Source organism: Oncorhynchus gorbuscha, linkage group LG04 (assembly GCF_021184085.1).
Source record: "Oncorhynchus gorbuscha isolate QuinsamMale2020 ecotype Even-year linkage group LG04, OgorEven_v1.0, whole genome shotgun sequence".
NCBI lineage: Eukaryota > Metazoa > Chordata > Actinopteri > Salmoniformes > Salmonidae > Oncorhynchus > Oncorhynchus gorbuscha.
Window position 1 is genome coordinate 11,957,587 of NC_060176.1, and position 144,179 is coordinate 12,101,765.

At 41.9% G+C, this 144,179-nt stretch overlaps 4 protein-coding genes across 5 annotated transcripts; 3 read left to right on the forward strand and 1 right to left on the reverse strand.

Moving 5' to 3' along the window:
• Positions 1-11,370: 11,370 nt before the first annotated feature.
• LOC124033670 (mucin-5AC-like) lies at positions 11,371-29,782 on the forward strand. 2 transcript variants are annotated; one of them, XM_046345838.1, is made up of 30 exons: positions 11,371-11,422; positions 11,739-11,801; positions 12,788-13,049; positions 13,331-13,445; positions 13,730-13,820; positions 13,918-14,024; positions 15,121-15,337; positions 15,433-15,558; positions 15,983-16,100; positions 16,199-16,337; positions 16,842-16,952; positions 17,093-17,162; positions 17,381-17,518; positions 17,622-17,786; positions 17,903-17,997; positions 18,227-18,353; positions 18,462-18,717; positions 18,891-18,943; positions 19,225-19,325; positions 20,131-20,282; positions 20,359-20,497; positions 20,843-20,953; positions 21,559-21,738; positions 21,869-22,108; positions 22,189-22,345; positions 22,462-22,590; positions 23,119-23,269; positions 23,386-23,429; positions 23,526-23,783; positions 24,189-29,782. In XM_046345838.1, the coding sequence occupies exons 1-30, from the start codon at positions 11,386-11,388 to the stop codon at positions 29,591-29,593; spliced, it is 9,357 nt and encodes a 3,118-aa protein (XP_046201794.1). In that variant the 5' UTR covers positions 11,371-11,385; the 3' UTR covers positions 29,594-29,782. The 2 variants fall into 2 exon arrangements, with proteins under 2 accessions (XP_046201794.1, XP_046201795.1); XM_046345839.1 differs by having other exon boundaries at positions 11,742-11,801.
• Positions 29,783-35,537: 5,755 nt separating this feature from the next.
• Positions 35,538-46,130, forward strand: LOC124033671 (mucin-5AC-like). Its single transcript, XM_046345840.1, has 19 exons — positions 35,538-39,898; positions 40,038-40,282; positions 40,427-40,598; positions 40,850-41,097; positions 41,291-41,474; positions 41,562-41,754; positions 41,946-42,124; positions 42,218-42,287; positions 42,380-42,510; positions 42,866-42,900; positions 43,188-43,356; positions 43,506-43,604; positions 43,720-43,760; positions 44,031-44,153; positions 44,391-44,489; positions 44,732-44,860; positions 45,153-45,192; positions 45,306-45,429; positions 45,743-46,130. Exons 1-19 carry the CDS (start codon positions 36,781-36,783, stop codon positions 45,948-45,950), a joined length of 5,607 nt encoding a protein of 1,868 aa, XP_046201796.1. The 5' UTR covers positions 35,538-36,780; the 3' UTR covers positions 45,951-46,130.
• Positions 46,131-49,381: 3,251 nt separating this feature from the next.
• On the forward strand, positions 49,382-79,187 carry LOC124033475 (mucin-5AC-like). The gene is given in 51 exon segments (XM_046345500.1): positions 49,382-49,403; positions 50,196-50,267; positions 51,294-51,555; positions 51,696-51,810; positions 52,326-52,416; positions 52,510-52,616; positions 52,747-52,960; positions 53,062-53,187; positions 53,424-53,541; positions 53,704-53,842; positions 54,036-54,146; positions 54,450-54,519; positions 54,643-54,780; positions 54,880-55,044; positions 55,151-55,245; positions 55,344-55,470; positions 55,677-55,929; positions 56,503-56,552; positions 56,811-56,911; positions 57,049-57,200; positions 57,315-57,453; positions 57,540-57,650; positions 57,784-57,963; positions 58,083-58,322; positions 58,446-58,602; positions 58,782-58,910; positions 59,113-59,260; positions 59,616-59,659; positions 59,754-59,996; positions 60,754-61,182; positions 61,185-61,211; positions 70,470-71,062; positions 71,096-73,208; positions 73,325-73,530; positions 73,653-73,824; positions 73,945-74,192; positions 74,391-74,574; positions 74,734-74,935; positions 75,401-75,573; positions 75,704-75,773; positions 75,874-75,995; positions 76,210-76,241; positions 76,575-76,743; positions 76,907-77,011; positions 77,140-77,180; positions 77,387-77,509; positions 77,635-77,733; positions 77,827-77,955; positions 78,164-78,203; positions 78,405-78,528; positions 78,731-79,187. Coding segments are annotated over 51 exon segments (9,534 nt in total). The 3' UTR covers positions 78,945-79,187.
• Positions 79,188-80,734: 1,547 nt separating this feature from the next.
• Positions 80,735-90,152, reverse strand: LOC124033672 (toll-interacting protein-like). The gene is made up of 6 exons (XM_046345841.1): positions 89,966-90,152; positions 84,496-84,645; positions 84,187-84,369; positions 83,851-84,003; positions 83,639-83,726; positions 80,735-82,827 (listed from the first exon to the last, which is right to left on the reverse strand). The coding sequence occupies exons 1-6, from the start codon at positions 89,996-89,998 to the stop codon at positions 82,607-82,609; spliced, it is 828 nt and encodes a 275-aa protein (XP_046201797.1). The 5' UTR covers positions 89,999-90,152; the 3' UTR covers positions 80,735-82,606.
• Positions 90,153-144,179: the final 54,027 nt, after the last annotated feature.

Below are 144,179 nucleotides of genomic sequence, written 5' to 3' on the forward strand. Positions count from 1 at the left end.
ATAGTCAATGCGCTTAACAAACTATTGCAAAGACTATTGTCTTATGTTCCGGACAAGCATGCTTTTAAGTTGCAGCTTAATTTTGATGGCCTTCCTCTTTTTAAGAGCTCTGCCATTCAGTTATGGCCAATACTCTGAATAATCCAAGGAAAAGTCAAAAAGTCTGTGATTATTGTTTTGTTTTGTGGGTCCGCAAAACCAACTTCTTTGAATGAGTACTGAATGAATACTGAAGCAAGCAGGTCACTGAGTTAAAATGTATAAGTGGGGGTTTTCTTTTCATGTCATTTCTTTATTTGTTAAATGTGTCTTCTGTAATATGTGATGCCCCAGCTAGAGCATACATAAAAATTGAAGTCCCACACTGGATATAGTAGCTGTGACAAGTTCTACCAAAGGGGTGTCTACACAGGCAGCCGTGTGGCATTTCCTGAGGTTAATGCCAGGCCTGGAATCAACGAGGGCTTCAAACAGTCAGTGGACGAAGAACACTTCCATAACTGGTCTCCTCTTTTGAATTCTAACATGGTAAGAGTCTTCCATCATGACTACATGCATTTAGTTTGTTTGGTGCTCATGAGACACCCGTTGGATCTGTGGATGGGAAGTAGTGGTCCACTGCGTTGTCGTATTTCTTCCTATCAAGCTTTCTCTATCTCGGAAACGCTTGTAACTTTAAGGGAGTACATCCCTATGGAGTTTGCCAGAAAACCTTTTCCACTTTCTGACAGATTAAGATGGAAAGCGACAGAGCTGCATCAATGTTTATTCTACACAGGCCCACTTGTTTTCAAGGATGAGTTGCAGTCTCCTGTGTATGACAACTTCATGCTCCTTTCTGTTGGTGTATATCTTTTAGCAAGTCCTGAATATTGTTTTTACAATGAATGACCTAGCCAACACATTACTTGTCTCATTTGTTCAGCATTTTGGACAACTGTATGGTCAGGAGTCATCGTTTATAACATACATCTGCTTAGTACATCTGAGCGAAGATATCAAAGTACATGGACATTTATATCTGATTTCAGGCGTTCCCTTTGAAAATGCATTGGAAAAGCAAACAAAAAAATGGTCTGAAGGCTACACGGTCCTTTAACTCAAGTGATCTGCTGACTATCAGAATTTGATAGGTTGAAGTCTAGTTATGATGTTAAAGAAGAGCAGCAGGAAATATCCTTGAGGATGCCTGTGCCACAGTGTTTTGTTGGAGTAGTGCATCAGTTCAAGGAGCTGTTGATTGATGGATTAGCTGTCAGAACCTCAGAGAGAGATGACTGTATCAGAATTGATCAAGTTGTTTCTGTCCTGAATGTAATTTCTACAGAAGGCAAAGAGTACATTGTGGGGAAAGAATACAGACTGAAAGCACCATTTTTGGAGTATCCTCTTGACTCCAGGGAGTTAGAAATCTATGTGGGTTCTAACCTGTCCTCAAGAATTCAGTGCTTTCAGGTAAAACATCTGAAGAAATATGTGTGGTTACAGATATGTGGTTTATCCTCTTTTGCACTCAGTCCTAGGACTGGAACTTGATTCAACCCCCTGATGATTCCCTGTAATATAATTTTGTAAGTATACCTACTTTAGCCCAGAAAAATGATGTTGCTACTAACTTAGTTTATGGGTGCATGTGAGCATATTTCATTTTGAGCCCCATATACTACCCAACACTGCGATTTGTATGCTCTCGTTGGCTGGCCCTCGCCAAACCCACTGGCTCCAGTGCAAATGGAATAGACAACAGGTGGAAATTATAGGCAATTAGCAAGACACCCCCAATAAAGGAGTGGTTCTGCAGGTGGTGACCACAGACCACTTCTCAGTTCCTATGCTTCCTGGCTGATGTTTTGGTCACTTTTGAATGCTGGCGGAGTCTACAACCCACACAAGTGGCTCAGGTAGTGCAGCTCATCCAGGATGGCACATCAATGTGAGCTGTGGCAAGAAGGTTTGCTGTGTCTGTCAGCGTAGTGTCCAGAGCATGGAGGCGCTACCAGGAGACAGGCCAGTACATCAGGAGATGTGGAGGAGGCCGTAGGAGGGCAACAACCCAGCAGCAGGACCGCTACCTCTGCCTTTGTGCAAGGAGGAGCAGGAGGAGCACTGCCAGAGCCCTGCAAAATGACCTCTAGCAGGCCACAAATGTGCATGTGTCTGCTCAAACGGTCAGAAACAGACTCCATGGGGGGGGGTATGAGGGCCTGACGTCCAGAGGTGGGGGTTGTGCGTACAGTCCAACACCGTGCAGGACGTTTGGCATTTGCCAGAGAACACCAAGATTGGCAAATTCGCCACTGGCGCCCTGTGCTCTTCACAGATGAAAGCAGGTTCACACTGAGCACATGTGACAGATGTGACAGAGTCTGGAGACGCCGTGGAGAACGTTCTGCTGCCTGCAACATCCTCCAGCATGACCGGTTTGGTGATGGGTCAGTCATGGTGTGGGGTGGCATTTCTTTGGGGGGCCGCACAGCCCTCCATGTGCTCGCCAGAGGTAGCCTGACTGCCATTAGGTACCAAGATGAGATCCTCAGACCCCTTGTGAGACCATATGCTAGTGCGGTTGGCCCTGGGTTCCTCCTAATGCAAGACAATGCTAGACCTCATGTGGCTGGAGTGTGTCAGCAGTTCCTGCAAGAGGAAGGCGTTGATGCTATGGACTGGCCCGCCCGTTCCCCAGACCTGAATCCAATTGAGCACATCTGGGAAATCATGTCTCGCTCCATCCACCAACGCCACGTTGCACCACAGACTGTCCAGGCGTTGGCAGATGCTTTAGTCCAGGTCTGGGAGGAGATGCCTCAGGAGACCATCCGCCACCTTATCAGGAGCATGCCCAGGCATTGTAGGGAGGTCATACAGGCACGTGGAGGCCACACACACTACTGAGCCTCATTTTGACTTGTTTTAAGGACATTACATCAAAGTTGGATCTGTCTGTAGTGTGGTTTTCCACTTTAATTTTGAGTGTGACTCCAAATCCAGACCTCCATGGGTTGATAAATTTGATTTCCATTGATCATTTTTGTGTGATTTTGTTGTCAGCACATTCAACTATGTAAAGAAAATATTTAATAAGAATATTTCATTCATTCAGATCTAGGATGTGTTATTTTAGTGTTCCCTTATATTTTTTTTGAGCGGTGTATAAGTTTTAGAGCGTTGGACTAGTAACCGGAAGGTTGCGAGTTCAAACCCCCGAGCTGACAAGGTACAAATCTGTCGTTCTGCCACTGAACAGGCAGTTAACCCACTGTTCCTAGGCCGTCATTGAAAATAAGAATTTATTCTTAACTGACTTGCCTGGTTAAATAAAGGTAAAATAAATTTAAAAAAAATAGCAGCACCCACTCGTAGAACGCGCTCCAGCAGGTATATTTCACTGGTCACCCCCAAAGCCATTCCTCTTTGGCTGCCTTTCCTTCCAGTTCTCTGCTGCCAATGACTGGAACGAATTTCAAAAATCCCTGGAGACTCATATCTCCCTCACTAACTTTAAGCGCCAGCTGTCAGAGCAGCTCACAGATCACTACACCTGTACATAGCCCATCTGTAAATAGCCCATCCAACTACCTCATCCCCATACTGTTATTTTTATTTTTTTTATTTTTTGCTCCTTCACACCCCAGTATCTCTACTTGCACATTCATCTTCTGCACATCTATCACTCCAGTGCTTAATTGCTAAATTGTCATTATTTCGCCACTATGGCCTATTTATTGCCTTACCTCCCTTATCTTACTTCATTTTCACACACTGTACATATACTTTTTATATTCTATTTTTCTATGTTTAACTCTGTATTCTTGTTTGTGTTATACTTTTTGGCTTTATCTTGGCCAGGTAGCAGTTGTAAATGAGAACTTGTTCTCAACTAGCCTACCTGGTTAAATAAAGGTGAAATAAAATAAATAAAATTACATATGGCAGGGCTTGGACTCTAGAGGGTTAACGAGTTCATGTTAGAAGCCTGAGTTACTTATGGATTTGTTTGACACATTTTGAAGTGAACACTGTAAATAATATGAATGTAAATACATTTTGTGGGAAATGATACCATTGTAATCAAATACCTAACAGTTACAGCAGGTTCCACACAGAGAAACATTGGGATGAATCCTTAGAAATGAAGACAGGAGAGCAGGTCACTAGAAACTAGCAGTGTCTAAAGGTATTTTTTACTGTAAATAACACAAAAGCATTTGCTACATTGGTTCTTTAATGAATAGTTTTGAGTCTTCAGGTAGATTGTGGTATAGTACAATAAATGATGTCACCACAAGGGAACGTTAGAACGCTGATTATGCTTTTGGGTTCAGTGTAAAGCGTTGCAATCCAGGCGCTAATGGTTTTCTCTCCTCACTGAAGGAATGACGTGAATTGATGAACGTGTGATATAGACCACATAGAAACTGACAATTGTGCACTTGAATTCACGATTGAATGTGAATTAACTGAATGGTGAGGATGAAAAAGAGGGTGATTGAATTTAGAACAATAGCGGAAGAATTGACCTTCCTCTGTCCCGTGTGCACACCTGGAAAAAGACACCTCTTTTTTTGTTTCTACTTTGTCAGAAGAAGCTGTATCTGAACTGTGGTCTATTACTTGCTATAACTGTTGTTACTCTGAAATGTTTCATGTTTAATTTAATTCTACGAGAAATTAAGATGTTCCGTTGTATTCTTAAAATATATGTGTTGACAGAATATACGCAAATGATGTCTGCTAAATTAACAAGTACCTTCAGCAACTGAGCACATATAAATAAATAAAAAAGGTTTCACATTTACAAGACCTGCGCTATTTCATTGATTTGTTTTATTTATATGTGGAATATCACCAATTATACAACGGGTGGGTTTAATGCTGATTGGTTAAAAGCACATTCCAGCCGGTGTCTATTCCACAAGTAACCACCGGATAAATCTATTGCCCAACGTTTCTTTCAGACGAACATTTCATTTTCAACAGCTGAGATTTGTATAAACATTGCTGAATGTCTCACCAACATTTGCTACATTGTTTTAATATTCAAATTCGATCTCCAGCTGTCCTATAGTAACGAACGTGTACGGTTCGGGATGAGATAGACAAGGCAGGTAGGGAGCGTTTCTTAGTCCGTTCGAAATATTGAATGACCTGGCATCATTGTTATTTGTATGCTGTAATGAAACTACAGGGAGCTGGTCTATAACCCTCGACCTTCTAGCCTGAGGTCCGGCGCGCTATCGACTGTGCCGCAAGAGCATGCTCGTGCAGCAGAATCGATTACCGCGCTTATAAACCCAGGGTCGTTACAAATAAAACATTTGTAGAGCACATATGTTCTGAGAATCGTCGCCTCTTTCTCTCCGTGCATCAAAATGAATTTAGAATACAAAAATTAATACAGTTTCGCGTCCTCGCGCTAGCTTGCGATTCTACGTCTTACAGGAACGCGCTCACCGGCCAAGCACACGCACTGTCGTGGATGCAAGGACTTTCAACCTTCATCTCTCTCGAGCCCGTACGGGAGTTGTAGCTATGAGGCAAGATAGTTTCAATTGGATACCACGCAATTGGGGAGAAAACGGCAACAAAATGAAAAGCTGAAATCTCTAAGTATTGAATGCCTTTGTTATGCTAAATCAGTTCGGGAGTAAAAATGTGCTTACATAATGAGTTGCATAGTGTTTTAAATTCTTTTACATGAGGCAAGATAGTATCTACTAAAACAATTGGATATCATCTCTGTACAAACAAGTATCTGTAAGGTACCGCAGTGAATTTCAAACACTGATTCAACCACAAAGACCAGGGAGGTTTTCCAATGCCTCCCTGGTAGATGGGTAGAAAAAACAAGCAGATAATGAATATTAGTCCTTCCTAACTCAGTTGCCGTTTGGGCTCCTGAGTGGCGCAGCGGTATTATGCACTGCATCTCAATGCAAGAGGCATCACTGCAGTCCCTGGTTTGAATCCAGGCTGTATCACATCTGGCTGTTAAAAATATTATAATAAAAGATATATGTTAACTCTCAGGGATTTCACCATGAGGCCAATGGTGACTTTAAAACAGTACTGAATAAAGATATTCCAAAACATGCATCCTGTTTGCAACAAGGCACTAAAGTTATACTGCAATCATGTTTGGGGAAAATCCAATACAACACATTACTGAATACCACTCTCCTTGTTTTATAGCATAGTGTTATGGGTATGCTTGTAATTGTCAAGGACTGGGGAGTTGTTCAGGATAAGAAATGGGATGGAGCTAAGCAAAGGCAAAATCCTAGAGGAAAAACCTGATGCAGTCTTCTGGGAGATTAATTCACCTTTCAGCAGGACAATAACCTTAAACACAAGGCCACATCTACACTGGAGTTGCTTACCAAGAAAACAGTGAATGTTCCTGAGTGGCCGAGTTAGTTTTGACTTAAATCTACTTGAAAATCTATGGCAAGACCTGGAAATGGTTGTCTAGCAATAAAGAATAATGGGCAAATCTTGCACAATCCAGGTGTGGAAAGCTCTTAGAGACTTACCCAGAAAGACTCTGAAAGCTGTGATCGCTGTCAAAGGTGATTCTAACATGTATTGACTTGGGGGTTTGAATACTTTATCGAGTCAAGATATATTAGTGCTTTATTTGTAATTTTTTCAAAATTCCACACATTTCAAATCACAATAAGTAGTTTTCCGTGTTCAACACAACCTATTATGTCCAATATGGCTTGGTTGAAGGAGTTTATCATTGTTTGGTAACGCTGTAATCTGATGTTGTCCCAACTGAGCTCGAGAGAGAGAGAAAATCCCAGCATAACGTAAATTCCACATATCAAGATAGAAAAGGGCTAATTGTAGCAATGAATCATATTTAATGTTCTATTTACAACATTAGACTGTTGTTCTACCGTACATACGTAAATGCAGCCACATACACTTTAGGTAGAGGTTTTGATTGTCATTATCTGAGGTCTCAGCCAAATGACCCTTGCCCTGACTTCCAGATTGCTCCAGGGTTGGGGGTGGGATCTGTCTGTCAGTTGGTCTGTCTGTGTATTTGTTACAACCTAGGTTGTAACAATGTTATACATTTGAAGATAATACTGGACTGTCATTTTGGAAAAGTGTTTGTATGCTAATATTACCGTGAGAAAGATAAGCAGGTTTTTTGGTTTCTTACCAATGTGTAACTTGGATGGCACCAATGAGTTGCAAATATTTGCAGAAGGGCTGACAAGTATTGAGGTATGGACACCCAGCAAGGACTGTGTAATTGCATACGCAAACAGACGCATATGTTAAGCGCCTGTGTTTCACCACATAAGGTCTTTCCGTCCAGAACTGTTTTCACAAATCTGAGTCACTGCTTCCTGACACTCCCTGCGGGCAGCCGCTCCACCTGTGTATCTAGAGGTGGGTAGGGCTTTTGAACCAGTACCTTGTCATTGGTGATAGAACCTAAAGTACAAACTGATGAACGAACATTCCACAATTCATCAAACCCTTTTTTGAGGTTTCTAAATTATTTATAGCTACATGTATGTATAGAAAACTCTTTAAAAAAACATTTGAAGGATATTGTTAGTTTGACATATTAACCAAGCCTTGCATAGTATTAATTAATTTGCTCAGAACTAATATAGATAACAGAATTAAGATATCAAGTGGGAATGAAAAGCTTCCACTTGTAAAGTTAATATATGCAAACAGAAATTTGCTTGACAATACAAACAAAATAACTAAAAACATTTATTTTGGAAGCTTTTTTGTTGTTGTTGTCTGCATCATAACATCACACCAAATGTAGAGTATACCATATGTAGGTACCACACTTTGTTTAGCTATGTTTACGTATTGTTTTGTCTGCTTGGTTACAATAAAGACGTAGACTGACGCCCAGGTTTGTCTGGCTCTCAGTGACACACCATGTACATTGGCAATCTCGTCTCAGAAAGAAATCCAGACTCCACCCATGGAGTTCTAACCACAGAACTATGGGTTCCAACTGTACAATCAAAATCTCTGTGTGTAAAATATCGACACGGTGCGGAGAGAGGGACACGTTACTGATCAGGGTTTTCACTGAGCAAATGTTGTATTAGGCTGAATTTATACTCCCCTAGACATACTCAGTAGAGGATTTGTGACATCACCATACATTACACAGAGGGCTAAGTACAGAGATTTTGTTGCATGCTGTATGTTAAAGATTTAAGTACTGGTGTCTTGCTACGGTGAACGTTTGGTGGAGTATAAACCCAGCCTTAGCAAGACGTCATCCTCACTGGCATGGGCTGTGCATTTCCCCGTTGGACTAAATAGCCGTGTCACAGATAGGGATTGAGACATTCCAAATCAGGAAGGAGGAAGTGATAGTGATTTTTAGTAGGTATTGTTTGATGCATGTATATTTCCTTCTTGTAAATGTATTCGGGGATTATAAATCATTCACAAACCTTCAGTTTATGGTTTAAAGAAATAAATACTTTTCGCTCTGATGTTGCATCTTTACTTTTTCTGGGATTTTGCGTCTTTGGGACCTTGTCTAAGTTACCAATGTTGTTTTTGACCTGAATAAGTCTAAAACAACATATATACAGAGACTTAAGCAACCTTGAATCCCATGCAGTTATGTATGTACTCTCCCCTACATATTTACAGTGACAGTGAAGCTAAAACTTTTAGCTCTATACTCCAGCATTTTGGATGTGAGATCAAATGTATTATTTGAGTCAACTGTTCAGTATGTCACCATGTCACCACATCTTCACTTGTCCAAATAAATAGGAATGGGAGTGTCTGTATAGCATGATTGTTTGCAGGATTGATTGAATAGCTAAGTCTCTGAGACTGCCAGAGTGATACTCCTTTGCACTACGCTTGAGAAATTGTTGTTCTGATATCACTCATGGCTAAATGTAAGGCCTGCTGACCTCTCAGGGAGGTCCACCATCAAACGATTAGTTTCAATCATAATTATATGATAATTATATCACGTCAAGGACATCCAATACATCTTTATTACTTATTAAATGGGTGCATCATCATGAGTGCCGGGATCCAGATCCTAGTCTTGAAAGTGTAATGCTGACTAATTTTGGCAGTGCAACCATTTGGTGAGTCTAAGGAGTGGCAGTGAATGAATTGGGAATAACCAATCAATGGCACATTTTTCAGGTGATTAATGAACTATGGAATGATTCAATTGTCACACCTTCAACCCTTAGCCTACAATTTATGTGTCCCCACAGAAATCAAATTAAGATAAAAAAAAATACCCATCAAAATGCGTCTAAGTGAAGAGGTTGAGGCATCAGTGCAGAGTCCAATTTCTCTTGTCTTATATGGCTAGATGGGCTGACATTTCTTCCTAATTGCAAGATGAATTGAAAGCTGCTATACAGTACATACAGCAAGACAGGCTTGGGGTAGTTCAGGATTTTACAATTTGTCATTAGATGGTTCCTCATCCTAAAAGTAGTCTGTGGGCCAGGAGAAACTGTAATCCGTTCTCTAAAAAGCCACTACAAATGTCAGCTAACTTTAGCCACTGCTAGCTAAAAATCTATGAAAGGGATGGGGGCATGTGTGCAATTGTCAAAATGTCAAATAAATTGAAATAAACTTAATATTTAGTTTGATGTTACTAAAAGGTGATTAAAAGGTCATTTAAAAAAACATGCACATGTAAAGGATGTCACACTGTTTGCTATGTCCTGATTCGGCTCACACCGAGGCTCAAACCCAGGACCTCTGCCTTGCTAGTATGCGTGACTGCCCTCCTATTTGACCCAGGTCTGGTATTTTTCTTGCTTCAACTCTGACGCAACTACCTTTGATGTATGGTATATGTACAGTGCTGGATATCTGTACCAATGACACAACAATATTATACAAAATTTTAAAAAAAGTTTAAATGTTGATTTTATCAGCCAAAACATTACACACAAACTGTATTCAAGAGCATACTGTGTCTAAACCGATGTTGAACAGAAACACATCAGATGATGTAAAATAGGGTCTAAGCTACAACATACGCAAATTATTATTTTTTTGAATCAGTTCATGCATTTTGGGATAATTGATGTTGAAGGTAAATAAATGTCCATTTTTATAAAAACAAAAAAATTCTTCAAGGTATTCTAATTATTTTTTGGGACTACCCTGTTTGCAAGCTTTTAAATGATATCAAACTCATGCCGTTGGTCTTTTCCAGTGACAAAGACATGGATGTCTCTTGGCAGGGTGGGGTATGCAAAATGGGTCAACTGTGACCACCTATATCTCCTAAATGTTTTGGCATTCAGTTCCAAAAAGTTTGTTTCTGACTATTTTATTGAACCTTTATTTAACTAGGAAGGTCAGGTTAATGGCCCAACGCTTTAACCACTAGGCTTTAACCACTAGGCTACTACTGCTATGATGGGCAAAAATGTCTAGAAAGTTTTGTTCAAGTTAAAAGGTGTGCAGTCAAAAAGTTATTGAAATCAAATGGAGCGACCCTTCTACAAGAATATTGACCTAAGGACATGAGATGGTGGAGTCACATTACACAGCACCACATAACCACATTGTGCATTGTGCATTGCAACAATACTAATGGCATTTTGAAAATGTTTCGTGTTTATAAAACAATTAATTACTAAAGTAAACAAGGGTTTTCCTTCATATCAAGTCATGAGCAATATTGCCATTGTGTGTGAAAACTCTTTGTGACAGGAGAAACAATAAGACATTTCAGCCTCAGTGTAAGGACAATAGATTGAATCAGTATTCACTCTTATCATAGGAACACACCTGCAATGTGTTATGTTGGTCTATTAAATTAGTCATAAGAGATAAACAAATGAACACAAACACTTCATGACCTGTTTTGGTGTTTTATTTAGTCCATATATATATATGAATTAATAAATACAATTAATCTAATAGATTAACTAATGCAATCTATCTAATGCAATAATAATGGTTATGAACATTGACTATGGACACTGTGTCTCCTGAATGATGGCTCAGGGCTATATCCTCCTGGGTTGTGGCTCAACTCAAGACTAGGTTGACATATACGGTTGGTTTATTTGGTTGGTCGTGATAAATATTTCAACTTGGTCAGAAGGTAAACAAATCTAGGAACCACTTGTTTATTACACCTTTTTCTGTGCAATGCGAAAATGGGGTTTAAACCTCTCATACTGGTATTAGAGGGCCATGAAATGCTTGGAACAGAGCCAACCCTTCTGCCACACCTTCACGTCCAGAAGAACCAAGGACCTTCCCTTCACTCAGGTGGTATAAAGCCAAGAACCAACAAGTACCTTTCTCATACCACCTGTGTTCACTACCCAGAGGATGACCATGGGGACAACACAGACACCCACATGGGTGTTAATATGGATGGCTCTGGCGATTGGTTTAACTGCCTCTCAAAGTGGTAGGTTGAATCCATGATTTTGTTTTACATGAAACCTTGTACTTTAGTGTTGACAGGGCTAAACTGTATGTTACTGTATGTCATAGTACTCTCACAATAGCTCCAATGTTTATCTCATTGGACAGCCTAACAATGAGGGAATATTTGACCATGCTAAGTCCTACTTTCATGTGCTTTTAAGCATGAGTTATGATTGATGAATAGGTAAATGTAGGATTGGCAAGAGAACTACATAACAGAGCCTGAAATACACAGGATTCCACAATGATTTACAGTAAAACGTCATGTAACTTATTAACATACACTTTGATTTCAGAAGATACATCAAAGGCCACAGTTAACATCATCCCCTCAATGTCAAGGATGCCTGAGATTGCAGGTAAGCTTCATAATACATGTGCTATACAAATGTGTGAGCCCTGAGGATAGTGACAATGATTAACACTGCAGCCTTACATATCCACAGACAATGGTGAAAGGACAATAACCATGATGGAGACAGTCATAGCAAGTTGTGCAACACGTTTTGTGGATTAGCTGTTTTTGAAAAGCATAAATTATTCAGTTCATAAACATGATAGAGATTGGATGTACTTTGAAAATTCTTTGTTTTTAGTTGATTAAATATTCCATTTGACCATAGAAACGCCTTGAATAACACGTTCACAAATGCCCCCAAAATGTATCCTAAGGAATAAGGTTTTGAAATGTCTGGAGAGTTAAGAAAGCTTAGGATATATTTGTGTTTTTTTTACACATATTTAACCACATTTTTTGTTGGCACAAAACTACCGCCATGCTTCCATTCAGTGACACTTGTGGGGGTCGTAGACCAAATGGTTTAGACGCTACAGTCAGAGGTTGGCACATGTGGTACTGACATCAGACGAGTCCCGTGACACCATGGAGTGGTGATATTAGTTCATAGGCCAAATCGTTTGGACGCTAAAGACGTTTTCGTGAGAATACCAATTTTTAAGATGTCCACTGGTGTGACAAACAGCTCCGCCACTTTCAACCACAGATGCGGAAGGTCGACATACTGTAGGTGGATGTGGTGGATTGAGACGCAGCCCATGCAAAAAAAACATATCTTTAGCTTAAACTGACAGATTTTGATGAGGATGTTTTCATGATGTTAATTAGATTGACACACGGCTGCGTCAGTAGACTCTTATGGTGAGTGAGTGAGGCCAATCTTGCAGGCAACCAATGGACTACTAGTTAAAAGCAAGATCTTACAAGGGGCCAAAAATTGAAATAATTCTGCTCACCGTTGTCTACACATTTCTTTCTCTGTATCTAAAGATAAAACCTGCTGAATTGTATGCTAATCATAGCTGAATTGGTTATCCGTTTCCTCAGGTGTGAGTCCTATGCACAATGGCCAGGTCTGCAGCACATGGGGTAACTACCACTTCAAGACCTTTGACGGAGACATCTTTCAGCTCCCCTCCACCTGCAACTATGTTGTGACCTCACTGTGCCATAGCAGCTATGAGGCTTTCAACATCCAGATGAGGCGGCAGGTGGTGGACAACCAGCCCACCATTAGCAAGATCACCATGAAGCTGGATGGTGTAGTGGTGGAGCTTTCCAAGGGTTCCGTTGTTGTAAATGGGAAGAAGTAAGTTCCTCAAGAATTTCTCATGTAGCTGTATTTCTCAATCAGTGCTCAAGTAGTTGGATGTCATATTGTTGTCCCAGTCACTTTGACTTAAAACATTAGACGCAACTGTATACTGTGTAAGTATGCTCCAGCACATATTTACAGCGATTGAGATGAGATTACTGTTTTTATACTACTAATGAAAATGTCTTAAAATGAAGTCAATTGAGCTAATGTCAAATTGGTTGGTCTGACTAAGTTCTAGTTGAATCTAATGCTTTGTCTTCCTCTTCCTCCAGTGCCACCTTACCATTCAGCCAGTCTGGTATTCTCATTGAAGAGACTACCTCCTACATCAAGATCAAAGCAAAACTGGGATTGGTAGCCATCTGGAACCAGGAGGATTCCTTCTTGGTAGTACAACAATTATGCATTTATGAATATTTCTGTTGTGGAATTAGGTTTTTGCAGTGTGGTCAATGTCTACATTTGAAGGCCTGTGCTATGGTGGGCACTTGGAATGAATGTAGGCACTTGGAATGACTATAGGTAGTACTAATCTAAAGTTATTTTAAGGAATAGGTTGTCACTGCAGTTAAATGTTCGTTTTGTTACAGTCATTTCCCGTTTTTGTTGAGTGTAATGCGGTTATGGAGGTAAACTGTCTCCCGAAAATGTCTAATGGTCTTCTATTTCAGGTGGAGATGGACATCAAATTCAGAAACAAGACCTGTGGTCTATGTGGAGATTTTAATGGAGTTCAACAATTTGATGAGTTCTATAGCCATGGTACATTTTCACTGACACTATCAACACGTCAACCATAGCCTATTATTTGGAATACAGTTGACATTCAACAATAATTTGATTTATTTTTATGTCAAAGGTATGAAATTGTCCCCTGTCGACTTCGGAAACTTCTGGAAATTGGATGGTCCAACTGAAAGCTGTACTGAAAAAACACTGCTTTCGAATCATAAATGCCCCAATCTGGTAGGTTAAACTTTATCGCTTATGATAAGAATAGGATGTTGGCTGCTGTGTACTTAACAACATTTTGACTCCCTTGATAAAGATTAGCAAAAATGACTATACTGTATACTGCTACAGTATATATGCTCCATTTCTTTGAAAAATATATTATTTTATACTAATACAATTGCTCTGAGAAAGAGATTTTGTTTAAAAGTCATATTTTCTTTCTCTCTAGTCAGGGGTCAAAATTATTGACACCCCTGTTTTCAATACCTTTCAATACCTTGAGAGAATAATAGGACTGAGCCTTTTTCTAAAATGTTTTATGAGTTGGTGAACATATTGGGAGGGATTTTAAACCATTCCTCCATAGAGAATCCTTCCAAATCCTTGATATCCTTTGTCTGTGCTTATGGACTGTCCTTCAATTCAAACCACAGGTTTTCAATGGGTGTCAAGTTCGGAGACTGCAAAATAGCCCCTTTTTGCTATGGCCGTCTCAGTCTCTCTTTGAAACCCACTGAAAATCTGTGGTCGACTATTCTTATGGCCATCCATAAGAACAGACAACGATTATCAAGGATCCTAATCAGTGGAGGCTGCTGAGGTAAAGACTGCTCATAATGATGGCTGGAACGGAGTAAATGGAATGGCATCAAACACATGGAAAACATGTGTTTGATGTATTTGATACCATTACACTAATTCCGCTCTAGCCATTACCACGAGCCCATCCTCCCCAATCAAGTTCCCACCAACCTCCTGTGCTCCTAATGTGTTCTTCAATTCATAAAACATTTAAAAAAAGGATTATTGCAGTTTCCCTTACAAGGTGAGGTATTGAAAGATAGTGAACAACGATGTCAATAATTGTGACCCCACCTTTTAGAGATTTTTTTTGTATGACTTTTTTAGACAAAATCTCTTTCTAGAAGCAATTGTATTAATATAAAATAAAATATTTTCCCCAATTTGTTTCGCATACAATATAGTTACATTTTTTTCTTATTTATTTTATACAGTCCTTTCTACTCGTCTTTATCAAGGGTGTAAATAATTTCAGACTCCACTGTATATGTCCTAATTATAACATCTCTCTGTTTTTGTTTGATAGAAACCAGTTTGTGAGCAGTTGCTCTCCGGTCCTGCCTTCAGCAGCTGTAAGGACTTGTTGGCCATCGACTCATTTGTTGAGGCCTGTGTATCTGATCTGTGCCACTGTGATAACAGCACCAACTCATTCTGCCTGTGCAACACCATCTCAGAGTACTCCCGTCAGTGTGTTCATGCAGGGGGGAAGCCCCAGCAATGGAGGACTGAACAGTTCTGCTGTAAGCATGCCATTACTCCCCATATCAAAAATCTAATCACACATTGGTTAGTTGCAACAGTATACTAATATTTTGAAATAACCTTATCTTTGCAGATAAGACATGCCCCTTCAACATGGAGTACCAGGAGTGTGGAAAGCCCTGTGTTGACACCTGCTCCAACCCAGAGAGAGGCCAGCTGTGTGAGGACCACTGCTCAGAAGGCTGCTTTTGTCCTCCAGGTAGGCAGACATATTTAAACGTTCTCTGCACATCCTCTTCTTCAAAGAGATGTGATAAATGCATTGGAATGTAGCAGACTGTATACTGATAGAATGCAAAGCAATTGATTCCATATTGTGGACCGGACTATGTTGCGTTACAAAGGCAACTACACATTTGGTCAAAACATCTTTGATCTGTTGTATGGCCAGGTATACTATCTGATTCATGTGGTATAGTATAGTGGTTTAGTTTCCTGACACAAACAAGCCAGTTGATCAGAATATATTATGGAGTGTCAGAAATTATTGTCTGTCTCGACAGAAAAATACTTTGAATTCAGATTTTGGAGTAAAAGAAAACATATAGTTACTGAGTTTTGCCTTTGTAGGGCAGTATGGTGGGATGGAGACATAATAAACACATGTATGCTCTCACCCAAAGGCACTGTTTTTGATGACGTCAACAAGAATGGTTGTATCGCATTGAGTCAATGCTCCTGCCGCCACAATGGAAAAACCTACGCACCCGGAGAGTCTTATTCAAGCACTTGTAAAGATTGGTAAGAAAACCAGGCTAAGAATTCTGACTTGAGTCTAAAAGTTATTCCAGCAGTGACAATTTGTAAGTTCCATTGAATAATTGATATGTTGCCCTTAGCTCCTGTGGTGGTGGTCAGTGGAAGTGTGTGGACAAGGACTGTCCTGGCACATGTGCTGTGGAGGGAGGATCCCACATCAACACCTATGATGGAAAAGCCTACACCTTCCACGGGGACTGCTCTTATGTTCTGACCAAGGTCCATATGCAGTTTCCTCACCAAAGATCTGTGTGCATCCATCTCATCCACATAAGACATCTTAACACTTGTCAACTTTTTTGTAGTTATTATGTCTGTATTACAGCTTTGTCTCCAGCTTCTTTACTTTTATTCTAACAAATCCAGGATTATGAAGAACATCGTAATCAAACTATATAGAACAGGGCTCTCCAACCATGTTCCTGGAGAGCTACCGTCCTGTAGGTTTTCACTCTAACCCTAATTTAGGGCACCTGATTCTACTAATTAGCTGGTTGATGAGCTGAATCAGTTAACTACAACTGGAGATGGAGCAAAAACCTACAGGAGAGTAGCTCTCCAGGAACAGAGTTGGAACAATAATATTCATCTTGCATTCATACGTTTATCTATGGAGAAATCTGGGTTGTTCATGTTTACTCGGTCTCTTGTTTTATACTGAGATATTGATTTGACCTTTTATTAAGGCAAATATTTGTAACAGCGTATTCATATTTTTTTCAGGACTGTGATGGGATGCAATTCACTGTACTGGGTGATCTGGTGCAGTGTGGGCTTTCTGACAGTGAGACTTGTCTAAAGGCTGTTATCCTGTCCCTCTCAGAAGGAGCCACTGTAAGTATTCTTTGACTGACATGCTCTCAGCCTTTGACCGCAGTAGATGTTATTCCCGTAATGTTGTTAGGTTTTAGACTTTCATGTATAATTTGAATATCATGAATAAGCATATGGTTAAACAACGCCCCTCTATGCAGGTGATCAACATACAACCAAATGGAAAAGCCTTTGTAAATGGAATCTATTCTCAGCTGCCCTTTTCTGTTGGTAAGTTACAGTTGCACATTAAACATACAGTACAATCAATGTAGTCATGACTAGGCATACATGAAACTTGTGTCCTACAGTTAAAGCACATCATTGTATGGGGAATACATAATGATACATGGGAATGTTGTGATGGTGATGCAGCTTTATCATTTAACACTGACACATATATTTTAATGCAGCATCTTACTCCTTCCTCTTCACTTTGTTCCTTATAGCTGGAGTAACTATTTTCAGAGCCTCCTCATTTTTCATCATCGTCCAGACCACCTTTGGCCTCCAGTTGGAAATCCAACTCTCACCAATCATGCAGGTCTATATTGCTGCAAGCACCGTTTGGCAGCAGAGAACTTGCGGTATGTCTCATCATCCGTTGACCAACCACCACAGTCCACTGAGGTGTTCATGTTCTGGGAATGATTTATATTCCCTGTATATAAATACATGTTCACCCTACAGGTCTTTGTGGAAACTTCAACAACAACCAAGGAGATGATTTCAAGGTCCTGAGCGGAGTGACTGAGGGCACAGCCATTGGTTTTGCAAACACCTGGAAAACACGAGCCAGCTGCCCAGACATCAAGAGTAGCTTTGAAAGCCCCTGCAGTTTAAGTCTTGACAATGGTAGCAGCATGGTTTATCCCCTTTCCATGTCAGGTTTAAATGTTATGGAGAATGGTGCAAGTGCTTCTTAAAGTTGGCCTAACTAATTCCTGTGGTTTATTTTTTCACCATTTCAGAGAAATATGCTCAGCACTGGTGCTCTCAGCTGGCTGATCCTAAAGGGTTGTTTGCTCCATGCCATGCAGCGATAAGCCCAGACATGTACAAAGATGTGAGACCCCATCACCATACTATTAATTTCTGAATATTTCATGAGCATAGCTAATACACATATGTATGTATCATGTGATTACAGTTGTTATGGGGGAATTGACAATAATTTTGCTTGCTGTTAAATATTGTTTTCTGCACAGTGTTCGTGCATATTATGCACACACAATTAATTAAAACTATTGTACAGCATAATATGGATGCTGTTCTGACTGTGGTTTTCTATTCAGAACTGCATGTATGACAGCTGTAACTGTGAGAAGAGCGAGGACTGCATGTGTGCTGCCGTCTCCTCTTATGTCCACGCTTGTGCTGCCGAGGGTATCCAGCTCACTGGCTGGAGGGACACTATCTGCAGTGAGTGACAATCACACAGTAATACCTAAGAAGATGTGTCAATTGTGGAAGAATAAGATAGAAATATGATAAATATTTACATCAAACACTAATTGTTGCCATCCACAGACAAATACTCCACCTCGTGCCCTAGCACCATGGTCTACAGCTACAGCATGGAAATCAGTGATCGCTCCTGCCGCTGCTACAGCGACTCTGACATTACCTGTTCAATCACCTTCGAGCCTGTGGATGGGTGTGTCTGTTCTGAGGGAACCTACCTGGATGATGAGGGCCAGTGTGTTCCACCAGCCAGCTGCCCTTGTTATTACAAGGGCTCAGTGGTGTCCCCTGGAGAGGTCATCAGCAAGGATGGAACCATGTGGTATGGACCGAGTTATTTACCTACCTATACTCAAGCTGTATATCAGTGTAATTCACAACACATTTTATTTTAAAGGCATATTTTTGAGACTTTATGAACCAAGGGCCTTGGGCCTTGCTTTCCTGCAGTGTGCATAGGGACATTCAAGTACCATTAACATACTTTTATTTCAGCACCTGCAAGGAGGGAAAACTCCATTGTATTGGAGATTCACCTGATCATCCATGTAAGTTCATGTATATAAAATGTCAAAACATCTCACAATTTTGAGATATTGTACTGTGCCAGACAACACTGAATTTGAAATAAGTATATTCTTTTAATGGCACTCTGTCAAATCCTATATACACATGTGGTGTGTGGTAGTAGTATGCTATTGGCAACAGAACCAGGCTATGTGCATGTTGAATTATCATCTCTCCATCCTAGTACACACTTTACAGAGCATATTGATTTTGTGAAAGACACAACAGAGTCATGACACATGAATTCCCTTTATTTTCACAGCATGTGTTGCACCAATGGTTTTCTTCAACTGCTCCAATGCAAGCCCAGGAGTGAGAGGGTTAGAGTGTCAGAAGAGCTGCAACATTCTGGATATGGCCTGTGTAAGTCCCCTGTTTACTTCGTCTCCAGGCCATTTCGCACAGCGGATATACACCTGTGTACAAAACATTAAGAACACTTTCCTAATATTGATGTTAATACACAATCCGTCTCAATTGTCTAATGGCTTGAAAATCCTTCTTTAACCTGTCTCCTGCTCTTCGTCTACACTTATTGATGTGGATTTAACAATTGACATCCATAAAGGATCAATGCTTTCAGCTGGATTCCCCTGGTCAGTCTATGTTATGGAAAGAGCAGGTGTTCTTATTGTTTCTACACTCAGTGCATCTAATGCCCAAAGGATTGTGAATAAAAATCAAGTGTAAAATATAAACTTTCAGTTTTTTATATATTGGTAAAGTTAACATAGTCTCCAAGCTATTGTGCACAGCGTATATAAGGCTGGTACATCAACGATTCAATTTTGTCCTTAGTGGGAGTGATCATATAATTCTATGGCCGTTTCCTTATTGAGTAAATTATTTGTCATCATTTAATTTGAGCGAATCACACGACTGTGAGGCTTGGTTCTGTGCTTGTGGTGTGCTAGTGTATGGGGGAGGGTTATTGGAAAGGTTTTGTGGGAGATGATTGTTTGGTAGAATAAGCCAATACCTATGCGCTGGGAGTTTGTCCTGGTCTCTCTGTATTGACTAATGGCTAACGAAGGCCAAGTTTGACCTTTTGGTCCACCAGACTCTTCACTCATTCATGCATAGCCCGGAGAAGCCCACAAATCTGCTGTGAATTTCTAACACCATTTTTACACAACAGATTTTCAAATCAATAATTTTGACTTTACAGATCAGCACAGAGTGCATATCAGGCTGTATGTGTCCCCCTGGACTGGTATCCGATGGAAAAGGAGGCTGCATCAAGCCAGACCTTTGTCCTTGTTCTCACAATGCAGCTACTTACCAACCAGGAGACAGCATCAAGGTCGACTGCAATACCTGGTAAGCTCATCTTGCCTTATTTGGGGTTTTAGACCAATTAAGACTTCAGTCTGATATCTGTTTTTGCCACTTTCAGCACTTGTAAAGACAGAAAATGGCAGTGCACAACTAACCTGTGCCATGGAACCTGTGCCATTTATGGAGATGGACACTACATTACTTTTGATGGGAAACGATTCACTTTCGAAGGAGACTGTGAATACACTCTTACAAAGGTATGCTTGCAGGGTAACGTGATAGTCTAAGTGATCATCACCAATATTATTTGTTTTATTGTTTAAGTATTAATACATGATGACCAATAAGGGTTTGTGTTCATTTTTAAAAAGGTATATACTGTAGGTGTTTCTGGGGAGTCTGAACAGCAATATTTGAAACTGTTTGGACATTATCTGCTGTTGCTTTGTGAATACTACTGTAGCATTCCCAACGAGATTAACATTTTTATTATTTAATTGATTGACTTACCGCATGTGTGGTTGGAGATAATGTACCATCCACCATAATACTGTGTTGGCTGTTGTTACATTTATGACTGAAATTGAGTCTACCTTAAACAGGACTACTGTGGAAACAACAATGCCAATGGCAGCTTCAGAGTCATCACTGAGAACATTCCCTGTGGAACAACAGGCACCACCTGCTCCAAGGCCATCAAGCTCTTCCTGGGGGTAACTAGATTCCTGCTTCCTGCCTGGCACATACCATTACTGAAGCCAATACTACTACTTTTCAGTCATACATACATACATACATACATACATACATACATACATACATACATACATACATACATACATACATACATACATACATACATACATACATACATACATACATACATACATACATACATACATACATACATACATACATACATACATACATACATACATACATACATACATACATACATACATACATACATACATACATACATACATACATACATACATACATACATACATACATACATACATACATACATACATACATACATACATACATACATACATACATACATACATACATACATACATACATACATACATACATACATACATACATACATACATACATACATACATACATACATACATACATACATACATACATACATACATACATACATACATACATACATACATACATACATGCATACGTTACAAAATACACACATCAAAGCTTCATGAGGCTAGGCAAAAAACAAACATTATAGCATACATTATAACAATCAGTAATTAGATAAATTTATATTTTTAAAAATCTCTTTCAGAACAATGAATTAATCCTGACAGAAGGGAACTACCAAGTCATTGAGAGAAATACAGGGGAGGCGGTTCCTTACCAGATTCGCACAATGGGCATCTACCTTGTGATTGAAGCCAATAATGGGTTGATTCTCATGTGGGACAGGAAAACAAGCATGTTCATCAAACTTAACCCACAGTTCAAGGTACATTTAAACTTTGATTGGATGACAAATTAGATATTAAAATATGTTTCTAGTATTCCATCAACTGATATTCACAAGTCTGTTATGACTTTTTATCACTCAACTGAATCTAATGCTATGTCCTCTTCAGGGACATGTCTGTGGTCTGTGTGGAAACTATGATGGCAATGCAAACAATGACTTCACTACCAGAAGCCAGGCAGTAGTTGTCAATCCTCTAGACTTTGGAAACAGCTGGAAAGTCTCTGCAAGCTGCCCCGATGCAAAGAACAAAAGGAGCCCCTGTACTGCCAACCCTTACAGGCAGTCTTGGTCACAGAAGCAGTGCAGCATCATACAGAGCAAAGTTTTCACAGACTGCCATTCTAAAGTAGGTTTAGACTTTAGTCGTTCACTGAACGTTTTGGAATTTGATATGATCATGTTGACTAAATGATGTTCTCCAATTAGGTGGACCCCTCTTCTTTCTACGATGCTTGTGTGACAGACTCGTGTGCTTGCGACAGTGGTGGAGACTGTGAGTGTTTCTGTACCGCTGTGGCAGCTTATGCAGAGGCCTGTAATGAGGCTGGAGCCTGCATAGCCTGGAGAAGCCCACAAATCTGCCGTGAGTTTTTAAATTTTCCATTCATTTAAGTGCTGACATAAAAAAAGGCTTAATCCAGTCAGTTTAAACCGAATTGAAGATAATACTCACAGAGAGCTTTTGTCCACCACATACAGCACTGTTCTGTGATTACTACAACCCCCCTGGAGAATGTGAGTGGCACTACAAGGCCTGTGGAGCTCAGTGTATGAAGACCTGCAGGAATCCCTCTGGGAGCTGCTCATCTCAGATACCACCTCTTGAAGGTACAGTAGACATTCATTTAGGATCTATTTTCGGCAACAACAATTTTCCATAAAAGATACTTAGTATTTATTTAATGTTGAAGCTAGAGTCCTTAAATGAAACAAGAAAAACGTCGCCACCCCGCCTCTGTTTAGGTAAAAAGCTGAGGGAAGGCCCAGGAGAATTGTAACCATTCTCAAATTCATGCAGGGCTATGGATACAAGGGCTTTCATGATATAAATGCATGATATAAAAATGATTGTTTTAACCATGTTTTGAGGCTACACAGTGTTTGACTTAATTTGTATTGTTTACAAACATTGTGGTAAAACAAACGTGTATTTCGGGTTCTTATGGGGTACGACAGTTGAACTAAGCTCAGTAGGCATTTATAAGTTATATTCTTCAAGAATTAATGGGTATGTATTATTCATTTATAGGTAAAAACAAAAATGGCTGTAGCAACAAAAGATTCTAGCTTTAAATTACCTCTATCAATCAATTGCTTTCTGATAATTAATATTTGAATATTTTTCTTCTTCTTTAGGTTGCTATCCAAAATGTCCTCCTGCTCAACCCTTCTTTGATGAAGATATAATGAAGTGTGTGGAGAAGGAGCAGTGTGGCTGCTATGGCAGAGATGGAAAACACTACAATAATGGAGAAAAAGTACCGACCACAGAAAACTGCCAGACATGGTATGTCTTTAGTAATACAGAGAATCTTGGTCTTGGCTAAAATTGTGAACACCCTAACTTTGTTTGAATGTCAAGAATTAAACTAATTAGAATTGTAAATGTTTATTTTTCCAAAGCTATTGTAATTCAGTGACAGAAGACTGCAAATACGATGTACAAGGTATGAATGCATCCCTCAAAAAAAAAAAAAAAAACGAAAACACAGTAATAATGTTTTCAACCTTCCAGTACCCTAAAATATATCTTATCATTTCAGCTTGCACTTGCACCTACAATGGGAACAAATACCCCTATGGGCATATCATATACGATACATCGGATGGACATAGCAGCTGTATGACAGCAGTTTGTGGGAAGAATGGAACCATTCACCGGGACATGTACCCATGTTCAACTACAACTCCAACAACTTCTATATCATCTCATCCAACTCCATCTACGAATGTTCCTACCTCTACATCATTCTCTACAGTGACAACAAATGTTTTCACTTTCTCAACACCAACGCCAACTGGTGGGTACCTGAAACGGAGGCTTTAGTGACTAGTATGACTTGGTTATATATCAGAGTAGGCTGATGAGCGGAGGACGGGCTCATAATAATGAGTGGGAAAGAGTAAATGGAATGGTGTCAAACACAAGGAAATCAGGTGTTTGTGTTTGAGACCATTCCATTTATTCCATTCCAGTTATTACTATGAGCCCGTCCTCAATGTTTAACGTTCCACCAGCCACCATTGTTGCATATGAAGTGTGAACACTACAGCAAGTATCTCTTATGATCAGAATGGCTGAAGACATTGCTAACTAGGCACCTTCCTTAGATTTCTTTACATTAACACCAATCTAAAAGAATTAAATATATTTTTATATTTTTGTATTTAACTGACTAACTGTAATGTATACCCTGATTCTATAGAGCCAGCCACATCTTCAACAGAGACAACAGTGTCTCCAACAACCTTTACCACTACATGTGGATATCCATGTGTGTGGTCACAGTGGTTTGATACCACATTCCCTACACTTGGAACTCCAGGAGGAGACTCTGAAACCTACAACAACATAAGAGCAGAGGGACACAATATATGTGAGAAGCCAAGCAAGATCCAATGCAGAGCCGAGAAGTACCCAAATGTTAGCATAAGCCAAGTAGGCCAAGTGGTGCAGTGTAATGTAGCAGAAGGGTTGACTTGCAGAAATGAAGACCAGTCAGGCCCATTCCCACTGTGCTTTAACTACCAAGTCCGAGTCCTCTGCTGTGATGAAGATCTTTGCACATCTAAGCCTACAACCATTTCACCAACAACTACAAGACCACCTGTTATGACGACAACAACAACTACAACAGCAACCACCTCCACTATATCAACGACCACGTTGAATACAAAAACCCCTACCTGCACAGTTTGTGAGTGGTCACCTTGGTATAATGTGGACTATCCTCAATTTGGTCCTGGGGGTGGTGACAATGAATCAATTAAAAAGATTCTAGAATCTGGAAAACATATTTGTGAAAAACCAGTGGATGTCATGTGCCAAGCAGTACGATATCCAGGGATCCCATTGTCTGAATTAGGACAGAAGGTAGAATGTAATACAAAGGTTGGATTAATATGCCAGAACAAAGATCAAGGTATTCCTCCAATATGCCTTGACTATGAAATTAAGGTGAAGTGTTGCAAGACTGTGAAATGTCACACTACAACACAAGAAACTACAACTACACCTACTGTCACAACTACAATAATGTCAACATCCACGTTAACTACAATAACAAGTAAACCAATGACAATCACTACTCCTCCAACCTCAACTCAACCTCTGACCACAACTACAACTCCAACCACCACAACAACACCCACTACTACGATCTTGACATCGCCTGCTCCAGCTACCAAATCAACAACAATTCCTTCGACCACGACTCCTATACCCACTACTACAATCTTAACTTCGACAGCTCCATCTACCACAAAAACAACAACTCTGCCTTCTACTACAACTCCAACCTCTACTCCTACATCAACCTCAACAGGAGCATCAACTACCCAGTGCAGTGGTGAAGAAAGTTGTGTGTGGTCAGACTGGATCAACCTTGGTCAGCCAACCTCTGGCTCTGAAGGTGGAGATAATGAATCCATTAAGAACATCATTGCTAGTGGTTATCACATTTGCTCAGCTCCAGAGGCAGTTGAATGTAGAGCAAAACAATACCCTGGACTTCAGATCTCTCAGCTTGGCCAAGACGTGACTTGCAATCCATCCGTTGGACTGATTTGTAAAAACAGTAAGCAAGGTCTTCAGCAAAAGTGCTTCGATTACGAGATACGAGTGAAATGTTGTCAATGTCCTCCCACAACACACATCCCGACAACAACAACAACAACAACAGTTCTGTCGACCACGACTCCTACACCCACTACTACAATCTTAACTTCGACAGCTCCATCTACCACAAAAACAACAACTCTGCCTTCTACTACAACTCCAACCTCTACTCCTACATCAACCTCAACAGGAGCATCAACTACCCAGTGCAGTGGTGAAGAAAGTTGTGTGTGGTCAGACTGGATCAACCTTGGTCAGCCAACCTCTGGCTCTGAAGGTGGAGATAATGAATCCATTAAGAACATCATTGCTAGTGGTTATCACATTTGCTCAGCTCCAGAGGCAGTTGAATGTAGAGCAAAACAATACCCTGGACTTCAGATCTCTCAGCTTGGCCAAGACGTGACTTGCAATCCATCCGTTGGACTGATTTGTAAAAACAGTAAGCAAGGTCTTCAGCAAAAGTGCTTCGATTACGAGATACGAGTGAAATGTTGTCAATGTCCTCCCACAACACACATACCGACAACAACAACAACAACAACAACAGTTCTGTCGACCACGACTCCTACACCCACTACTACAATCTTAACTTCGACAGCTCCATCTACCACAAAAACAACAACTCTGCCTTCTACTACAACTCCAACCTCTACTCCTACATCAACCTCAACAGGAGCATCAACTACCCAGTGCAGTGGTGAAGAAAGTTGTGTGTGGTCAGACTGGATCAACCTTGGTCAGCCAACCTCTGGCTCTGAAGGTGGAGATAATGAATCCATTAAGAACATCATTGCTAGTGGTTATCACATTTGCTCAGCTCCAGAGGCAGTTGAATGTAGAGCAAAACAATACCCTGGACTTCAGATCTCTCAGCTTGGCCAAGACGTGACTTGCAATCCATCCGTTGGACTGATTTGTAAAAACAGTAAGCAAGGTCTTCAGCAAAAGTGCTTCGATTACGAGATACGAGTGAAATGTTGTCAATGTCCTCCCACAACACACATACCGACAACAACAACAACAACAACAACAGTTCTGTCGACCACGACTCCTACACCCACTACTACAATCTTAACTTCGACAGCTCCATCTACCACAAAAACAACAACTCTGCCTTCTACTACAACTCCAACCTCTACTCCTACATCAACCTCAACAGGAGCATCAACTACCCAGTGCAGTGGTGAAGAAAGTTGTGTGTGGTCAGACTGGATCAACCTTGGTCAGCCAACCTCTGGCTCTGAAGGTGGAGATAATGAATCCATTAAGAACATCATTGCTAGTGGTTATCACATTTGCTCAGCTCCAGAGGCAGTTGAATGTAGAGCAAAACAATACCCTGGACTTCAGATCTCTCAGCTTGGCCAAGACGTGACTTGCAATCCATCCGTTGGACTGATTTGTAAAAACAGTAAGCAAGGTCTTCAGCAAAAGTGCTTCGATTACGAGATACGAGTGAAATGTTGTCAATGTCCTCCCACAACACACATCCCGACAACAACAACAACAACAACAACAGTTCTGTCGACCACGACTCCTACACCCACTACTACGATCTTAACTTCGACAGCTCCATCTACCACAAAAACAACAACTCTGCCTTCTAATACAACTCCAACCTCTACTCCTACATCAACCTCAACAGGAGCATCAACTACCCAGTGCAGTGGTGAAGAAAGTTGTGTGTGGTCAGACTGGATCAACCTTGGTCAGCCAACCTCTGGCTCTGAAGGTGGAGATAATGAATCCATTAAGAACATCATTGCTAGTGGTTATCACATTTGCTCAGCTCCAGAGGCAGTTGAATGTAGAGCAAAACAATACCCTGGACTTCAGATCTCTCAGCTTGGCCAAGACGTGACTTGCAATCCATCCGTTGGACTGATTTGTAAAAACAGTAAGCAAGGTCTTCAGCAAAAGTGCTTCGATTACGAGATACGAGTGAAATGTTGTCAATGTCCTCCCACAACACACATCCCGACAACAACAACAACAACAACAACAGTTCTGTCGACCACGACTCCTACACCCACTACTACAATCTTAACTTCGACAGCTCCATCTACCACAAAAACAACAACTCTGCCTTCTACTACAACTCCAACCTCTACTCCTACATCAACCTCAACAGCAGCATCAACTACCCAGTGCAGTGGTGAAGAAAGTTGTGTGTGGTCAGACTGGATCAACCTTGGTCAGCCAACCTCTGGCTCTGAAGGTGGAGATAATGAATCCATTAAGAACATCATTGCTAGTGGTTATCACATTTGCTCAGCTCCAGAGGCAGTTGAATGTAGAGCAAAACAATACCCTGGACTTCAGATCTCTCAGCTTGGCCAAGACGTGACTTGCAATCCATCCGTTGGACTGATTTGTAAAAACAGTAAGCAAGGTCTTCAGCAAAAGTGCTTCGATTACGAGATACGAGTGAAATGTTGTCAATGTCCTCCCACAACACACATACCGACAACAACAACAACAACAACAACAGTTCTGTCGACCACGACTCCTACACCCACTACTACAATCTTAACTTCGACAGCTCCATCTACCACAAAAACAACAACTCTGCCTTCTACTACAACTCCAACCTCTACTCCTACATCAACCTCAACAGCAGCATCAACTACCCAGTGCAGTGGTGAAGAAAGTTGTGTGTGGTCAGACTGGATCAACCTTGGTCAGCCAACCTCTGGCTCTGAAGGTGGAGATAATGAATCCATTAAGAACATCATTGCTAGTGGTTATCACATTTGCTCAGCTCCAGAGGCAGTTGAATGTAGAGCAAAACAATACCCTGGACTTCAGATCTCTCAGCTTGGCCAAGACGTGACTTGCAATCCATCCGTTGGACTGATTTGTAAAAACAGTAAGCAAGGTCTTCAGCAAAAGTGCTTCGATTACGAGATACGAGTGAAATGTTGTCAATGTCCTCCCACAACACACATCCCGACAACAACAACAACTATAACAACAGTTCTGTCGACCACGACTCCTACACCCACTACTACAATCTTAACTTCGACAGCTCCATCTACCACAAAAACAACAACTCTGCCTTCTACTACAACTCCAACCTCTACTCCTACATCAACCTCAACAGGAGCATCAACTACCCAGTGTAGTGGTGAAGAAAGTTGTGTGTGGTCAGACTGGATCAACCTTGGTCAGCCAACCTCTGGCTCTGAAGGTGGAGATAATGAATCCATTAAGAACATCATTGCTAGTGGTTATCACATTTGCTCAGCTCCAGAGGCAGTTGAATGTAGAGCCAAACAATACCCTGGACTTCAGATCTCTCAGCTTGGCCAAGACGTGACTTGCAATCCATCCGTTGGACTGATTTGTAAAAACAGTAAGCAAGGTCTTCAGCAAAAGTGCTTCGATTACGAGATACGAGTGAAATGTTGTCAATGTCCTCCCACAACACACATCCCGACAACAACAACAACAACAACAACAGTTCTGTCGACCACGACTCCTACACCCACTACTACAATCTTAACTTCGACAGCTCCATCTACCACAAAAACAACAACTCTGCCTTCTACTACAACTCCAACCTCTACTCCTACATCAACCTCAACAGGAGCATCAACTACCCAGTGCAGTGGTGAAGAAAGTTGTGTGTGGTCAGACTGGATCAACCTTGGTCAGCCAACCTCTGGCTCTGAAGGTGGAGATAATGAATCCATTAAGAACATCATTGCTAGTGGTTATCACATTTGCTCAGCTCCAGAGGCAGTTGAATGTAGAGCAAAACAATACCCTGGACTTCAGATCTCTCAGCTTGGCCAAGACGTGACTTGCAATCCATCCGTTGGACTGATTTGTAAAAACAGTAAGCAAGGTCTTCAGCAAAAGTGCTTCGATTACGAGATACGAGTGAAATGTTGTCAATGTCCTCCCACAACACACATCCAACAACAACAACAACAACAACAACAGTTCTGTCGACCACGACTCCTACACCCACTACTACAATCTTAACTTCGACAGCTCCATCTACCACAAAAACAACAACTCTGCCTTCTACTACAACTCCAACCTCTACTCCTACATCAACCTCAACAGGAGCATCAACTACCCAGTGCAGTGGTGAAGAAAGTTGTGTGTGGTCAGACTGGATCAACCTTGGTCAGCCAACCTCTGGCTCTGAAGGTGGAGATAATGAATCCATTAAGAACATCATTGCTAGTGGTTATCACATTTGCTCAGCTCCAGAGGCAGTTGAATGTAGAGCAAAACAATACCCTGGACTTCAGATCTCTCAGCTTGGCCAAGACGTGACTTGCAATCCATCCGTTGGACTGATTTGTAAAAACAGTAAGCAAGGTCTTCAGCAAAAGTGCTTTGATTACGAGATACGAGTGAAATGTTGTCAATGTCCTCCCACAACACACATCCCGACAACAACAACAACAACAACAACAGTTCTGTCGACCACGACTCCTACACCCACTACTACAATCTTAACTTCGACAGCTCCATCTACCACAAAAACAACAACTCTGCCTTCTACTACAACTCCAACATCTACTCCTACATCAACCTCAACAGGAGCATCAACTACCCAGTGCAGTGGTGAAGAAAGTTGTGTGTGGTCAGACTGGATCAACCTTGGTCAGCCAACCTCTGGCTCTGAAGGTGGAGATAATGAATCCATTAAGAACATCATTGCTAGTGGTTATCACATTTGCTCAGCTCCAGAGGCAGTTGAATGTAGAGCAAAACAATACCCTGGACTTCAGATCTCTCAGCTTGGCCAAGACGTGACTTGCAATCCATCCGTTGGACTGATTTGTAAAAACAGTAAGCAAGGTCTTCAGCAAAAGTGCTTTGATTACGAGATACGAGTGAAATGTTGTCAATGTCCTCCCACAACACACATCCCGACAACAACAACAACAACAACAACAGTTCTGTCGACCACGACTCCTACACCCACTACTACAATCTTAACTTCGACAGCTCCATCTACCACAAAAACAACAACTCTGCCTTCTACTACAACTCCAACCTCTACTCCTACATCAACCTCAACAGGAGCATCAACTACCCAGTGCAGTGGTGAAGAAAGTTGTGTGTGGTCAGACTGGATCAACCTTGGTCAGCCAACCTCTGGCTCTGAAGGTGGAGATAATGAATCCATTAAGAACATCATTGCTAGTGGTTATCACATTTGCTCAGCTCCAGAGGCAGTTGAATGTAGAGCAAAACAATACCCTGGACTTCAGATCTCTCAGCTTGGCCAAGACGTGACTTGCAATCCATCCGTTGGACTGATTTGTAAAAACAGTAAGCAAGGTCTTCAGCAAAAGTGCTTCGATTACGAGATACGAGTGAAATGTTGTCAATGTCCTCCCACAACACACATCCCGACAACAACAACAACAACAACAACAGTTCTGTCGACCACGACTCCTACACCCACTACTACAATCTTAACTTCGACAGCTCCATCTACCACAAAAACAACAACTCTGCCTTCTACTACAACTCCAACCTCTACTCCTACATCAACCTCAACAGCAGCATCAACTACCCAGTGCAGTGGTGAAGAAAGTTGTGTGTGGTCAGACTGGATCAACCTTGGTCAGCCAACCTCTGGCTCTGAAGGTGGAGATAATGAATCCATTAAGAACATCATTGCTAGTGGTTATCACATTTGCTCAGCTCCAGAGGCAGTTGAATGTAGAGCAAAACAATACCCTGGACTTCAGATCTCTCAGCTTGGCCAAGACGTGACTTGCAATCCATCCGTTGGACTGATTTGTAAAAACAGTAAGCAAGGTCTTCAGCAAAAGTGCTTCGATTACGAGATACGAGTGAAATGTTGTCAATGTCCTCCCACAACACACATCCCGACAACAACAACAACTATAACAACAGTTCTGTCGACCACGACTCCTACACCCACTACTACAATCTTAACTTCGACAGCTCCATCTACCACAAAAACAACAACTCTGCCTTCTACTACAACTCCAACATCTACTCCTACATCAACCTCAACAGGAGCATCAACTACCCAGTGCAGTGGTGAAGAAAGTTGTGTGTGGTCAGACTGGATCAACCTTGGTCAGCCAACCTCTGGCTCTGAAGGTGGAGATAATGAATCCATTAAGAACATCATTGCTAGTGGTTATCACATTTGCTCAGCTCCAGAGGCAGTTGAATGTAGAGCAAAACAATACCCTGGACTTCAGATCTCTCAGCTTGGCCAAGACGTGACTTGCAATCCATCCGTTGGACTGATTTGTAAAAACAGTAAGCAAGGTCTTCAGCAAAAGTGCTTTGATTACGAGATACGAGTGAAATGTTGTCAATGTCCTCCCACAACACACATCCCGACAACAACAACAACAACAACAACAGTTCTGTCGACCACGACTCCTACACCCACTACTACAATCTTAACTTCGACAGCTCCATCTACCACAAAAACAACAACTCTGCCTTCTACTACAACTCCAACCTCTACTCCTACATCAACCTCAACAGGAGCATCAACTACCCAGTGCAGTGGTGAAGAAAGTTGTGTGTGGTCAGACTGGATCAACCTTGGTCAGCCAACCTCTGGCTCTGAAGGTGGAGATAATGAATCCATTAAGAACATCATTGCTAGTGGTTATCACATTTGCTCAGCTCCAGAGGCAGTTGAATGTAGAGCAAAACAATACCCTGGACTTCAGATCTCTCAGCTTGGCCAAGACGTGACTTGCAATCCATCCGTTGGACTGATTTGTAAAAACAGTAAGCAAGATCTTCAGCAAAAGTGCTTTGATTACGAGATACGAGTGAAATGTTGTCAATGTCCTCCCACAACACACATCCCGACAACAACAACAACAACAACAACAGTTCTGTCGACCACGACTCCTACACCCACTACTACAATCTTAACTTCGACAGCTCCATCTACCACAAAAACAACAACTCTGCCTTCTACTACAACTCCAACCTCTACTCCTACATCAACCTCAACAGGAGCATCAACTACCCAGTGCAGTGGTGAAGAAAGTTGTGTGTGGTCAGACTGGATCAACCTTGGTCAGCCAACCTCTGGCTCTGAAGGTGGAGATAATGAATCCATTAAGAACATCATTGCTAGTGGTTATCACATTTGCTCAGCTCCAGAGGCAGTTGAATGTAGAGCAAAACAATACCCTGGACTTCAGATCTCTCAGCTTGGCCAAGACGTGACTTGCAATCCATCCGTTGGACTGATTTGTAAAAACAGTAAGCAAGGTCTTCAGCAAAAGTGCTTTGATTACGAGATACGAGTGAAATGTTGTCAATGTCCTCCCACAACACACATCCCGACAACAACAACAACAACAACAACAGTTCTGTCGACCACGACTCCTACACCCACTACTACAATCTTAACTTCGACAGCTCCATCTACCACAAAAACAACAACTCTGCCTTCTACTACAACTCCAACATCTACTCCTACATCAACCTCAACAGGAGCATCAACTACCCAGTGCAGTGGTGAAGAAAGTTGTGTGTGGTCAGACTGGATCAACCTTGGTCAGCCAACCTCTGGCTCTGAAGGTGGAGATAATGAATCCATTAAGAACATCATTGCTAGTGGTTATCACATTTGCTCAGCTCCAGAGGCAGTTGAATGTAGAGCAAAACAATACCCTGGACTTCAGATCTCTCAGCTTGGCCAAGACGTGACTTGCAATCCATCCGTTGGACTGATTTGTAAAAACAGTAAGCAAGGTCTTCAGCAAAAGTGCTTTGATTACGAGATACGAGTGAAATGTTGTCAATGTCCTCCCACAACACACATCCCGACAACAACAACAACAACAACAACAGTTCTGTCGACCACGACTCCTACACCCACTACTACAATCTTAACTTCGACAGCTCCATCTACCACAAAAACAACAACTCTGCCTTCTACTACAACTCCAACATCTACTCCTACATCAACCTCAACAGGAGCATCAACTACCCAGTGCAGTGGTGAAGAAAGTTGTGTGTGGTCAGACTGGATCAACCTTGGTCAGCCAACCTCTGGCTCTGAAGGTGGAGATAATGAATCCATTAAGAACATCATTGCTAGTGGTTATCACATTTGCTCAGCTCCAGAGGCAGTTGAATGTAGAGCAAAACAATACCCTGGACTTCAGATCTCTCAGCTTGGCCAAGACGTGACTTGCAATCCATCCGTTGGACTGATTTGTAAAAACAGTAAGCAAGGTCTTCAGCAAAAGTGCTTCGATTACGAGATACGAGTGAAATGTTGTCAATGTCCTCCCACAACACACATCCCGACAACAACAACAACAACAACAACAGTTCTGTCGACCACGACTCCTACACCCACTACTACAATCTTAACTTCGACAGCTCCATCTACCACAAAAACAACAACTCTGCCTTCTACTACAACTCCAACCTCTACTCCTACATCAACCTCAACAGGAGCATCAACTACCCAGTGCAGTGGTGAAGAAAGTTGTGTGTGGTCAGACTGGATCAACCTTGGTCAGCCAACCTCTGGCTCTGAAGGTGGAGATAATGAATCCATTAAGAACATCATTGCTAGTGGTTATCACATTTGCTCAGCTCCAGAGGCAGTTGAATGTAGAGCAAAACAATACCCTGGACTTCAGATCTCTCAGCTTGGCCAAGACGTGACTTGCAATCCATCCGTTGGACTGATTTGTAAAAACAGTAAGCAAGGTCTTCAGCAAAAGTGCTTCGATTACGAGATACGAGTGAAATGTTGTCAATGTCCTCCCACAACACACATCCCGACAACAACAACAACAACAACAACAGTTCTGTCGACCACGACTCCTACACCCACTACTACAATCTTAACTTCGACAGCTCCATCTACCACAAAAACAACAACTCTGCCTTCTACTACAACTCCAACCTCTACTCCTACATCAACCTCAACAGGAGCATCAACTACCCAGTGCAGTGGTGAAGAAAGTTGTGTGTGGTCAGACTGGATCAACCTTGGTCAGCCAACCTCTGGCTCTGAAGGTGGAGATAATGAATCCATTAAGAACATCATTGCTAGTGGTTATCACATTTGCTCAGCTCCAGAGGCAGTTGAATGTAGAGCAAAACAATACCCTGGACTTCAGATCTCTCAGCTTGGCCAAGACGTGACTTGCAATCCATCCGTTGGACTGATTTGTAAAAACAGTAAGCAAGGTCTTCAGCAAAAGTGCTTTGATTACGAGATACGAGTGAAATGTTGTCAATGTCCTCCCACAACACACATCCCGACAACAACAACAACAACAACAACAGTTCTGTCGACCACGACTCCTACACCCACTACTACAATCTTAACTTCGACAGCTCCATCTACCACAAAAACAACAACTCTGCCTTCTACTACAACTCCAACCTCTACTCCTACATCAACCTCAACAGGAGCATCAACTACCCAGTGCAGTGGTGAAGAAAGTTGTGTGTGGTCAGACTGGATCAACCTTGGTCAGCCAACCTCTGGCTCTGAAGGTGGAGATAATGAATCCATTAAGAACATCATTGCTAGTGGTTATCACATTTGCTCAGCTCCAGAGGCAGTTGAATGTAGAGCAAAACAATACCCTGGACTTCAGATCTCTCAGCTTGGCCAAGACGTGACTTGCAATCCATCCGTTGGACTGATTTGTAAAAACAGTAAGCAAGGTCTTCAGCAAAAGTGCTTTGATTACGAGATACGAGTGAAATGTTGTCAATGTCCTCCCACAACACACATCCCAAACAACAACAACAACAACAACAGTTCTGTCGACCACGACTCCTACACCCACTACTACAATCTTAACTTCGACAGCTCCATCTACCACAAAAACAACAACTCTGCCTTCTACTACAACTCCAACCTCTACTCCTACATCAACCTCAACAGGAGCATCAACTACCCAGTGCAGTGGTGAAGAAAGTTGTGTGTGGTCAGACTGGATCAACCTTGGTCAGCCAACCTCTGGCTCTGAAGGTGGAGATAATGAATCCATTAAGAACATCATTGCTAGTGGTTATCACATTTGCTCAGCTCCAGAGGCAGTTGAATGTAGAGCAAAACAATACCCTGGACTTCAGATCTCTCAGCTTGGCCAAGACGTGACTTGCAATCCATCCGTTGGACTGATTTGTAAAAACAGTAAGCAAGGTCTTCAGCAAAAGTGCTTTGATTACGAGATACGAGTGAAATGTTGTCAATGTCCTCCCACAACACACATCCCGACAACAACAACAACAACAACAACAGTTCTGTCGACCACGACTCCTACACCCACTACTACAATCTTAACTTCGACAGCTCCATCTACCACAAAAACAACAACTCTGCCTTCTACTACAACTCCAACATCTACTCCTACATCAACCTCAACAGGAGCATCAACTACCCAGTGCAGTGGTGAAGAAAGTTGTGTGTGGTCAGACTGGATCAACCTTGGTCAGCCAACCTCTGGCTCTGAAGGTGGAGATAATGAATCCATTAAGAACATCATTGCTAGTGGTTATCACATTTGCTCAGCTCCAGAGGCAGTTGAATGTAGAGCAAAACAATACCCTGGACTTCAGATCTCTCAGCTTGGCCAAGACGTGACTTGCAATCCATCCGTTGGACTGATTTGTAAAAACAGTAAGCAAGGTCTTCAGCAAAAGTGCTTTGATTACGAGATACGAGTGAAATGTTGTCAATGTCCTCCCACAACACACATCCCGACAACAACAACAACAACAACAACAGTTCTGTCGACCACGACTCCTACACCCACTACTACAATCTTAACTTCGACAGCTCCATCTACCACAAAAACAACAACTCTGCCTTCTACTACAACTCCAACATCTACTCCTACATCAACCTCAACAGGAGCATCAACTACCCAGTGCAGTGGTGAAGAAAGTTGTGTGTGGTCAGACTGGATCAACCTTGGTCAGCCAACCTCTGGCTCTGAAGGTGGAGATAATGAATCCATTAAGAACATCATTGCTAGTGGTTATCACATTTGCTCAGCTCCAGAGGCAGTTGAATGTAGAGCAAAACAATACCCTGGACTTCAGATCTCTCAGCTTGGCCAAGACGTGACTTGCAATCCATCCGTTGGACTGATTTGTAAAAACAGTAAGCAAGGTCTTCAGCAAAAGTGCTTCGATTACGAGATACGAGTGAAATGTTGTCAATGTCCTCCCACAACACACATCCCGACAACAACAACAACAACAACAACAGTTCTGTCGACCACGACTCCTACACCCACTACTACAATCTTAACTTCGACAGCTCCATCTACCACAAAAACAACAACTCTGCCTTCTACTACAACTCCAACCTCTACTCCTACATCAACCTCAACAGCAGAGCATCAACTACCCAGTGCAGTGGTGAAGAAAGTTGTGTGTGGTCAGACTGGATCAACCTTGGTCAGCCAACCTCTGGCTCTGAAGGTGGAGATAATGAATCCATTAAGAACATCATTGCTAGTGGTTATCACATTTGCTCAGCTCCAGAGGCAGTTGAATGTAGAGCAAAACAATACCCTGGACTTCAGATCTCTCAGCTTGGCCAAGACGTGACTTGCAATCCATCCGTTGGACTGATTTGTAAAAACAGTAAGCAAGGTCTTCAGCAAAAGTGCTTTGATTACGAGATACGAGTGAAATGTTGTCAATGTCCTCCCACAACACACATCCCGACAACAACAACAACAACAACAACAGTTCTGTCGACCACGACTCCTACACCCACTACTACAATCTTAACTTCGACAGCTCCATCTACCACAAAAACAACAACTCTGCCTTCTACTACAACTCCAACCTCTACTCCTACATCAACCTCAACAGGAGCATCAACTACCCAGTGCAGTGGTGAAGAAAGTTGTGTGTGGTCAGACTGGATCAACCTTGGTCAGCCAACCTCTGGCTCTGAAGGTGGAGATAATGAATCCATTAAGAACATCATTGCTAGTGGTTATCACATTTGCTCAGCTCCAGAGGCAGTTGAATGTAGAGCAAAACAATACCCTGGACTTCAGATCTCTCAGCTTGGCCAAGACGTGACTTGCAATCCATCCGTTGGACTGATTTGTAAAAACAGTAAGCAAGGTCTTCAGCAAAAGTGCTTTGATTACGAGATACGAGTGAAATGTTGTCAATGTCCTCCCACAACACACATCCCAACAACAACAACAACAACAACAACAACAGTTCTGTCGACCACGACTCCTACACCCACTACTACAATCTTAACTTCGACAGCTCCATCTACCACAAAAACAACAACTCTGCCTTCTACTACAACTCCAACCTCTACTCCTACATCAACCTCAACAGGAGCATCAACTACCCAGTGCAGTGGTGAAGAAAGTTGTGTGTGGTCAGACTGGATCAACCTTGGTCAGCCAACCTCTGGCTCTGAAGGTGGAGATAATGAATCCATTAAGAACATCATTGCTAGTGGTTATCACATTTGCTCAGCTCCAGAGGCAGTTGAATGTAGAGCAAAACAATACCCTGGACTTCAGATCTCTCAGCTTGGCCAAGACGTGACTTGCAATCCATCCGTTGGACTGATTTGTAAAAACAGTAAGCAAGGTCTTCAGCAAAAGTGCTTTGATTACGAGATACGAGTGAAATGTTGTCAATGTCCTCCCACAACACACATCCCAACAACAACAACAACAACAACAGTTCTGTCGACCACGACTCCTACACCCACTACTACAATCTTAACTTCGACAGCTCCATCTACCACAAAAACAACAACTCTGCCTTCTACTACAACTCCAACCTCTACTCCTACATCAACCTCAACAGGAGCATCAACTACCCAGTGCAGTGGTGAAGAAAGTTGTGTGTGGTCAGACTGGATCAACCTTGGTCAGCCAACCTCTGGCTCTGAAGGTGGAGATAATGAATCCATTAAGAACATCATTGCTAGTGGTTATCACATTTGCTCAGCTCCAGAGGCAGTTGAATGTAGAGCAAAACAATACCCTGGACTTCAGATCTCTCAGCTTGGCCAAGACGTGACTTGCAATCCATCCGTTGGACTGATTTGTAAAAACAGTAAGCAAGGTCTTCAGCAAAAGTGCTTCGATTACGAGATACGAGTGAAATGTTGTCAATGTCCTCCCACAACACACATCCCGACAACAACAACAACAACAGTTCTGTCGACCACGACTCCTACACCCACTACTACAATCTTAACTTCGACAGCTCCATCTACCACAAAAACAACAACTCTGCCTTCTACTACAACTCCAACCTCTACTCCTACATCAACCTCAACAGGAGCATCAACTACCCAGTGCAGTGGTGAAGAAAGTTGTGTGTGGTCAGACTGGATCAACCTTGGTCAGCCAACCTCTGGCTCTGAAGGTGGAGATAATGAATCCATTAAGAACATCATTGCTAGTGGTTATCACATTTGCTCAGCTCCAGAGGCAGTTGAATGTAGAGCAAAACAATACCCTGGACTTCAGATCTCTCAGCTTGGCCAAGACGTGACTTGCAATCCATCCGTTGGACTGATTTGTAAAAACAGTAAGCAAGGTCTTCAGCAAAAGTGCTTCGATTACGAGATACGAGTGAAATGTTGTCAATGTCCTCCCACAACACACATCCCGACAACAACAACAACAACAGTTCTGTCGACCACGACTCCTACACCCACTACTACAATCTTAACTTCGACAGCTCCATCTACCACAAAAACAACAACTCTGCCTTCTACTACAACTCCAACCTCTACTCCTACATCAACCTCAACAGGAGCATCAACTACCCAGTGCAGTGGTGAAGAAAGTTGTGTGTGGTCAGACTGGATCAACCTTGGTCAGCCAACCTCTGGCTCTGAAGGTGGAGATAATGAATCCATTAAGAACATCATTGCTAGTGGTTATCACATTTGCTCAGCTCCAGAGGCAGTTGAATGTAGAGCAAAACAATACCCTGGACTTCAGATCTCTCAGCTTGGCCAAGACGTGACTTGCAATCCATCCGTTGGACTGATTTGTAAAAACGATGAGCAAGGTCTTCAGCAAAAGTGCTTCGATTACGAGATACGAGTGAAATGTTGTCAATGTCCACCAACAACACACATCCCGATCACCACAGTATTTGTTCCCATGACAACAACAACAACAACAACAACTCAGCCACCCATAACTAGTACCTTCCCTACAACCTCATATCCTGTAACATCTGGTGGAACAACATCACCAACAATTATATCCACTGAACCCGTTTGTTTTTGCCATTTCAATCATCGTGATTTCTCCGTTGGTAAGTTTTTATTTTCCACCTTTTCACATTCAAAACCTTTTGTATTTCACCATTAGTTCAGTCATTCATAATATTCAGTTTGTATTGAATTATACATGTTCAATTGTACAAAATGTAATACTCTTCAAAATACTTTCAGGCTCAATTATTTACAATGTCTCTGACCATGATGGATGGTGCTACATTGGTCTCTGCAACAAGACTTGCAAAGTAGAAACACGTTCCTTCAGATGTGATGAAACAACTACCCCAGTTACCACTACTTCACCCACCACTACACTGCTCCCAACAACAACAACAATACCACATACAACAGAAAGACCAACCACCACCCCAAAATATCCAATTGAGATAAACTGTCACCATGAACATCCTCCAAGACAGGTATTTGCTCTTCTATAGATAATAACTTTTGTGGAAACATTCCATAGGAACTATTATTTACAAAAGGCTGATTAATAAAAACATAATGAATGGTATGATTTTATAGACATTTCCTGCAAGCCTAATATTTGTCTGTGTTTGTAGAACGGTGAAAGCTGGAAACATAACCAGTGCACCAATGGAACATGCGCCAACGGGAAAGTTATTTATGAGCATGTACATTGTGAGACTCCGAAGCCAATAGCATGTGAAAATAACTATCCTCCGATCAAAGTGTATGACGAATCTGGATGCTGTTTCCACTATGAGTGTCAATGTAAGTCCACAACAAATTTAAAAAAAAAGTTTAGTCTTTGTTTTACAAATTGTACTTTAGCGATTGATTTTAGTTCAAAATCGAAAAAATAATCCTTACTCTTGACTGGTTTAGAGTTATCTTATAGTTAATAGCAGTACATGCACATGAATGTCTCACCTTGGAAACATTTCAGCACCACACCATTCATTTAGCATAAAACATTCCATATCCGTGTCCATCTAAATGCTAATTGTTCTCTTCTTACTAAGGTATCTGCTATGGTTGGGGAGACCCTCACTATGTCACCTTTGATGGAACATACTATGGATTCCAAGGAAATTGTTCTTACGTCTTGGTCAAAGAAATCCTGCCAAAGTACAACTTCAGTGTGGTAATCGACAATTACTATTGTGATGCCACAGATGGACTTTCCTGCCCTCAGTCTCTGACCATTTATTATCAATCTTACAAGATATTCATGACCAAGAAGAAGGTTGATGGAGTTTTCACAAGTCTGGTAATTCAAATATCTCAAATACTGTATGTTCAAGACATTTTTCCTAGAATAGAGATTAGATTTTCGATTAGCTTAAATATTGATTAGCTTTCATTTCAGATGGATATACTTGCTCTATGTATTAGATATAGGAGACATTGGGTATAGAAATTATTGTAACCATTTTGTCGATCTCTTAATATTTTTGTCTTAGATTTATGTAAACCAACAACGCATCATTCCGGCATATGAGACCAAGGACTTCCGCATCACAGACAACGGAATTGAGACCCTTTTAGTCATACCAGCAATTAATGCCAAGGTGTCTTTCACTGGTCTTATGTTTAGCATATACCTGCCCTGGGACAAGTTCAGTGGCAACACTGAGGGACAGTGTGGTGAGTACAGGTGTTTAATGGTCACTCTGTTGCCATGATTACCCCATGATGTCTCATTGTCTAACAATGGTTTTCAATCTTATTCAGGTACATGTGACAACAACCGGACAGATGACTGCCGCTTGCCAAATGGAACTATCGATTCATCTTGTCCAGACATGGCACACCAATGGCATGTTGCTGACCACAATAACAGTCAGTGCACACCACCACCACCAGAACCGAGACCAACACCACCACCAGGCTGTGATCCACCCATTTGTCATCTCATTCAAAGCAAGTAAGTAGCAATTAGTATTCACAATACATCTCCTCTGTAGTATCGATAACCTCTCAATCAGAATAATCTCAGTGCGAACAATAACTTGACATACTAAAACACGGCAATCATTTGACAAAGCCTGAGGACGAAACAAAGAGAATTAACATATTTAAATATCTACTTTAACTGAAGCATGACATCTTTTCAAGGGTCTTTGAGAGTTGCCATAAGATAATCCCCTACGAGCCATTCCTTGTGGCATGTATCTTTGATGTGTGCCATATGGATGATGTTACTATTGGCTGCACCAGCTTGCAGACCTATGCTGATGCATGTGCACAAGCAGGAGTCTGTATTGAGTGGAGAAATTATACAAATGGACAATGTGGTAAGTAGGTCACTCCTCAAGACCATAAAGCTCAGACAACCTCTCTATGATGTAGCTTATTGGTAATTAACCTTTTTATCTCACCTGCTACAGATTTCACATGCGAGAAACCCAAGGTTTATAATGCCTGCGGTCCACAAGTTGAACCAACCTGTAATGCCTGGTATGTATAATGCTGTTGTTGTTCAGTGGATGGGTATAAACGACTAGGAAAAGTATCTCAGCTATTGAAACTTTCTTTGAATATCTCTGCAGGTACAATTTCAAATTCATCCAGACTCAAAATGCGTTCAGCGTCATGGGAGATATACAATTGGAGGGATGCTATTGCCCTCCTGGTACCACTTTGATGAGTTCCAGCTCAAACTACTGTATCCCCAGCTGTGGTAAGAATGGTCAAATAACAGCATTGTATATTGAGGGTGTGGGGACTTACAGTATTGTGCTGTGATAGTAGCTACATCCTGCTGGCCTTCACTTTGGGAAGCACAAAGTGTTAATTGTTCGTTGCTACTGTAGTTGTCTTTTGAAGGCTGGTTTAGCTTTTTGTAAAAAAATAAAAATAAATAAATGTCCACAACATTTTTCAGATACTTCAATGGTGTGGGTTTTGGTTTATTTAGATTGATATTGATTTTATCAAGTGATTCCGGTACATACAGTACATTATCAAAACGAAGTAGTGGAATGGACTTCAATGACTTCATTTTGTAATGTATTTTTTTCTCTTTGGTTCATCAGATATTTGTCCGTTGCCAAATGGAGAATGGAAAGAGGTAAAATTGTGTTTGAATTTCACTCACAGGTTTTAGGAGGGATGAACAACTATGAATTTCTGATATACACATTAACATCATCTGGGTAGTTCACTTTTGACAATCATGTATAATAATGTATGCAATAATATTAACTATAATAATAATAATAATGTATTACATTTCTATAGTGCTTTTCATAGAACAAAGCGCTTCAGTAATTTATGATTCCACACACTGAACGATTGAGCCTTGTACTGGTAGTGTCCATACAAGCCTTGATGTGCTTAAAATATTCCTCATTGCAGGCTAATGAGACCTGGGTGAGCAACTGCCAGGGTTGTGTATGTGACCCGTACAGTCTGGAAATCCAGTGCCAGCCGGTGGCATGCCAACATCAGCCTCCTCTCACCTGTGATCAGGAGGGCCAAGTTAAGGTCGTAGAAACCGTTGACTGTTGTCAAAAGGACAAATGCGGTGAGTGACTTCCATGGATAATATGCTCTTTATGGGGGCTTTGGAACAACTCTGTAAAATCATTTATATTTTTGGTGACTACCTAACATATCCAACCAATGTGGACACTTGCATATTTTTTTTAACAATAGTTGTTTCTTTCCAAACAGAGTGTGATGTCACACGATGCTCTACTTCCAAGATAACTTGTCCAGTCGGATTCGAGACAGAGGCAACTATGGGAGTCTGCTGCCCAACGTATCAATGCAGTGAGTATGAGTTTGCATGTGCTTGAGTGTGTGTGTACAGTATTTGTGCATATCCTAGAAATCCCAACATGTTAGTTGCAGTATTGAGTGATTATCCATGTTCTTTTCCCCACAGTGCCAAAGGATGTCTGTGTGTTTAACAACACTGAATATCAGGTGCGGATGCGTTCTATGCGATGTTATTTGGCCAGTCCCACCACTTATAAATTATCAACACTTTTGAATGTAACTTATTAAAAGAGGACAATGTTATTTTACTTGCATAAGTTAAAAAAAATTATAAGTTAAACTAAACAAATGCCTTCATTAAGCTATCAGGGTGCCATCAAAATGTTATGGTCAATCCATGTATGAGATTCGATAGGACAAAAAAAAAAATCTAAATTCATAGATTTTCCATTGAAATATTCTATTTTCTCATTCCAGCCAGGTGCCAATGTTCCTGGGGACAAGTGTAAGAATTGTGTGTGTGGTGACAGGGTGGATGCCCAATCCCATCTACATATCATTGAGTGTCAACCTACTGAATGTGACACTCACTGCCAGCAGGTAAGTGATCTCCATTGACACATCTACACACTTTAGCCTCATTATGTAATTCAACATACTTAGTGTAATGTGAGTCCTTATCCATGTAAAAATATTATAATAACACTGATTCCTCTGCGTCCACTATTGGACTACTACTGGATAAGTGTAATTTACTAGTGAGTTACCAGGATCACAAATTGGTATAACAGAGATCATAAAGGTTTTCTCCTCTCTGGTCTGTCTTCTTCCTTTCAGGGCTTTGATCATCAAGCCGTTCCTGGGCAGTGTTGTGGGAAGTGTGTACAGACAAGCTGTGTGGTTATGCTGCCAGATAATACCACACACACTATTCAGGTAAAATAGCATCAGGCAGCATTATTTATCTCTCACACAGATTCGCAATTGTTTGTTACTTTTTACAATTCATAAAACATACAGTCCTATTTCCCTTGATTATTTAAAAAGAGCAACATGTAATTTTAATCTAGCACTCAAGTGTTACACAAAATAACTATCTTAGTGATGATATAGTATATCTTATCTTTTATCATTTGAAGAATCTCCTGTTAATATATTTCACATTCTCACCTCTACAGCCTGGTTCCATCTGGATACCATCTGGAGAGAAGTGTCTCAAGTTTGAGTGCGTAAAGATTATGGACCAATTCATCCCAATTGAGGCTAAGACTGTGTGCCCTGACTTCCACCCAGAAGATTGCCTACCCGTGAGTTACAATAACTATCTGCTAAATTATCTGGGTCTGGGAAATTGGCCCATTTAAAAACTGGACAATGTGCAAATTCATACTTGTGAAATACTGTTTAAATATGCCCAGTCGCTCAGACCAAGGCCTGTTGCGTACCTACTGTGTATTTATGTGAGGTTATTTACACCTGTTGCGTAAAGTGAACAATGCAAGAACACTGCACTGAAAAACATGTGGAGACAGTTTGGTAAACGCTACGTCAGTGACCTAAAAATGTTCTTGTTTTTTCTTCCATTTTCCTGTTTTTAAGGGAACTGAAGTCATTGCTCCAGATGGTTGCTGCCATGTCTGTGAGTGTCTTTTTAACACTATCCTTTTTGATAGACATTTGTAAACCATTCTTGCCCTTTATCCGGCATTGAAAAAGGTATTTTAGCTTTGAAAATGTCACTTTTGTGTGCAGGTGTTCCAAAACATAAGCCATGCAACGTGACAAAGGGAAAAGTGTACCTGGACAGCAATGGGTGCAAGTCTGCAAACGAGGTGGAAGTGACAACATGCGGAGGATCCTGTGGCACCTACGCCATGTGAGTATTTTGATCATTCCTGAAATATTTCAGGAACACTAACACATTATTCCTCCCAATTAAATAGAATTGGGCTGCCTGTCTAAATGCAAACTACAAATTATATTTTCACTAATATGTTATGTTACAATGGCTGTGTTTACAAAGGCAGCCCTATGCTGATATTCTGCCCAATTATTGTCAAAAGAGCTCATCTGATTGGTCATAACATCAGAATTTGGCTGCCTGTTTAAACACAGCCAATGTTATATAATTACAACTGCTACCATCACTACATCCACATAATAACATCGCCTCTCCTTTATGTTTTCAGGTATTCTCTTGAGGCCAACATGATGGAGCGCTCTTGTACCTGTTGTCGGGAAGTATCCACCACCAAGAAGGAAGTGGAGATGATCTGCCCAGACGGTTCAAAGTTCAACCACTCCTACATCCACATCAATAAATGTGGCTGCCAGAGGACAGAGTGCGTGACCCCGGAGGAGACCCAGGTCACAAGGTCACGACGCAGGAGAAGATGAATGACTCTCCACTACCATCCCTTTACTGCTTAGATTAGTTCTCTATTTATGCTCAAGTTGTTCACTTTCCTGCAAAGTGATCTCCTAGAAGGCGAAAAAGTTTCAGCTTTTTTGTCAAACTTAGTTTTGTTTTAGCCATTCAAAACACATAAATAAAGTTGGCAATAGGCTATGCATATATACCACGTTCTTGTTTTCATTCCTTTTGAAATTAAGTTGGGAAATATTTGATTGCAGACACCCAGTTCAACAATGGCTTATCCTATTCCAGACAAACAACCACAATTCAAAGTGTTAAACACTTATTTCAATTTGAGATGGTGTTAGTTCAGAAAAACGGATCAGTAATCTAAAGGTTGCTGGTTTCAGATCCTTGGCGCCACTTCCTACTGTTGTCCTTGAGCAACGCACTTAGCTAACCTCTAGATATATCCAGGGACAGCACTGTGGCTGACCGTGTGCTCCTCTCTATACAGTACTAAAGACACATTTTCATATTTGATGGACTAATAAAGTAATAAAGTATTATGCACTTAAACAATTTATTTCAAATGTTTTTGATAGTGTTTGTCAATCTGCGTGAACAGAAATTAGAAGGTTCCCACCTTAGTTGGAGGGAATTAAATAACTAATTTTCAAAAACATACAATTTATTTAAATAAAAGTCTGTGTGGTGCTATTGGCAGGGTAGACAGATTTTTTGAAGATTATGCCTTGAGGTGGAGTGGATTAGATACACATTTCAATGCTAATTGTATTGACGCTGAATCAACATTGAAAGTCCCACTTAAGAAGGTAAACAACATTCCTGTGAGATTAAAAGTAAGCAGTAGAACAGGTAGGGTCAACTTAGTAGGGACCCCATTGCCCAAAGGCCGTAATACTAGGACTCTTTATTAGTTTTACCCAGCTCCAGGCACTGTAGACTTGCTGCCAAGTCATCAAAAAGGAACTCTGAGCTCACAGAAAGTGGGTCATATGTTTGACATAATTAGACCAGGGACAGTAAAATACCTATTAATATAATAAATAAATGAGTCAAATAATTAAGCAAATGTATTTTTTTTATGTAAACATTTCTCAAACACGGTGTTGTTAGGGAACCTCTCTTTACTAGCCTATATAGCCAATAAACAGTAAACATATGTTGCTTAACTGTGTGCTCCACCCTGGATAGTTAATCCTGAGTCATTTCTCCCACTTAATTCAACATGTTTTAATATTATTATCCCTTACTTTTACATAAAGGTTCCTGTATCAACCTACCTCAATCTAACCTTTAGTTACACTTAACATTAAGCTGTCACCCATAAATCATCACAGTTTGTTTGAGTTATTCAAAGTGCTCATCAACTTGCGCTGTTTAATATTACTTCTGTATGCTGAATTGAGTTTACTCTCAACCTCAATCTATTTACCCAGAGCTTGTGTAATAATGGTTCTATACATAAACCAAGTATAGCTATGACGATAGAGCAGTCAAATACGCAACCCAGAGCTGCTAAAATCATCAAACATTGTTGAAGCCTTTGGGTAAGGTGGAGCCGCACACAGCCTCTGGCAAGACCAAGGTGGGGAAGGATGGATAGGCTATTCAGTGAAGGCTTTGTTAGGAAAGAAACAACCTGGGGCATATGACATAGCCTAGGCAGTGTGAAAGACATTTAAAGGCTGGGCCAATTATCAGTCATAAATCAGTCAATAGCATTTTGGTAGAGCGCCCTAGGTACAGTAGTGAGTTTTGAGCTCTGTATGAATTCCAGATTGACCATTATGAATATTCCATTGTCCAATGTAAAGATGGGTCAGATACAAAAAGTACTAACCTACAAACCTGCAACAGATTCTTCCCTATAGCAGATGAATTTAGACATGATCATATACAGATATGATCATTTCACACATCGGTCGGCTCTGGTCGGCTCTGGTCGGCTCTGTCGGCTCTGGTCGGCCCTGGTCGGCTCTGGTCGGCCCTGGTCGGCTCTGGTCGGCCCTGGTCGGCTCTGGTCGGCTCTGGTCGGCTCTGGTCGGCCCTGGTCGGCCCTGGTCGGCTCTGGTCGGCTCTGGTCGGCTCTGGTCGGCTCTGTCGGCTCTGGTCGGCCCTGGTCGGCTCTGGTCGACTCTGTCAGCAATGGATGATAAAAAAAGTTAGATGATTGACCTCATAGAAAAAGGCAATTCTTCCACAAATGTTGATCAACTGACGGTACAATATTTAATGTCATGTGTTACATTCATGGCAGGAAAACCACTAAAACCAATCAGGATTTGGCTTGACAGAACTGCCAAAATGAAGGAAACACCAACATAAAGTGTCTTAATTGTGCGTTAGAACATAAAAACTTCAATGTGCCTCAGCATAAATTCTACAGGTGTCTGGAACTCTATAGGAGGGACGCAACACCATTCTTCCATGACACATTCCATAATTTGTTGTTTTGTTGATGGCGATGGAAAACACTTTCTCAGGCTCCGCTCCAGAATAACCCATAGGTGTTCAGTTGGGTTGAGATCTGGTGACTGAAACACACACACACACACACACACACACACACACACACACACACACACACACACACACACACACACACACACACACACACACACACACACACACACACACACACACACACACACACACACACACACACACACACACACACACACACACACACACACACACACACACACACACGACCATGTTAATTGCTTAATTAACTCAGGAACCCCATCTGTGTGGAAGCACCTGCTTTTCAATTTGTATCCCTCATTTACTCAAGTGATTCCTTTATTTTGGCAGTTACATGTACATCTGTGGTAAAATAAGTTAGTATCAATGTAAAATGAAATATAGAAAGCCATGCAGGTATAGCAAACTTGTTTAATGGGTTTTAAGTCAAATGTGTACTTTCTGGTCATTTAGTTATTAAAAAAATGGCACATATTTATATTGATATTATATCTTAACATATTGACTTTTTAAAAATGTATGCTTAAAGTGAGGGTTTGAAGGTTTGTTGAATTAATCTTAACAAAAACCATAAGCCTTAAAATGACAACCATCAATTGAACAGGGAACATTTGACAAATAAGTTTGAAAAAGTAACATTTTCAAACATGAATTTGGAAAAAATAGATATGCTATGAAACATAATAAATGCTAATGTGTTACTAAAGCTCAGTTAATTTTGCAACAGCCTGGGCTGTATGTGCTATATACAAACTAGTTATTCCTGTTGAGTTTAAAAACACCCCAAAAATAATAGGTTGATACTGTTGATAGACTTAGTGGCCATATGAGAAAGCTGAAGTGATTAACGCTCTAATAGTTGTGAAATAATACTTAGAATAGTTGTGCAAAAATGCACATTAGTGTATTCAAATTATTTTTTAATTATTTTCAATTTAATATATATATTTTTTTAATCAGGATGCAGTTCCTGGATAAACTCGGTGAGTCACACTAGTCCATGAATACTACTATGAATACAATTAGCCCGATCGCTCCTTTGAGCAACAGCAGCGAGACAAATGTTTGCATTGGGACAATGTGTGCTCAAGATACTGAGCCAATAGAGTGGATGAATGTATTTTTAATCCGCAATACATTGGCTGACTTTTTGATGGCTGTGGAGATAAACCGTTTTGTTCTATTAAACCTCACTACTTATTTATTATGAATGTATCTGTAATTATACATTAAAATGTACATTACATAAAGAAAATAACATGTATTGTGTTGTGGACACCAGGAGTAGTATCTGCTGCATTTGGGATAATGGGGATCCTAATACAATACCAAATACCAATAGCTCAAACCACTGGAGTGGAGATGCTGCCTGAGGTGAATAGATATTGAATGAGGAAGGAAGGCACCTCTCCCTGTAAAAAATGAATCACATAAGACTATTAAGTAACTTCTCTTGTGCAATATAGATGTGTAGGTTTATAATAAAGGACATTATGAACCCCCTGAGTTTATAATAACAATATGGGTACACAACTAATCCCAATAATAGAATACTTAATGAAAATATCTAAATTTATATATAAATGTTCATGCTTAATATACTGTTAATGTTCTGAAAAACCTCATAGACAGAACATTGAAGTCTTAAAGTCGTCATTGAGCCATGTTTAACCTGTGGCCCCACCTTTGTGTTAACCTTTAAGGTCCCTCCTCAAATACAGGTGGTTATAAAAACCAGATCCATCCTAAGCACCTCTCTCATATCACCTGTGCAGGACCTGTTCACTACCCCCAGGATCACCATGGGGACAACCAAGGACACACCGATATGGAGGCTGATATGCCTGGTACTACTGATCAGATCAACACAAACAGGTTGGTAGAATATTCATTCATTAGCCTAAATCAGAAACTGTTCTGATTATTACTATAATATATATTTTTCTACATTTTTAAAAGTCTGACAAATCTGTCAAATATACATATTATTTCATAAATCCGACTGAATGTTAATTACAAATAGTAAATATTCAGGACAACACCAAATGATTATGATGATTGACACTCAGCAGGTCGAAAGGTTTAAAAAGCTGTAACCACAAGTTTAGTATGATTAGGTCACTTTCAGATTTGATAACATACACTATATATTTAATGTAAAATCTCATTATGTAAAAAAAAAAAATGTATTAGCTATTCAGAAATGTACCAACACACAGAAAAGTGATTGCATGTATTATACATGCATTTTAAAGAATTCAACAGTAGGCATACAGTAACAGTTTTTAGTCAATAATAATGGTTTTCCTTTTTTCTCATTTACTACGATCATATGATTACATTATTCATTTAAATGTTCATCCTATTTCTGTTCCTTATACACATTTGTTTATGAGATTGTTCCTGTCTAAATGTAAAAATGTTACAAATATGTGTTGAAAAATCTGAAACTCTGCGAACGCAGGAACATTCCCTTTAAAATTAAATTGCACGATAGCGCTTAACTTTGGCGATACGGATTGAATGGAGCCTTAGGTTCGCTGTCAATATTGAATGGGTCACATCATGCTTCAAATGTCCCTTCGTCTGGCCATACTGCTGTGCAAATCAAATACACTTCTAAAAGCGCAGTGCAACAATCTAAATCTGCAATGATTGAATTCCATCCGGAATGTTCATATAATATTGTAAAATACTCATGAATTGCTTTTATTTCAGTGAGCCCCACCACAAGTGTAACAATCATCCCGACAATGATCACAACGATACCCACACTTTCAGGTAAATCTCTGACCGAATGCACACCGAATAAAAGACTGGGTATCCATCAATACGCTAAGAAGGAACTGACATTTGTATTCCTTGTCCCTCAGGAGTGAATGCTTCACACAATGACCAGGTCTGCAGCACATGGGGTAACTACCATTTCAAGACCTTCGACGGGGACTTTTTCCAGCTCCCCTCCACCTGCAACCATGTTGTGACCTCACTGTGTAAGAGCAGCTATGAGGCTTTCAACATCCAGATGAGGCGGCAGGTGGTGGACAACCAGCCCACCATTAGCAAGATCACCATGAAGCTGGATGGTGTAGTGGTGGAGCTTTCCAAGGGTGGTGTTGTGGTCAATGGGCAGACGTGAGTTTCCCTGTCATTTGACTGATTCGCCATTCTGCAAGCACCTCTCTTGGGGATTGTATGTGCTACATTCTGTATGTTAATATTACTTATAATCATAATGCATAGGATGACCTTTAAGTATCTTCTTCCTCCTGAAGGGTGACCCTGCCGTTCAGCTTGTCTGGAGTCAGCATCGTGAAGACTACATCCAATGTGAAGGTCGTAGCCAAACTGGGGCTGGTTGCTGTTTGGAACAAGGATGACTCCCTAATGGTAAAATACCTGCATTTCTAATTTTCCTCTTCAATGGTTGATTAGTTAATAATGTTACAGTTTTCTTTAGATTAAAAGCATATCAACTTTGCCTTCAATGGCAATGATCAGCAGTTGATCGTGAGTGAGAGACATCTGTTTTTTGCTGCTCCTTGTCTCATGTTGGTTGAAGCACTGTCTACTCCCCTCCTAAGATATTAACATTGAAAGGCAGAATTACCTGAAGAACGAGGATGAATTAAACAGGATATGTGAAGATGTATACCCTATACACATACAGGCTAATGTTCCAATGTTTATTTGATGAAGTGTTTGCAAATATTTGTAGATTTGAATGACATTTTCTGTCACTTCCTAATATAAAGACAAAGACTTTAATAAAAATACTTTGATACAAAGACTTTAATAAAAATAAAGAGTATTAACATGGAGGATAGCCAAGACTGAACATGTGAATGGTGCTGAACAGGATAAGATTTTGTGGACAAAACACATTGTATCTGGTGTTTCTACAGATTGAAATGAACGAGAAATACAGAAACCAGACCTGCGGACTGTGTGGTGACTTCAATGAAGTCCAAACATATAGCGAGTTCATCATCAATGGTAAAATAATTTTTGAAAATGCCAAAGCTGAAATGTAACTACATTACATACTGTAGGTGAAAAATCTAATTGTCAATGTCTGTGTTGTTGCAGGTGGGGAACTCTCTAGCTCGGACTATGGAAACCTCTGGAAACTGGATGGCCCTCTGGAAGTCTGTGAGGAGCCTACGCTAACTTCTGTGGAGAGCTGTGGAGATGAGGTATTCCATTTCACACCACAGAAGAAGAATACAAAACAATGTTAATAGAATTTAGAAATAGCAATTATTCCATGTGATCCAACAAATGTTTTCTATATAGTAACCTTTTGTGGTTTGTCTCTATTTGTAGGAATTTTGTCAGCAGCTGTTCTCCAGTGCAGCTTTCAGTAGCTGCACTAATTATCTGGACATGGACGCCTTCATCAAGACCTGCCTTGCAGACCTGTGCCACTGTGATAACAGCACCAACTCCTTCTGCCTGTGCAACACCATCTCAGAGTACTCCCGTCAGTGTGTTCATGCAGGGGGGAAGCCCCAGCAATGGAGGACTGAACAGTTCTGCTGTAAGTATGCAGATACTCTCCAACATGCCCACCAAACACTAAATGATCATGTTCACAATCCATTTTAAGGAAACTGTTAATCACAATGTTTATTTTCTCAGATAAGACATGTCCCTTCAACATGGAGCACCAGGAGTGTGGAAGCCCCTGTGTTGACACCTGCTCCAACCCAGAGGCCAGCCAGTTGTGTGAAGACCACTGTACAGACGGCTGCTTCTGTCCTCTAGGTACCACATAGGTTCAACTCTGTTGTACAAGTTAACCTCAAGCACATCATGAAAACACCACACCTTTTACCCATTATGCCTTTTATGTCAATGTGTGCAAAAGTCTTTGATAATGAAATAAGTAAATATTGAATGTTTCTCTCAGTTACTTTCTCGAGTCAATGAAGTTCTCTGTGTAAAGAACTCATTAGAATAACTTAAATCTACTGATTTCTGCCTGATCTCTCACCAAATAGGTACTGTTTTTGATGATGTCAGCAACAGTGGCTGTATTCCATTGAGTGAATGCCTCTGTGTCCACAATGGACAAGTATACAAATCTGGAGAATCTTACACCAGCAACTGTAAAGAATGGTAGGCCAAGTACATCATCTGATTTAAACATCACATATCCCATGCTTCATTTTCATGAATCATGCCAAACTCCACAGTGTGATTATAGAAACTAAATCATCAATATTTCTAAAATACTGTGTGAATGCAGTTGTGAGATGAGCCTGTAAATGTTTCTTTTAGCACCTGTGCTGGTGGTCAGTGGGCCTGTACAGACAAGGACTGTCCTGGGACCTGCTCTGTGGAGGGAGGATCCCACATCAACACCTATGATGGGAAAGCCTACACCTTCCATGGGGACTGCTCTTACATTCTGACCAAGGTCAGTCCATGTTGTGCAGTATAGCAAAGCAATAGAAGCAAGTAGAAACTTGATACGTTTTCAGTGCAAACTAAGGTGAAAATGTGAGGTAAAACAGATTTTCCTCAAGCCATTTGTTGACATAGAAATGGGTCCAAACGAGTCACTCTCATTTCATGTTTTTGCCTTCAAAATCATGCTTGTTTTCTTTCAGCAATGCAATGGATCTGAATTCACCGTGCTGGGAGACATTGTGAAGTGTGGGTTGACTGACACTCAGACCTGTATGAGGGCTGTTACCCTTGCCCTCTCCAGCAGATCCACCGTAAGACAACTCCCCAAATATGTTTCAGAGAAAATAACACAATGACCTGTCAACTCATTTCCAAACCAAACCACTTCTTGAAGATAATTATACTGGCTTGCAAATAAATGTCCCTAAACCTTTTGGACTACACACACAATAACCTTCTTTAAAATTGCCCTGATTTGGCAAATATTGCCAGGCTGTTTGCAATCTTTTAAAATGCTCATGCATGGTAATGTTTGTGTCTAGAGGGGATTATTCAATAAACATATATGAACCAATTAGAATTTTATAGAATCCATTATCTTATCTAATTCACAGGTGATCCAAGTCCAGTCAAGTGGAAGTGTTCTTGTAAATCAGATTCTTTCTCAGCTCCCACTCTATACAGGTGAGATAATCCATTGTAATGCCAAATTAAATTGTAGTGTGGATCAGTGTATGAGTTCCATATAATTTATATTCACTAGATGAAGCCTTAATGATGTCCATCTATTTATTTCATATATTGCAGCTGAAGTGACCATCTTCAAGCCCTCCTCATTCTACATTGTTATCCAGACAACTCTTGGAATTCAACTTCAGATCCAGCTTTCACCAGTTATGCAGATCTACATAACTGCCATCTCATCCTACAAAGGAACAACCTGTGGTATGCTTCAGATTCATCCATCAGTTTCATACCTTTTTCTTCTGTATCTCTATTCACAAAAATCTAATAGCATCATATGGCTTCAATTATTTTCCACAGGCCTTTGCGGAAACTACAATGACGTTCAGGCAGATGAGTTCAGAGTCATCAGTGGATTGGTGGAGGGCACAGCTGTAGCTTTTGCCAACACATGGAAGACCATGGCCAGCTGCCCTGATGTCAAGACTAGCTTTGAGAACCCCTGCAGTTTGAGCATCGAAAACGGTAGATATTTATTAAGCCTACAGATTCATCACTTGTTGAATGATTATAACAAAGTTATCTAAGATGGTATATGCTTATGTTGAAATTATGATTGTCTTTTTCACAGAGAAATACGCCCAGCACTGGTGTTCCATGTTATCAGATCCTAAAGGAGTGTTCTCCCCTTGCCATTCTGAAATAAGACCTGACACCTACAAAACCGTAAGTTAGTTAAGAAGGATACTATCTCAAAGTAATACCATTAAACTCTTATGTGATGAGGTTATAGTCTTGACACACGTTGACTCTTTTTCCAACAGAACTGCATGTATGACAGCTGTAACTGTGAGAAGAGCGAGGACTGCATGTGTGCTGCCGTCTCCTCTTATGTCCACGCTTGTGCTGCCGAGGGTATCCAGCTCAGCGGCTGGAGAGACACTATCTGCAGTGAGTAGACAGCACGGCACCATGGAGAGCTCTCGCAATGTGTCATTATAATGAGTGCTGCAAATTTATTAGAATATAATGATTTTACTGAAACAACAACGGTAGTTACTAAGTACAAATAATCTGAAGAAATAACTGCACAAATACAATGATATAAGGAAATCAATATCTTGCTAATACTACTCATATCTAATGACTTTTCTCAGATAAATTCGCCGCCTGTCCCAGACAAACAGTTTATACCTACAACATGACCAGCTGTGGACGCACCTGCCGCTCCCTGAGCATGACAGACCAATCTTGCCAGGTGAATTTTGTTCCAGTGGACGGCTGTGGCTGTGCAGAGGGCACCTACATGGACGAGGCTGGCCAGTGTGTTGCCCCCACCAACTGTCCCTGCTATGACAAGGGCTCAGTGGTCCCTGCAGGAGAGACTATCAGCAGAGACGGTGCCACCTGGTAAGCACCTCCCTCATACATATAAAGACAGCAGGAGACAGCAGGAGAGGTAGAGATACTCTCAATGATTGGCTATGAAAAGCCAACTGACATTTACTCCTGAGGTGCTGACCTTTTGCACCCTCGACAACTACTGTGATTATTATTATTTGACCATGCTGGTCATTTATGAACATTTGAACATCTTGGCCATGTTCTGTTATAATCTCCACCCGGCACAGCCAGATAAGGACTGGCCATCCCTCAGAGCCTGGTTCCTCTCTAGGTTTCTTCCTAGGTTCTGGCCTTTCTAGGGAGTTTTTCCTCGCCACCGTGCTTCTACACCTGCATTGCTTGCTGTTTGGGGTTTTAGGCTGGGTTTCTGTACAGCACTTTGGTATATCAGCTGATGTAATAATGTCTATATAAATACATTTGATTTGATTTGATACAAATAAAGATAGGAGACCAAAATAAATACAAGTACAAATGAAACTTCATGGATATATTCAAAACGGTGTATTAAATCATGTCATAATGATATTTGCTGTTAATTTCATTATCTTAACTATGAATACTGTAACTATTTTACAGTACTTGCAGACAAGGGACACTGAGCTGCACTGGGGGAGCAAGATCATTCAGTAAGTTTTATCTTTGCCTTCAATTTATTAATTTAATTTATTGATAAAATATATGGCTCAATATGATTTAACCCTTTACATGCATTCTTCACAAAACAGGTACATTTGAAATGAACCAAGGGGATTCAAGCAATTCATGTAAGACAATGTGATTAATGATGATGATGAATGTGGATATTTCTGGATATATGATCATTATATTCTGCTTGTTTGAGAATTGAAATTATTTTTTTAACGTGTATTCTCATATATCCCCAGTATGCACAGTGCCAATGGTTTTCTTCAACTGCTCAACTGCACCTCCAGGAGCTTCAGGTTCAGAGTGTCAGAAGAGCTGCAAAACTCTGGACATGACCTGTGTGAGTCCCTTACTCACTCTAAATGGGATTGTCACGTACTGTCACTATTATACTGAGTTTTGTGTTGACTTAACAAAAACTTTTGAAAATCTCAATTATGTCAAATACCAAATGTGCACTTTGTTAAATCGCTTTAGATCAGCACAGAGTGCACATCAGGTTGTATGTGCCCCACCGGACTGGTGTCTGATGGGAACAGAGACTGCATCAAGGAGGAACTTTGTCCTTGTTCTCACAATGGAGCTACTTACCAAGCTGGAGAGACTCTTAAGGTTGACTGCAATACATGGTATGCCTGTTTTGTGTCTTACATCTCATGAGGGAGAAAACATAAACACAGATGTACAAATAATGAAAAAAATGTCAGCCAATTTTTGTGACATTATGTGTGTGTTGTTCACAGTACTTGCAAGGACAGACAATGGCAGTGTACCACACATCTTTGTGATGGAGTTTGTGCAATCTACGGAGAGGGTCACTATATCACCTTTGATGAGAAAAGGTTCAACTTTAATGGAAACTGTGAATACACTCTCATTCAGGTTGGTGTCTCTTTATTTGGGAGAATTGTATCAGCATTGAGAAGTGTGAATTTGAACCATATTAAGAACATTTTCCTTTCGCACAGGACTACTGTGGCAATACTAATGGCAGTGGCAGCTTCAGAGTCCTCACTGAGAACGTTCCTTGTGGAACTAAAGGCACCACCTGCTCCAAGACCATCAAACTCTTCCTGGGGGTAATGAGCAACTTGACTTCACACAATACTGTACATTCCATCCCTCGTGTAAAGAACAATCAACAAATCATCAACCAAGTTGAGATCTGATTTCAGACCAAGTTATGTATGAAAACATATTTTCCTTCTTCAGACCAGTGAGCTCATATTGGCAGATGGGACCGCTCAAGTTGTCAGAAGTACTCCAGAAGAGCAGTTTCCTAAACAGATCAGCCTTCTGGGGAATTATCTGGTCATTGAAGTCAAAAGTGGTCTAATCCTCATGTGGGACAAGAAGACCAGTCTCTTTATCAAGCTTAGCCCACAATACCAGGTACATTAAGATACTCTGATGAAGAAATGAATTCAGTATTCAGTCAAATCTGATGTTACAGAGACTTTTGTATAACCCTGCCAAGTCAATCATTTTAATTCATGATCTCTTTTCTTCAGGGGCAAGTGTGTGGTCTGTGTGGAAACTATGATGGCAACGCAAACAATGACTTCACCACTAGAGCCCAGGCGACAGTTGTTGATCCAGTGGAATTTGGAAACAGCTGGAAAGTTTCATCAAGCTGCCCAAGTGTGTCTGCTGTAGTGCACCCATGTGCCTCCAACCCGTACAGAGCGTCTTGGGCCCAGAAACAGTGCAGCATCATTAACAGTGATGTCTTCGCAGCCTGCCAGAACCAGGTATGGATATATTCAACTAGGATATACTACTAGTAAGATATGTGGATTGTATTTTGTGGGCAAAGAAATGTGCTTCACCATGCAACTCCTGTATATCTTACAACACATTGCTGTGCTTTTAAGGTGGACCCCTCTCCTTACTACGATGCTTGTGTGAGAGACTCATGTGCTTGTGACAGTGGTGGAGACTGTGAGTGCTTCTGTACCGCAGTGGCAGCTTATGCAAAGGCCTGCAATGAAGCTGGAGCATGCGTAGCCTGGAGAACCCCTCGAATTTGCCGTAAGTTTCTTCACAATCATTATTGAATGTGATTTTCAACTACATTACGGCACTTGTCAATTCAATACTGGACTAGGTTGACACTATCATATAGGACAGTTGATCATGGAAAGGGATCATTATTCTAGTTCAAATAATGAAAACGTTTTTGTCCACCATATTTTGTCCACCACATACAGCACTGTTCTGTGATTACTACAACCCCACTGGAGAATGTGAGTGGCACTACAAGGCATGTGGAGCTCAGTGTATGAAGACCTGCAGAAACCCTTCTGGAGACTGTTCTAGTTTAATTCCAGCATTGGAAGGTAGGGATATGACCGTCTAACTCATATTTTGTCTCACGTGGATGACTTCTGAATAACAATTGTAATTGAAACTGACCCCAACAATGGTTATAAATATACATGCTTTGTGTCTGAGCAGCCTCAGGCTCCATTTACACTGACTACTGTTATCCTTAACAAGACTTGACCTTTTGTAACCTCTTGGCTATTGTGGTTATTACAGGCTGCTATCCTAACTGTCCTGCGGCACAACCTTACTTCAATGAGGAGACAATGAAGTGTGTGGAGAGGGAACAATGTGGCTGTTATGACTATGAAGGAAACCAGTACACCAATGGACAGAATCTTCCGGCACAAAACTGTGAAACATGGTATGTTAAAATCATTCAATTCACAGTAACTGTGCTATTTCAGAGCATATTCTGAATGTTCTAAGTGTGAAAGTATTAGCTTTTCTGTATTGCATTAATTTTAGGGAAGAGGGTGGTAACGGGTTTGTCTAAGATGGGAAGGTCATGCTAGTTTTTCCATAGTGATACCAATTATGGCTATATGGTAATCTGAAAACTTGTCATGCTCCCCATGCATTTCACAATTTACAGTACTTTATTACCAAACCCTGATTATTTATACCTCTATAATAGTATTTTGAACAAAACAGTTATATCTATATAATTTAAAACTGGGAATATTTAAAACATTTAAATCATTGTTCTTCTTTTAAAGCACCTGCACAATGACTGGAGTGAGTTGTAGTTATGATGTAAATGGTAAGGATGACATCATCAAATAAAAGTAAAATATTTAGCAATGCCCAAAGCAACATTGATTGAATCTAATTTAAAATACTTTGTTTTATTGCAGATTGTACATGCTTGTATAATGGTAAACAACACCCGTATGGAGAAACCCTCTACAACACAACAGATGGGATTGGTAACTGCATTGTTGCTGTTTGTGCCGAGAACGGAACCATTACCAGGAACATTTCCCCTTGTCAAGTGACCACAACTCCAGTACCAACCACAACTTCCCCTCTGACCACAACAACTGTCCATGCAACAACCACACTAAAACCCACAACTGTCTTCCACTTCACAACACCTGGTAAGCAGATAAACTCTTGAATGATTAAAGGGCAGCCCAATTTGTGCTAAATACCACACTGATAAATGGAAATCTTGATGGAACTTAATAGCAATTTGTATGTAAGATGGTAGTAGAGGTCTTCTCGGGTCCAAAACCCTAGAATCAGATCCGGACCTGAACGGATACAATCATTTAAAATGAAGGGGGACCTGGACGCGAACAGACCCGAGAACAATCAGACCCAAACACGAATGGACCCGACGACAACCAGACCTAGACCCGACCCATACTCTAACTGGTCCAGGTCTAGACCAGACCTGATTGGACCAGAGTGACAAACTAATTATATTTATCAGCCAAGATGCTCCTCTGGTTAATTTGTATATTTTGTATATTTTGTCTAGGCCTTCTAGAAGTCAATAAATTCAACATATCATAGTAAAATAAATATGGTACAGGCTATGCAGAGCTGTTGTCAGGTCCATTCAGGTCCAATCAGGTCAATCAGCTGTAAGAGCCAATGACAATCAAACATGACTCGACCCGGACCAGAAGGAAAAGTTTGAATTTTGGACCCGTACCAGCTCGGGCCCCTGGTGGAGTCTCAGGTATTCAGGTGGACCCTACTGTAGGTGGTAGTGATGAGCTTAATTCATATTGACGATATGTTCAAATTGAATATGAATGATACGTTTTGTAAATACGAGCTATTTGGTAAATTCAAATGTTATTATTCTAGCCAAGTTAACTAAAGGTATATCTTTTTCAAAAACAGAACCAACTTCAACTTGGTCTTCTACAACAATGGAGATGACACCTAAAATCACCACAAGTTCATCATTAAATCCTTCAACTACATCATCAGGATCAAGTACAGTCACAATTCCCAAACCGACAACTTTAACTACAACAACTATGGTACCCACAACAAGTGGAGAAGTAGCAACAAAGGAAGAAACCACAACTGAGACTATCACATCTACAAAGCCACCTAAATTAGTCACCACTGGTATGGCAACAACGACATCACATGTCACCACAAAACCATCAGTAACTTCAATTGCGCCAATTACAAAAACACTACCTCACCTTACAGGTACATTGTGGCCTTTAACATCAACAACACAGCCCTCAACAACAACAGAATCAGTCTTCACAGGTGGAAAATTGACAACAGAGCCACACTCCCAAATTACCAATACAATTACATCCGGGATATTCACACACACCACAGCATCATCATCTACAACTGAAAATGTTGAAGCCTCTACCTCAACATCACAGCCCTCAACTTCAATCACAACTACAAAGGCAACTACAACAACAGCAGAGGTAACTACACAGCCGCCTAAAATTGCCACCGCTGGCCCAACAACCACTTCCACCACAGTAATTGTTGAAACGTCTACCTCAACATCACAGTCCACAATAACAGGTGAAGAAACAACAGGGCCAGTTGGCATTACTTCCAATCCCACGACTTCAACAACGACAACAAAGGCACCCACCACAAATACAGAGAAAATTACACCTACCACAGGTGGAACTACAAAAGTTGAAGAAACCACAACGGAGTCTATTCCATCTACATCCACAACGCCACCTAAAGAATTCACCACTGGCCCAACAACCACTTCCACCACTGTAATTGTTGAAACCTCTACCTCAACACCCCAGCCCACATCAACAGGTGAAGAAACAACAGGGCCAGTTGGCATTACTTCCAATCCCACGACTTCAACAACAACAACAAAGGCACCCACCACAAATACAGAGGAAATTACACCTACCAAAGGTGGAACTACAACAGTTGAAGAAACCACAACGGAGTCTATTCCATCTACATCCACAAAGCAACCTAAAGAATTCACCACTGGCCCAACAACCACTTCCACCACTGTAATTGTTGAAACCTCTACCTCAACACCACAGCCCACATCAACAGGTGAAGAAACAACAGGGCCAGTTGGCATGACTTCCAATCCCACGACTTCAACGACAACAACTGCAGAGGTAATTACACCTACCACAGGTGGAACTACAATAGTTGAAGAAACCACAACGGAGACTATTCCATCTACATCCACAAAGCCACCTAAAGAATTCACCACTGGCCCAACAACCACTTCCACCACTGTAATTGTTGAAACCTCTCCCTCAACACCACAGCCCACATCAACAGGTGAAGAAACAACAGGGCCAGTTGGCATTACTTCCAATCCCACGACTTCAACAACAACAACAAAGGCACCCACCACAAATACAGAGGAAATTACACCTACCACAGCTGGAACTTCAACAGTTGAAGAAACCACAACGGAGTCTATTCCATCTACATCCACAAGGCAACCTAAAGAATTCACCACTGGCCCAACAACCACTTCCACCACTGTAATTGTTGAAACCTCTACCTCAGCACCACAGCCCACATCAACAGGTGAAGAAACAACAGGGCCAGTTGGCATTACTTCCAATCCCACGACTTCAAGAACAACAACAAAGGCACCCACCACAAATACAGAGGAAATTACACCTACCACAGGTGGAACTACAACAGTTGAAGAAACCACAACGGAGTCTATTCCATCTACATCCACAAAGCCACCTAAAGAATTCACCACTGGCCCAACAACCACTTCCACCACTGTAATTGTTGAAACCTCTACCTCAACACCACAGCCCACATCAACAGGTGAAGAAACAACAGGGCCAGTTGGCATTACTTCCAATCCCACGACTTCAACAACAACAACAAATGCACCCACCACAAATGCAGAGGAAAGTACACCTACCACAGGTGGAACTACAAAAGTTGAAGAAACCACAACGGAGTCTATTCCATCTACATCCACAACGCCACCTAAAGAATTCACCACTGGCCCAACAACCACTTCCACCACTGTAATTGTTGAAATCTCTACCTCAACACCACAGCCCACATCAACAGGTGAAGAAACAACAGGGCCAGTTGGCATTACTTCCAATCCCACAACTTCAACCACAACAACTGCGGAGGTAATTACACCTACCACAGGTGGAACTACAAAAGTTGAAGAAACCACAACGGAGTCTATTCAATCTACATCCACAACGCCACCTAAAGAATTCACCACTGGCCCAACAACCACTTCCACCACTGTAATTGTTGAAACCTCTACCTCAACACCACAGCCCACATCAACAGGTGAAGAAACAACAGGGCCAGTTGGCATTACTTCCAATCCCACGACTTCAACGACAACAACTGCAGAGGTAATTACACCTACCACAGGTGGAACTACAATAGTTGAAGGAACCACAACGGAGACTATTCCATCTACATCCACAAAGCCACCTAAAGAATTCACCACTGGCCCAACAACCACTTCCACCACTGTAATTGTTGAAACCTCTCCCTCAACACCACAGCCCACATCAACAGGTGAAGAAACAACAGGGCCAGTTGGCATTACTTCCAATCCCACGACTTCAACAACAACAACAAAGGCACCCACCACAAATACAGAGGAAATTACACCTACCACAGCTGGAACTTCAACAGTTGAAGAAACCACAACGGAGTCTATTCCATCTACATCCACAAGGCAACCTAAAGAATTCACCACTGGCCCAACAACCACTTCCACCACTGTAATTGTTGAAACCTCTACCTCAGCACCACAGCCCACATCAACAGGTGAAGAAACAACAGGGCCAGTTGGCATTACTTCCAATCCCACGACTTCAACAACAACAACAAAGGCACCCACCACAAATACAGAGGAAATTACACCTACCACAGGTGGAACTACAACAGTTGAAGAAACCACAACGGAGTCTATTCCTTCTACATCCACAAAGCCACCTAAAGAATTCACCACTGGCCCAACAACCACTTCCACCACTGTAATTGTTGAAACCTCTACCTCAACACCACAGCCCACATCAACAGGTGAAGAAACAACAGGGCCAGTTGGCATTACTTCCAATCCCACGACTTCAACAACAACAACAAATGCACCCACCACAAATGCAGAGGAAAGTACACCTACCACAGGTGGAACTACAAAAGTTGAAGAAACCACAACGGAGTCTATTCCATCTACATCCACAACGCCACCTAAAGAATTCACCACTGGCCCAACAACCACTTCCACCACTGTAATTGTTGAAACCTCTACCTCAACACCACAGCCCACATCAACAGGTGAAGAAACAACAGGGCCAGTTGGCATTACTTCCAATCCCACGACTTCAACAACAACAACAAAGGCACCCACCACAAATACAGAGGAAATTACACCTACCACAGGTGGAACTACAACAGTTGAAGAAACCACAACGGAGTCTATTCCATCTACATCCACAAAGCAACCTAAAGAATTCACCACTGGCCCAACAACCACTTCCACCACTGTAATTGTTGAAACCTCTACCTCAACACCACAGCCCACATTAACAGGTGAAGAAACAACAGGGCCAGTTGGCATTACTTCCAATCCCACGACTTCAACAACAACAACAAAGGCACCCACCACAAATACAGAGGAAATTACACCTACCACAGCTGGAACTTCAACAGTTGAAGAAACCACAACGGAGTCTATTCCATCTACATCCACAAGGCAACCTAAAGAATTCACCACTGGCCCAACAACCACTTCCACCACTGTAATTGTTGAAACCTCTACCTCAGCACCACAGCCCACATCAACAGGTGAAGAAACAACAGGGCCAGTTGGCATTACTTCCAATCCCACGACTTCAACAACAACAACAAAGGCACCCACCACAAATACAGAGGAAATTACACCTACCACAGGTGGAACTACAACAGTTGAAGAAACCACAACGGAGTCTATTCCTTCTACATCCACAAAGCCACCTAAAGAATTCACCACTGGCCCAACAACCACTTCCACCACTGTAATTGTTGAAACCTCTACCTCAACACCACAGCCCACATCAACAGGTGAAGAAACAACAGGGCCAGTTGGCATTACTTCCAATCCCACGACTTCAACAACAACAACAAATGCACCCACCACAAATGCAGAGGAAAGTACACCTACCACAGGTGGAACTACAAAAGTTGAAGAAACCACAACGGAGTCTATTCCATCTACATCCACAACGCCACCTAAAGAATTCACCACTGGCCCAACAACCACTTCCACCACTGTAATTGTTGAAACCTCTACCTCAACACCACAGCCCACATCAACAGGTGAAGAAACAACAGGGCCAGTTGGCATTACTTCCAATCCCACTACTTCAACGACAACAACTGCAGAGGTAATTACACCTACCACAGGTGGAACTACAATAGTTGAAGGAACCACAACGGAGACTATTCCATCTACATCCACAAAGTCACCTAAAGAATTCACCACTGGCCCAACAACCACTTCCACCACTGTAATTGTTGAAACCTCTCCCTCAACACCACAGCCCACATCAACAGGTGAAGAAACAACAGGGCCAGTTGGCATTACTTCCAATCCCACGACTTCAACAACAACAACAAAGGCACCCACCACAAATACAGAGGAAATTACACCTACCACAGCTGGAACTTCAACAGTTGAAGAAACCACAACGGAGTCTATTCCATCTACATCCACAAGGCAACCTAAAGAATTCACCACTGGCCCAACAACCACTTCCACCACTGTAATTGTTGAAACCTCTACCTCAGCACCACAGCCCACATCAACAGGTGAAGAAACAACAGGGCCAGTTGGTATTACTTCCAATCCCACGACTTCAACAACAACAACAAATGCACCCACCACAAATGCAGAGGAAAGTACACCTACCACAGGTGGAACTACAAAAGTTGAAGAAACCACAACGGAGTCTATTCCATCTACATCCACAACGCCACCTAAAGAATTCACCACTGGCCCAACAACCACTTCCACCACTGTAATTGTTGAAACCTCTACCTCAACACCACAGCCCACATCAACAGGTGAAGAAACAACAGGGCCAGTTGGCATTACTTCCAATCCCACGACTTCAACAACAACAACAAAGGCACCCACCACAAATACAGAGGAAATTACACCTACCACAGCTGGAACTTCAACAGTTGAAGAAACCACAACGGAGTCTATTCCATCTACATCCACAAGGCAACCTAAAGAATTCACCACTGGCCCAACAACCACTTCCACCACTGTAATTGTTGAAACCTCTACCTCAGCACCACAGCCCACATCAACAGGTGAAGAAACAACAGGGCCAGTTGGCATTACTTCCAATCCCACGACTTCAACAACAACAACAAAGGCACCCACCACAAATACAGAGGAAATTACACCTACCACAGGTGGAACTACAACAGTTGAAGAAACCACAACGGAGTCTATTCCATCTACATCCACAAAGCCACCTAAAGAATTCACCACTGGCCCAACAACCACTTCCACCACTGTAATTGTTGAAACCTCTACCTCAACACCACAGCCCACATCAACAGGTGAAGAAACAACAGGGCCAGTTGGCATTACTTCCAATCCCACGACGTCAACAACAACAACAAATGCACCCACCACAAATGCAGAGGAAAGTACACCTACCACAGGTGGAACTACAAAAGTTGAAGAAACCACAACGGAGTCTATTCCATCTACATCCACAACGCCACCTAAAGAATTCACCACTGGCCCAACAACCACTTCCACCACTGTAATTGTTGAAACCTCTACCTCAACACCACAGCCCACATCAACAGGTGAAGAAACAACAGGGCCAGTTGGCATTACTTCCAATCCCACGACTTCAACAACAACAACAAATGCACCCACCACAAATGCAGAGGAAAGTACACCTACCACAGGTGGAACTACAAAAGTTGAAGAAACCACAACGGAGTCTATTCCATCTACATCCACAACGCCACCTAAAGAATTCACCACTGGCCCAACAACCACTTCCACCACTGTAATTGTTGAAACCTCTACCTCAACACCACAGCCCACATCAACAGGTGAAGAAACAACAGGGCCAGTTGGCATTACTTCCAATCCCACAACTTCAACCACAACAACTGCGGAGGTAATTACACCTACCACAGGTGGAACTACAAAAGTTGAAGAAACCACAACGGAGTCTATTCAATCTACATCCACAACGCCACCTAAAGAATTCACCACTGGCCCAACAACCACTTCCACCACTGTAATTGTTGAAACCTCTACCTCAACACCACAGCCCACATCAACAGGTGAAGAAACAACAGGGCCAGTTGGCATGACTTCCAATCCCACGACTTCAACAACAACAACAAATGCACCCACCACAAATGCAGAGGAAAGTACACCTACCACAGGTGGAACTACAACAGTTGAAGAAACCACAACGGAGTCTATTCCATCTACATCCACAAAGCAACCTAAAGAATTCACCACTGGCCCAACAACCACTTCCACCACTGTAATTGTTGAAACCTCTACCTCAACACCACAGCCCACATCAACAGTTGAAGAAACAACAGGGCCAGTTGGCATTACTTCCAATCCCACAACTTCAACCACAACAACTGCGGAGGTAATTACACCTACCACAGGTGGAACTACAAAAGTTGAAGAAACCACAACGGAGTCTATTCAATCTACATCCACAACGCCACCTAAAGAATTCACCACTGGCCCAACAACCACTTCCACCACTGTAATTGTTGAAACCTCTACCTCAACACCACAGCCCACATCAACAGGTGAAGAAACAACAGGGCCAGTTGGCATGACTTCCAATCCCACGACTTCAACGACAACAACTGCAGAGGTAATTACACCTACCACAGGTGGAACTACAAAAGTTGAAGAAACCACAACGGAGACTATTCCATCTACATCCACAAAGCCACCTAAAGAATTCACCACTGGCCCAACAACCACTTCCACCACTGTAATTGTTGAAACCTCTACCTCAACACCACAGCCCACATCAACAGGTGAAGAAACAACAGGGCCAGTTGGCATTACTTCCAATCCCACGACTTCAACAACAACAACAAAGGCACCCACCACAAATACAGAGGAAATTACACCTACCACAGCTGGAACTTCAACAGTTGAAGAAACCACAATGGAGTCTATTCCATCTACATCCACAAGGCAACCTAAAGAATTCACCACTGGCCCAACAACCACTTCCACCACTGTAATTGTTGAAACCTCTACCTCAACACCACAGCCCACATCAACAGGTGAAGAAACAACAGGGCCAGTTGGCATTACTTCCAATCCTACTACTTCAACAACAACAACTGTGGAGGTAATTACACCTACCACAGGTGTAACTACAAAAGTTGAAGAAACCACAACGGAGACTATTCCATCTACATCCACAAAGCCACCTAAAGAATTCACCACTGGCCCAACAACCACTTCCACCACTGTAATTGTTGAAACCTCTACCTCAACACCACAGCCCACATCAACAGGTGAAGAAACAACAGGGCCAGTTGGCATTACTTCCAATCCCACAACTTCAACCACAACAACTGCAGAGGTAATTACACCTACCACAGGTGGAACTACAACAGTTGAAGTAACCACAACGGAGTCTATTCCATCCACATCCACAAAGCCACCTAAAGAATTCACCACTGGCCCAACAACCACTTCCACCACTGTAATTGTTGAAACCTCTACCTCAACACCACAGCCCACATCAACAGGTGAAGAAACAACAGGGCCAGTTGGCATTACTTCCAATCCCACGACTTCAACAACAACAACAAAGGCACCCACCACAAATACAGAGGAAATTACACCTACCACAGGTGGAACTACAACAGTTGAAGAAACCACAACGGAGTCTATTCCATCTACATCCACAAAGCAACCTAAAGAATTCACCACTGGCCCAACAACCACTTCCACCACTGTAATTGTTGAAACCTCTACCTCAGCACCACAGCCCACATCAACAGGTGAAGAAACAACAGGGCCAGTTGGCATTACTTCCAATCCCACGACTTCAACGAAAACAACTGAAGAGGTAATTACACCTACCACAGGTGGAACTACAAAAGTTGAAGAAAACACAACAGAGAATATTCCATCTACATCCACAAAGCCACCTAAAGAATTCACCACTGGCCCAACAACCACTTCCACCACTGTAATTGTTGAAACCTCTACCTCAACACCACAGCCCACATCAACAGGTGAAGAAACAACAGGGCCAGTTGGCATGACTTCCAATCCCACGACTTCAACGACAACAACTGCAGAGGTAATTACACCTACCACAGGTGGAACTACAAAAGTTGAAGAAACCACAACGGAGACTATTCCATCTACATCCACAAAGCCACCTAAAGAATTCACCACTGGCCCAACAACCACTTCCACCACTGTAATTGTTGAAACCTCTACCTCAACACCACAGCCCACATCAACAGGTGAAGAAACAACAGGGCCAGTTGGCATTACTTCCAATCCCACGACTTCAACAACAACAACAAAGGCACCCACCACAAATACAGAGGAAATTACACCTACCACAGCTGGAACTTCAACAGTTGAAGAAACCACAATGGAGTCTATTCCATCTACATCCACAAGGCAACCTAAAGAATTCACCACTGGCCCAACAACCACTTCCACCACTGTAATTGTTGAAACCTCTACCTCAACACCACAGCCCACATCAACAGGTGAAGAAACAACAGGGCCAGTTGGCATTACTTCCAATCCTACTACTTCAACAACAACAACTGTGGAGGTAATTACACCTACCACAGGTGTAACTACAAAAGTTGAAGAAACCACAACGGAGACTATTCCATCTACATCCACAAAGCCACCTAAAGAATTCACCACTGGCCCAACAACCACTTCCACCACTGTAATTGTTGAAACCTCTACCTCAACACCACAGCCCACATCAACAGGTGAAGAAACAACAGGGCCAGTTGGCATTACTTCCAATCCCACAACTTCAACCACAACAACTGCAGAGGTAATTACACCTACCACAGGTGGAACTACAACAGTTGAAGTAACCACAACGGAGTCTATTCCATCCACATCCACAAAGCCACCTAAAGAATTCACCACTGGCCCAACAACCACTTCCACCACTGTAATTGTTGAAACCTCTACCTCAACACCACAGCCCACATCAACAGGTGAAGAAACAACAGGGCCAGTTGGCATTACTTCCAATCCCACGACTTCAACAACAACAACAAAGGCACCCACCACAAATACAGAGGAAATTACACCTACCACAGGTGGAACTACAACAGTTGAAGAAACCACAACGGAGTCTATTCCATCTACATCCACAAAGCAACCTAAAGAATTCACCACTGGCCCAACAACCACTTCCACCACTGTAATTGTTGAAACCTCTACCTCAGCACCACAGCCCACATCAACAGGTGAAGAAACAACAGGGCCAGTTGGCATTACTTCCAATCCCACGACTTCAACGAAAACAACTGAAGAGGTAATTACACCTACCACAGGTGGAACTACAAAAGTTGAAGAGAAAACACAACAGAGAATATTCCATCTACATCCACAAAGCCACCTAAAGAATTCACCACTGGCCCAACAACCACTTCCACCACTGTAATTGTTGAAACCTCTACCTCAACACCACAGCCCACATCAACAGGTGAAGAAACAACAGGGCCAGTTGGCATTACTTCCAATCCCACGACTTCAACAACAACAACAAAGGCACCCACCACAAATACAGAGGAAATTACACCTACCACAGCTGGAACTTCAACAGTTGAAGAAACCACAATGGAGTCTATTCCATCTACATCCACAAGGCAACCTAAAGAATTCACCACTGGCCCAACAACCACTTCCACCACTGTAATTGTTGAAACCTCTACCTCAACACCACAGCCCACATCAACAGGTGAAGAAACAACAGGGCCAGTTGGCATTACTTCCAATCCCACGACTTCAACAACAACAACAAAGGCACCCACCACAAATACAGAGGAAATTACACCTACCACAGGTGGAACTACAACAGTTGAAGGAACCACAACGGAGTCTATTCCATCTACATCCACAAAGCCACCTAAAGAATTCACCACTGGCCCAACAACCACTTCCACCACTGTAATTGTTGAAACCTCTACCTCAACACCACAGCCCACATCAACAGGTGAAGAAACAACAGGGCCAGTTGGCATTACTTCCAATCCCACGACTTCAACAACAACAACAAAGGCACCCACCACAAATACAGAGGAAATTACACCTACCACAGCTGGAACTTCAACAGTTGAAGAAACCACAATGGAGTCTATTCCATCTACATCCACAAGGCAACCTAAAGAATTCACCACTGGCCCAACAACCACTTCCACCACTGTAATTGTTGAAACCTCTACCTCAACACCACAGCCCACATCAACAGGTGAAGAAACAACAGGGCCAGTTGGCATTACTTCCAATCCCACGACTTCAACAACAACAACAAAGGCACCCACCACAAATACAGAGGAAATTACACCTACCACAGGTGGAACTACAACAGTTGAAGGAACCACAACGGAGTCTATTCCATCTACATCCACAAAGCCACCTAAAGAATTCACCACTGGCCCAACAACCACTTCCACCACTGTAATTGTTGAAACCTCTACCTCAACACCACAGCCCACATCAACAGGTGAAGAAACAACAGGGCCAGTTGGCATTACTTCCAATCCCACAACTTCAACCACAACAACTGCAGAGGTAATTACACCTACCACAGGTGGAACTACAAAAGCTGAAGAAACCACAACGGAGTCTATTCCATCTACATCCACAAAGCCACCTAAAGAATTCACCACTGGCCCAACAACCACTTCCACCACTGTAATTGTTGAAACCTCTACCTCAGCACCACAGCCCACATCAACAGGTGAAGAAACAACAGGGCCAGTTGGCATTACTTCCAATCCCACGACTTCAACGAAAACAACTGAAGAGGTAATTACACCTACCACAGGTGGAACTACAAAAGTTGAAGAAACCACAACGGAGTCTATTCCATCTACATCCACAAAGCCACCTAAAGAATTCACCACTGGCCCAACAACCACTTCCACCACTGTAATTGTTGAAACCTCTACCTCAACACCACAGCCCACATCAACAGGTGAAGAAACAACAGGGCCAGTTGGCATTACTTCCAATCCCACGACTTCAACGAAAACAACTGCAGAGGTAATTACACCTACCACAGGTGGAACTACAAAAGTTGAAGAAAACACAACGGAGACTATTCCATCTACATCCACAAAGCCACCTAAAGAATTCACCACTGGCCCAACAACCACTTCCACCACTGTAATTGTTGAAACCTCTACCTCAACACCACAGCCCACATCAACAGGTGAAGAAACAACAGGGCCAGTTGGCATTACTTCCAATCCCACGACTTCAACGAAAACAACTGAAGAGGTAATTACACCTACCACAGGTGGAACTACAAAAGTTGAAGAAAACACAACGGAGACTATTCCATCTACATCCACAAAGCCACCTAAAGAATTCACCACTGGCCCAACAACCACTTCCACCACTGTAATTGTTGAAACCTCTACCTCAACAGCACAGCCCACATCAACAGGTGAAGAAACAACAGGGCCAGTTGGCATTACTTCCAATCCCACGACTTCAACGAAAACGACTGAAGAGGTAATTACACCTACCACAGGTGGAACTACAAAAGTTGAAGAAAACACAACGGAGACTATTCCATCTACATCCACAAAGCCACCTAAAGAATTCACCACTGGCCCAACAACCACTTCCACCACTGTAATTGTTGAAACCTCTACCTCAACACCACAGCCCACATCAACAGGTGAAGAAACAACAGGGCCAGTTGGCATTACTTCCAATCCCACGACTTCAACAACAACAACAAAGTCACCCACCACAAATACAGTGGAAATTACACCTACCACAGGTGGAACTACAACAGTTGAAGAAACCACAACAGAGACTATTCCATCTACATCCACAACGCCACCTAAAGTTGTCACCACTGGCCCAACTACATCTTCTACAACTTATATAATTGTAACTTCAAGTCCAACATCACAGCCTTCAACAACAAGTACAGAAACAACAGAGCCAGTTGTCATCACAGGCACATTATCAACAACAACTCCTTCAGCATCGCCACAAGTGATTATTACACCTACATCACAAGCAGTCACCACCAGCCAGTGCATTTGCAATGTTAATGGGACACAGTATCTACCAGGTAACATGCTATAAATGTCATTCAGACAATCAAAATAAATGACATTTCACTAATCTTTCAATTAACTTTAATTTGCAAAATGAAATGTTCTAACACTTGCCTTTCTCAACAATCAGGGAACCTAGTGTATAATGTGACCGATGCTTCAGGGTGGTGCTTCACAGCTTACTGCAAAGCAACGTGCCAAGTTGAAGTGGAATCAAATCCATGTCCTTCCTCTACACCACCCACTGTATCACCCACAACATCAGAAGAGACCACGACCACACCACCAACAACCCAATCCTCGCCAGACTGCACTAGCGTTCAGCCACCAAAAAAGGTAATTTTAAAAGGTTTTTAATAATAAAATTGGTATATTTGTCTTTGTGGTATAGTGTTTGTGTGTTCAACCCTGTGTGTGCATGTTTGAGTAATTGCTTTTCCTTATCAAATCAATGGCAGAATGGAGAATCTTGGCAGCTGAATAGCTGTACCACAGCAATTTGCCAGGACGGCATTGTTGTCCAGCTACCAGTAAAATGCAAGCCAGTGGAGCCACTACAGTGTGAGAATGGTCGTCCACCTGTCAAGGTCTATGATTCAACTGGATGCTGCTTTACGTATGAATGTGAATGTAAGTGACAACATACAACCCAACAATCTGAATTAAAATAAGACATTAATGCTCATTAGTTTTCATTGTCCTCTGTCAATATCTTAGATTATTATCAACTCATATTTTAACATGTTGCAGGTGTATGCAGTGGATGGGGTGGATCTCACTACATGACATTTGATGGAGTATATTACAATTTCCAGGAGAACTGCTCATACACCTTAGTGAAAGAAATCAACTTCAAATACAACCTTACCATTATTGTTGATAATCACTACTGTGGAAACGCAGACAGTGGATTCTGTCCTCAGTCCCTTATCATTCATTACAAATCCTATGAAGTGATTCTAACCCAGCAGAGATCTGGTGACACAACAGAAAATGTGGTAACTATTTTTTTTTAAATACATTTTTAAAATGAATATCCATAATGTTTTAATAATGCTGCTGCTTTATCATGCTTTATTGAAATCCCATAAATTTAAATGAAAACCAAAAATGTGGTTAACATTGTCATGTTACGACTTTCAAGATATCACATGACTCAACCATCTAAATGTGTATTCATTTCTACACAAATGCAGGTATATGTCAACAGTAAACGAATCTACCCAGCTTACAGAATGGGTGACATTGCTCTAACAAGTACTGGTGTGGAAGTCGTGTTGGAGATCACTGATCTTAAGGTTCAGGTGTCTTACAAGGGGTCATCATTTAGCATCAACCTTCCTTATTCCCTCTTCCAAAGCAGCACAGAGGGCCAGTGTGGTGAGTATTATTAAAGAGGGTCAATAAACATTTCACAGTTTCAAACCTTCAGTAGATGCTCCTATCTAGACCACCCTATAGAAATTTCATACAACAAGACAACTATGACTTGTCCTTGCTAACTAGGTTTTACCCTACTTAATATCCATATTTTTCAAGGTACCTGTGATAATTCCCAGAAGAATGACTGCCAGTCACCTAATGGTCAGATACAGAGCTGCTCAGTCGCAGCTAGCCAGTGGCTGATTCCAAACCAGGACTGTCCAACTCCTCCAACAGCACCACCCTCTACCACCATGGCAACCCCAAGCACATCCCCTACCCCCTGCAAGACAGTCATTTGTGAAATCATGAACAGCAAGTAAGCAACATATCAAACTAAGTTTGAAAAATGGAACAAGTGTAACGGATGTGAAACGGCTAGCTTAGTTAGCGGTGTGCGCTAAATAGCGTTTCAATCGGTTACGTCACTTGCTCTGAGACCTTGAAGTAGTAGTTCCCCTTGCTCTGCAAGGGCCGCGGCTTTTGTGGAGCGATGGGTAACGATGCTTCGAGGGTGACTGTTGTTGATGTGTGCAGAAGGTCCCTGGTTCGCGCCCGGGTATGGGCGAGGGGACTGTTTAAAATTATACTGTTACTAAGGCACACAATAGGAATGCCTAAATGACAATTCACTTCCTAATGTGTTTTATCAATTGTAATGTTAATTTACTTGTAATTACACCTGTTTTATCATAATACAGGTACCGTTCCATTGGCATTTCTAGTTTAAGGTTGCACTCCATGCATCTCTTTAAATCACTCTCTATGATATTTTATTTCAAAGGGTCTTTGAGGAATGCCATAAAGCGGTTTCTCCTGATGCCTTCATTCAGGCCTGTAGATCAGATGTCTGCAACAATGCTATTTCTAGCTGCTCTAGTCTGGAGGCGTATGCATCTGAATGTGCAAATAAAGGCATCTGCATTGATTGGAGGAAGTCAACCGATGGAGAATGTGGTGAGCTATGAATCCAAGCATAGTAGTCATGCCACAAATTCATAAGAAGCTACTTTTGTCTGAGGCAACTACTTAAAAAAAACGTTTTTGATGGTGTTCAGCATAACTGTGATCTATTTTTGTCCTGCAGAGCATACATGCCCAGCCACTAAGGTGTACATGCCATGTGGTCCAGCAGTTGAACCAACATGTAATACAAAGTAAGCTTTAGTCTGATTGGATGTTATATGAATTTTCTTAATTTGAGCATTTAAAAAAAAAATTATCTCCTGCATAATCCCAAACCTCTTTTGTATGCAGATATAATGAGAAGTATTTGAACAACCAAACCCAAATGACCAATAAGACGAAGGAGGGTTGCTTCTGTCCATCTAAAACCGTCTTGTTCAGCACCTACTCTGATACTTGTGTGGTCTCCTGTGGTAAGAATGGGTTATGGGTCATTTTGCAGGTAGCTATCAATTTGAAAATGACACCTTTCTGTATGTTGAAACCTTAAATGAATCATAAATAATGGCTTACAGGCTTTATTTGTAATGGAACAGTTAACAAAATGTGTTGATGTTGAGGTGTGAAGAATGTGACGCCAACCATGTGAGACAAAACTTTTAAACACACCCTCTATTTATTTTTCAGGCTGCACTGGACCTGATGGCAACCCCAAAATGGTAAGAATTTCCTCCATCTAAATATTCTCCAGATATTCATTCTCACATAGACATATCATGAGATGCATTTCACGTGAGTCAGGGAAACGTACATACTTGGATGGATACTTTTCATTGACATAGTATAGGTCTTGGCCTCTTTATTCCTTCCAATGAACTGACCAGAAGAAAACGTTTAATCTCTGAATAACTACCTCCAACCCATTTATTCTCACATAATGATGGTTAATATTAACTGTCATGGTTGAATCCAGTTCATTGTAGAACAAAAACATTTGAGTTACTCTTTTCTGTCTCTGTATTGACCTGATATTACCCTGTTTTTCCATTAAGCCTGGTGATACATGGGAGAGTGGTTGCCAGCAGTGCACCTGTGACATGGACTCCATGATTGTCCAGTGCCAGCCTATCACCTGCCCCACACCAGCCACACCCATCTGCAATGAGACTGGATACAGACTGGTGAACAAGACAGAAGGCTGCTGCCAGAAATATACATGTGGTGAGTGATGGAGCAGACCCTTCAGTAAATCATTAGAAAGCCAATTCTTATTCATACAGTACTAGACCAAGATTATCTGAAGTGTTCTGTAGGGTCATAGGGGTTATTTGACCCTCTATCGGCTTGTCTTTTAATCACTTCTCATTGGTTACCTCTGTAACAGAGTGCGATGCACTGCTTTGCCCCAAAGTCATGATGGACTGCCAACCAGGGTGGGAGGCAATTATAAGCACGTCCATCTCAAGTTGCTGTCCAGAGTATACCTGTGGTAAGTCCCCTTGATTTACTTCATCAGTGGTTTTGTAATTCCCCTGTATCACTGGTTACATTTGTGTTAACTCTGACATGAGTCACTAGTATTACTGACTGATTTCTTCTCAATGTGTGTCTGTTCAGTTCCTAAGGGTGTATGTGTCTACAATAACATTGAGTACCAGGTAAGAATAAATAATTTAAAATAAATGAAATTAAACAAGCTTCTGAAAGATACACCTAGAAATAGCTTAAGATAAGCTGTATTGTGTTTGCTGCCCTCATAATTGGTCACATTCTACTGTAGAACTGCTCCCTTTGCACTCTGACCCTGCTCTATTCAAAGTCTGTTATAGTGGATGATAACTTTTGTCTCTCTCTTTCACTCCAGCCTGGTGCTGAAGTTCCTGAAGGAACTTGTGAGAATTGTATCTGCAGCTCGACCATGGATCCTAGCACCAAGCTCAACAACATTGTGTGCACAAATATCTCCTGCAACACTACATGTTCACAGGTACAAAGATGATCAATTCATTTACATATTTATAAGAAACTTGCAGTAGCCTACTCTGGAAGCTGCTGCATGCTTATATAATAAGTGAACAATGATTCAATGATGGCTCTCCATCCTCGTCTTAGGGCTTCCAGTATCAGGCCATACCTGGTCAGTGTTGTGGGAAGTGTGTACAAACAAGCTGTGTGGTTACTATGCCAGATAAGACCAAACACACTATTCAGGTGAGTACAACAAGAGTGTATGAGGATGCATAATCTGTCTGCATGATCTGAAACTCCATCATAATTCTTCATCATCTTGTCCTTGTGCGATAGGTGAATGAAACGTGGTCACCACCTGGTGACAAATGTGTGAAGTACACATGTGAGAAACCTGGTGGCCAATATATACCAGGGGAGGTGAAGACTGTGTGCCCTGCATTCAGCCCAGAGAACTGTGTCCCAGTGAGTTTCTGTCCTATCTCACCTCCATCGTGGGGACAATCAACACTGCAGTTACACTGTTTTCCTTTCTCACTCAGAATGTTACTATCATTCCTAGTGCTCTTGGGTCATAGCGATAGATCTTTCAGTAACATTTCAAATGGAAGGGAGCTCACATAATGTATACAATCTTCCACTTATAAATCATCTCTCCTATTTTTCACCCCAGGGCACAGAAAAGACAGACGCAAATGGATGCTGCAAGACCTGTAAGTAACACTTCCAGCCAAAGCATTGCTAATAACCACCTATCTACTGGTTAATACTAGCATGCTATGTCACCTAAACAAGACCAACCGGAAACATTGTGTGACTACATACTGGCCAAAAATGTATATGTTGGCTGTTTCTGCTTCATCTACTGTCATACCAAACAATAGCCTAACTCTTGATGCATCTTCCCTGACCAGGCACAGAACGTAGCAATGTCTGTGAGATGAAGTACACCACCACTAGCATTGTCATCAGTGGCTGTGCGACCTCTGAGCCTGTGGAGATCAATTCCTGCTCAGGAAACTGTGGAACCTCTTCTATGTAAGTACTACAGATGCTGAATGCAGCACTAGTCAATGTCATGCAGGCCCCAGTTAGTGATCATCTATTCACTGTCTAGCGTGCCCTTTATGAACTAGGAGACAATTTGACTTATTTAATGCTCCTGTGCTCATCTTGTCAAGACAACCCAGGGAATTCAAGCCCTCTTTTCAACTTCTCTTGTGTTTCTGTGAATGTGCAGGTACTCAGCAGAGGCGAACACCATGATGCACTACTGCTCCTGCTGCCAAGAGGCGACCACTAGCCAGAAAGAGGTGGAGCTGATGTGCCCTGATGGATCAAAGGTCAAGCACTCCTACATCCACGTTGAGTCGTGTGGATGTCATGTCACAGACTGTGATGCAGGCACGACCACCGCCCCGGGGACAACGAGACCGCGCAGGAGGAGGCGCTAAACGTCTAGGGAGACAACATGCACACTGACATAGGAATTATCCTCATGACAAGGAGTGTTAAGTCCAAATTTGTTTTCTTGTTACGTTTTAATTAAATCTGTCATGACAGTGTATTTCTACAATCGGCAGCACTTAGCATTATGTTCTTATACCTTCATTGTAAAATTCATGTATTTTCTATGATAAATGTGGTGGAGAATCTCTTTTCTCATTTGTAGTAATTAATAAACAACAGCAGCATCATGTGCATGTTCCTTTGCTCTTTGAGGAATTCTCACAATCCTTCAAGCTATTCACAGTGACCACTATAACATTAACATTATGCTACTTAGAAGTATGTACAGGTAACTGCCAAAATAACAGTAACAACATAAAGTGTCCTAATAGGGCGTTGGGCCAACAGGAGCCGCCAGAAGAGCTTCAATGTACCTTGGCATAGATTCTCAAAGTGTCTGAAACTCTACTGGAGGGACGCGACACCATTCTTCCAAGAGAAATTCCATCATTTGGTGTTTTGTTGATGGTAGTGGAAAATGCTGTCTCAGGCACTGCTTCAGAATCTCCCATAAGTGTTCAATTGGGTTGAGATCTGGTGACTGAAACAGCCATATGGTTTAAATAGTTTTTATGTGCATCAAACCATTCAGAGATCACTCGTGCCCTGTGGATGGGGGCATTGTCATCCACTCCCATCAGGATAGAAATGATTCACCATAAGTTGAAGGTGATCACTTAGAATGGTTGTGTATGTACAGTACTGGTGTTTATCTTGCCCTCTAGAGCAGTGGCATTCAAAGTCGGGGTTGCAACGGAACTGCAGTGGGGTCGCCAAAATAAATAAAAAGTAGGGTACTGATTGTTGTATGGGACAATATATAAATGTTTTCGAGAAAGATCATTTGAAAGATAACATTTTGAGTAAATGTATGTATTGTTTTCTTTTCATTTTGATAAGAGATGAAAATTGAATTAATTTAAGGTTATTTGTTGATGTAAAAAGCTGGCTTTAAATATTGGTGGTCCCAGCTGAAAAATATTGAATACCACTGCTCTATGGGTTGAGTGGTCATTAACCATGGCAAGACAAATGCACCACACACCATAACAGAGACATCAGAACCCTCATTTACTCAAGATTTTCTATTATTTTGGCAGTTACCTGTAGCTAGCTACTAGTGGCTTTTGAAAATATAGTGACGCAACAAAACTTGCCAAGCAGTAAGTCACAAGTTAGTAAAGGTATAATAAAATATGTAGCTAGAATAGGGTAGTGACGTTCTTGTGTCATTGACAACATGGTGGGGTTTAATGGGGTAATCTGCAGATCAGACAGTGTCACCCAGTCTCTATCTCTATTGATGCAAGGACCGACCATCCATGAGATCAACATGTTAGTTTAAGGGCCAGATTCAATCCAATCGCATTTTGTCCACAATATGCACATTTTAAAGGCAATGTTCCAGTGATAGCAGAGACCACATTAACTGTGAAAGCAGCACGTCGGCTCAATCGGAAATTACATTCATATGTCAATTGCGCTGTAACACAGATCTTCCACAGTCCGAATTGAATGTTGGCCTTAATCATGTATTTGTTTACAATTACATCGTTTACAAAGAAGTAAAACAAGTTTATATTTTGGGTTATATGATGGGTTACAACAGTCGAACTAAGCTCATGAGTCATTTTTAAGTTATATTCTTCAAATGTCAATGGGTATATTTCAATCAAGTCCAAAAATGGCATGGCAAACAAACCAGGTTGAGATCTACACTACAAGACCAAGCAAATGCAGATAAAACATTTATTTCCATAATGTGTCATGAGTAAAATAAACAAGAGCAAATGTCAAATTGCAAACCTAATTTGATGCCCAAAAAGTTTTGTACATTCAAACCAGAAAACCCATTAAACTGCTGTAGTACGTAGCTTTGCCATTCCATTGCAACAGAATCAGAACAACCTTCCCAACATCCGCTAGAGTGCCTTCGAACAACCTTGTGCACATTGATCTAATAAGTAGCATGGCTAAACGTTGGAACTGTTAGGAGTTATACAGACGACTGGCTAAACATGACACAATAATGTTCAAAATATGTCTATGGGAATGGGACAAGTATGGGGTAAAACATAGAAGAAAACCTAGCATTTAAAATGAAAGTATTTGCTGTGTCTTCATGAAAGTGGAAGGTAAACAGGAACTTGTTAAATCAAGAGAGGATAGAGAAATCAATCAAATATAAGTGCCCAGAATTGGGATCACTGAAAATCAATTAAGTCGTTTAAATTTAAACAAGAAGAATTGTTACATACTGTATGACACCCATGGAGTATGGCCTAAGCATAAAATAAATTAACTATATATTTTCTTTAATGAATCACACCAAAACAGAGGATCTTTCCTTGGAAAAATATATGCACATCTTTGAAGATTAAGCGAATACAAATAGAAAATGAAAACCCCATGTTGAAATCAGACCTTTGGGTGGGGCGGCAACATTCAATACCTCATGTCAATGGATCTTTACAAGTCTCCTCTTTATGTGTGGGCCTATATAAGTTAGTGGTAGGACATGACATTTTATCTCTATGATAAACATACCAACGTATACCAATTTTCTGAACATCATATCATTTGGTTCTGCACACCATTTAAGTTATTAATCCAGCAGGGATTTTCACAGCCTCTAACAATTTGCAATAAAGCCAGTGAATTCAGATAGGATGAAGGGAAAGGATGATATCAGCAATATGTTTATTTCTTCACTGATTTCAATCATTTTATATCATTTGATATTGGATTACCATGATATATTCTTCCATCATAGTTAACAACCACTAACCAGTGATATAGAAACATTCAGAGGCATTTTTGGTTGGAGAAGTACAAAATCATATGGCATTATCCAGAGTAGAATGAAATGGTGACAAATTAACCTTAACAATTGAGACATTGATAGGCATTGGCTGTGTGGCTATGCGAGGATTTGCACATCTTCTAAGTCATCACGGTTTGTTATATTGTGATAAGTCCTCTTTCTGCTCTGAACCGCTGCATACCTACATCTCTTGTCTTCATAATTTATCATCTTTTGAATATATAACTATATTTATACAGATTGAGATTATTTATATATATATATATATAAATAATCAAACACAGATAGGCTCAAGACAGTACTGGTCAATACACATATACAGAGAAGACTGGCTAGGGAGCTCTCAACAATGTCTCACAACAACTGCTATCTCAAAGATCTAAAGCTTCTGGAGGATCAATTCCTTTCATTACCCCTACATCGCACTGCATCAACATTAATTGTACATAATTCTGAGTAAAGAGGAATGTAAAATTGAGAGGCCAACCAGCCATCACAGCACTTATCAGTAGGCATACCAATTTGTCCCAATCCCAGAAGTGGACTGGGAACACAGCTATACATTGATTCTTAATACAGATGGTAATGTAAACAGATGTATAAATGTGTGACACCTCAGATATGGACATCTGCTTATGGTTGAAAACTGCTGGATTGTATTTAGTGTGAGTGACAGTTGAGAGCTCGCAGGCCTGAGTGCATATTTACAAACTGTGCAGGGTGATGTTGCTGTGAATGGGCAATGTTCTGGCCGCCACAGTGGCTCTATTTGTGGCTCCACTGTTACAGCTCTTCTGTCATCTGCAGCAGAGAGTTGATGGCGGCATCCTTGTTACCTTGCTGGGCCTCAATTACAGTGCGGATCACATCCCTGTCCAGATTGGGGAACATGTCCTGCAGTGCCTTAAGATCCTCCTCACTACAGGGAGCTTCTTGTGGGGCGACTGTGGGTGCTGCAGGCATACCCATGGGCACCATTCCCTGGTTGTATACAGTGGGCACTCCTGAGAAGAGCAAACCAGAGAGAAATGGGTAAGCAACAATCTCCTATTAATCTCCTATAATTTAAAACAGGTCAGCAGTTCTTAAGGGAAACACACACTAATAAACATCAGCCTTGCACAGTAAGTAGATCACCTGCTGGGTGCCGATGAGCAGTGGCAATTCAACATGTAGAATAGTCAGGAAAATGAACAGAAAATGACAATGTTCTGTGGTCAGTCAGAGGCGTGGTCTGTTTCGTCCTTTAGTTTCACTTACATAAGGCAAGCTATGACCACTTCCATTTGGAAAGTAGACTAGCAATCAAAATAGAACTGGGCCTTAGATGTTTATAATTTTATAATTAGCCTAGCAGTAGTAATCATTATGTTATGGGTTAGATGGAAAGATCTATGTGCATTGTATTTGGGAAGAGGGAAAGGGGGCCTGTCTCTGAGGGCAAGAATGATTCCATAAGGGTGGAATAGAGCTGATGGAGTTCGAGCTGACAGATCATAATTACTGTTCTATAACATTGTCTTGTATCTTTACTGTTTTATATACTCTGAATATGAATATACAGTTTTTATATATTCTTAGAGATCAAAAGTAGTGTTAGATTTAGGCTCTTTGTGTATGAGGAGTGTAATTATCTAGTGGATTGCAGTAGCATGTAGTCATGTTAGTAGCCTGTAGTCGGTAAGTGTGCTTTTGCAGCTGCAACACCTAGTGTGGTGAATTATTCTATCTTGAGTTTTCTTGGAGTCCGTTTGGGTTTTTGTATCAAAAATAAACCTAACACTACATCACAGTGGAGAGTATGGTTCTACTCACCTGCAATGGGTATGTATCCTACCCCCTGCTGATAGACTGTGGGCATGAGGACAACGGGTGGAGACATATGCATACCTGCTGTCATGTTCTGAAAGCATGAGAGCCAAAAGGAAGAGATAAGGGGCAAGTTGTTAGATAACATCAATCAATCACTTTCAAACTGTACTACAATGACAATGTACAATTTGAGCATGCGTGTTTTATGAACTCACAGCATAAGACATGACCAGGTTGATCATGCCCTCCTTGTCATCGCCTTGTCTGCCACTGAGGCTGTACCACTCATCAACCACACTGCCCTCTCTCAGGCCTTCCGGGATGGTGACGTGTGTCCATGCAATTCTGTCATCCATGGAGAATGCCCTCTGGAAAAGTGACAAGCACAAACACCTCAAATCAGTAACTTATCCCTAAAATCAAGGATGATCATCAAGAAGAAATACTCAAAGTATATTGCTGTCAATAACTCTAGACAGGCCTAATTGTCGGGCCAATAACAAGTTATGATCTTCTCCTCACCCACCGCCCCCTAATTCCTTCTTTCTTACTTCATCAAAGATCTCCAGGTAGAAGGAGTCTACTCCAGGTGGGACAGTGCACTGGATAACTTTGTTCCATCGTGGATTCTTGGCACCATTATGAGCTGTGGGTGTTTCATAAACAGCATACCCTAGTCGGACCCTGCAGTAAGGGTCCATGCGTGTCATGCCATAGTTTTTAGCTAGCTTGGCCTGGAGAAAAGAGGGACATAACAGTGACTCACATGAAAACATTCCCACTGCATTAATAACCTTGTGTTCCACAATAAGTCTTGATTCTAGGGAAAGACCAAGCAGATGCCGTTAAAAAAAACCTACCTGCACTACAGTGATGCTAAGCCGTCCTACAGTGCCCAGGGATCCCCCATACTGCAACTGCTGCGCTGCTTGGGCATCCAACTGAACTTGTTGCTGCTGCTGGGTGGGAGTAATACGCAGGAAGTCTTGGGGCAACTCCCCAATGTATACCTAAAATGACAAAAGGAACAGAGGAATTGTGAGTGAGGACAGGTAAACCACACTAGAGGAAGAAAAGGGTCACAATATGCAGCGATTTCTCGGACACACCGTTGACAGCATGTTAGGTGACGCGACAAACAATGGACGCTATGTGAGAATTCTACAAAGAACATGAGTAAACAAATCTATTTTCACTAAATGTTAATAATATGGTCGTGAAAATACATGAATCATTTGAAAACATTAATGTGGCAGTTGTTACCCATGTCTAAAAATCCCAAATACTGTAATGTTATGATATTTACGCGATATGAGCCCAAATCTAAAGCAAGTGCCGTGCTAAGAATTCTGTGGGACAGCCCTTTTTGTGAAACCCACGAAATCAGTGTGTTCATATTTGCTTTGAAAATGTTTATTATTTTTAATTGTACATTTATTTAACTAGGCAAGTCAGTTAAGAACAAATTTTATTTTCAATGACGGCCTAGGAACAGCGGGTTAACTGCCAACGCTCTAACCACTAGGCTACCCTGCCAACCCGTTTCATGGGTATTGGACATCCTTGGACTGAAATATAAGGTAAAACTATATTATTTTGGCTCTATCATTACATTTTTTCTTCAGAGACACAAACAAAACATAGCAGGTTACAAAGTAGAGCTTCGTAGCCAGTGTTGCCAACTATTTTTCAGTGAGACCAACTATTGGCTCCTTGATTTGTCGCTAGATGACGTTTTGCCTTGTGGCACAAGGCAAAACGTTAGATGCCGATTAAGCATTTTCTTCTCACACTTTTGTTTTCTGCAGTATTGATTGGGAAAAGTCGCTAAAGGCTATCAAAAATGTAGAAACCCACCGTGTCAAAACTCCCTAAAAGGCAGCCTGAAAAGTAGCTGAATATATCGCTAGAATATTTGACCAATAAAAAAAGTCACTGGAGGGATCTGAAAACTTACTAAATAAATTGGCAACTTTGCATCGTAGCTACAATTTCATGTAGGGGTTGCTCCAAATTCCTGTCCCCCCCCCCACTCACATTTCCATGATGAGTGCTATCTTGCTAGCTGTGTGGGAGTGCTTGACACTGTTCCATGAGGCAACTGGGGCGAGAGGCAGCGCTGTGCAGCATTGGCAGTATTATGCCACTTTTTGTGATTAATGGTTTTATTCTTTCAAGTAAAAACTACAAGAATTCAGTGGCAACAGGCTTACAATCGATAACAACATAGCTAAGTGAATTGAAAATGTGTCCCAGCTATCTTTCTGTGCAGGCAGCTCACTGTTTTTTCTGAGCCTAGGCTAATTATTTACTGGGAATGGTGCAGTTTATACTCCCTTTACCAGAGAAATTCATCAACACCAAAAAATAACATTACAATGTAATCCAACTCAGGCGTAGACCTACCTTAGAAGTAAGCTATGTTATTAGACTAGTAGATTTCTGTGTAACAGTTCAGACTTAGTGAGAAGTGTGTCTGTGCTAGGCTGTGTGTGATGTTTTGTGTGTGTTTGTTGGTGGGTGCTGTGTGAGGATTCAGAGAAATGTGTGTCTGTTAGGCACTGTGTGTGTGTTGGTGGGGGTGCTGTTTGAGTGTGTGGGGATACTGTGTGTGTGTGGGATATGCAGAGTGTGTATGCAGGTGGCACAGGGTTGGGCCTATTATTTGGAACTCTGGGCCTATTCAGTTGGACAACTAACTACAACATAACTGTGATATATACATTACATTTACATTTACATTTAAGTCATTTAGCAGACGCTCTTATCCAGAGCGACTTAAATATATACTGCCTAACAGTTGCTAATTGGTAAATACTAAATACTAAGTCTGTTTTTTTGTTCATAATTATGTAATCAATGCCAATTATATGTACTCTTAACACCCCTGGTGTGTGTGTACACGGGCATGGGTTCCACATTTACTCCTCAGTGTAAACTACCAGTTCTGCATAAAACATCAATATATGTTAACAATGACCACCTTAGTTTAAATCAATGCTCTTAACTTCCTGTATTTTGTGTTTATTCCATATAGATCAATTAGCATATTAAAGTATCACATTTTTATAAATTGTACAAAAAATGAATCTAATTTCATAAATTGTTTAAAATTGTACAAACTCTCAGTTTTGCATAAAACATTCAGATTTGAGAATTATATGACCATCCCTACTTTTAATTATTGGGCTTTAATTATTGTAATTGTGTTTTGCATACTGACTTATTTGCGTAATTTTTCATAATATGGCATTTTAATTTCATACATGTAATTTTGAATCATCTCTGTGTTGTAGATAAACCCTGAAAATGGCATAACAATATGAATACCCTATCTTTAGTTATTGGACAAAAAGTGTCAGGTGACTTGGTCCCTTATATTGAGAAGGCTTTTCAGTCCAGGGTTCAATCAGTCTGGGAAACCGGTCCAACATCATCAGATCTAGCTTGGCCATGCCTCTCCATCACTGCCCTATAGAGGTGGTTCAGTAAAATGTTGCTCTCTTGCCTAGACTTCAGCTCAAATTGGCTAACAGACGACAGTGGTTTAGCTGTGTCCTAATAAACTCAAGCAAGTTTAAATCTGGGCAAGTAACATTAGCTAAGCTGGCCACAACATCCCAACATACAGCACAGGGGTGGCAGCATTAAGTTGTGGGGGTGCTTTGCTGCAGGAGGGACTGGTGCACTTCACAAAATAGATGGCAAATGGGTCTTCCAAATGGACAATGACCCCAAGCATACTTCCAAAGTTGTGGCAAAATGGAGGGATGGGCCAAAATTCACCCAACTTATTGTGGGAAGCTTGTGGAAGGCTACCCAAAACGTTTGACCCAAGTTAAACAATTTAAAGGCAATGCTACCAAATACGGTTTGAGTGTATATAAACGTCTGACGTGATGAAAGAAAGAAAAGCTGAAATAAATCCTTCTCTCTACTATTATTCTGACATTTCACATTCTTAAAATAAAGTGGTGATCCTAACTGGCCTAAAACAGGGAATTTGTATTTGTATTAAATGTCAGGAATTGTGAAAAACTGAGTTTTATCTATTTGGCTAAGGTGTATGTAAACTTCCGACTTCAACTACACATGTTATTCAATCATTGCACACACACTGCCCGCGAGCGTCTTCGTAGCCAGGCGCTAAAATAGAACTTGGTTCTATTTGTGAAGCTTAACGCGCTGCAAGTCCTTCCTCTCCCATCTCCTCATTGGTTTTTAGGAGCATATACCACATGCTCTCTCTTAATTGTTTTTTTAGGAGCATATACCCACATGGGTGATTGAAAGATTAACTGAGGTCCACACTCCAGTCAGTAGTGGCAATGCACCTTAAAGTTGGTTGCCAACCACCATATAAGGTCAGAAAACAAACTTTTACCCTTTTATCTGTGGATTAGAGGACCTTGTGAATTTCAGCTAAAATAACAACCCAATGTTTATATCCCAGGACAAATTGGCTAGCAACAGCAAGCTAGCTAGCTAGATTGCCATACATCTTTAATGCTTTTTGACCTGTCCCCAAATTAATATAGTTGGTTCAGAGTTTGTTTTGATATTTCAATCTGCGTGTCTTGATCGCGTCTGGGGAGTGGGGACAAAATCAACATGCGTGCGGTCTGGTCAGCATGTAAGGCTCCTGTGAATACAGTAGTTAGCTAGATGGAAGATGGCGGAAACTGAGGTTTTGTTTGAAACTGTTAGTGAGTCGAGTGAAGCCAATAGTACAGAAAGTGAGAATGAGTGGGTGACAGCACCGAAGAAAAAGCAAAACAAGAGAAGAAAAGCTATGTTGGAAAATAGGAAACCACTAGACTCATTTTTGGTCTGAGTCAGGGTTTTGGATCAGTTTTGGGATCAATACTACTTGGGAAATCCATTTCACGTCTCCATGAAAATCTGGAATGTGTTGGAAAAAAGTGTGGACTCAGTGAGTCACAAGAAGTGGTCTTATTTCGATTTTTTGTATGTCTGCGGAGCAGAAGAGGCGCGTGTTAAGACTCAAAAAGATATCATAGCAGAATGCCTATCAAGGGGGTTATTTCTGGTGTGGTGCAAGAAATAAAGGCTGAGGATATAACTGAAGACATCGATGGAGTGGTTGGTGCACGTCGATTGACCTGTATGGTATACAGAGAAAATAAGTTCCCTACTGTTCTTTGATGAATAGTTTCTCCCTTGATAGCCTGTAAGAGATTTTGTGTACAAGCCCCTTCAGTGTCATGAATGTAAAATATTTCATCATGTGTCAAGTGTGTGCAGAAAGGAAGAATATTGTATGCCCGATGGAGGGAAATGATGCACCCGTGGAGGTGAACATGCCCCTGAATTCTTGTGCCCTGTGAAGGAGAAAGAGGTGGAATGGGTAAAGAGTGTCCAGCTGTCCCCTATCTGGAGGTGTTGAGAAAATTGGAAGGAACAAATGGCAGGGAAGAAGCAATGGTAGAGCCACCAAAACCAGTGAAGGTTTCTCATCAACTGAGGGATAGTGAAATGCTACATGTTAAAAAGGTGGATTTTGTATTATTTATTGCAATGGTCATAAACTGCACAGCACAAGCGGAGAAGAAGTCTAAGAAAATTGGAATCATTGTGAATGCCGCTGAACGTGTTTTGTGTCTTCGTGATTTCACAGCCGGGGCAGTGCAAGAAATCCTGTCGGTGAATGTAGGCCCCTGAGCCTGTGTGTAGGGATGTATTTTATGTGGACTGTTAAATGATGATTTATGTATTTTTTTTATTTGAAGTGTTTTATTTTGTATGTCTTTTCCCCCTTACCCGGAATATTTTATTTTTAGTGCTTATTCAATACCCCAGCCAGCTGGTGGCGGTAATGCACCATTGCCATTGGATACCAACCGCCGTTAAACCCTATCGAAGAAGAAGTAACGTTAGCTAGCTAGATAACTGGCTAGTTGACTTTAGATTTAACCAGTAGCTTGGCCATTTTCGTAGCTAGTTAGCCTAGTGTTAACCACGCAATTGTGGTTATTGCTCCTGGCAAGCTCTAGCTAAGGAGCGCAAGCTAGCTACCGTTAGCTATATCCAGAGACTTGCCAAACTTTAGTCTTCTAAATTAACTTAGCTGGCTGACGTAAAAACGACCCACCCAGCAAGCTAGCTTGTTGAAGCTAATGTATCTATCTACCTGGAAGTTAATTAGCTACTGTAACTAGCTAACGCTACGGTGTTATTTGCATTAAAACGTTGCAGCTAGCTACATATAGTGATTATTGAAGCTAACGTTAGCTAAAATGGTGTTTATCTGTGTTCGTTGGCTAATTTAACGCTAGCTAGCTACTATAGCTTGTTAGCTGTTATATTTACCTGTCCTCGTTGGGTGCTAATGGTAGTACTCATTCCGTTTTGAAGTGTGTCAGTTTCACAAATAACGAAAGCCTACTGTGACACTGTACAGTTAGAAAGAAGAGAGGAAATATGACTAGCAAAAAAAGTAAACAACTCAAGCTCGCCAGCTATCCAATCGTGTCACGCCAAGAATCCTGACTAATCAGCTGACTTGACTTCGTTCAGCTTCTGATTGGTGCGTTTCAGGACATCAGTAAGGGTGCAGTCGCAAATTCAGTCTGATTTGGGCGAGAGAAAAATATAGGGCAACTCAATTATCCATAATAGCCAATAGCTTTTCTCCTTAATTAAAAAAAAAAAACAGGACAGCCAGAATTAGCTTTAATCTGTTGTATTTCTTTCTCAACAAGTGCATAGAGGAAAAGCAGATGAGGACAGGAATGCATAGGCTATTCACTCCATTATTATTATTATTGTAACGACACTAGACCCAGGGTCGTTACATTATATTATTATTATAATCCATGATTTTCCTCCTATTAGATTGAAGTGAGTTGTGAGTATCAAATCTTGTTCACACTGCAGGCCTTAATGCTCAAGTCAGTTTCGTTTTCAAATCCATTTTGGAATACTGGCTGTCCACAAACAGCAAGTTTACAAGTGACCCAATCGGATTTCAGACAGCAGTCATTAGTTGACATGGCCAAGCTTGTTGTCATAGTAACGATTGGTGTGCGCACTGGCAGTGGTGTAGGCTGATTGGTGGTGGTGCTCTTACTTCTTCCTATCAATCAGAAGTTATGTAGCAAGCTAAGATAACAACAATGCCTGCCATGTACGTTTCACAGTTGCTTTGAATGGTCAAAATCATAGTGTAAGAACCCTTTTAAGTTAAGCTTCGAAGGATAAGATGATCCAACATTCAAAACAAGCCATTTTTGGCCACAGTCGTCAACTAGCTAGCTAGCCATTTAGCTTTCTAGCACATTCACTAATTTGTTTGTAAACAATTAACAAGCTAGTTAGCTACCACATGCTCTTAGCAAACTGTCAACAAAGCAGCTAGCAAGCAACAAGATATGCCAAATAACAGTCTAAAAACCAATTAAGGGAAAATAAATAAGATTTCAGACACAAGGTACATGGCCAGGAATCAGATTTGTATCTGACTTCATACCACATCAAGATATATCTGATTAATGTGCTTTTTGGCTGTTTCAGACTCAGTAGCGGTGCATGGGTAAATTCACTGGGGAAGCCAAGCCCCCCAAAAAAGCCATATTACATTTACATTTAAGTCATTTAGCAGACGCTCTTATCCAGAGCGACTTACAAATTGGTGCATTCACCTTATGACATCCATATTACATGTGTTGTGATAACTGTTTGTTTGCTCTATAACATGTTAGTACATATGCCTTGCCACTGTGGTATATAGGCCTACGGCCGAAACATTAATAAGACGCAATGGGTGTGTTTGTAAATTCAATCGGTAGTGCTAGAGTGCGTTCAGAGTGCGTTCTGGGCGTTTGTAAATTCAGAGTGTTTTGTGGGTTGATCTGACCTTTCTGACTTCAAAACAGCAATCAAGCACCCAAGCGAACTGGCTAATGTTGGCTAACTTGCTAGCTACTTCCAGACACAAATGAGAGTACACCTCACTCTGGCCTGAACAAATCCAGTCATTGACATTTGCCTACAATGCCACTGTTCACGAGACTATGGGCTATGCTCCATTCTTTCTCATGTTTGGTAGGGTCCTTCGGCTCCCAGTGGATGTGATGTTCCGCAATGTTTTGGACGACTCCAGTTTTGTGGATTGCAACAAGTATGTCGAGACTCTGATCACTGGGCTGAAGGAAGCCATGAGTGTTGCCCAAAGGCACACTGACAAGCAACAGAGACGACAAGGTCGGGAGTATGACAAGCGGGTTAAATGCATCAGTTTGTCCATGGGGGAACGTCTCTTCATCACCAACAAGGGTGAAAGGGTCCACCGCAAGTTGGCTGACAAGTGGAACCCCGAGATTTTCACAGTGACTTCAGTCAATCCACAAACTCCCATGTACATAATGCAAAACCGTTACGGCAGAGAGAAAGTGGTTCACCGGAATCTACTGCTGCAGGTGAATTTCCTGCCATTTGAAATTGATGATTCAGTGCACTTCAATGACAGTGATGCTGCAGGACCTTCAATCAATGTAGATGCAGGAGAGGTCACCGACTCCGGTGATGGACTGGACAGGGAAGACATGGAGGACTCTGGGGAGGAAAGTGCATCTTGGGTGGCGGAGGATTCAAGCGATTACTCCGAGCTCTGGACATCGGATGGAAAGTCAGAACCAGAAGAACCTTGCTTGCTTGAGGAAAATTACCTGGGAAGTACCTCTGAGATCCTGGAGCTGATTCCTTCAAACCCTCCTCTGATCAATGATTTAGGGCCAGAGCCACTGTTAGTCACCATGGCCCCTAGCCCAGTGGCAGGGCGCACAAGGGCGGGGAGGGTAGTTAAACCTGTCAAGAGACTAATTGAGTCAATCCACCAGAAGGTGCAAGTTTAACATAGTATAGAGATATAATTTAGTACAGAATGACCATTTTTGTAAGGCTAAGTAGGTTTGTATAGTGTAAGAGGCACTATGCATCTAGCGGCAGTTGAAGGCTTGACCAACTTTCACTTGCCCTAAACCCTATGGGTAGCTTTGAGCTGAATTCAGAATTATGCCTTGAGCTTGGTAGGTTATTTTGTTCAGTTTTACAAGGTTGGTGAAATTCAGGAGGGGTGAATGTAACAGTTGTTAAAGTACTGTGTGAATTTCGCCAGGTTCATATATCAATATGGCATGTTGATTTGTTATTATGCATGCCTGCAAGCTGGGAGTAGGGGAGTGTGTACTTACGTTTTGCCCTGCGTGCTCGTGCTCAAATCATGTTGATGCACTATGAAAGAAAGAGGCGATGATTCGCAGAACATACGTGCTCTACAAATGTTTTTTTCTTTTGGATGCTGATGCAGGAAACAGTGAGTGAATTGTGCTGAATTAAAACAACCTGATCTCCAAAGTCCACTTCTATAGTCTCAATCAACCACACACAATGCATAGTTACAGTGGTGCAGTACAGCACCGGTTACACTTATACCCATACACTCCTATCAGGTTTATACAAGTGAGGAGAGACTGCTGTCAGGGCTAGGGACGCTGAGCTAGGGGGTCAGGGATAGGGGTTCAAGGCGAGAGTGTCAGGGCTAGGGACGCTGAGCTAGGGGGTCAGGGATAGGGGTTCAGGGCTAGGGGTTCAAGGCGAGAGGGTCATGGCTAGGGACGCTGAGCTAGGGGGTCAGGGATGGGGGTTCAAGGCGAGAGGGTCAGGGCTAGGGACGCTGAGCTAGGGGGCCAGGGATAGGGGTTCAAGGCGAGAGGGTCAGGGATAGGAATTCAGGGTGAAAGGGTCAGGGCTAGGGTTGAATTTGGGATATGTTCATCTCACACAGGTGTAAGGCATGTTTCTCAGTGTGTTCTTTCTCTGAGGTAGGTTGTTCAGGCCTAATTTGGCAAACTTAATGAGATCTGATGTACCTCTGAAGGTACATTATCTCTTAATAAGGCCTAGTTAAAGTAATTATGGTACAGCGGTCCAGAAAAGTCGACAGGCCTAATCATTACACTGATGAAGGTGGGCCGTCCAAGGACGGGTTGAGGAAAAAAGACACGTGCACTTGTGTGGGTGAATAAACTAATATATGATAATAATATAATAATATATGCCATTTAGCAGACGCTTTTATCCAAAGCGACTTACAGTCATGTGTGCATACATTCTACGTATGGGTGGTCCCGGGAATCAAACCCACTACCCTGGCGTTACAAGCGCCATGCTCTACCAACTGAGCTACAGAAGGACCATACTAGACCATACATACAAACTTTTGGTAGGAACTTTATCTGATCCATTCCAATGTATTCTGTTGAAGGAATTAAATGAGCATGGCGCTTGTAACACCAGGGTAGTGGGTTCGATTCCCGGGACCACCCATACGTAGAATGTATGCACACATGACTGTAAGTCGCTTTGGATAAAAGTGTCTGCTAAATGGCATATATTATTATTATTATTATAAATGCAGGAGCACTAAGGTTTCAGAGACTCATAATAGTGTCTGTTGATGATGGTGTTCTGATCCCTGTGTATTTGTCTCCCCCTTCTGGTGGTTTTATATAAGCAGTTTCTTCCTATTCTGACTGTGACCATCCCTACCATGTGACTTCATTAAGTTTGTTTTTCTAATGGAAAAGGCAAAGATGGTGGATAAATAAATATACTTCACTCAGTCTGTTTACCATTGAAAAAAAAATCATAATTTCCGGTCTACTTGAAGGGGTGGCTCTCCCATCAACACCAATGCGATAGCAGCTGAGTCTACCTAGTTAATTGACTTCCATTGATGCAGAAAAAATTTGGGAATGGAATGTCTCACTTCCTCTTCTGTCTCTGGAAGAGGGTTGTTGATTCTGCATACAGCACATTTGTAATCTCCATAAATCTGCAATGTTATGCCTTTGGTAGCATTGTTGGTATGTAACATATTTTTTAAAGGTGCAATATGCAAAATTTGCGATGCCATTTCCTGGTTGCCAAAATTAGAATAAACCTCTGTGAAATATGTTATATTGTATTTTCGGCTGTTTGAAGCTGGTGTACAAAACAAAAGTAAAAGACGCAAAAACTAAGCTTAAGAACGGGAGGCATAGAAATATTGCACATAGAAGAGATCTGTGTCTTAGACTTGCTTTCAACAAGAATGACAAATCTATAACTCACATTTCTATGTGAACTTGGTTGAGTTTCCCCAAAAGTTACATATTGCATCTTTAACTATTTACCTGATATAGTGGATAGTTATTTTGGTGAACTTTTATACAATATATAATGTGATAACTTTGTGAAAAGTGAGAGCTTTTGCTCTATTGGTGTTCTTGCTAATTATTTATCATTCTTGTTGTTTTCTCATACAAGACTATGCTAGCTTTGTATAATCATTCATCTGAGCTACCTAGGATGACGATGAAAAATCCAGTTGAATTAAAACACATATATCGATTTGCCTTTTTGCATTGTGGGATAATAAGGAGTACAGCGACACTTTCCATGCTTGGTTTTCCTGTCTTTTTTAGTCTGATTCCACAGGGGTGCTCATGTGTAGACCTAGGACCATTACTAGGAGATGGGAGAACAGCCCTTCTTATCATTATATTAAGGTTAAAGGAGAACAGAACAGACAGTGATTATGAAAGGCATGATAATGAGGAGGAGGGAGAGGAGGAGGACAGGGTCCTCCTAAGAGATACAAAGCAGACGTTTATTTAAAAAATATATATTTCACCTTTATTAAACCAGGTAGGCTATCTGAGAACAAGTTCTCATTTACAATTGGCCAAGATAAAGCAAAGCAGTGTGACACAGACAACAACACAGAGTTACACATGGAGTAAACAATAAACTGCACTACACTGCACTGTTTTCTGACAGTCAGCCTCTTCACTCTAGTCTCCCCTCTCTGAAACTCCAGGAATACTGAACACTGAACACTTCCACAGTTGGGGGAAGCTGGGGAAGCTGTGTAATGGAGTGGAGAATCAGTCTCTAGTTTTACACAACGTGGACAGAGTCGTGAGGTCTCACTTAAATGAGATAAATGATGAATCATTGGTCCTTTACATAATCCGACAGCTGTGGTTTCCATTTTTAAATACAGTTTGATTCAACTCATCTCCCTCTCATTTGGGTTTAAATGGACAGAGGGCTCCTCGACTTGTTTTCCCTGAGTTCCTGAGTTAACTTGCTGTGAAATGAGGGAGCCACCCTCATCTCAGTATCATTGAGTAGACTATCCCCACACTATCAGTGGTTGAAGATGCTATCATGTACTGTACATTAAATCAATTGCAGATAAAGAAACATCACTTCAGCTTCACCATTGATTACTATGGAATCACCACTGTTACTTTAAAATATACAAATTAAGTCCAGCAGATGGAACAAAGTAGCATTTATTATTCAACTGGTAGGACAATATCGCCATGCCAGCGCATTATCCATGTATGGTAACGCATTGTCCCTTAAGGGTCTATCTGAGTACCAAAGGTGTACGCACAGCTCAATCAATTCCTCCAGCTGTCAACATAATCAAATGAACAGGGGCTGCGTACCAAAATACGCATTGGTTGGGAATTGTGGTGAGGTGCGTGATTGAGAAGTGGAAGGCTCCCCGAAACGTTTGACCAAAGTTAAACAATTTAAAGGCAATTCTACCAAATACTAATTGAGTGTATGTAAACTTCTGACCCACTGGCAATGTGATGAAAGAAATAAAAGCTGAAATAAATCATTCTCTCTACTATTATGCTGACAGTTAACTTTTACTACTATTAAACGTCAGGAATTGTAATAAACTGAGTTTAAATGTATTTGGCTAAGGTGTATGTAAATTTCAGACTTCAAATGTATGTCATATCATTTGAAAGAGCTGTTTCTCAGCTTTCAAAATATGTTGAATGTTTTCATATATGGTTTAACACCAGCAAATTATGCTAATTCATGCACTCAGAGGTCATTTTCTCATTAATTCAGGTATTCCAAAACTCTCCTACCAGTGATGTAACAATGCCAATATGGTGATTTACAATTACAACAGATCGTTATCAATAAAACGTCCCAAAACAATTTAGATTTGGCAGCTGGGGGGCAAGGAGACCACCAGCTCCGCTAAAACCATTGACAAATACATGCCGTTTTCAAGGGATTGTTAATTAAATGTTATAACTATTTGGTTTTAATATCATCACCTCTTGAAGAGCATAGTCAGAACTACACATTTCCAATTATTCCACATTTAGCTCGATGATCAGCGTTATACAGCAAGTAACTGTATGCTTTTTATGATAAGTAAACATCAATTGATGTTTGAGGGTAGCCGATCCAATGTGTCATTTAGCTGGCGTCATCAGAGATTAGGCTTTTGGAAAGAACAAGACATCGGCAAGACCTCGTCCTGATAAAGTTGTCAGTCGGACTACTGTCATCTGCACTGTAGATGGCAAGCAAATCAAACAATATTTGGATATTGCCATCTATATAGCCTTCGTTTCTCTCCTATAATTGTCACTCTCCCTTTCGTAGTCTCTCTTTGCCTTTCTTCTGTGGTGGTCATTGTTATGGCAGTATTGAACTGTCCATGGTACATGTACCGACAGCATCTGTCTCAACCTGAGAACAAGCTGAGAAATGCAGTTAGTACAGTTGATTTTTTAAAACATTAGTACTACATTCAATTTTTGCCATGTCAAAACTCAGCAATCTCAATGCTGCAATTCAAACTGGGAGCCAAATAGTGATCACATGGCTTTTCTACGGATCTATGATCTCTCTGAGGTCAATGTGGATATGTATGCAAACCCATTGAGTACAACTTTTTGTATCTTCAAAACAATGCTGTACACTCTTATTTTGTGTAGGCTTTGGTTGCGCTATCCACTGCACATCACTCAGAGTGAATTCAACAACATAGCATTGTCTGTTATAGTGTTAAATTAGTCTAAAATTAACAGGTACAGAAATAGTAACAGTAATGCTCCCTAAGAAGAGTTAAGGGGAATTTAGATCTAGCCAACTCGGAAGAATTAAGTAGCCTTCCGTTACTTGTTGGTGCCCACATGGAGAGAAAGTGCACTGTTGAATTTGATGAAATGAGGGCGATATCCTCATTTAATTTCTCCTCCCCGTAAAATGTTGTGGGTAACAATGCAACGTATCAGATTAGGGGAGACCGGGTTGGTCTAAATTGCTAGTTGGGTCATGGGGTGGGGGAAATCCAATGAGTTGGTTCTGAGGCTGTTGGAACTGACTGATGGTTGTTGGTTGTATTTAAATTGAGCTTTCACGTCACCTCATAGTCATAGCACAGCACATACAGTAATACTCTGTGTGTATATTCTCCATATACATTATAGTCTCTCTGTGGATACATCACCACTTTCCATCAACAGTTAAGAGCAACCTGGAGATCATCTAGACTAGCCTTATTATCACTCACATGGAGAGAAAGAGAGAGAGGGTAAGAGAGAGTATGAATGAGAAAGTGGTGCCTGTGCCATAAGACCGCCTCCTCCACTTAATATTCTTTATTCCGTTAATGGAGCCTGCCTCAGTAATTGATGGCCAGTTTGTGGGTGGATGTTGACTTTGTCGTAACCCGGCACAGGGGAGGGATGGATATAGAAACGTACATAGTTTCTTATGCTGGTGTAATCACTTCAATTAATCATAGTTAAGCATATTAAAAGCGCCAATCTGCATGAAAATTAGATTTCTCGCTGTGGGTACTGGTGCTGGTATTGGTATTCCACTAAAGGTGTACTCTGAGCTACATGTGGAACTACACTTCCACTTTATAACCAGTAGGTGGAGCTATGAGTCACTAGAAATCCAGAGGTTTGCATATTTTTATCTGTTCAAGTGATAAGTGCCTTTTCCACTGAGAGTTGAGTAGAACCAGTGTAGCAAACGTGTGTGTGTGTGTTTGTGTACTCTGCTTTAGAACAAGTGTGAGCATGCAGTACAGCAGGGATTCTCTTCAAGTGTGTGTTCAGTACAGAACAGGTAAACAAGTCAATCCTGGGCAGGAAGCGTGTGTGATTAGGTTGTAGTATATATGTTATATTGAAATGACACAAGGCCATGTGTCTATGCCTTTGTACTGTGAGGGAATGATTATGTTGACATCTGCAGAGCCACCCCTCACCTTTCACAGACATGCCCAACAACAAACAAACACACACACACACACACACATTAGCTGTCCTAGCGTTCACCCAGGGGGTAATTGACTGTCTGTGCTCAGCTGAAGAGGTCTGATGGCTCCTCCAAGGTGTCTCTCATCAGTCTGGGTAAATCCAGGGGAGGAGATGGAGAGAGGGAAGAGAGAGAGCAACAGGGGTAAAAGGCAATGGATGGATGGATGGAAAGATGGAGTGAGTGTAATCAAACCATAGGGAGAAGGTCAATGGAGGAAAGCCCACTCACTGCATCCCAATCTCTCCCTCACCTTCTCTCTCTCTACCCCTCCGAGAGTCATTGAAAACAGAATTACTAGACCTAGAAATCATTCCTTTGCTCACAAGCCATTGTCCTCATAATGATGTCTACCAGGTTAAACTATAGGAAAGTACATTTCTTCAGCACTTGGAGAAGGGTGGAAAAGGGTCACTGCAGATGAAATGGAGGAATTGGAACACAGAGAAGAGTGGGACACACACACACACACACACACACACACACACACACACACACACACACACACACACACACACACACACACACACACACACACACACACACACACACACACACACACACACACACACACACACACACACACACACACACACACACACACACACACACACACACACACACACACACACACACACAGCCAAGTGTTGCCCTGCCTTCACTACTCTTACTTCAGGTCATCTAGAATCAGTCTGGGGAAAATCATAGCGGGAGAGAAAGAAAGAATAAGGTTGCCTTATTAATGTATTTTTAAGTTCAGAAAAGAGGATATTACCTTCTGAATCAAATCTTTAGAAAATTGGTCTGGAGATTGTGAGTGTAAAGGCAGAGTGGAGTGAAGAGAGAGATGAGTGATTTAGACCAGCAAGCCCGTTAATTTAGTGAAATATGGCAGAGAAATTGAGACTCAAGATGGAATCCACAAATTCTAACCAAATAAAAAAGTTGAATGGTTGTGAAAACACAGGGACAGTTGTGATTCACTGCTGTTTTAATGAGGCTGTTGTTAGAGACCGCTCCAAAAGATAGGGCTCCAGAAAGATTGCCTTCTCTCCTCTATTGTACTCTCTTTTCCTCCCTTCAACATCCCTTCCCAAGAAATATTTTCTCATTCAGTTTATTTTAATATTCTCTCTCTGTCCCTTCACTCTCTCTGCCCCCCTCTCTCTCTTTCTCTCTCTCCTTCCTTCCTTCCTTCCTTCCTTCCTTCCTTCCTTCCTTCCTTCCTTCCTTCCTTCCTTCCTTCCTTCCTTCCTTCCTTCCTTCCTCTGTTCCAATCTTTTTGAAACCAGGCCCAGGCTTCACCAGGCTGCTACCCAGCAGTATGTGGGTATCTGTCTTGCAGAGTTATTTTAGGATGCGCTCCTGTATCTGTCGTACATTGAGCAGTAACAGGTTGCATTGAGGCAGAAAGAGAGAGGATAACTCAGCCTCATCCCACATTGCAAGATGGAGAGAAACATTTATCATCCTCTACATGGGTACTTGGGAGTGAACATGTCCTATTTCTCTGCTAGGCTCTCAAAAAAGTTTTAGATATAAATGACTTAAATGTAAATGTAAATGTAGATAAAGTTGAAATAAGAGAGTTCTGTTCTGTAAGAGAGTTCAACATTTAATGGCTGTTTGTTTGTGTGTTGAATTGAAAAGGAGACGCAGTCTATCCATCAATATCTATCCATTCATCTCATCTGCCCTACTGTAGCCTCACATGTTTCTTTCACAAGATGAATGTGGTGTGTCAGGGAAGGGTTATGTGTTGTTTCATTTAACTTTAACTTTCAAGGTCTCTGATTGTGTTTAAAAGCTGTAGGGTAGATAGTGTGTGTTTCTCCTGGAGTATGAGCTTGTCTTTGGCATCTGTTCCACCGTTTTGAATCTAACAAATGTACATCCTGATAAGAACAAGGAAAAGTATGTCAGTTGAGGTTTGTCAGCAGAGCGGTGAGGATACATTCAGACCATTTCTGATATCTTCCACCTGGAACAGGAGAACATTTCATGTGATTCAAGGCTCATCCTGTCTATGGTAACAATTCAATTACATGAACAACTTTATAGAGTAGTTCTTTAATACTATACTGAACAAAAATATAAACACAACATGCAACAGTTTCTAGTATTTTACTAAGTTGCAGTGAATTCGGAAAGTATTCTCACCCATTGACTTTTTCCACATGTTGTTACATTACAGCCTTATTCTAAAATGGATTAAAAAAATAATTGTGTTTCCTCATCAATCTACATTTTTGCAAATGTATAAAAAAAAAAACATATACCTTATTTACAAGTATTCAAATCAGGTGCATCCTGTTTCCATTGATCATCCTTGATTAAAATCTATATAAGGTCCCACAGTTGACATGTCAAAGCAAAAACCAAGCCATTATGTCAAAGGAATTGTCTGTAGAGCTCCAAAACAGGATTGTGTCGAGGCACATATCTCGGGCATTGAAGGTCTCCAAGACCACAGTGGCCTCCATCATTCTTAAATGGAAGAAGTTTGGAACCACCAAGACTCTTCCTGGAGCTGGCCGCCCGGCCAAACTGAGTAATCAGGTGAGAAGGGTGGTGACCAAGAACCCGATAGACACGCTAACAGAGCGCCAGATTTCCTCTGGCGGAGATTGGAGAACCTTCTAGAAGGACAACAATCTCTGCAGCATTCCACCAATCAGGCCTTTATGGTAGAATGGCCTGATGGAAGCCCCTCCTCAGTAAAAAAGGACATGACAGCCCTCTTGGTCTTTGCCAAAAGTCACCTAAAGGACTCTCAGACCATGAGAAACAATATTCTCTTGTCTGATGAAACCAAGATTGAACTCTTTGGCCTGAATGCCAAGCATCACGTCGACAGAAAACGTGGCACCATTCCTTCGCTGAAGCATGGTGGAGGCAGCATCATGGGAGACTCGTCAGGATTGAGGGAAAGATGAACTGAGCAAAGTACAGAGAGATCCTTGGAAAACCTGATCCAGAGCATTCAGGACCTCAGACTGGGGCGAAGCTTCACCTTCCAATAGGACAACAATCATAAGCACACAGCCAAGACCACACAGGAGTGTCTTCAGGACAAGTGTCTGAATGTCATTGTGTCCCCAGCCAGAGCCTGGACTTGAACCTGATTGAACATCTCTGGAGAGAGCTGAAAATAGCTGTGCAGCAACGCTCCCCATCCAACCTGACAGAGCTTGACAGGATTTGCAGTGAAGAATGGGAGCCCAAGAACACTCAAGGCTGTAATTGCTACCAAAGGTGCTTCAACAAAGTACTCAGTAAAGGGTCTGAATACTAACAGTACCCGTCAAAGGTTTGAACACACTTAGGGTGTTTCTTTATTTTTTACTATTTTCTACATCAAAACTATGAAATAACATATATGGAATCATGTAGTAACCAAAAAAGTGTTAAACAAATGAAAATATATTTTATCTTTGAGATTCTTCAAAGTAGCCGTCCTTTGCCTTGATTACAACTGTGCACACTCTTGGCATTCTCTGAACCAGCTTCATCTGGAATGCTTTTCAACATTCTGGTTAAGTGTGTCTTGAATTCTAAATAAATGACCGACAGTGTCACCAGCAAAGCCCCCCTCACCATCTATCTGCCTCCTCCATGCTTTACAGTGGGAACCACACATGCAGAGATCATCCGTTCATCTACTCTGCGTCTCACAAAGACATGGCAGTTGGAACCAAAAATCGCAAATTTGGACCCAGCAGACCAAAGGACAGATTTCCACTGGTCTAATGCCCATTGCTCATGTTTCTTGGCCCAAGCAAGTCTCTTCTTATTATTGGTGTCCTTTAGTAGTGGTTTCTTTGCAGCAATTTGACCATGAAGGCCTGTTTCACGCAGTCTCTTCTGTACAGTTCATGTTGAGATGTGTCTGTTACTTGACCTCTGTGAAGCATTTATTTGGGCTGTAACTTGATGGTTTCTGCGACTGCAACTGTCAAAGTTCTTGAAATGTTCCATATTGGCTGACCTTCAAGTCTTAAAGTTGTCACGCCCTGACCTTAGAGAGCTGTTTTATTTCTCTATTTAGTTAAGTCAGGGTGTGATGTGGGGTGGGCATTCTATTTTTTGTTTTCTATGTTTCTTTATTTCTGTTTTCTATGTATGGTTCTCAATCAGGGACAGCTGTCTATCGTTGTCTCTGATTGGGAAACATACTTAGGTAGCCCTTTTTCCCTCCTTTCAGTGTGGGTTGGTGACTTTTGTTAGTGGCACTATAGCCCTGTAAGTGTCACGGTTGTGTTTCGTTTGTTGGCGACATTTACTAAAATAAAAGGAAAATGTATGCTCACCACGCTCCACTTTCGTCTACTTCTTTCGACGGCCGTGACAAAAGTAATGATGGACTGTTGTTTTTCTTTGCTCTTTTGAGCTGTTCTTCCCATAATATGGAATTAGTCTTTTACAATATAGGGCTATCTTCTGTATACCATCCCTACCACTACACAAATGATTGGCTCAAATGCATTAAGAAGGAAATACATTCCACAAATGAACTTTTAATACGGGATCGGTGTCCCTATACTGGGACGGTTGAGCTAATTTGCGATAATGTGATTAGCATGACGCTGTAAGTAACACCAAACTTTCTGCCCATATGGACATGTCTAATATGGGCAGAAAGCTATCATCTTGTTAGTCTAACTGCAATGTCCAATTTACAGTAGCTATTACAGTGAAAAAATACCATGCTATTGTTTGAGTGCATAACAACAAAAATGTATCACGGAAACTGGTTTGATACATTCACCTCTGAAGGTAAATAATGTACTTATATTCAGTAATCTTGCTCTGATTTGTCATCCTGATGGTCCCAGGGATAAAATGTAGCATAGTTTTATTTGATAAAATCCATTTTTATATTCAAATGTAGGAACTGGGTTCTACAGTTTGAACCCCTGCTGTCTCTGGCTCCACGCCCAGCCATCTAGATATGTGAAAGTTAGTGTATAAGCTAATGATGTGTGATATTCCTGAGAGTGTGTAAACTTAAATGTTGTATTAGCATTTTATTTTTGTATATGCTCTATAGTTATGCACTTTAATATGTATCAATTGACCAATTCAGCACATTTGGGCAGAATCGATTCAAAATATTTTCCGGTATTGCAATGCTTCACTGGATCAATCTGAAACTTTGCACACACACTGCTACCATCTATTGGCCCAAATCTAAATTGCACATAACTGCAATATTATATGATGGCCTTTCTCTTGCATTTCAAAGATGATGGAACAAAAAGAAAAATAGGAAACACACGTTTTTTTGTTTGTATTATTTTTAACCAGATCTATTGTGTTATGTTCTAGAGTAATTTCACATTTCCACAGACTTCTACGTGTTTCCTTTCAAATGGTATCAGGAATATGCATATCCTTTTTTCAGGCTCTGCGCTACAGGCAGTTAGATTTGGGTCATTTTAGGTAAACATTTAAAAAAAGGGTCTGATCTATAATAGGTTCACAAGGCACACCTGTTCATGGAAATGCATTCCAGCTGACCACCTCATTAAGCTAGTTGAGAGAATGTCACGCCTTGGTCATTGTATCTTGTGTTTTTGTTATATGTTTGGGTAGGCCAGGGTGTGACATGGGTTTATATGTTGTATTTCGTATTGGGGTTTGTATTAATTGGGAGTGTGTATTAGTAGGGGTGTGTCTAGTTAGGCTTGGCTGCCTGAGGCGATTCCTAATTGGAGTCAGCTGATTCTAGTTGTCTCGGATTGGGAACCGTATTTAGGTAGCTTGAGTGCGCGTTGTATTTCGTGGGTGATTGTACCTGTCTCTGTGTTAGTCACCAGATAGGCTGTATTTAGTTTCTCTCGTTTGTTGTTTTCTTCTTCAGTTATTTCATGTACCGTATTATCTTCATTAAAAGTCATGAGTAACCTACACGCTGCATTTCGGTCTGACTCTCTACAAACAACAGACGAACTACATTACAGAGAATACCAAGAGTGTGCAAAGCTGTCATCAAGGCAAATGGTTGCTACTTTGAAGAACCTGTTTAACACTTTTTTGGTTACTACATGATTCCGTATGTGTTATTTCATAGTTTTGATGTCTTCACTATTGTTCTAAATAGTAAAAATAAAGAAATACCTTGGTATGCGTATGTGTGTCCAAACGTTTGACTGGTACTGTATGTAAATGTGATTAATTTGCAAAAATCTCTAAAAACCCATTTTTGCTTCGTCATTATGGGATATCGTGTGTAGATTGATGAGGGGAAATCAACAATTTTATAAATTTTAGAATAAGGCTGTAATGTAACAATGTGGAGAAAGTCAAGTGGTCTGAATACTTTATGAATGCACGGTAAGGAAATCATTAGGCCCTAATCTATTTATTTCACATGACTGGCCATGGGTACAGCCATGGGTGGGCCTTGGAAGGCAAAGGCCCACACATTTGGCAGCCAGGCCCAGCCAATCAGAATGATTTTTTTCCCCACAAAAAGGCTTTATTACAGACAGAAATAGTTCTCAGCAGCCGCAAACTATCCTGGGTTAATGTGGTTACACATGGTCTGCGGTTGTGAGGCCAGTTGGACGTAATGCCAAATTCTCTAAAATTATGTTGGAGGCGGTTTATGGTAGAGAAATTAACATTCACATCTCTGGCAACAGCTGTGGTGGACATTCCTGCAGTCAGCATGCCAATTGCACATTCCCTCAAAACTTGTCACATTGTGTTGTGTGACAAAAATGCACATTTTAAAGTGGCCTTTTATTGTCCCCAGCACAAGGTGCACCTGTGCAATGATCATGTTGTTTAGTCCGTTTTTTGATATGCCACACATGTCAGGTGGATGGATTATCTTGCCAAAGGAGAACTGCTCACTAAACAATTTGTGCACAAAGTTTGAGGGAAATAAGATTTTTGTGCATATGGAACATTTCTGTGATTTTGTATTTCAGCTCATAAAACATGGGATCAACAATTTACATGGGTTTGTATATTTTTTTCAGTGTAGATACAGTTTACACTGTATATGTATTTGCACTAGATCACTTCTCCTCACTCTTCTTACCTCTAATATTGCTATGGTGGTACATTTCTCTTGCACCAAAATTATTTTTAAGATCCATTTTTTGTCCCACTGCTGTTGCTTGGCAGCTGGACAGGTCTTTGATGGACTAGGAGTCCTTATTCACTTTACTGGGTAATGGGCCAAATTGGCTGACAAACACTTGAGGAAGCATTCCACCCAATCAGAGCAAAGCCTTCCTGATTGTCTGGAAATCCATTTCTGTTCCCTGTAATTTGAGAAAAGGACTGAGAGACCTTATTGCAGTAGGGACACACACTAACACTATCACAGACTCATGCACATACACACCCACGCACATACACACACTCACACAGTCCATCCCCAAAATGTATGTTAAAATAAACGCATTTCAAAACGAAATTATGTTCTGTCTCCTCTCTCTCTCCATCGTTCCTCCCCTCTGACCTTCCTCTGCTCTCTCTGGCTCTTATTGAGTCTGTCTTGCCTTCCAGCTCTGCTGGATCTGTAGAGCATCAACCACCGGCTGATGTAGAGGAGAGAGAAGGAGATAAGGAGAGAGGGCAAGAGCAGAGAGAGAAGCTGGCAAAGCTCATCAGCCACCCTATCAGGATTAATTTCCTCCAGACCTGGCTTTGGGAAATTAATGGGTTTTAAGTTCTCCCCGCTTTTTTCCCTCTCCCACTCTGAATGGCGCTCTTTCTTGTTCTCATTCACTCTCTATCCCTCTCTTTCCCCCACTCTCTCTCCTATTCTCCATCTCTTTCCCCCACTCTCTTTCACTCTCCCACTCATTCTCTCACTCCCGTTCTCTGGATTTATTGCTCATCATGTCTGTGCTGTTCAAATGGACACTGTGAGGTTCCCCAAGCAGCTGTTAGAAAGTGGAGTAGTCAGCAGGATCTGGCCTGTCTCTCTCGATCCCCAGCTTCCATGACTTTCCTCTCTCCCTCCATCTCCTCTCATACTTTCCTCTTCTCCTCTTTCTTTTCCCTCCTTATTTTCCCACACTGATAGATTGTACTGTTCTGTCAGTCCCTGTTTAGAAGTTTTCTTGAGCATTTGGTCCCCCACCTCCTTATGAATGGAAAAAGATACCCTGCCTTTACACTCCACAGAAAACAATGTTGGTGTCAAAATTTCCTTCATGATTGTCTCAAGGAAACTTGCAGTTTGTTTCCTACATGTTCTCATTAAAAAGTTTCCCGCTCCACACTTCCCACTTCTTCTCCTCTTCCTAATAAATGGTTCATATTTAGAACCATAAGCCATTAAATTGGAAGTGAACACTTTGAAAAGGCTCAAAGCTGTCTTACTAGATCAAAACACACTTCATCACTGTGTTGATATGCCGCTTGAAGATAAAACAGCTCATTGTTCTGCAAGTTTTCACTTGTCAATTAAAATCTGCAGCTTTGCACCATCACCCTCCTCCAGTTTTCTGACTCACATACTCCAGCACACTGTCAGGTAGTTTGCCCAGAATAGCAGTTAGTGTATGAGGTCCAGTGGCACAGTACAGTGCACCACCGGACTACAGTACAGTAGGACAATGTACTCTCACCTACCTGGGACACCTTGAGTGGCAGTCTACTTTCCACGCGTTGCATTTCTTAAGGAAGTGATACCGAGGGGAAAAGGGAGTGAAAGCCAGAGACCCTTATTGAACACATAAATAACTTCCTTGTTGTGAGCTGTGTTGTTTCACTGCTAATGGATCTTTCCCACAGCACCGTAAATCAACGCATACACACCGAGACACAACACCTCTTCGTACTCTGTGTATGGAAGAATCACTCCTTCACAGGTAAAGGTACTACTCTGTGCTTTCCTTTTCACTCCATCTTTCTCTTCCTTTTCCGCTCAAGGGCTTTTTCATTCTCCAACACAACAGCACAAACACTATTCAGGTGTACTCTGTCTCTGCCTCCCACTCTCCCCTTTCCCCTCTCTTGTAATGGGGCAGTTACTCAACTCAGTGGGGTGGCATTAATCCCTGACTGGTGTCAAAGTCACGGAAAGTTCAAAGCTAGCTGGGAGGCCGTACTTCCTATTCACAGTACAGTAGTGTCTGGAGTACCTTAAACTTCAGATGATTTCCCAGACTTCCAGAGCCCCACTGTGATGGCTGGTTCTGAATTTGAAATCTTGAAATATATATATTTGTTTTCTCTAAAATGACTGTATTTACCTACCAGACGACAGAGGAATTCACTTTCTACATAGAGTAAATCAACTGAGTTAAATTAATCCAGCACATACTGTACTCTGCACTTACACATCTGTCATGACTGGGGTGAGGATCACAATGGGTCAGATCAGCTTGGCAATGGCTGACAATAACCAGACTTTCTCCCACCCACAAAGGGTTGGAGGAGGGAACTGTCGGGTTGACAGCTCACACTCGGTTGTAAATTAGGGCGGGAGACTCTCTCTCGCTCTTTAGTATCAACCCAAGGAATGTCTTTGTTCACAGACACTTTTGCTCACACAAAACTCTTAATGTCCAAAAAGTGATAATGGAACAATATTTCTAACACAACCATGTGGTAAATGGTCCGTGGGGAGATGTAGAAAACTAAGATGATTCGTTTTTTATTTTGTGTATGGACCAAATACTGTAACTTGGAAAGGATACCCCATGTATCCTCTGTCAAGTTTTCATCCAATACTTTGTGCAAAAGATATACAAAAATATAAATGTGTTTTTGTTAAGATACAAATGTGATTTTAGGAGCCATAAGAGAACTTCTAATCATATCCTTTCCACATTAAGTAGCCATGCCCCGAGGGAGGCCAGAGAGCTTCTCAGCATGACGGAATGCCCCTTTTTACCAAGAGTGCATAAAGGCTTGGAAGAGGAATCAACCTTTCGACCAGGAAACATTTGAAATGGTTGGAACTCTCAACCTTAATATGAGGTGAAGAAAATTAACTTATCAGACCAGGACATGGCCAGTCTGCAGCTTTGCGTGTAACGTGGTACAAACTCTGATTATACACATAAGGTGGAGAAAGGAGAACACTCCCCTCTCAGACAATCACTGGTGCGGCTAAGAGGAAGTTCTGAGGAAACATCCCATGGAGACCGGACAACTAAGAAGATTGTGACCTCTGGTGGGCAATCAGAGTGTGTACAAGTGACCCACAGGAAAGGCCCACCAACAACTTTCCGAGAAGGCTTGGTTCCGACCGAGATAAACGGCGAACAAAGGCATTTCACACATAAACACATTCATTATTTCTTATTCCAAACGGACTGTGGTTCATAAGCAAAGTGTATGATTCATGTGAGGACAGTCCTAGAATGTATTCGCCATAAGTGTCCTTTTTCTCTATCCCCACCCTTCCATCTATGTTGTAACAAGCCGTCATATCCTTTCAGTCCACTATGGATCTTTGTCTCATGTAAAGGGTGTATGTTTATTCTGTGTTATTATTTCGCTAGCTAGTAAATAATTAATTAAACTAATTGGTGTAGTACTGAATAATGAGCTAGGCTGGGTTTTCTGCAGATTCAAGAAGGTTACGAATGGTCAGAATTGTAATTTGATAAGAGGTAATGATTAATAAAATGACTGTTTATCGATGTTGTACGTAAAGACCTTATACAGTTTAATTCGGGAGATGGTAACACTCTAAACAACTTTTTCCATGGTGCCCCAAATCCAAATGAGTTAATTGTTACATGATCAATGTAATCGTATAATAATTAGACGTAGTTACTGGATTAAATAACAGTCATCAGGTTAATGAAAGTAAGGTCACAACACATCCTTCCTGCTATTCATTTAGTGCAGCTGTGGCACTCCACTCCTTCTTAACTTCTACACCTCCAGGTTTCCTCATTTTATTAACTGGCCTTTCACTGAACATGGTGTGGAGGCTGAAGTAATGAGTCAGATTGATTCACACAGTGATAGTTCATCCCTGGTCTTTGTTAGGGGGGTTGACCTGAGCCTGATCCCATCTCTCTTCTCTCTCTGCAGGGTGACACTCACACCTTGGTCCCTCCTCACCTGGCTCTCCATGCCTCACTAACCCCGGGAACGGAGTTAGCAATTGCTGAAGCCCTCAGGCGGAAAAGGTTCATTACAGGGAGGAGCTAGTTAGTGAACCTTGACCTCTGTCAAATGCAGCCGTCGTCTCCATGGGCGTAGCCCCCTCTGTAGGCTGTGTAGGGTTATTTATAACAAGTCCAAGTTTATATCCCTCTATGTCTCTGTCTCTGTCTCTCTCTCTCTCTCTCTCTCTCTCTCTCTCTCTCTCTCTCTCTCTCTCTCTCTCTCTCTTGTTCACACTCTGTTTCTTTATCTCCCTCTTCACACTTGGACTCTCTCTCTTTCTCCCCCTTCTCTCTCCACACAGAAGCTGTCCAGCACTGTAATTACCGTAGAGAGAGAGACAGGGAGAGGGAGAGAGGGGCGGGGTCAGAGGTGACGTGAGCATTGGTCCTCGTGGCAGAGCATGCAGTCATTAATGATGTATGAATGGAGAGTACCAGTGGGACCTGCCAAGGAGAGATAGTAATGACGGGGAGCTAATTAGCGTTTAGTGAAATGCCTCTACCGCCGCACGCTTCTTTCTCACTGACCTTATAGCGACTCTCTTCACTGGTCTCTGTCTCCCTGCGTACAGGCTGTCAATCAGCCGCTCAGAACTGATGACCTCGTCATTCTGTTAGTAGGAGGCTATGTTAGGGCCATAGCTACTGGGTTCCCTAGCCATTTACAGTACACAGCAGCAAAGACAATGACTAGCTCACTGTACTTTATATATGATATCTACAACAGAGCGGTGTGGCAAATATTGTATTATTACCTCTTGTAGGATATTTGTGAATTATACTGAAGTTACTAGTTACTAATGTGTTTTGACATTCATGTTGGGAAATCCTAGTGTAACAATAAAATATAACCCATACGTAACTAGACAACAAACAAGTAATTCAAAACATATATGACATAGGTAAAGGCAACTTTCCTGGCACAAATGTAACAACCTCTACTATTTGAGCTGATACGTAACTTCCTTTTCTCCACAGTGAGTCACAGTCAGCTACACAATAGCATTGAGGCAGTAGCTAGCAAAATGTAGGATAAGTGCTTTTCCCAAGAATTCACCTCCCTTTATCTTTCACAGAACCAATAGATAAGTAATATACTTTACTGTATGATCTTCACTGAAAATAATATGTTTCTGCCTTTTTAAATATTCACTAATATTCACTTCTTTTCACATGGGAACTTTTTACTGCAGTAAAATAGAGGTGGGTATGACACTATATATTACTCTGTATAGATGTTCGATTTGGCCTGATTAACCAAAACGTACAACTTCAAAGGTGATAAAATGCTGTTGGTCTCCCTGCTATAGCTAGCTTGATAATGATTGAAGGAACCAAAATAAGTTAGTTCTCAAAGTCATTAGCACGCAGTTCTGACAAGGTTGAAGGTTGACTTTCCCAACACCACTGTTTGTGATGACTAAGGTTATTTTTTACGCACCCCCCCCCACCCGGTCCACTGATACCCTGGTCAGGCTGTGGGTCAGCCCCTTTCCTCTAAACCTACACACACTGATTAAAATAGGCTGTAGAAAATTCAGAATAAAACCGCTGAGTCTAGCTTGTCTGGCATGTGGCAGGGCTGAGAGGAGGAACATCTCAGAATGGAGAAACAGCTTAGTCTTTGTCAAGGCTAGGCAGTCCTCTGGAGGTGACACTATCACGGACACTTAAAGATGCAAGCTTAGTAGTTTTACTATCCCTCCTTCCTCTCTCCCTCCTCCTCCGTCTGCCCTGAATCTTACGAGGTCAGAGCCCTCATTTGCACAACTTCGTCCACTGCATAAGCGAAGGAGGAAGCTGCATATTCCCAGTTATTAAAATGTGTATGGTCATTCACATTAAAAACACTCATAGATAAGTATAAACTATTGAGAAGCTACTTCTTTTCAGGCTTTGAGAAATTAAGATGAATACAGTTAGACAAAGTTAAAAACATTTTCTTCATAATATTCGATTAGTCATACAGTATACCAACAAAGGATAGACAAGGAATGCCACTAACAAGAGAGAGGGTGGTGGTTTTCAAATAATGACCTCCCACACAGAAACAATCCAAAGCCTCCCTCTCACAGACTGAGTTCATGACCCTACCAGGACACTAACAAGAGAGAGGGTGGTGGTTTTCAAATAATGACCTCCCACACAGAAACAATCCAAAGCCTCCCTCTCACAGACTGAGTTCATGACCCTACCAGGACACTAACAATAGAGAGGGTGGTGGTTTTCAAATAATGACCTCCCACACAGAAACAATCCAAAGCCTCCCTCTCACAGTCTGAGTTCATGACCCTAACCTTTCCACCAATTCTACACATTTTTGCAATGAGCAGAAACAATGTTGCAGCTTTAAAGCTACTTTCCTGCAATTCTACACATTTTGCTATAGGTCGGACAGAAACATTTCTAAACATTTTAGCTTGACTTATGCCATGTTCATACGATATCTCGGTAACTAACAAAATCAATGCACTACCACATTTTGAAATTGCAACATTGTATATTCTAACTCCCAACAGTAACTAGAGACTCAAACTTACTGTAGTTACTTTTTTTGTGGGTTGGGGGGCATCTAGCGGCTGCGGGGCCCTACGCTCTGCACATAGTCTGCATATAGACAGAGGTGGCACTGGATATAGATGTCCTTGTTTTTAAAAGAAAAGCACATGTTTGTGCTTTAAAATAACATCAAATTGATCAGAAATACAGTTTAGACATTGCTAATGTTGTAAATGACTATTGTAGCTTGAAAAGGCAGATTTTTAATGGAATATCTACTTAGGCGTACAGACGCTCATTATCAGCAACCATCACTCATGTGTTCCAATGGAACGCTGTGTTAGCTAATCCAAGTTTATCATTTTAAAAGGCTAATTGATCTTTAGAAAACCCTTTTGCAATTATTTTAGCACAGCTGAAAACTATTGTTCTGATTAAAGAAGCAATAAAACTGGCCTTCTTTAGACTAGTTGAGTATCTGGAGCATCAGCATTTTATGGTTTCGACGACAGGCTCAAAATGGTCAGAAACAAAGACCTTTCTTCTGAAACTCGTCAGTCTGTTCATGTTCTGAGAAATGTAGGCTATTCCCTGTGAGAAATTACCAAGGAACTGAAGATCTCGTACAACGCTCTGTACTACTCCCTTCACAAAACAGCACAAACTGGCCCTAACCAGAATAGAAAGGGGAATTGGAGGCCTTGGTGCACAACTGAGCAAGAGGAAAAGTACATTAGAGTGTCTAGTTTGAAAAACGCCTCACAAGCCCTCAACTGGCAGCTTCATTAAATAGCAACCTCGAAACACCAGTCTCAACGTCAACAGTGAAGAGGCAACTTCGGATTTTTCTTTGCAATTCTGCCTAGAAGGCCAGCATCCCGGAGTCGCCTCTTCACTGTTGACGTTGAGACTGGTGTTTTGCAGGTACTATTTAATGAAGCTGCCAGTTGAGGACTTGTGAGGTGTCTGTTTCTCAAACTAGAGGACAAATGGCTATAGCACCTCCAGGGGCATCGGTGTTCACTCCACATGAGTGAGTGGTGGCTGGACCGGCGGCCGTACCACCCATGCCAATTAAGGCTGCTGCCCTGCCTGATATACAGGATATTTCTGGTTGATCCTGTGGTACTTAGGGAGGGGAGATGAAGTCCAGGCATTGAGGTGCCTCAAGTAGCCAGTCAAAGGTTGGGGAGCTGGTGAGTTCTGGACAGGAGGGGGACTCAGGACCGCCGCTGCAAGGCCAATGTGCCTCCGTAGTGCTGCGTATTCCTACTGTTGACACCTGAGTTGCTCCAGGCTCTGTTCCCTGACGGTGACAATGTGACAGTAGGCAGACAGAACCCCCATGATGGGCCTCTCCATGGCCTCGATGGGCTGGACTTCCCAGTCCTTCCCTTCTCTCCAGCGTGTGTGCCTGGTCTGGGAGATGGCATGTGGCATGATATCGCTACTGGTCATAGTCCAGGACAATTGCACCTATCTGGCTCGAACGACCATGAAAAGTGTGCCACCAACTGATGGTGGTCTCGAAAGAAGTGCTAGTTTAGAATTTCGGTACAACTGTCCCAGTGTTCCGGTTAGAGGAAATTACCAGTAGGACACCGGTGTACAGAACATATGTTTATCCAGCAGACAGGAAGTGGACTAGTGAAAGTGTATAGTAATAGGTTTTTCTGTGATGGATGCACTAACATAGGGAAAGTCCAGTGGAGGATGGGGGCCATAGTTGAGTGATCTAGCTGTGTGAATGTCCTATTAAGTATATTACTGCAATTTCTTTCATTTAAAATGGTAAAAAATAAGCAAAAATAGCTTTTTAGCAAAGAGCATTTTCTCAAGCAAGAATTTAGCTCTTACTGTCTGAGAGTGGTCTGAGTGGGGAGCGGAAAACTGAAAACTAGCTATTATTGTCAGAGCTTTGAAACCCTCTTTTTGGTTGTTGTCTATAAACCCTTTACACTCATACTCATATATGGGTTCAGAATGGCAGATTTCGGCACTTATAAAGAGCCTAAATTGGAACGTACAGTTGAAGTCGGATGTTTACATACACCTTAGCCAAATACATAAATACAGTAAATATTCCCTGTCTTAGGTCAGTTAGGATCACCACTTTATTTTAAGAATGTGAAATGTCAGAATAATAGTAGAGAGAAGGATTTATTTCAGCTTTTATTTCTTTCATCACATTCCCAGTGGGTCAGAAGTTTACATACACTCAATTAGTATTTGGTAGCACTACCTTAAAATTGTTTAACTTTGGTCAAACGTTTCGGGTAGCCTTCCACAAGCTGCTCACAATAAGTTGGGTGAATTTCGGCCCATTCCTCCATATGGAGCTGGTGTAACCAAGTCAGGTTTATAGGCCTCCTTGCTCGCACACGCTCTTTCAGTTCTGCCCACACATTTTCTATAGGATTGTCCATTTGGAAGACCCATTTGCGACCAAGCTTTAACTTCCTGACTGATGTCTTGAGATGTTGCTTCAATATGTCCACATAATTTTCCTCCGTCATGATGCCATCTATTTTTTTAAATGCACCAGTCTCTCCTGCAGCAAAGCACCCCTACAACATGATGCTGCCACCCCCACGATTGGGATGGTGTTCTTTGGCTTGCAAGCCTCCCCCTTTTCCCTCCAAATATAGCGATGGTCATTATGGCTGAACAGTTCTATTTGTGTTTCATCAGACCAGAGGACATTTCTCCAAAAAGTTTGATCTTTGTCCCCATGTGCAGTTGCAAACTGTAGTCTGGCTTTTTAGGGCGGTTTTGGAGCAGTGGCTTCATCCTTGCTGAGCAGACATTCAGGTTATGTCGATATAGGACTCATTTTACAGTGGATATAGATACTTTGTACCTGTTTCCTCCAGCATCTTCACAGGGTCCTTTGCTGTTGTTCTGGGATTGATTTGCACTTTTCGCACCAAAGTACGTTCAACTCTAGGAGACAGAAAGGGTCTCCTTCCTGAGTGTTATGATGGCTGCGTGGTCCCATGGTGTTTATACTTGCTTACTATTGTTTGTACAGATGAATGTGGTACCTTCAGGTGTTTTGAAATTGCTCCCAAGGATGAACCAGACTTGTGGAGGTCTACAATTGTTTTTCTTCAACTGTAGCCAATATGCTTTACATGTTGTCAGAGCTCTGGCTCCCAGTGCTGCATGGGTTTTGACTTACAGCTGTTCTGTTCTTGAGCAACCTGCGCAACAACAAGTTGCCCCCAACCCTTCTGGTAATTGGGAAACGTTTGCACATTTGTTGTTGTCTGAGTGAGGGAAATGCTGTAAATTAAGAGGACTCAATGTATTTTGAATGATGAAACATTGAGGATTGTAATAAATACAGCTTTGATGTCATACTAGCAAGCCAAACACCTGTTAGTCCAAATCTTCACATTTCCAAATTTTTAAACTCATGTCATGTACAGTGTCAACGTTTAGGGTCACTATGCTTGATGTACACATGGCATCATTCCCTGGCTTATTTTCAACAGAATGAGCCTATGTTTGTTTATTTTGAAGAAAATTAGCCGTGGCAGATACACCTGAATGCACTCATGACTCCTATCTATGCGCACCCAAATTACGTTTCTCTAAATTGCCTTGTCAAACCCTAACACTGTAACATCATATTTAAAAAAAAAACGTTGCTGGTTATGTTGACAGTAGAACAAACTTTGAAATGATGCACACCTGACCCCGATTGTGATTTATAATGGACTGTTTTGGATTGCCGGTTTATCGATTTGAAGTGCAACCCAGTCAGCCACTCAAAATGGTCTTGAATGGAAACAAATCAGCCCAATTAGCTGATTGATTTTCAATACACTCACTACTTTCGACACACCCACTTGCTCATACTCCGGTCGCCATATTGGGCTGCAGCTACCCATACGTCAATGGCGCGGGCTCAACGAGCATGCAGCCAGTTCACATACAGCGCTGGTAAATGGAGACAGATTAACAATAGCCTAAGAAACAAAATATTTACAAACATTGATAATTAGCGACATTGTAGCTTATAAGACTCTGCAGTTTGTTCTTTACAATACACAATGTTTGATGGGACCATTTATAACTTAGCAAACAATGTTTGTAGCAAGTCTATTCACGTGAAGAGAAATGGAGGGAAAACTCAGACATGTCACGATACCTTTGGAATCTAGATTTAAAAGTACATTCGTCGTTCCACCTGTCGGTGACCTGCAAGCCGCAGGATTTAATCCACAACATCACACTGCTGGGGGGTATCCTACAAAGCAAGCTCGATCTACTCAGGGCTTTCTAAAGCTAACCAGCTTCAGTTAACTTCACATTCCAGCTCAGGCTTCATCCGTACTACTACGGTGGATATTGCTCGTCCACCTGCCGCTAACTCTAGCATGCAAGCTTGTAAATGCGCGTGCATGTCGCACATGGCTAGTTGAATGCCGAACTCTTCATTGAGACAATGCTGAAGCATCAATCAGTGGTCAGTGACACATTTCCATATGTGCCAAAATCAAGATGAAAGAAAAGTTACCTAGTAAATTCAGCTGGCTATAGTGGGAAATAGTCTTTTTGAAGTACCTTCTTTACTTTATTACTATTGTTAATTCTGTCTTTGGTGTGCTTTTCAATTTACGAGCACCTTTTTTTGTGAAGTCATACAAAAGTGTTACATTGTGTGAAGTTTAAAATTCATTCTGTCATTACTAAAAGTGCAATGTGATATATTTTAACATTAAAATGTTTGAAAAAACATTTGATTAATAAAATATTTTACCAGTCCTCAAATGAAATGGATGATGATGCAATATTTGCAAAAGGGAGGGAATCTGATTTAATTGGTTCTCGACTAGTGGCTCAGTCATTTCATTCAGAGTAAGAGGAGTTGTGAGTTAGTTAGCTGTGACTTAGTTATGAAGGATTCGTTGCCATAGAAATTTACCTGGCTAAAAGGTGAAACACTTTCGTATGACCAGTTATCCCGAGTTATCCCACTTACTCCTCAAACCTGCTTTGTAGGATACCCCTCCGATGAATTGCATTCTAGTCCACCTGACTGTGGGGGTATGTTTATTAATGGTTCTTAAAATGGAAATGAGGTTTTGGAAGGGCCTTCTATTCTGCTTTACTACTGTGTAGGCTATTTTCACCTTGCAGCATTCAGAGGATATTTGTTTAATGACTGCCAATTCGGGTCCAACTCTTGGACCTTGGTTCGGGAATATTCTGCTTCCATTATGACCCCAATTTTAGAAGAGGCATTCTCCTGATTGTTTCCACATTCTGGGATAGTGGCAAGTGAATGAACGGAGGAGAAGAGCACAATGAGTCTGCCCCTCCCCTGCCCCTTCATTAACTGCTGGAATACTATACAAAATACCATGTACTTTTCCTGCAGACTTCCCCTGTAGAAAGAATGGAATAATGCTATTGTCGTGGTGATGATTTGATTTATTGCAGAGAGAAAGTGTGTACAATGAGATCCTCTGCCCCTCTTGCTCATTATTCATCTACATTTTCCAAAGACTGCATTTTTGTGCCCGCTACCTTTGTGTTGCTTTGTATTTTGGTCCTCATGGCAGACTAGAATGTTGTTCTTTAATTTATGGGACACAAAGGACACAATAAGAACCTGACATTGCCTGACATTTCAGGGCTCCCCCTACGTGCAACGGAGATGAAATCAAGTCCATTCATATTTCAATGAGAGAAATGGCACAATTTTCTGCTTATTACAGAGTTATGTTCTTGTTTAAGAGTGGGGCCTTTCAGTGTGAATTTGTAATAAAAACAAAGGCAATTGGTGAAGTTGGCAGACAGAACAACCGTTCATCCAACTGTTTGAACAACAGGGGGAAACAATGTCATGTGACCAACTAGTTTAAAGCTTTGTTTTTTAATGGTTGGCTATTGGTTATTTTTGACTGTGCTAGTTCCAGTGTAATGTTAAGCCTTTGAATAGATGGACAGGATTGCAGTACTTACTTATCTTCTTCACTCCCTGTGGCGCATAAATCTACTGCAAGACCATATCATGCTAGGCTGTCTCTAGCAATCTTTGCCCTAGGTATGTACTGTAACCCCAGGTGTAAAATAGTAAATAATGACTACTCATCAGAAAGTATTACTTTGTCAAGAGGAGTAAAACAAGGCTGTCCACTATCGGCATATCTATTTATTATGGCCATTGAAATGTTGGATATTAAAATCAGATCAAACAATAATATCAAGAAATCCAGGGCTTAAAAACAAAGGTGTAATTGTACGCTAACGATTTACGTTTTCTTTCAAGTCTGCCGTTTGGATCCCCGCACAGCCTCATCGAGGATATAGATCATTTGTCTAACCTTTCTGGAAGTATTGGATCTAAAAAAAGTACAACTTTTGCATTACCATGTAGTTTACCAATAAAATGGTGCGGTGAAGTGGACATATTCGGTATTCATATCCCGAAAGAAAGAAATGATCTCACTACAATACATTTTAATAGAAAGTTAGCCAAATTAGATAAGATTTTGCAACCATGGAAAGGACAACACATGTACAGTATATTTGTGGAGAAATCAGCCTGATTAATTATTTTGTCATATCTCAGTTGACCTATTTACTTATGGCCCTGCCTATGCCTAACAACTTGCTTTTTAAAATTAAATGAGCAAACACGATTCCGCTTTACTTGGATCGGCAAGCTAGAAACTTTTTACGGGCCTATTTATATAATTAAATAAATTTGGAGGGCAGAATTTATTAAATGTCAAAGCACTGGACCTCTCACTAAAGGCTTCATTCATACATAAACTATACTTAAACCTTAAGGATCAAACCCTTTTTTTTCAATTTTCGCCTAAAATAACATACCCAAATCTAACTGCCTGTAGCTCAGGCCCTGATGCAAGGATATGCAGTTTCTTGGTACCATTTGAAAGGAAACACTTTGAAGTTTGTGGAAATGTGAAAGGTATGTAGGAGAATATAACACATTAGATGTGATAAAAGATAATACAAAGAAATAAACAACCATAAGGAACTTGTCTGTCGGCTCTGCATTCAAGACCAGAATTGGCTAAAGACAATTGTGATAAATAATTGTGATAAATAAAAAAGTATACCAGTTTAATTTTAGCTGAACTATACAGGTTGCAAAATAGTTGGGAGGCGATTTTCGATGTACCGATTTCATGGCACTTCATGAACAATGTCCGATCCAAAACTTTCAAAAGATTCAAATGTTTTTCAATTTAAATTATTATACAAAATTCTTGCAACCAATAGCATTCTGCTATATATTGTAGATACAAACATCCCACCTCTGCAGACGTTGCTGCTAAGACAGAATCATTAGATGTTTTGGTACTGCCCACATGTAGCTTATTTTTGGTCGCAGATTCAGGAATTGCTGAAAGAAATCAATATTTACTTGGAGCAAACTCTGCAAATAGCACTGCTGGGTGATTTGATAAGTCATAGCCAATCAATAATATAATAACACTCTTAGCAAAGGTGTTTACTGTATCTTTAATTTACTATCTGTAGAATCTATGAGATTAGAAACGTTCAGAACTTTTGTGAAACATCACAGCACAATGGAAAAATACATGGGAGGGGTTGAGGGTAGCTGGAGGCTGGGACTATAAACAAACAAAAGATAACTCATGTAAAATATACTGTTTGTGAAATGCATGTGGTATGTATAAGCTGAAAGTGGTAAAACTTTGGGCCAGTAACCGAAAGGTTGCTAGATCGAATCCCCGAACTGACAAGGTAAAAGTCTGTCGTTCTGCCCCTGAACAATGTCAATTAGCCTATCTGAAGCTTCTAAAGCCATGCATTTTCTGGAATTTTCCAAGCTGTTTAAAGACAGTCAACTTAGTGTATGAAAACTTCTGACCCACTGGAATTGCGATATAGTGAATTATAAGTGACAATCTGTCTGTAAACAATTGTTGAAAAAATGACTGGTGTCATGCACAAAGTAGATGTCCTAACTGACTTGCCAAAACTATAGTTTGTTTACAAGAAATTTGTGGAGTGGTTGAAAAACAAGTTTTAATGAGTCCAATCTAAGTGTATGTAAACTTCCGACTTCAACTGTATATATATATGCCCAAAAAATATATGGGGATTGGAAATTATGCAGAAAATGTTCTTGTTAGAAGCTACAATATTAAAGCTGATCTACCCCCTAAAAATAAAAAATGTACAATGTACATTTTTCCCCCAGGTTTAGCCCAACTTTGTGGGCCCAACTTTCCTTGTGTGGTCCCTTGTATGGCAGTATTCACAATGTGGAAAAGCAGACCCGAGTAATTCAAATGCTCAGCTGTATTGTATGCTTAAAAAATGTGAACAACTACATTATTTTATACTAGTATATTTGCTCTCATAGAAATAGATTTAGTTAATCAAGTAAATTATTGACACCCCTAAAGGGGGGAAAATGGTTGACACCTCTAAATATTCTTAGAAATAAAGTAGTCCAAAGTTAGTCACTTTTATTGTAAATCAGAATATAATATGTTTCTAAAGACTTGTACATTAGTGTGGATGCTACAATGATTACTGTCAGGACCCACTTATGAACTCGGGTCTCCGGTGCGAGAAACAGTCACTTAGTAAACTGAGCCACTAATAGTTGGCAGAACCCAGAAGATGAGGCAGACACAGCAGTACTAGAGACGGTGATTTAATAAAGAAAAAAGGAAAAGATCTTCAGGCAAAAATCTAAATCCTCAACATCAAAAGTAATTCCAAGCGAAAAAATGTATATCCTCCAAGACACAAGGACAATCCACAAAGTGGTAAGAACAGCAGGAAAAAATACAAACCTCAAAAGAATAATAAAAAATAAACAAGAACAAAACCAGAGTACCTCAAGTTCACAGCATGGCTGGGTGCTAACATACAAACACAGAGCAAAGAACTGAGGAAAACTAAGGGTTTAACTACAATCAAGGGAAACGAGGCACAGGTGCAAATAATAACTGGGAACAAGGGAAAACAAAAGGGTCAAAAAGCACAATGGGGGCATCTAGTGGCCAAAACCGGAACAACCCTGGCCAAATCCTGACAGATTACAGATAACACAGAATGAATCTTGAATAATGATGAATGAGAAAGTTACAGAGGGTCAAATATCATACCCCCATTTCATGCTAACCTCTGACCATTACAATAGTAGAGGAGGTTAACATGTCTTGGAGGTATGATCCTTGGCCCTTTGTGACTTTCTCACTCATCATTATTCATGATTCATTATCCGTAATCATCACCCCCAATGTCAATGGAACTTAATTCCATTTTAATAACACTCGCCAGCCCAGCCCCCCTGCCCCATCCACCGCTGCCCCCTGGACACTCATCTCTTGGCTACATATGTCATGCAGGTGAATGAGGACCCAAAAGCGACTTGGCGAAAACAGAGTTTTTAATCCAGTAAGATACTTAACAAAACAAAAGGCATAATACTACTCGTAAAGACGAGAACAGACTGGAGACTTGATCAAGAACTGCAGGTTGCCTCGGGAAGGCACTTGAACCTAGCAGACTCAGACACCTGCTCACCACGCAGCATCTGAGGGAAACACGACACGACAGGGCAAAACATAGACACAGCACGGTGAATATAGACAAGGATCCGACAGGGCAGGTACGGAAAACAAGGAGAGAAATAGGGACTGTAATCAGGGAAAAGGATCGGGAACAGGTGTGGGAAGACTAAATGATTGATTAGGGGAATAGGAACAGCTGGGAGCAGGAACGGAACGATAGAGAGAAGAGAGAGCGAGAGAGTGAGAGAGGGAGGGGGAGAGAGAGGGATAGAAAGAGGGAAAGAACCTAATAAGACCAGCAGAGGGAAACGAATAGAAGGGGAAGCACAGGGACAAGACATGATAATTAATGACAAAACATGACAGTACCCCCCCACTCACCGAGCGCCTCCTGGCGCACTCGAGGAGGAACCCTGGCGGCAACGGAGGAAATCATCAATAAGCGAACGGTCCAGCACGTCCCGAGACGGAACCCAACTCCTCTCCTCAGGACCGTAACCCTCCCAATCCACTAAGTATTGGTGACCCCGTCCCCGAGAACGCATGTCCATGATCTTACGTACCTTGTAAATAGGTGCGCTCTCGACAAGGACGGGAGGGGGAGGGAAGACGAACGGGGTGCGAAGAAAGGGCTTGACACAGGAGACATGGAAGACAGGATGGACGCGACGAAGATGTCGCGGAAGAAGCAGTCGCACACAGCGACAGGATTGACGACCTGGGAGACACGGAACGGACCAATGAACCGCGGAGTCAACTTACGAGAAGCTGTCGTAAGAGGAAGGTTGCGAGTGGAAAGCCACACTCTCTGGCCGCAACAATACCTTGGACTCTTAATCCTGCGTTTATTGGCGGCTCTCACAGTCTGTGCCCTGTAACGGCAAAGTGCAGACCTCACCCTCCTCCAGGTGCGCTCACAACGTTGGACAAACGCTTGAGCGGAGGGAACGCTGGACTCGGCAAGCTGGGATGAGAACAGAGGAGGCTGGTAACCCAGACTACTCTGAAACGGAGATAACCCGGTAGCAGACGAAGGAAGCGAGTTGTGAGCGTATTCTGCCCAGGTGAGCTGTTCTGCCCAAGACGCAGGGTTTCTGAAAGAAAGGCTGCGTAGTATGCGACCAATCGTCTGATTGGCCCTCTCTGCTTGACCGTTAGACTGGGGATGAAACCCGGAAGAGAGGCTGACGGACGCACCAATCAAACGACAGAACTCCCTCCAAAACTGTGACGTGAATTGCGGACCTCTGTCTGAAACGGCGTCTAACGGGAGGCCATGAATTCTGAACACATTCTCGATGATGATTTGTGCCGTCTCCTTAGCGGAAGGAAGTTTAGCGAGGGGAATGAAATGTGCCGCCTTAGAGAACCTATCGACAACCGTAAGAATCACAGTCTTCCCCGCAGACAAAGGCAGACCGGTAATGAAGTCTAGGGCGATGTGAGACCATGGTCGAGAAGGAATGGGGAGCGGTCTGAGACGACCGGCAGGAGGAGAGTTACCCGACTTAGTCTGCGCGCAGTCCGAACAAGCAGCCACGAAACGGCGCGTGTCACGCTCCTGAGTCGGCCACCAAAAGCGCTGGCGAATAGACGCAAGAGTGCCTCGAACACCGGGATGACCAGCTAACTTGGCAGAGTGAGCCCACTGAAGAACAGCCAGACGAGTGGAAACAGGAACGAAAAGGAGGTTACTAGGACAAGCGCGCGGCGACGCAGTGTGCGTGAGTGCTTGCTTAACCTGTCTTTCAATTCCCCAGACTGTTAACCCGACAACACGCCCATAAGGAAGAATCCCCTCGGGATCAGTAGAAGCCACAGAAGAACTAAACAGACGGGATAAGGCATCAGGCTTGGTGTTTTTGCTACCCGGACGGTAAGAAATCACAAACTCGAAACGAGCAAAAACAACGCCCAACGAGCTTGACGGGCATTAAGTCGTTTGGCAGAACGGATGTACTCAAGGTTCTTATGGTCTGTCCAAACGACAAAAGGAACGGTCGCCCCCTCAACCACTGTCGCCATTCGCCTAGGGCTAAGCGGATGGCGAGCAGTTCACGGTTACCCACATCATAGTTGCGCTCAGATGGCGACAGGCGATGAGAAAAATAAGCGCAAGGATGAACCTTATCGTCAGACTGGAAGCGCTGGGAAAGAATGGCTCCCACGCCTACCTCTGAAGCGTCAACCTCGACAATGAATTGTCTAGTGACGTCAGGAGTAACGAGGATAGGAGCGGACGTAAAACGTTCTTTTAGAAGATCAAAAGCTCCCTGGGCGGAACCGGACCACTTAAAACACGTCTTGACAGAAGTAAGAGCTGTGAGAGGGGCAGCAACTTGACCGAAATTACGAATGAAACGCCGATAGAAATTAGCGAAACCTAAAAGCGCTGCAACTCGACACGTGACCTTGGAACGGGCCAATCACTGACAGCTTGGACCTTAGCGGAATCCATCTGAATGCCTTCAGCGGAAATAACGGAACCGAGAAAAGTAACGGAGGAGACATGAAAAGAGCACTTCTCAGCCTTTACGTAGAGACAATTCTCTAAAAGGCGCTGTAGAACACGTCGAACGTGCTGAACATGAATCTCGAGTGACGGTGAAAAAATCAGGATATCGTCAAGATAGACAAAAACAAAGATGTTCAGCATGTCTCTCAGAACATCATTAACTAATGCCTGAAAAACAGCTGGCGCATTGGCGAGACCAAACGGCAGAACCCGGTACTCAAAATGCCCTAACGGAGTGTTAAACGCCGTTTTCCACTCGTCCCCCTCTCTGATGCGCACGAGATGGTAAGCGTTACGAAGGTCCAACTTAGTAAAGCACCTGGCTCCCTGCAGAATCTCGAAGGCTGATGACATAAGGGGAAGCGGATAACGATTCTTAACCGTTATGTCATTCAGCCCTCGATAATCCACGCAGGGGCGCAGAGTACCGTCCTTCTTCTTAACAAAAAGAACCCCGCCCCGGCCGGAGAGGAAGAAGGCACTATGGTACCGGCGTCAAGAGACACAGATAAATAATCCTCGAGAGCCTTACGTTCGGGAGCCGACAGAGAGTATAGTCTACCCCGAGGAGGAGTGGTCCCCGGAAGGAGATCAATACTACAATCATACGACCGGTGAGGAGGAAGGGAGTTGGCTCGGGACCGACTGAAGACCGTGCGCAGATCATGATATTCCTCCGGCACTCCTGTCAAATCGCCAGGTTCCTCCTGAGAAGTGGGGACAGAAGAAATGGGAGGGATGGCAGACATTAAACACTTCACATGACAAGATACGTTCCAGGATAGGATAGAATTACAAGACCAATTAATAGAAGGATTATGACATACTAGCCAGGGATGACCCAAAACAACAGGTGTAAAAGGTGAACGAAAAATCAAAAAAGAAATAGTCTCACTGTGGTTACCAGATACTGTGAGAGTTAAAGGTAGTGTCTCAAATCTGATACTGGGAAGATGACTACCATCTAAGGCAAACATGGGCGTAGGCTTGTCTAACTGTCTGAAAGGAATGTTATGTTTCCGAACCCATGCTTCGTCCATGAAACAACCCTCAGCCCCAGAGTCAATCAAGGCACTGCATGTAGCACCCGAACCGGTCCAGCGTAGATGGACCGACATAGTAGTACATGATCTAGATGAAGAGACCTGAGTAGTAGCGCTCACCAGTAGCCCTCCGCTTACTGATGAGCTCTGGCCTTTACTGGACATGAATTGACAAAATGTCCATCAAATCCGCAATAGAGGCACAGGCGGTTGGTGATCCTCCGTTCCCTCTCCTTGGTCGAGATGCGAATACCTCCCAGCTGCATGGGCTCAGTCTCTGAGCCAGAGGAGGGAGATGGTTGCGATGCGGAGCAGGGAAACACCGTTGACGCGAGCTCTCTTCCACGAGCTTGGTGACGAAGATCTACCCGTCGTTCTATGCGGATGGCGAGAGCAATCAAAGAGTCCACACTGGAAGGAACCTCCCGAGAGAGAATCTCATCTTTGACCACTGTGTGGAGTCCCTCCAGAAAACGAGCGAGCAGCGCCGGCTCGTTCCAGTCACTAGAGGCAGCAAGAGTGCGAAACTCAATAGAGTAATCCGTTATGGATCGATCACCTTGGCATAGGGAAGCCAGGGCCCTAGAAGCCTCCCTACCAAAAACTGAACGGTCAAAAACCCGAATCATCTCCTCTTTAAAGTTCTGGTATTTGTTAGAGCAATCAGCCCTTGCCTCCCAGATAGCTGTGCCCCACTCTCGAGCCCGGCCAGTAAGGAGTGAAATGACGTAAGCAACCCGAGCTCTCTCTCTAGAGTATGTGTTGGGTTGGAGAGAGAACACAATCTCACACTGGGTGAGAAAGGAGCGGCACTCAGTGGGCTGCCCGGAGTAGCAAGGTGGGTTATTAACCCTAGGTTCTGGAGGCTCGGCAGGCCAGGAAGTAACAGGTGGCACGAGACGAAGACTCTGGAACTGTTCATAGAGGTCGGAAACCTGAGCGGCCAGGTTCTCCACGGCATGGCGAGCAGCAGACAATTCCTGCTCGTGTCTGCCGAGCATGGCTCCTTGGATCTCGACGGCAGTGTTACGAGCGTCTGTAGTCGCTGGGTCCATTCCTTGGTCGGATCCTTCTGTCATGCAGGTGAATGAGGACCCAAAAGCGACTTGGCGAAAACAGAGTTTTTAATCCAGTAAGATACTTAACAAAACAAAAGGCATAATACTACTCGTAAAGACGAGAACAGACTGGAGACTTGATCAAGAACTGCAGGTTGCCTCGGGAAGGCACTTGAACCTAGCAGACTCAGACACCTGCTCACCACGCAGCATCTGAGGGAAACACGACACGACAGGGCAAAACATAGACACAGCACGGTGAATATAGACAAGGATCCGACAGGGCAGGTACGGAAAACAAGGAGAGAAATAGGGACTCTAATCAGGGAAAAGGATCGGGAACAGGTGTGGGAAGACTAAATGATTGATTAGGGGAATAGGAACAGCTGGGAGCAGGAACGGAACGATAGAGAGAAGAGAGAGCGAGAGAGTGAGAGAGGGAGGGGGAGAGAGAGGGATAGAAAGAGGGAAAGAACCTAATAAGACCAGCAGAGGGAAACGAATAGAAGGGGAAGCACAGGGACAAGACATGATAATTAATGACAAAACATGACAACATAGCTGACGCACACTGGACTGTCCATTAATCACGGTACTCCACTCTGCTTGTTTGTTTTATCTGTCGGCCCAGTTGCCTAGTCAACGCCATTTTACCTGATGTTTGTTGTGCTAGCTGATTAGCCTCGCCCACTGTTTTTAACTAGCTTTCTCAATTCAACACCTGTGACTACTGTATGCCTCGCTGTATGTCTCTCTCACATGTCAATATGCCTTGTATACTGTTGTTCAGGTTAGTTATCATTGTTTTAGTTCACAATGGAGCCCCTAGATCCACTCTTCATACCCCTGTTACCTCCCTTGTCCCACCCCCCACACATGCGGTGACATCACCCATTACAACCAGCATGTCCAGAGATACAACCTCTCTCATCATCACCCAGTGCCTGGGCTTACCTCCGCTGTACCTGCACCCCACCATACCCCTGTCTGCGCATTATGCCCTGAATATATTCTACCATGCCCAGAAACCTGCTCCTCTTATCCTCTGCCCCCAACGCTCTAGGCGACCAGTTTTGATATCCTTTAGCCGTACCCTCATACTACTCCTTCTCTGTTCCGCGGGTGATGTGGAGGTAAACCCAGGCCCCGCATGTCCCCAGGTACCCTCATTTGTTGACTTCTGTGATCGAAAAAGTCTTGGTTTTATGCATGTCAACATCAGAAGCCTCCTCCTAAGTTTGTTTTACTCACTGCTTTAGCACACTCTGCTAACCCTGATGTCCTTGCCGTGTCTGAATCCTGGCTCAGGAAGGCCACCAAAAATTCAGAGATTTCCATACCCAACTATAACATCTTCCGTCAAGATAGAACTGCCAAAGGGGGCGGAGTCGCAGTCTACTGCAGAGATAGCCTGCAAAGTAATGTCATACTTTCCAGGTCCATACCCAAACAGTTTGAACTACTAATTTTGAAAATTATTCTCTCCAGAAACAAGTCTCTCACTGTTGCCGCCTGCTACCGACCCCCCTCAGCTCCCAGCTGTGCCCTGGACACCATTTGTGAATTGATCGCCCCCCATCTAGCTTCAGAGTTCGTTCTGTTAGGTGACCTAAACTGGGATATGCTTAACACCCCAGCAGTCCTACAATCTAAGCTAGATGCCCTCAATCTCACTCAAATCATCAAGGAACCCACCAGGTACAACCCTAACTCTGTAAACAAGGGCACCCTCATAGACGTCATCCTGACCAACTGGCCCTCCAAATATACCTCTGCTGTCTTCAACCAGGATCTCAGCGATCACTGCCTCATCGCCTGTATCCGCCACGGAGCCGCAGTCAAACGACCACCCCTCATCACTGTCAAACGCTCCCTAAAACACTTCTGTGAGCAGGCCTTTCTAATCGACCTGGCCCGGGTATCCTGGAAGGACATCGACCTCATCCCGTCAGTTGAGGATGCATGGTCATTCTTTAAAAGTAACTTCCTCACCATTTTAGATAAGCATGTTCCGTTCAAAAAATGCAGAACCAAGAACAGATACAGCCCTTGGTTCACTCCAGACCTGACTGCCCTCGACCAGCACAAAAACATCCTGTGGCGGACTGCAATAGCATCGAATAGCCCCGTGATATGCAACTGTTCAGGGAAGTCAGGAACCAATACACGCAGTCAGTCAGGAAAGCTAAGGCCAGCTTCTTCAGGTAGAAGTTTGCATCCTGTAGCTCCAACTCCAAAAGTTCTGGGACACTGTGAAGTCCATGGAGAACAAGAGCACCTCCTCCCAGCTGCCCACTGCACTGAGGCTAGGAAACACGGTCTCCACCGATAAATCCATGATTATCGAAAACTTCAATAAGCACTTCTCAACGGCTGGCCATGCCTTCCGCCTGGCTACTCCAACCTCGGCCAACAGCTCCGCCCCCCCCCCCCCCGTAGCTCCTCACCCAAGCCTCTCCAGGTTCTCCTTTACCCAAATCCAGATAGCAGATGTTCTGAAAGAGCTGCAAAACCTGGACCCGTACAAATCAGCTGGGCTTGACAATCTGGACCCGCTATTTCTGAAACTATCTGCCGCCATTGTCGCAACCCCTATTACCAGCCTGTTCAACCTCTCTTTCATATCGTCTGAGATCCCCAAGGATTGGAAAGCTGCCGCAGTCATCCCCCTCTTCAAAGGGGGAGACACCCTGGACCCAAACTGTTACAGACCTATATCCATCCTGCCCTGCCTATCTAAGGTCTTCGAAAGCCAAGTCAACAAACAGGTCACTGACCATCTCGAATCCCACCGTACCTTCTCCGCTGTGCAATCTGGTTTCCGAGCCGGTCACGGGTGCACCTCAGCCACACTCAAGGTACTAAACGATATCATAAACGCCATCGATAAAAGACAGTACTGTGCAGCCGTCTTCATCGACCTCGCCAAGGCTTTCGACTCTGTCAATCACCATATTCTTATCGGCAGACTCAACAGCCTCGGTTTTTCGGATGACTGCCTTGCCTGGTTCACCAATTACTTTGCAGACAGAGTTCAGTGTGTCAAATCGGAGGGCATGCTGTCCGGTCCTCTGGCAGTCTCTATGGGGGTGCCACAGGGTTCAATTCTCGGGCCGACTCTTTTCTCTGTGTATATCAATGATGTTGCTCTTGCTGTGGGCGATTCCCTGATCCACCTCTACGCAGACGACACCATTCTATATACTTTCGGCCCGTCATTGGACACTGTGCTATCTAACCTCCAAACGAGCTTCAATGCCATACAGCACTCCTTCCGTGGCCTCCAACTGCTCTTAAACGCGAGTAAAACCAAATGCATGCTTTTCAACCGATCGCTGCCTGCACCCGCATGCCCGACTAGCATCACCACCCTGGATGGTTCCGACCTTGAATATGTGGACATCTATAAGTACCTAGGTGCCTGGCTAGACTGCAAACTCTCCTTCCAGACCCACATCAAACATCTCCAATCGAAAATCAAATCAAGAGTCGGCTTTCTATTCCGCAACAAAGCCTCCTTCACTCACGCTGCCAAGCTTACCCTAGTAAAACTGACTATCCTACCGATCCTCGACTTCGGCGATGTCATCTACAAAATGGCTTCCAACACTCTACTCAGCAAACTGGATGCAGTCTATCACAGTGCCATCCGTTTTGTCACTAAAGCACCTTATACCACCCACCACTGCGACTTGTATGCTCTAGTCGGCTGGCCCTCACTACATATTCGTCGCCAGACCCACTGGCTCCAGGTCATCTACAAGTCCATGCTAGGTATGCTCCGCCTTATCTCAGTTCACTGGTCACGATGGCAACACCCATCCGTAGCACGCGCTCCAGCAGGTGTATCTCACTGATCATCCCTAAAGCCAACACATCATTTGGCCGCCTTTCGTTCCAGTACTCTGCTGCCTGTGACTGGAACGAATTGCAAAAATCGCTGAAGTTGGAGACTTTTATCTCCCTCACCAACTTCAAACATCAGCTATCCGAGCAGCTAACCGATCGCTGCAGCTGTACATGGTCTATAGGAAAATAGCCCACCCATTTTCACCTACCTCATTCCCATACTGTTTTTATACTGTTTTTATTTATTTATTTTTCTGCTCTTTTGCACACCAATATCTCTACCTGTACATGACCATCTGATCATTTATCACTCCAGTGTTAATCTGCAAAATTGTATTATTCGCCTACCTCCTCATGCCTTTTGCACACATTGTATATAGACTGCCCATTTTTTTCATTTTTTTTTCTACTGTGTTATTGACTTGTTAATTGTTTATTCCATGTGTAACTCTGTGTTGTCTGTTCACACTGCTATGCTTTATCTTGGCCAGGTCGCAGTTGCAAATGAGAACTTGTTCTCAACTAGCCTACCTGGTTAAATAAAGGTGAAATAAAAATAAAAAAAAGTTTAATTTTTTTTTTTCACACACTTTCATCTCTGCACATATTCTGACCAGTGCCAGCCTGGTATCTGTTTGGGGTGGAGATCAATGAAATGGAGGCGTGGCAGAGGTGTATCTACAGATAAGCATATTCTGACCTTGATTTAGTTCCCCCATAATTCCACCACTCTTGTGCTCTTGAAATGGTGTAATAAGTTTAGCAAACCTGTTGGTTGCAAGTGGGAAAACACATTTCCTCAGAAAGGAATGACACCATTCTATGTGCTGTATTATTTATAAATGGATAAGATCTATTATAGGTAAATGAGTAATCAGTTTGAAGAAGTGGATGATAAATACGCGACACATACTGAAAAAGGACTGAAATTAGTGGAGATTAATGTGAAACCAGTAGTATGGAGGAAACTTCACTTTTCCACAGTGAAGTATAGATAGCTGTGCCATTTTTCAGAATTATAATAGTAGTGCAATAATCTGGGTAGTGCAATAATCTGGGACATATAACCTACTTCATTCATTATGGAATGCAGACCAAACGCGGCAGTTTGAACCTGGAGCCTGGCGCACGGTTCACGACAACTGGAAGTTCAATGATCACTGAGGATAGGATAGCTTTATAGGACTACTGTGGGAGGGTTTTCAGCAGGTTGAATTACATTTATTCAGTGCGCACAAGGGATCCAAACTGAAAGAGCTTATTGGCATCTGCATAAGGTAAATCTGAATACCAAAAACTGAGAAGTGCATAGAGGGGATAGTGCAACATTTTTCTACCCAGAGTCAGATTTACTCATGGATACCATTTTTGTGTCTGCGTGCAGTTTGAAAGAAGTTGAAGGTCGTTTTTAGAGTCATTGCTAACCAGCGTTAGCACAATGACTGGAAGTCCACAGGAACAACTAGCATGCAAGCTGTTCCTATAGACTTCCAGTCATTGCCCCTAACACTTACTTGCAATACAAGCACTTACTTGCATAGCCAACATGGGGATGTGGTTCTGGAATAAATTAAAAATGGATTAAAAACTGAGTCCCCTCTAAATTATTACAGAAATCACCTCTGCACACATTAATACTAACTATATGGGCCTAATGTTACAAAAAACATCTTATCCCTTGACTAAAGCTGGCAATTTCAGAGCTGGCCATGACCAGAAAAGATTGAAATGGAATGGAATATGATGGACATAATGTGATATACTCACTAATGAATGCCTACACCGATAGATAGCTAGTTAGCTAATTGTTGTAGCTAGCTAAATACGTTAAGTGGGCCGAAATGGATCTACCCATGTGATTTATAAACATCTTGACAACACTGCGCCGCTGTTAAGAATTTTTATCAATGATGACTAATTATGTCTACATTTCAATCAGGACTGACTAGTCCAAATGCTATCATGTACTGTACATGTATGAAGTCTCTCTCTTGCTCCCATTCCCAACTGTATATAATATAGTCAGGAGTTTAGAACAATGCCTTGGTACAAATGGATGAACTATCTCCAGATGGCAGGGACGGATCTCAGGGATCTCCAGACTGTCTAGAATGCTATCTACACTGACTGACCTTGGCTTTAGGCGAGGAGGGAAGGCTCGAGAACTATAGGACCTCTCTACCAGTGTCAAGAAGAACATAGAACATTTAGAAAACGCTGACGTCATTTTCAGTTTATAACCTGTAGCAAAATGTGTATGAAGCAGTACTCTCTTGAATTAAATGCTGTTACCTGACTTTTAAGACCGGGGCTCTGTCCATTCTTATAAAATATTAGGGTCTTACAAACCCTTAAATGCATAGACAGAGTGTTTAATTTTGATTGGGAAATAAAACAGAGGAATTTAGAATTCCTTCAACAGCCGCTTAGCAAGCTAGCTAGCTACCTCGGCTAGCTTCCTATAACTAGTAATCAAAATATACCCGCTTGTCTGAAACATAGTAAAACTAACGTTAGATGACTAGTTAGATAGATATTAGGTATGATTATAATGTAACTAGTAAATGTCAGCTCGTTTTTGAGTTTAGGCTTACCATCAGTTTCCGAAGTAGCTATCCACTCCAATCTTTCACCCTGTTCTTTCCATAACATTCATCCAACTCCCTTTTGGCTGGCCAATTTTATTTTATTTTCAGATGGCTTCCTCTCAGTTAGCTGTTGACTGGAACAAATCTCGCTATAGCTCCGTAACATCCTCCATTTCTGTTGTGGGGTTCTCTGGAAACGACAGATCAGAAATCAGAAAATGCGTCCCGACCAAAGGAGTTTCATCAGAGACCACAGAGGGCAAACTGGGGTTTGACCTCACTATCTAATATTCATATAATCTAGAGCCATTTAGAGCTGTTTGAATGAAAAAAACATACATATTGTACCTTTAATCAGTCATTAGACACCCCACTGTAAGGTGTTGAGGTCCTTCGGGTCTGCCTTCCAATGGCACGGGAAGCCTGAAACATTTTTGTTCTTTCATTACCACAGCATTTGTTGTGTGTGTGTGTTTGTGTATTATCTCATCTGAAGTCATCATCCTTGAAGCCTTACTGCAAAGGTCAGTGCTTCTATAAAGTCAACCCCCGCTCCCCGCCCCCAGGCATATACCAGATAACTTTTGGGACCTCCGAGGGGCTTAATACATTTTGTCAGGAGGTGGAGAGAGGGTGACACCTTATTACCACAATCCCCTGGAGTCCTTAAGGAGACCCGGGCTCTCAGAGCTCTCATACATACTCATTTGAAAGTTTTGATTACCAATCTCCCACCCGTGGAGCTGGATGGATTTGGAGCTCAATGCATGAATGGAGCCATTAGTCTTGAATAAAGCTTTTATGAGAGTTCTTTATGGCAACGCATCCTTACAAGGCACAAACTACAGTCTGACCTTCAGATCAAAGGAGTGTTTAGTCCCAGTTGTACACCGAAGAAGGTTTTTACATAATTTGGGCTCTTAGTTGTTGGCTGATCCAATGTTCATCCACCTATTTTATTCTGTTTTATTCAAGTTGTCTTAGAGTTTTCTTTGCATTTTATTCAAGTTGTATTTGAGTTCTGCACCCCACTCCCCCCAGTCTCGGAACTCTCCAGCTGTGTTTCTGTGCATCCATGCCACCCCAGCACCCGGCTGTAAATAACCCATCCTGGTGGGCTAGAGCGCAGAGAAGACTGGCTGCTCCGCCAGTACATCCAGAACAAGCCAACAGCAGCAGGAGATTGAGGTAAAGATGGCTATTTTATGGAATGCAGGAAGTCCAATTGAGCCAGGTAATTACGGTCATCAAGCCAAACCTAGCATTTACTGCTAATTCCTTTAACTGCTGTCTAGCAAAGCCTGTTCCTTTCACTCTCTATTTTCCTCTCTTAATTATATCTATTTTTGCCATCATTTAAATACACTACATGACCAAAAGTATGTGAACACCTGCTCGTCACCTGCTCGTCAATATGAATTATTGCTGCAGGGACTTGCTTCCATTCAGCCACAAAAGCATTAGTGAGGTCGGGCAATGATGTTGGGCAATAAGGCCTGGCTCGCAGTTGGTATTTCAATTCATCCCAAAGGTGTTCGATGGGGTTGAGGTCAGGGGTCTGTGCAGGTCAAGTTCTTCCACACCGATCTTGACCAATCATTTCTGGCCCTCGATTTGTGTACGGGGGAATTGTCATGCTGAAATAGAAAAGGGCCTTCCCCAAAATGTTGCCAAAATTTTTGAAGCACAGAATCGTCTAGAATACTATTGTATGCTGTAGCGTTAAGATTTCCCTTCACTGGAACTAACGTGCCAAGCCCGAACCATGAAAAACAGCCCCAACCCATTATTCCTCTTCCACCAAACTTTACAGTTGGCATTATGCATTGGAGCAGGTTGAGTTCTCCTGGCATCCGCCAAACCCAGATTGATACGTTGGACTGCCAGATGATGAAGCGTGATTCCTCACTCCAGAGAACGTGTTTCCACTGCTCCAGAGTCCAATGGCGGTGAGCTTTACACTACTCCAGCCATCATGTAGTAACCAAAAAAGTGTCAAACAAAACAAAATATATTGAATTTAATATATTATTTGAGATGCTTCAAAGTTGCCATCCTTTGCCTTGATGACAGCTGTGAACACTCTTGGCATTCTCTCAGCCAGCTTCATGAGGTAGTCACCTGGAATGAATTTCTTTCCTTCTTAATGTGTCAGTTGTGTTGTGACAAGTGTTGTGTCTTTGGCTATGCCGGATTAAGTGATATGACATGCTATTCTATAAAATAATTTCTCTGTAATTAATATTACCTGATTAAGCTAATCAGGTAAATGTAATTAACTAGAAAGTTGGGGCACCATGAAATAATGTTTATAGAGCTGTTATCTTCCGAATAAACTCTTAAAGACCTAGTAATGTTTTACATCAGTAGCCGTCAATACTTAATCATCACTTTAGTCAGTCAGTCTAATCTGAAAGTTGTAAATTCTTGGCTATCTTCACGAACCCTGGCAAACAAGTTGAATCAGCAATACAACATTTGGTTTAATTATTTATTTACTAAATACCTAAATAATCACACAGAAGTACATATACACAGAATGTATCATACATTGATTACAAATTATGTCATAAAGGAAAACGTCCGTAGCAGACGGAACAGAATGACGGCTGGTTACACAAAGGAAGGGGGTTGGGTTTGAGTGAAAGAGTGGGAAGACTGAGGAGCAAAAAGGTTTTGTGTCTCTATCGGGCCGTAGGCAGCTATGCTATCGTAAATACAGTCTTATGCAGTCTACATAGCCACCCATTTGAAAAAGGAAATTGTAATAAATATTTACTCTGAGTTGCGCTTCGGTAGATTGGTTGTAGATAGAAGGCAGGGTGGTCCGACATGGATCTCTGGTCCTCTGAAGAATGTCTAGTGGTGAACTGGAGCATGGTAGAATAGATACTCTGTCTGTCCACTAGAGGTATCACTTCTTTAGTGAATAAGATTTCAAAGTTCATACCAAGTTGCCATACTTTAAACTCATGCTATATTCTGGCTGGTATAGTCGAAATTCATCCTCCATCCATGGCTTGTCATCTTCACGTTGAAATTCGATGCTAATTTCTTTAGGTTCTTGTTGTTCATCCAGAGCTCACGCTGAGGTTGGCTTAGTTCTGTAGGTGATCTTTGTCCTTTCAACATGGGGACCGCAAATCCTCACGTCCTTGGAACAGGAAGTTACATTTTTGGCAATGGGTTTATATAGTGGTGAAAGAAGGGTGTGTTTATGGTTTACAAACAAAGTCTGTTCACTTGGGCGGGGCCTCTGAGTGAGCAGAGTTTCTCTATGACAAACCATTCTCTCATTTAAGAAGCTAATATTACATTTAATCTTTTCACAAATAGTTTTATATTCAAACGTTTACATTGCACAACAATTCTATGTGAATCTGATAACTAAAATGTGTCGACTTTCCAAGATACAGTTTATGTCATCCTGTCATTAGTAGTAATGTCTCAGACAACAACTGATCTGAGATCATATTCATTAAGTATCAACGCATATTTTCAACTGGTTGGATTACCGAAATATGGTTCCCTTTCCCACCTTTCGATGTTACCAGACTATCTATGTTACAAAGGCTTTACAAGAGTCAACTCTATAGAGTAGAGAGAGAGAAAAAAGGGGAAAGGTATTTATTTAACCTCCCCCAACAGACTAACGTCATGACACAAGGTAGTGTTGGTATACAGAAGATAGCCCTATTTGGTAAAAGACCAAGTCTATATTATGGCATGAACAGCTCAAATATTGTTCACTTAATACTTTTTTTGCACTATTGGTTAGAGCCTGTAAGTAAGCATTTCACTGTAATGTCTACACCTGTTGTATTTGGCGCACGTGACAAATAAACTTTGATTTGATTTGAAATAAACAAAGAAAAATGACAGTCCATCCTTATTTTGAGACATGAAGGACAGTCAATCTGGAAAATTTCAAGAACTTCAAAGTTTCTTCAATTGTAGTTGCAAAATCAATCAAGCACTATGATGAAACTGGCTCCCATGAGGACCGCCACAGGAAAAGAAGACCAAGAGTTACTTCTGCTGCAGAGGATAAGTTCATTAGATTTATACCAGCCTCATAAATTACAACCCAAATAAATGCTTCACAGAGTTCAAGTAACAGACACATCTCAACATCAACTGTTCAAAGGATACTTTGTGAATCAGGCTTTCATAGTCGAATTGCTGCAAAGAAACCACTACTAAAGGACACCAATAATAAGAAGTGACTTGCTTGGGCCAAGAAACACGAGCAATGGACATTAGACCGGTGGAAATCTGTCCTTTGGTCTGATGACTCCAAATTTAAGATTTTTGGTTCCAACCGTCGGGTCTTTGTGAGACGCATAGTAGGTGAACCAATGATCTCCGCATTTGTGGTTCCCACTGTGACACATGGAGGAGAAGGTGTGATGGTGTGGGGGTGCTTTGCTAGTGACACTGTCAGTCAGTTATTTAGAATTCAAGCCACACTTAGCCAGCATGGCTACCATGGCATTCTGCAGCAATACACCATCCCATCTGGTTTGCGCTTAGTGGGACTATCATTTTTTTTCAACAAGACAATGACCCAACACACTGTGTAAGGGTTACTTGACCAAGAAGGAGAGTGACGGAGTGCTGTATCAGCACAATCACCCAACCTCAACCCAATTGAGATGGTTTGAGATGAGATAGACTGCAGAGTGAAGGAAGAGCAGCCAACACGTGCTCAGCATATGTGGGAACTCCTTCAAGACTGTTGGAAAAGCATTCCAGGTGAAGCTAGTTCAGAGAATGCCAAGAGTGTACAAAGCTGTCATCAAGTCACATGTTTTGGTTACTACATTATTCCATGTGTGTTATTTCATAGTTTTGATGTCTTCACTATTATTCTACTGTAGAAAATAGTACAAATAAAGAAAAACCATTGAATGAGTAGATGTGTCCAAACCTTTGACTGGCACAGTATATATATATTTTTTTCATGGATGGCTTCTTAAATGCATTTTAAGTGGATTTAATGCATTGGTCATATGGTGGGATATCTCTCTTTCGGAATTGGTAGAATATATGTAAAATAAACTAATTCATTTCACTCTTCAATCTGCTCATGTACAGTACCTATTGCCTCATATATGAGACAGATAAGGGTAATGGGTTAAAACTCTACCATAACATTTTCTATCTTGTATGAATCAATCACACTCCAGAAAGGTGCCCTTTCTCACCTGGACAAAAGGAACACCTATGTGAGAAGGCTGTTCATTGACTACAGCTCAGTGTTCAACACCATAGTGCCCACGAATCTCATCACTAAGCTAAGGACTCTGGGACTAAACACCTCCCTCTGCAACTGGATCTTGGACTTTCTGACGGGCCGCCCCCAGGTAGTTAGAGTAGGAAACAATATGTCTGCCACTGTGATCCTTAACACTGGGACCCCTCAGGGGTGTGTACTTAGTCCCCTCCTGTATTCCCTGTTCATCCATGACTGCGTGGCCAAACACGACTCCAACACAATCATTAAGTTTGCTGACAACACAACAGTGGTAGGCCTGATCAACGACAACGATGAGACGGCCAATAGGGAGGAGGTCAGAGAACTGGCAGCGTGGTGCCAGGACAACAACCTCTCCCTCGATGTGAGCAAGACAAAGGAGCTGATCGTGGACTTCTGGAAAAGGTGGGCCGAACAGGTCCCCATAAACATTGACGGGGCTGTAGTGGAGCGGGTCGAGAGTTTCAAATTCCTTGGTGTCCACATAACCAACAAACTATCATGGTCCAAACATACCAAGACAGTCGTGAAGAGGGCACAACACAACATTTCCCCCCTCAAGAAACTGAAAAGATTTGGCATGGGCCCCCAGTTCCTCAAAAGGTTCTACAGCTGCACCATCGAGAGCATCCTGACCGGTTGCATCACCGCCTGGTATAGCAATTGCCCGGCATCCAGGACCTATATAATAGGCGGCGTCCTGCCATCCAGGACCTATGTAATAGGCGGTGTCAGAGGAAAGCCTATAACATTGTCAGAGACCCCAGTCACCCAAGTTATAGACAGTTTGTTACCTTTGCATAGTCACATCGCCCCCACCTACATGTACAGATTACCTCAACTAGCCTGCACCTCTGCAAACTGACTCGTTACCGGTGCCCCCTGTATATAGCCTCGTTATTGTTATTCTTATTGTGTCACTTTTTATTATTACTTTTTATTTCATCCTACTTGGTAAATAGGTTCTTCTTCTTGAACTGTACTGTTGGTTAAGGGCTTGTAAGTAAGCATTTCACGGTAAAGTCTACACTTGTTGTATTCAGCATTTCACGGTAAAGTCTACACTTGTTTTATTCAGCATTTCACGGTAAAGTCTACACTTGTTGTATTCGGCGCATGTGGCAAATAAAGTTTGATTTGATATGTACCAGGCCATTATGTCCAACAATCTCCCTGTGAAAGTACTAAAGGCTTGTACCTGGGCCACTCTCCATCACCCTGTGCTTTCAGAGCAGTAATAGGATTGCTCAGGGATCATAACAGTATCTGTATAAATGTGTCCATTTGAAAAGCCGTTTGTGATGTCAGAGGTGCTCTACCATTGATGAGGCAATTCTATGCATGACTGACTCTGTCTCACTCCCTCTGTCTCTAGCCCCTCTCTCTGTTTCTCTCTCCTTCTCTCTGTTGCTACAGTCAGAGAGAGGGAAGGAGCGGGAGGACACACTGCAAATGTATCTGTTTCTATTCAACCCTCTGCCATCCTTTCATTTCTCTCTCCCCTCTCTCCTTCTCTCCTCAGTTGCAGTGTCAGGGCTTTCCCACTGTTACCCACGCTGATGCATACAGACAAGGCCATATCTTACCCCACACAAGCTGGCGTTGGTTAATACAGGAGATATGGGGAGATGGAGAGATGTGCCCGTATATCATTGTATTAAAATAAGAGGATGTATTCAGTGTCCTTGAGAGGCTCTTGAAGACTGCATTTTAATGTCAATGTCTCTTAATCATCCACTCTTTATGCACTGCCCTGTCTGTGTTGCGGAAGGACTGCTTTAATTAAGATTCTCAAGCATCTCCATTGCTGGAGCGTATGCTGTTAAATAGTAAGACCTGGCTCTGTGTTATGTGTAGGGTAATTACCACAGGAGGTTAGTGGCACCATGATTGGTGAGAATGGGCTTGTGGTAATGACTGGTGCATTATCAGTGGAATGGTATCAAATAGATCAATCACATGGTTTCCAGGTGTTTGATTCCATCCCATTTGCTCCGTTCCGGTCATCGAAGCATCCTGACTGGTTGCATCACCGCCTGGTATGGTAACTAGTGATGCACCGATATGAAATTTTTGACCGATGCCGATATCCAAAATTTTCCTTGCCAATAAGCACTATTTACATTTTTTGTTGCGTCCTAGTACAGTTAAATAGTTAGCACACACATATGGACGCAGCGGTGTAAGGCACTGCATCTTAGTGCAAGAGGCCCACTACAGTCCCTGGTTCGAATCCAGGCTGTATCACATCCGGTTGTGATTGGGAGTCCCATAGGGCGGCGCACAATGGGCCCAGTGTCATCTGGGCCGTCATTGTAAATAAGAATTTGTTCTTAATTAACTGACTTGCCTAGTTAAATAAAGGTTACACACACACCACACTGACCAAAAAGTAATTTTGTTGGCATTTACTTATGTCCCCATTACCAGTCAAATGTAATCAACACCTATTTCTTTCACTTACTGCTGTGCTGTTTCATTGTTAATTTGTTCAGTCGTTTTATTCTCAACCAGGATTTCTATGGAACGCCGTTTGGGTCTTTGCGTGTCAAAAAAGATACAAATCGAATAACACTATTTGAAGTGTCAAAGAACACTATTTGAAGTGTCAAATAACACTATTTGACGTGTCAAATAAGCTTGTTGACCAATCAGGAACTGAATATGACTGCACGTCACATAATAATTTAACGCATTAATACATTTTTTACATAGTTAGTACACATTGATTACACTATCACTCGTATTTCATATGTCACAACGATTCATCGATACGTATGCTATGATGCTGGTAAAGTTGTCTCGCAAACCTACAGTGCTGGTCATAAAAAAAGCTAGCTAGAACATGGATGCAAACAACATTCTTCCCCAAAAACATTGAAAAACGACATCATCTGTTTCAGTAGCTATGGTTAGCTTGCTAACTATATAGCTTGGTGGCATCATCTAAAATAACCCTAATTCATATCACAGTTCTTATTTGATTAATGGTGGTTGGGACCTATCGATGTGAAGCTGGCCACAATAAGGATTAGCTAGAATAGTGGACTTTGCGGTTAGCCTTCAAAATAAAGCATGGCATAATTCTACTATTTGCATTCATTTGCCTCACTGTCAATGACATACTTTTATTTTGAAGGCAAATCTCAAATTCCACTATTGTGCCTAAACCTTATTGTGGCTAGCTTCACAACACTTAACCTGGTCCGGTCGATCCTCACTAGCCAGATGAAGCTAGCTGGCTGCTTATAACATAAGATTAATTTCAATAGGCGAACAACAAGTGGCAACTTAGCGAATACTAACTCACAAGGATTCCTAAATCATTGCTAAGAATAATGAAAATGACTTCCGTTTCTACTGGTCATTGTTTTCAGGCTGGTTGAATTGATGCTAGCTAGGTACCAAACTAAAGTTAGCTACCCCAGAAGTTGAGGTTGAACAAATGATGCTTTACTACCAACGCGGTATTGTAAACACATCGTTCATGGCCAGTGTTTGTTTGTTTGCAGACTTTTTTGTACAGCTTTGACAGTGCTTCTGTATCTTTTTTGACATGCAAAGACACAAACGGCGTTCCATAGTATGTATGTTGTGAAGATAATAGCAGTGACGCTATTACTGTGTAACTCCAGTAGTGCAACATCTGAAAAATAGAGCACTTGGTAGTGTGTACTGGTGCTCGACCAGTCAGTGAACACAAACATCACACATGACAGAGAACGGTTGATTGTCATGGGCAATGATTTACATTATCTTGGCTTTAATGGTTTTCGCCTTTGAGTTGTCTCGCTGAAATTTTCTTACTCTTTCAACTTACTGCTCGACTTGTTGACTGCTTGATCCACACAGCAGACATTGTGGGATAATTAGGAATGCTGTGTTGCACGTGAAGCGCAAAATTCTTCGCGCCGTAATTAGGTATGCATCTGTTTTTAACATCCGCGTTAAACTAGACATCGTGCAGATACCGATGTTGGCAATTTTAGCTAATATCAGCCGATTCCAATATGGTCACCTATATATTTTGCATTCCTAATGGTAACTGCTCGGGCATCTGACCGTAAGGCGCTACAGAGTAGTGCGTACAGCCCAGTTCATCACTGGGGCCAAGCTACCTGCAATCCAGGACCTACAGTGCCTTGCGAAAGTATTCGGCCCCCTTGAACTTTGCGACATTTTGCCACAAACATAAAGATATAAAAATGTATTTTTTTTGTGAAGAATCAACAACAAGTGGGACACAATCATGAAGTGGAACGTCATTTATTGGATATTTCAAACTTTTTTAACAAATCAAAAACTGAAAAAATTGGCGTGCAAAATTATTCAGGCCCTTTACTTTCAGTGCAGCAAACTCTCTCCAGAAGTTCAGTGAGGATCTCTGAATGATCCAATGTTGACCTAAATGACTAATGATGATAAATACAATCCACCTGTGTGTAATCAAGTCTCCGTATAAATGCACCTGCACTGTGATAGTCTCAGAGGTCCGTTAAAAGCGCAGAGAGCATCATGAAGAACAAGGAACACACCAGGCAGGTCCGAGATACTGTTGTGAAGAAGTTTAAAGCCGGATTTGGATACAAAAAGATTTCCCAACCTTTAAACATCCCAAGGAGCACTGTGCAAGCGATAATATTGAAATGGAAGGAATATCAGACCACTGCAAATCTACCAAGACCTGGCCATACCTCTAAACTTTCAGCTCATACAAGGAGAAGAATGATCAGAGATGCAGCCAAGAGGCCCATGATCACTCTGGATGAACTGCAGAGATCTACAGCTGAGGTTGGAGACTCTGTCCATAGGACAACAATCAGTCGTATATTGCACAAATCTGGCCTTTATGGAAGATTGGCAAGAAGAAAGCCATTTCTTAAAGATATCCATAAAAAGTGTCGTTTAAAGTTTGCCACAAGCCACCTGGGAAACACACCAAACATGTGGAAGAAGGTGCTCTGGTCAGATGAAACCAAAATTGAACATTTTGTCAACAATGCAAAACGTTATGTTTGGCGTAAAAGCAACACAGCTCATCACCCTGAACACACCATCCCCACTGTCAAACATGGTGGTTACAGCATCATGGTTTGGGCCTGCTTTTCCTCAGCACGGACAGGGAAGATGGTTAAAATTAATGGAAAGATGGATGGAGCCAAATACAGGATCATTCTGGAAGAGAACCTGATGGAGTCTGCAAAAGACCTGAGACTGGGACGGAGATTTGTCTTCCAGCAAGACAATGATCCAAAACATAAAGCAAAATCTACAATGGAATGGTTCAAAAATAAACATATCCAGGTGTTAGAATGGCCAAGTCAAAGTCCAGACCTGAATCCAATCGAGAATCTGTGGAAAGAACTGAAAACTGCTGTTCACAAATGCTCTCCATCCAACCTCACTGAGCTCGAGCTGTTTTGCAAGGAGGAATGGGAAAAAATTTCAGTCTCTCGATGTGCAAAACTGATAGAGACATACCCCAAGCGACTTACAGCTGTAATCGCAGCAAAAGGTGGCGCTACAAAGTATTAACTTAAGGGGGCTGAATAATTTTGCACGCCCAATTTTTCAGTTTTTGATTTGTTAAAAAAGTTTGAAATATCCAATAAATGTCGTTCCACTTCATGATTGTGTCCCACTTGTTGTTGATTCTTCACCAAAAAATACAGTTTTATATCTTTATGTTTGAAGCCTGAAATGTGGCAAAAGGTCGCAAAGTTCAAGGGGGCCGAATACTTTCGCAAGGCACTGTCTATACTAAGAAGTGTCAAAGGAAAGCCCATAAAATTGTCAAAGACTCCAGTCACCCAAGTCATAGACTGTTTTCTCTGCTACTGCACGCACGACAAGCTGTACCGGAGCGCCAAGTCTAGGACCAAAAGGCTCCTTAACAGCTTCTAACCCCAAGCCATAAGACTGCTGAACAATTAATAAA

What these genes read in the sequence shown, in the direction of transcription:
- LOC124033671 (XM_046345840.1), top strand. Translation starts at nt 36,781, where the DNA reads ATGTTGTCAATGTCCTCCCACAACACACATCCCGACAACAACAACAAC. An exon ending in ATGGAGTTTTCACAAGTCTG is followed by an intron (nt 41,098 to 41,290) that starts GTAATTCAAATA and finishes TTTTTGTCTTAG; the next exon opens with ATTTATGTAAACCAACAACG. An exon ending in AGATGGTTGCTGCCATGTCT is followed by an intron (nt 45,193 to 45,305) that starts GTGAGTGTCTTT and finishes TTTTGTGTGCAG; the next exon opens with GTGTTCCAAAACATAAGCCA.
- LOC124033670 (XM_046345838.1), top strand. Translation starts at nt 11,386, where the DNA reads ATGGCTCTGGCGATTGGTTTAACTGCCTCTCAAAGTG. An exon ending in AACTTAACCCACAGTTCAAG is followed by an intron (nt 21,739 to 21,868) that starts GTACATTTAAAC and finishes TGTCCTCTTCAG; the next exon opens with GGACATGTCTGTGGTCTGTG. An exon ending in TCACAGACTGCCATTCTAAA is followed by an intron (nt 22,109 to 22,188) that starts GTAGGTTTAGAC and finishes TTCTCCAATTAG; the next exon opens with GTGGACCCCTCTTCTTTCTA.
- LOC124033672 (XM_046345841.1), bottom strand. Translation starts at nt 89,998, where the DNA reads ATGAGTACTACCATTAGCACCCAACGAGGACAG. An exon ending in TTAGCATCACTGTAGTGCAG is followed by an intron (nt 84,370 to 84,495) that starts GTAGGTTTTTTT and finishes TCTTTTCTCCAG; the next exon opens with GCCAAGCTAGCTAAAAACTA. An exon ending in ACCTGGTCATGTCTTATGCT is followed by an intron (nt 83,727 to 83,850) that starts GTGAGTTCATAA and finishes TCATGCTTTCAG; the next exon opens with AACATGACAGCAGGTATGCA.